The 132,087-nt window shown below is 39.4% G+C and overlaps 8 protein-coding genes across 22 annotated transcripts in view; 6 read left to right on the forward strand and 2 right to left on the reverse strand.

The window, feature by feature from the left end:
- The window catches only part of LOC113428865 (amine sulfotransferase-like), a 13,852-nt gene extending 12,458 nt beyond the window's left edge, over positions 1-1,394 (forward strand). For 2 of the 4 annotated variants that reach the window (XM_087973085.1, XM_087973091.1), the window contains exon 6: positions 316-1,394. In XM_087973085.1, the coding sequence (XP_087829211.1) occupies positions 316-476 (161 nt within the window). In that variant the 3' untranslated portion in view covers positions 477-1,394. The other 2 variants (XM_087973103.1, XM_087973098.1) reach the window with 1 other exon arrangement.
- A 6,351-nt stretch (positions 1,395-7,745) lies between these two features.
- Positions 7,746-13,430, forward strand: LOC113428869 (amine sulfotransferase-like). The gene is made up of 6 exons (XM_087973156.1): positions 7,746-7,929; positions 8,284-8,492; positions 9,942-10,068; positions 10,764-10,858; positions 12,293-12,473; positions 13,239-13,430. The coding sequence occupies exons 1-6, from the start codon at positions 7,746-7,748 to the stop codon at positions 13,397-13,399; spliced, it is 957 nt and encodes a 318-aa protein (XP_087829282.1). The 3' UTR covers positions 13,400-13,430.
- Positions 13,431-37,074: 23,644 nt separating this feature from the next.
- Positions 37,075-45,555, forward strand: LOC113430624 (amine sulfotransferase-like). 5 transcript variants are annotated; one of them, XM_087973037.1, is made up of 7 exons: positions 37,075-37,283; positions 37,577-37,726; positions 38,263-38,471; positions 39,092-39,218; positions 40,401-40,495; positions 41,014-41,194; positions 44,007-45,555. In XM_087973037.1, exons 2-7 carry the CDS (start codon positions 37,585-37,587, stop codon positions 44,165-44,167), a joined length of 915 nt encoding a protein of 304 aa, XP_087829163.1. In that variant the 5' UTR covers positions 37,075-37,283; positions 37,577-37,584; the 3' UTR covers positions 44,168-45,555. The 5 variants fall into 5 exon arrangements, with proteins under 5 accessions (XP_087829163.1, XP_087829177.1, XP_087829159.1 ...); XM_087973051.1 differs by having other exon boundaries at positions 37,175-37,288; XM_087973033.1 differs by having other exon boundaries at positions 37,178-37,283; positions 37,486-37,726.
- A 3,852-nt stretch (positions 45,556-49,407) lies between these two features.
- Positions 49,408-56,741, forward strand: LOC148132923 (amine sulfotransferase-like). Of its 2 annotated transcripts, none has more exons than XM_087973116.1 (7): positions 49,408-49,464; positions 49,753-49,902; positions 50,424-50,632; positions 51,254-51,380; positions 52,563-52,657; positions 53,190-53,370; positions 56,196-56,741. In XM_087973116.1, the coding sequence occupies exons 2-7, from the start codon at positions 49,761-49,763 to the stop codon at positions 56,354-56,356; spliced, it is 915 nt and encodes a 304-aa protein (XP_087829242.1). In that variant the 5' UTR covers positions 49,408-49,464; positions 49,753-49,760; the 3' UTR covers positions 56,357-56,741. The 2 variants fall into 2 exon arrangements, with proteins under 2 accessions (XP_087829242.1, XP_087829238.1); XM_087973112.1 differs by having other exon boundaries at positions 49,408-49,459.
- Positions 56,742-61,411: 4,670 nt separating this feature from the next.
- On the forward strand, positions 61,412-70,913 carry LOC113432576 (amine sulfotransferase-like). 4 transcript variants are annotated; one of them, XM_087973024.1, is made up of 7 exons: positions 61,412-61,568; positions 61,862-62,011; positions 62,536-62,744; positions 63,857-63,983; positions 64,464-64,558; positions 64,960-65,140; positions 70,615-70,913. In XM_087973024.1, the coding sequence occupies exons 2-7, from the start codon at positions 61,870-61,872 to the stop codon at positions 70,773-70,775; spliced, it is 915 nt and encodes a 304-aa protein (XP_087829150.1). In that variant the 5' UTR covers positions 61,412-61,568; positions 61,862-61,869; the 3' UTR covers positions 70,776-70,913. The 4 variants fall into 4 exon arrangements, with proteins under 4 accessions (XP_087829150.1, XP_087829155.1, XP_087829137.1 ...); XM_087973029.1 differs by having other exon boundaries at positions 61,463-61,573; XM_087973011.1 differs by having other exon boundaries at positions 61,488-61,568; positions 61,771-62,011.
- A 1,679-nt stretch (positions 70,914-72,592) lies between these two features.
- Positions 72,593-83,731, reverse strand: RWDD1 (RWD domain containing 1). Its single transcript, XM_087973133.1, has 7 exons — positions 83,480-83,731; positions 80,371-80,436; positions 79,332-79,462; positions 78,608-78,751; positions 76,267-76,399; positions 75,148-75,210; positions 72,593-72,887 (listed from the first exon to the last, which is right to left on the reverse strand). Exons 1-7 carry the CDS (start codon positions 83,550-83,552, stop codon positions 72,775-72,777), a joined length of 723 nt encoding a protein of 240 aa, XP_087829259.1. The 5' UTR covers positions 83,553-83,731; the 3' UTR covers positions 72,593-72,774.
- A 3,863-nt stretch (positions 83,732-87,594) lies between these two features.
- Positions 87,595-109,702, forward strand: TRAPPC3L (trafficking protein particle complex subunit 3L). 2 transcript variants are annotated; one of them, XM_087973150.1, is made up of 6 exons: positions 87,595-88,183; positions 98,666-98,713; positions 99,115-99,212; positions 100,832-100,931; positions 106,677-106,862; positions 108,766-109,702. In XM_087973150.1, the coding sequence occupies exons 2-6, from the start codon at positions 98,711-98,713 to the stop codon at positions 108,883-108,885; spliced, it is 507 nt and encodes a 168-aa protein (XP_087829276.1). In that variant the 5' UTR covers positions 87,595-88,183; positions 98,666-98,710; the 3' UTR covers positions 108,886-109,702. The 2 variants fall into 2 exon arrangements, with proteins under 2 accessions (XP_087829276.1, XP_087829271.1); XM_087973145.1 differs by lacking the exon at positions 87,595-88,183 and adding an exon at positions 95,101-96,875.
- A 2,945-nt stretch (positions 109,703-112,647) lies between these two features.
- On the reverse strand, positions 112,648-120,431 carry LOC113428149 (calcium homeostasis modulator protein 6-like). Of its 3 annotated transcripts, none has more exons than XM_087973066.1 (3): positions 120,340-120,431; positions 114,538-115,157; positions 112,648-113,427 (listed from the first exon to the last, which is right to left on the reverse strand). In XM_087973066.1, the coding sequence occupies exons 2-3, from the start codon at positions 115,075-115,077 to the stop codon at positions 113,008-113,010; spliced, it is 960 nt and encodes a 319-aa protein (XP_087829192.1). In that variant the 5' UTR covers positions 115,078-115,157; positions 120,340-120,431; the 3' UTR covers positions 112,648-113,007. The 3 variants fall into 3 exon arrangements, with proteins under 3 accessions (XP_087829192.1, XP_087829197.1, XP_087829207.1); XM_087973071.1 differs by lacking the exon at positions 120,340-120,431 and adding an exon at positions 119,903-120,027; XM_087973081.1 differs by lacking the exon at positions 120,340-120,431 and adding an exon at positions 118,582-118,600.
- Between the last annotated feature and the right edge of the window lie 11,656 nt (positions 120,432-132,087).

Below are 132,087 nucleotides of genomic sequence, written 5' to 3' on the forward strand. Positions count from 1 at the left end.
TCCAGGTTTTGCAAACTATTATCCTCTTTCTCAGACTCCAAGAAACCCATAGGAAGCATGGTAATTGGAGATTAGAAACCATATCTGGAAGACTTTTGATCTTCATCCCTATAGTCCCCTTGTGAAGCTCTAAATATATAAATGTATACAGTGTGTGTATGTGTGTGTTTGTGGTGTGTGTGTCTATACATACACACAAACATATTGTACATTCCTATACACATACACATTCATTTTGGTGATAAGATGACACAAATAGCCTCTAGTTTAATTGACTACAAAAACTGTTGACATTTTTTAACCACTACTTTCCAGGCATTGTTGGGGATTGGAAGAACCACATGACTGTTGCCCAGAGTGAAAAGTTTGACCGTGTCTTTAAGGAGAGGATGGAAAAGCTGCCCTTCAAATTCTGCTGGGATATTCAGGAGGATCCTCAGCCTATTTCCAGCTCAGTGGAGGAAAATAATGTGTGATATGTGCCTTCAATTGACTTGAATCAGAGATGACCTTCCAAGAATAGTCTTTATGTAGATGTTTAATTCTCAACTTTGCAGAGATCATAGAACAAAGCAATACTAAATTCTATGCCCGTGATGGTGAACCTATAGCACGTATGGCTCTCAGTGGGCCTGCACGCCTTCGCCAGCTGCTTTTCTGGTTTCTGGTCAACTGGTCTTTGCAGATGCTGGAGCGCCAGAAAACGGCCTGAAAACTCTTTTCCAGGCCGTTTTCCAGGCCATTTTCTGGGCCATTTTCTGGCCGTTTTTCTGTCCTTTTTCTGCCCTTTTTCAGGCTGTTTTTGAGCCATTTTCAGGCTTTTTTCATGCCATTTTTGGGCCAACAAAGCCCAAAATGCCCCTAAAACAGTCAAAAAACATCCTGAAAATTTCCTGAATAATGGCATGAAAATGTCCCAAAAACGGCCTAAAAACAGCCCAAAAATGGTCTGGAAACAACCTGGAAAATGGCCTGAAAACTGCCCAAAAAACAGCCTGTTTCTTGCAAATGACCCAGAAAACGGCCAAAATTGCCCCCCAAACAGCTTGAAAACAGCCCCCAAAACGGCTAAAAACTAGTCATGCATGCACCAGCCAGCTGGTCTTCAGCTTTCCGGCACGCACACATGCATGTGCATTCCAGTTTGGGCACTCAGTGCCAAAAAGGTTCACCATCACTGTTCTATGCTATTATTAAATATAATAGGAACTGCAGAAAATAGTTAATACTACATCTGTGACTATTGCAATTTCCATAAGAATATAAAATAAGATGCTTTGAACTGATTGTTGTTGAGTGTTAATTCAGAGACTGCAAAATATAAAACGTATCCTGTTAGTGTGCTCCCTGTGCCACTGGCATTTACATAACAATAAATAAAACCAGTTATTCTCTCTGTGTCCTTCCCTGGGAATTAAAGATGGACTATTCACAATTCCACAGTCTGACTAGTGGGAATTGCAGGATGCATTCTGTGTTTTCCACTGCTCTAATCATTAAAATTACAATGTGGTTTACAACAAGGATAAGTCTGAAGAAATCAGTTTCTTTACCAAAACCCCAACAACAGGCTTTGTTGCATTCTGTTAGCAGAGGTTTTGGGTTGCCTCATATGTTGATGGTGTCTAACTATGTGATTTGTAGAACGTTATTAACTGTTATTAACTGTTATCAGAGGCTGCTATATTATTTTCAAATGCACACAGAAGTTTAAACTGTTGGACTTCACAATGTAGTTGACACATCTAGAACTCAGCATGTGGGCAGAATTACTTTAAGTAGACCCAAACATGAATTCTGACATGGCTCACGTGCCCTGGGCATGCCTGTCATAAACATGCCTGTGCAGAATCATAGCTTTGCATTTATCCATAAGAAGACTGAAAGGGGTGGAGTGAAATTTTATACAGGGGGAGGGGACACGAAGGAGGAAGTTGTTTGTATGTAAAACTGAAACGAAAAACTGCAAAACAAGTTAAGACTTAGCACATATAACACACTGCCGGGAGAGAAGTTGGGTCATAAAGGAAGTCAGCTAAGCAGTAAAAAGCTTTCAAAAGAAATCCATTCAGCTTCCCCCTCAAACAAACAAACGAACAAAAAAACTCCTGGGCGATTCTTTTTCTCTGCTCTTCAACCTGCCTGTCATTCATCAAGGTAAGTCACACATTTTGACATTCTCTTTACGTTCATAGTAAATTTAGCAAATTAAGTTATTAAAGGGGAGGGAGATTGGAGGGCAGAGGCGGAGAGTTTAGCTTCAGCACTAAATTGGGGGAGGAGGAAGGGAGAAAGATCAAGTTTTTTTTCCTTCCAATGTTTTTGCTTTGTTTTGTTTTGTTCATTAAAAAAAGGTGGGTTTGTGGAGGGAGGAGCTAAAGCAAGAGAAAGGTTTTTGGACAGCTCGTCTGGGAGCTGCCACCCTCAATGCATGGAGCTTACTTACCAAAATCAAAAGCTAGGGGAGGCCTGTAGTCTCCTTAATGCCAGCTGGTCCTGACAGAGACCTTGCCCACAAGCTAGCTTCAAAGGATCAGGGCATCTCATTTGCACCAAGCACATAAGCTTGTTTGGGAGCCCCTTTGGCAGGGGTGTCAAACTCGCATCATCACGGCAGCATCATGTGACGTATTGGAATTTCCCCCTTCGCTAAACCAGACGGGGCCAGCACGTGACGCATCTGGGCCGCGAGCCGCAAATTTGACACCCCTGCTCTTTATTTATTCATTTTTATTTATTGAGTTTATTTAGTTTAGTTTGTCAAGCATGTTTGTCAAGAAAGCAAGTATAAGTATATAAACATGTAAGTATAAACAGGTATAACTATATACATAATAAATGAGTACGAATAAATGGGCACAGTAGGACAGGGAAGGTAGGCACACTGGTGCACTTGTGCCCTTACAGACCTCTTAGGAATGGAGTGAGATCCACGGTAGACAGTTTAAGGTTAAACTTTTGGGGGTTTGAGGCTGTAACAACAGAGTCAGGTAGTGAGTTCCGGGCATTGACCACTCTGTTGCTGAAGTCGTATTTTCTGCAATCGAGTTTGGAGCGGTTTACTTTGAGTTTGTATCTATTGTTTGCCCGTGTGTTATTGTGGTTGAAGCTGAAGTAGTCATTGACAGGTAGGATGTTATAGCAGACAATTTTGTGTACTAAGCTTAGGTCAGACCGTAGGCGGCATAGTTCTAAGTTGTCTACATCCAAAATCTCAAGCCTGGTGGCATAAGGTATTCTATTGCAAGCTGAGGAGTGGAGTATTCTTCTTATGAAATACCTCTGGACTCATTCAATTGTATTAATGTCTGTTATACAGTGTGGATTCCAGGCAGATGAGCTATATTCGAGAATTGGATTTTGCATTGGAAGGGGATGCTCATGTCCTAATTTAGCCAAGCTCTTCCCTCCTGCTTGGCAGTTTTGGGCTTCACAAAGCTTTTTGCTGTATCTGCCTCCTTTTTGGACACAGCTGGGTGGTGGACTTCCTCCAGCTTTTGTGCTCCGTTTATCAACCTACATGGTTACTTAATGGCTGCACCTGAGAAAGCCAGATGTAGTTGAGTTAGGTCAAGTGGTAACTCAACTTATGATCGCTATGAGTTATGACCACAATTCCAGGCACAGTTATAGCTGTAAGTCAAGGACTATCTGTATACACACTTACTACTGGGCCATTCTTTTCATAGTTCTATGATTTTCTTACATTGGTCTATGTGTCACTGTGAGCAGGATTTATATAGTTTTAGGACTTTAGGAGATGGCTCCTTTTCCTCCTTCTCCCTAGAGACATTGTCCACATGGATTTTCAAATGGGGGTTATCACTAGACAAACAGAGCAGGTTCTGCCTTTTCATAGGGAGACCCCACTTTATCAAAACAATCTAATAAATTGCTTTTAAATGATCTTCCAATTCAGTTGCTTATTAGAAGAGGTAAGCTGAGACAAAACCTAGGGCCAGCTTTGTCCATCAATACATTGAGGATCTGAGGGTCTGGCCTATTAACTTATTGTCAAACTATTAAGTGCAAGTGTGCCATGTTAATCACTCTATTGCTGAAATTAGCAGTCTAATTTAGTACTAGCTTTGGTATCTGTTAGCAAAGAGTTAAGGAGGCTGACCACAAGTGCTTCATTATATAAAAAATGTCAGTCTAGCTGGCAGGTTGTGGCTGAAGAATTGTGCAAGTGGGCCCCTTGCTAGAACAGGGAAAGATAACATGGCATTTAGCTTTAGTGCTGTCAAGATTGTCCAGGCAAAGTCCAGAGGTAGAAAGTTAATCATTGACATGTTAAAAACACATTAGAAGTGAAGAACTTGGGTTAATTAAGGACTCTATGCTTATTATGGGATGTTACATGTCTTCAATAAATCAGGATCACATGATTAAATATAAGGAAATTCTGATGTATATTTGTGGTTTTCTGGTATAAAAATAGTTTGTTTCATATCTGCTGGCACACTTGGATCCCAAATGTGTATTTTTACTTCTGTGCAGAAATAAATTATGAGATCCTAGTGTCAGCGTTCCAGGGAACATCAATTTCTGTCAGTAACTCCAAGATAAGCATAATCTCAAAATTACTTTTATTAGAATAGCACCTGGCACATCTGTGGAATTCCGAAACCAAAGTTTCCCGGCTTCCCCACAATGTCCCAACCTACAAACCATCCCCTTTTTACTCATTATCACATCACATGAACCAATCCCAAAGTAAGTTCCAATTCTTTCTGAGCCACACTCTTTAACCTTGAACTATCAAAAGAATTATATTTTGTCTACCAAGAGCTACTCAATTAACATCACCCCCTCCCACTTTCTCCAGCTATGTGGCAGCAATGAATCATGATTTTATAGCTGACACCTAGTTTCCTTTACTCAGCATGATATTATCATCCAATTGTGCCACATAAAATAAACCCAATGATGGACGATGCCGGATCAGACCAGTTCCAGAGAACTGGTAGTTCTGACAATCAGCTGCCCTCTGTCCTATATTTCTGTCTTTTTCAGCTCATCATATTCACGCGGCACAGAACCGGTTGTTAAACCGGTTGCAGCCCATCATTGCTGGGCCAACACTTTCTAGGGGGAAAGAAAGGACCAATAACTAAACTAAAAAAAACCTTCCAAAAATCATCAGAAAAAAGATAACAATAGCAGCCTATTTTAAATTTTGAAAAATTATTCAACCCAATTTTAAAATGTGCTGTTCACATGTTTGACCACACAAAATAATATTGTTCAACTTTTTAATGATACCATGTGCCCATTTATATATGGAAAGGAAACATATATAATTAATATGGAAAGGAAACATATATAATTAATATAAGATTTAATCCTGGTATGCACAGGGGTGGGATTCTACCAGTTCTGACCAGTTCTATAGAACCCCTTTTTAACTTTCTAAGCAGTTCAGAGAACCGGGAGTTAGAAGAAATCTCCTTTTGTTTTTTTCCCCCACCCTTATTACATTCTTGGCAGCATGCCTAGACTTACTGTCTCCGAAGGAGGTTTTCTTTCTTTCTTGATATTTTCTTAAAAGGGAAGGGTTGTTTTAAGCTTTTTACACTGCTGTTGGGAGGAAATACTCCCCTGGAAATACTTCCAGCTTCATGCAATGATCAGCACTTTGAAGAAATAATTAAATAAGGAAGCAGAGCTGTGGAAAGAAGCTTTTTAATGACAAGGAACCAAGATGAGTAACATTCAGCAAGGCTTCTTGGCTAGCTAGAAAGATTGACATTCAAACGTGAGTTTACATACCCTTTCTGAGTTTTGGTCTAACACTGGTTTTTGGTGAAGTTTAATTCTGTGCTTGGTGATGTTTAATCCTGTGTTTATTGATGGGATAATTTTCCCTATTCAGCTTTGTTTGGAAGGAAAAAGTTTAATCTCTGATCCTGAAAAGAAACTGGGTTGAGAAATCTGGCTAGTTCCCATGTTTGATTTTTTTTCCTGCCTCATGGTTTCTTGTTCTATCTGGGGAGAGGGTCTTTCTTCACTGCTTTAGTGGTATCTGGCACTGTCCTTTTGGGATGTACTTCCAAGAGGCAGGATGCAAGTTTGGCATTGATTTTTTTACTGCTTTTCTGGGGGGCATCCTTAAATCTGGGTGATTTCTATAGGATATCTTGTGAGGTGAGTGAGACCAGCTGGTATCTTTAAGTGGTGCAAATGGATCTAATGATTGCTTTTCCTGGGTGTGCTCTTTCTGGAGAACTTAAATGACGTCTCTGCTAAAGGGTTTCACTTTATGAGCAAGAGTTGGCTGCTGATAGTTATCATTGCATTTTAACTATTTTAATTCCTCAAGGTGCTCTGGCATCCTGCCTGATTTGTAACTCTGGCTTGCAGGTATTTTTAATCTAATGATTGGTATTTAGGGCAGCTTTTTGCAAGCAAAGAAGCTTTTTGTATTTTTGTACAGGTAATCATTGACTTACAACAGTTCATTTAGTGACCATTCAAAGTTACAATGGCACTGAAAAAAGTGACTTATGTCCATTTTTCACACTTACGCCTGTTGCAGGATCCCCACTGTCATGAGAAGCCAGGTGAGGAGAAGCACCCCTTGACGTGAGTGACGTCGAGTTGGCCATGCCCACCCAGTCACATGACCACCAAGCCACACCCATCAACTAAGCCATGCCCACAGAACCGGTTGTTAAAAAATTTGAATCCCACCCCTGGGTATGGACAATAAGATCTGCATTCCACACTTGGTAAATCCATAATTCTTCATATAATGATATATTCCAAATCCTTGGCAAATAGAAGTATATTTTCATATTTAAAAAATATTGATATTTAAAAACACTTTAATAAATATATAGGTACTAGTCTAAAATAAAACAAGAGTGATGTAAGTCTACATCAGATGAGAAAGTGCCCCTTCTTCTATTTTAAACGACGAAATGATTTGCAGGTTAATATTTAAAGCTTTTTTTTCTTTCTTTCTTTAAAATAAAATTTTACTTCATTGTCTTTTGTGGGATTGCTCTTGCTCTCAAGAGGGGGTGGGAGAAATGAAAGGTTGATTACTCCTGTCACATGCCTCAATGTTATATGGTCTGAAAGTGGTGCTGTAGACGTTGTTCCATTTATCTCTTTTTGACTTTGTTTGCAGCATAAATTCAAGTCCAGAAAACACACAAATGATTGACTTAGCAGGATTCATTAACTTCCTTTTATATAAAATAAGTAAATGTACAATACCAGTAATTTCTTCCAATGTGGAAAGGTTACAAGAAAACACAAACAGAAGCAGACAAGCAAAGTCAATGGGGGAGCCAGATTCGCTAAACCGTATTACTAAATTATCAACCGAAATGATTCACATAACAACTGTAGTAGGAAACGTCATAACTGGGGCAAAAACTCTTAACAAATGTCTCACTTAACAACAGAAAATTTGGGCTCAATTGTGGGTTGTAAGTTGAGGACTACCTGTACTATCAGAGACTATGTAAAGTAACAGAAAAAGAAAAGAGAATTGCAACTCTTATGTTTTTTAACATTGTAATTAAAATTTCTCTTCGAAAAAAACTCTTAGATGCCAAAGAAGAACAGCAAATTTATTCGTTGCAATGGGAATTTTCATGGGTGTAAATTAAGTTCCAAAATTAATTAATTAATTAGGAAAACTAATCTAGTAACATATTTTGTTTTAATTTATGTTGCCAAGAAGCATGGTTTTTTTTTAAATAACTGAATTAATACGTGTCATAAGTGTAAAAATGATTGTCAATTACTCTATTATTTTATCAATAGATCCAATAATGGAGATAGTAGATAAGTACCTATGTAAATACAAAGGATTTTACTTTGTACAAAACCAGACCTCAGCTGAAAATATCGATTCAATAGAAAGTTTTGAAATCCAAGATGATGATATATTTATAATCACCTATCCTAAATCTGGTAAGTTCAAGGATATCTTCTGAGGAACACTTAATCTTTTATCCAGTGCTGTTATTTAATTCAGTATTTTGTTTGCTGCAACTGTGCTATACTATAATCAGATTTTAATGTTTGGCATTTTATTAGACACTGGAAATATAGGTAAAATAAAGCTGCTATATCTGCTATTTATTTTACTTTAAAAAGCTAATTTTCTTTCACACATGCATCAACTATTTAAAAGAAACTATTGCTTTTATGTTCTCTGAAACATTTATTATTCTTCCTGACAAGAAAGATTTCTCTATATAACTTCAGTATTCTACAAATAATGATGGCTCTGGGTACATTAATTTAATTATTTCTTATTTGCAGGCACAGTGTGGACTCAGAACATTGTGAGCTTGATTTTGTATGAAAGTCATCGAGATGGAACTGAAAATATTACCCTGATTGACAGAATACCATGGCTAGAGTATAATATTTTCCAGGTAGATTTAACTAGTCGCCCATCACCTCGTGTCACTTGCTCCCATCTGCCCTACTATTTGGTACCCAAAGGATTACGAAATAAAAGAGCAAAGGTAGGACCTATTTTGCTACATTATGGAATGGAATGGGAAATTGTCAGTCTTCAATTCTTTTAAGCTATGTATCTGAATATTTTAATAACAAGTGGGCAAGGACAAAGAAACAGATGCTATTTTGATCCACAGTATTTGGTGGATGATAACAAAATTTGAAGCCTGAGCAAAAATAATATCTCAAACAAAACAAGTGTTAAAAATGGGATATCATGCAAATCAGAAATAGGCTAAGAACCAAATTGAAGATTCATATACAGAAATATTTACACCTTATGCTTATTTTTACCCTAATGACATTTCCAAGTGGAATGTAATGAATGATCTCTACCATACCCCCAGTTGTAATCTTAACATATCCAGAAGATGTTACGTTGATGAATATACATCCTCCACCTTTATTATTTTTACAAATAACTCAAGGCAACAAACATATTCAACATACTTCCTCCTCCTATTTTCCCCACAACAACAACCCTGTGAGGTAAGTTGGGCTGAGAGAGAATGGCTGCTCCAAGGTCACCCAGCTGGCTCTCATAGCTAAGGTGGAACTTGAACTCACAGTGTCTTGCTTTTTAGTCTGATGCCTTAAGCACTAAACCAAACTGGCTCTCATCCCTTCAGCCATCAAATCTCTTCAGAGGAGAGGGCTACTCTCAGTCACTCATGCCCTAATCACCTCCTTGATGAATGACTATAACAGCTTTAATATGAAGATGCTTTTTACAATGGCCTTTGAAGGTGATGAGATGCTTCAGCTGCTGCAAAATTAGCACCATGGGATTTTGTATGTTCTCCAAGAACTGCATACGTTACACTCCCACTTTGCAATTTGCATTGGCTACCAGTTTGCTTCCCAGTCCATTTCAAGGTGTTAATTATGACCGTTAAAGCCCTTCATGAGTTGGGAACAGGTTATTTGAAGGACCTCCCCTCCCCTATTCAAGTGAGCTGGAGAAACATGGAGGAACCTGTGAACTAGGGAGTTTTGTTGGGCAGGTTCTAGATAGAAAGCATTTTCTGCTATGGCCCCTGTCCTATAGAATGGAATGGAATGGAATGGAATGGAATTCTTTATTGGCCAAGTGTGATTGGACACACAAGGAATTTGTCTTGGTGCAAATGCTCTCAGTGTACATAAAAGAAAAGATACATTCGTCAAGAATCATAAGGTACAACATTTAATGATAGTCATAGGGTACAATGAGCTATCATATCATACTAAGAAACAATATGATTTGATTGCTTATGGAAGGAACCTCATTCTCCCCAAGGTGAGACTAGCCATAGCCTTCTGGGAAGTCCTGAAAACATTGTTTTACCAATAAGCTTCCCATGACTGGTTGTATAAGGGTAAATGGATGCACTTTCTGTATGCTGGCAGTGTGTCTTTTTTCTTGTTTTTATTTCCTTTTTTTTTTTGACCTAGGTATTCTTTTTCTGCTACAGATTATTTATGTGTATAGAAATCCAAAGGATATCTTGGTTTCTATGTATCATTTTCACAAAATTTCAGTCACATTAGAAACTCCAAAAGACTTTGATACATTCTTGGAGAAGTTTTTGGCTGGCAAAGGTAAAAAGATCTTGATTGTGATAATGCTTGTCATTTGTTTGTCTTGGATAAGAAAGTATGGATATATATTTCAATCCACTTCCCATGTGGAGCAAAGAATCCACCCTCTCCTCTCCTCTCGAATAAGAGAAGGATAATGATTTACTCATGCAGCACTTTGTATAATTCTTAGACAAACATGAATATATGGAGAAGAATAGAGGACTCCAAGGATAACTCATGATGTAAAAGTGACTGGGAAAGGCAAGAGAAGGCACTTTATTAAAAGACGGAGACAAGAAATACTAGTATTCATTTAATGTTGAGAAAAATGGAGATAAGTTGTTTGGTGGTTTAAAATGTGTTGGGAATGGAGGGACAGAATCTAAAATGAACAAAAATCAATATTCATTTGGAAGTATGAGTTATCCCATTTTTTTTAAAAAAAATGTAATATTTAAAGAACCAAATACTCTCTAAAAGTGTAATCCCGTGAGCCAACCCATCCAGTGTTATTAGGATGGACCCCTCAATCATGCTTTGAACTGAAGGCCTCCAGGCTCATAAGGATAAATGGAGGAAATTCAAGCATTAAGAATATATATGTATATGTATCTCTTAAGACAATGTTAGTTGGAACACTGCAATTGAACTAAATCAGGTGAACTTTTAACATTGCTCTCATGTTTATGGTAAATTCATTTCTCTCCTATCAGTGGGCAATAGTTTGTGGCTAGACCATATAGAAGGCTGGTGCACTCATAAGGATGATTTCAATATTCTCTTCCTTTCTTATGAAGAAATGAAAAAGGTAAGTTGGATCCATGTCATGTAGTGTAACATAACTATTAAGCTTTAGAAATGATGGGATGTTAGGAATAACTTATTGCAGAAGGAAGTTACAGAGATGATTACAACAACACTCTTGGTTATTTTTGTGAAATCCTAGAGGACTGGTAGGTTTTGAAAAATAGTAAGTGCCCTCTCTTCAAAAAGAAGGAGGAGGATTCAGAAAATTAGGCTTTTGCCACCTTGACATCATGTTAATAAACAGTGTACACTCAGAAAATAAGGCCGGCCCTTATTTGCTTTTGACCCCTGAAAAAATGGCTAGGCCATCTTTTCAGGGGTGACTTAATTCCCCTCCCCATGCACCCTTGCCTAGAGCACCCAGCGAGTAGCCATGCCTCATCACCAGCTACTCCTAATGGCTGATCATGGCAGAGTGCAGAGAGCCTGCCAAGCGCCTTTGCTGCAGACCCGGGTATGGTGCTGGCTGCAGGCAGGGTCAGTGGACAGGTGGCGGCGGTATGGAAGACAGCCTCAGTGGCGGTGGGGCACTTTGCGTTGCGGAACCTTCAGTGGCCACTGTTGCAACTTCCTCTGCCGCCGTTGCTTTTCCTTCTGCCCTTGCCACGGCTTATGCCACGTTCAGAGTGCGGCCATTGGGCAAGACGCAGAGGCTGGAGTGCCTGCTGGACAAGTTTGGAGTGGTTTACATTAATAATTACATTTATATCTGTTGTGTGCTCTTGTGTTGTTGTGATTAAAGCTGAAATATTCATTAACTGGTAAGGCATATGCTTAAGTCCAATCTTAGCCGGAGTAGTTCAAGGTTGTCTAAGCCTAAAATCTCAGGTCTGGTGGTGTAGGGTATTCTGTTGTGAACAGAGGAATGTAGTACTCTTCTGGTGAAATACTTCTGGGCTCGCTCAATTGTATTTAGGTCTGATATACAATGTGGATTCAGAGAGAGAGAGGGAGAGAGGGAGAGGGAGAGGGAGATGATAGATGGATGGATGGATGGATAGATGGATAGATGGATAGATGGATAGATAGAGATAGATAGGTAGGTAGGTAGATAGATAGATAGATAGATAGATAGATAGATAGATAGATAGATAGATAGATAGATAGATAGATGATAGATAGATAGAGAACCAAAAATGTTTCTTAACAGTTTGCCTCTTGAAAACCTTTGGCAGCAGTCATAAGGAAGGGTTTATGTGTCTAATCCATTGATTTTGCTTGCTATGTCAATGTACAGTGTTCATTTTAAAAAAATACAAATCACAATCTCAATATTTTTTTTCAGTAAGAAAAGAAATGAGGGTTGGGGAAGTGATAGATAGCACTGATATGTGAGATATATATAAGGAACGAATTCCCCAAATATGTTCCCAACCTTTTCAGTCTTTTCTCCATTGTTATGGACAATCTAATATAAAGCTGCATCAAATTGCAGGATCTGAGAAGCTCAGTATTGAAAATATGCAACTTTCTAGGAAAAGAACTAAATGAAAAGGAGGTTGATGATGTGGTAGATAAAGCTACATTTGATAACATGAAAATGGATGCTAGAGCAAACTACAGATTCATCCCTTCTGATCAGATAGATTTCAGCAAAGGGGACTTTCTTCGCAAAGGTAAATCAGTAGTAATTCATATTACTGAGGCTATGCTTGTGGGACATGCCAGGCTCCATCTGAGGCCAGGATTAGTGCCTTCATTTGAAAGGCACCTTTTAAGTTATATAGACATGGCTGATTGCATGTATCTGAGACAGTTGTAAATCTTTCTTAGCTGTACCAATGTTAAAGTAGCATTCTCTTTTTCATCCTGACAAAATTTTGGCATGAATATAATCTGTTTCTATGACAGGCCTGTTGCTTGCATAGTCCAATGATTCTTAGGGAGTGGGTTGGATCATTCTAGTTCACACTGGCCACTTTTGGGTAATGGAGACATTGCCTCTTCACTCTCTACCCTGGGCACTGTCCTCCAGTCTTAGAGCTGCCTCCTTTAAGCCTATGTGGAAATAGACAATGCTCAATGGACCATCAATCGTTTTACTTAATCAGAGGGCCAGTTCCAAAAAGGTGAATTCAAGATCATTTGAACCTCACTAGTCTTCTATCAAGTCTTCACTCTGTAATTAAAATAGTAAGGAACCAGCTTCCTGCTCAAAAATTATAAATACAGGTCTCCCCCCTTTAGGCCCCCTTGCAATCGCCCTATGTTAATAAATAATAATAATAAAAAAATTATAAATACAGATTTCTAAGAACAGTTTGATGGAGAAGGGGGTGGCTAAGCAGTCATCTGGTAATGGAGAAATGTGTAATGTCCCAAGTTAATTATGTTTTGCAAATCATTAAACTGTTGACATATTTTTAACCATTGCTTCCCAGGCACTATTGGAGACTGGAAGAACCACATGACTGTTGCCCAGAGTGAAAGGTTTGACCGTGTCTTTAAGGAGAGGATGGAAAAGCTGCCCTTCAAATTCTGCTGGGATGTTCAAGAGGATCCTCAGCCTACCTCCAGCCGAGCGAAGGAAAATAATGTGTGATACACACCTTCAAATGTCTTGAAGCAGAGCTGACTTTCCAAGAATGGTCTTTGAATAACCTTGTAAAATAATGTTTAATTTTCAACTCTCACAGAAAAGATCACAGAAAAAAGCAACATTAAATTTTATTCTATTGTTAATTATAATAGACCCTACAGAAAAGTGGTAATGTATGCCACTCTGAAATTCTTCTTTTCATTTGTATTTTGATTCCACAAATGAAGCCAAATGCACTAGAATTTTGATATTTGATGTCCAGTTGTTTCCTACACCCACTTATCATTTTTCACTTATCAACTGCAGTGATTCGCTTAACACTTGTGGCAAGAAAAGTCTTAAAATGGGGCAATTGTCTCACTTAGCAACATACATTTTCGGCTCAGTTGTAGTCATAAGTTCAGAATGACCTGTATAAACTGCAAATGCTACTCATTTTGTACATTAACTACAAAGCAAGGATCAAGGTGCCTTCCATGTGGATAGGGGTGCCAAGTCTGAGCAGTTACCAAGGTTGCTTGAACAGCAGAAACTTTACTTTTCATATCACAGGAGCAAACATTTAGAAATCCCCCTCTCCTCTTTCCCCTAATGCAGGGGTCCCCAAACTTGGCAACTTTAAGACTTGTGGACTTCAACTCCCAGAATTCTCCAGCTGGCTGGAGAATTCTGGGAATTGAAGTCCACAAGTCTTAAAGTTGCCAAGTTTGGAGACGTCTGCCCTAGTGAACGTATTGAGAGAAGAGGTTCCTTCACCCCTGTTGCTTTCCTGGATGTAAGGTCAAAAAGGAAAAGGTGAAATAAACTTCTATAACACCATGTTCTGATTGTGGCAACATGAGGCAAATGATAAGAGGAATGAATCTTTATTCTCTCCCACCACCACCACACTTGGTAATCTCACAAGAGATAAGGGGGCGTGCATAAGCGCACCAACGTGCCTACCGTCCCTGTCCTATTGTTTCTCTTATTCTTCTTTTATTTTTCTTATATGTACCCATTTCATGTATTCACAACTATGTATACACTTATACTTATTATCTTTTAAACAATTGGCAAATCAAATAAATAAATAAATAAATAAATAAATAACAAAGCAAAACTGGTGGAAGAAATAAATACAATGGAGATTTTTTTTTAAAAAAAAAAAAGCATTTTCAACAGCTTTGTTAATTAATTGCTAGTTTTACCCTTTCCTCAAAACTTAAAAGATTCTAGGTCATTTATAGATCGAAAAAAATTAATGAATAATAAAGTAAAAATTAAAAAATACTAAATAAAAGAATAATAAATAATAACAAATTACCAGACTATTAAATCTGACTTTAGTGAGGATGACACCATTCAGTCCCCAAAGGGGAGTGATACCAAGAGTATTTGATTAAGCTCCAGCTCCCTCCTGTTAATTTTATGTTTGAACCTGTCTGGCAATATTCTATATTCACAGCTGTGTTCAGAATAACAGAGTTGGAAGGGATTTTTTTGGGGGGGGGGTGTTCTGGTCCAATCCCCTGCTCAAGTAGGAAACCCTACACCATTTTAGACAAATGGTTGTCCAGCCGCAACTGTGATGACCCGGGGCGTGGCACAAAGGCAACACAGTCACATAAGTAAGAAATGTCCCTTTAATACGTCCAACTTTGCCCCCAATGTCCAGTTACCTTCGACTGGAGAAAAAAACTCTCCCAAGAACTTTGTCTTTAAGTGGAGGAAATTTAGTCTGAAAACAAAGTACTTGTTAGGAATATGGGTCACCTAACAGCTATTTGGGTTAGAAATATATATAAACCAGGATAAACATTTGAGAACTATATCTTTAAGAAAATGCAAAACTGTAGTTGGGTGTGGTTTCTCAAATGGCCATAAGATGGAGCCAGAAACCTGGATTGTCTTAGTCTTAGTCTCAGAAGAGAGTGTGTCTGAGTGTGTCTCTGTTTCCTTCTGTTGGAAAGTACTGCTGTTGCTCCATTTCTTCTAATTGACTGATATTACTGGATTTAATGTAAGTCTGATACTGAACTGTTTTTTCACACTGGACTTTGATATTTGGATTATCCCTGGATGAAAACTGACTGATTTTACCTGTGAATGACTTTGGATTGCTTATTTTGGACTTTGCTTAAACCTTTCTGGAAGTAAAAACCTACATTTACTGTACAGTGTATCTGTGTGCTCTGTGTGTATTATTCAAACACTACTCTCAAATACATCTCCCTGTATGTGCTCATTCTCCTAACGGGGAATTACCTCAACGCTGGTTATGGGCCCAGGCCATACCAGGCTCAGATAACTGAGAGTTAGTGTGAATGCACAGTACTGTATACAGACAGCTGTTTACTGTTTAATTGTGGGTTACTATCCTGATAAAGATGGCACAAGTCACTTCAACAAGTCTATCACTGATAACCCAGTTGGATGGAACAAACTATGTTTCCTGGTCTATGAAATGTAGTCTACTTCTGCGTAAAGAAGGTTTATGGAATGTAGTTCAAGACCCACCAGATGTAAATGCTTGGGATCCAGATAATGAGGATGATGCCAAGAAGATTGCTGACTTTAAACAGAACAACGAACGAGCTCTTTGTATAATATGGACTAGCTGCTGAGTGACCAGCAGCTAGTCCATATTCATGGAGAAGAGTCTGCTGCTAGGTGTTGGGAGAATTTGAAGAGGATTTATGTTCGTGACAGTGTAGATGCACACATACATCTTACAGGTAAACTGTTTAGAGCACATCTTCTGAAAGGTGGAAATATGTTAGCTCATTTGAACTTCATGAAAAGAACTTTTCAAGAGCTACATGAAAAGGAACTGATATTTTCAGAGCTGCATCAAGTTTACATCATTCTTTCCTCGTTGGATGAAAGTTATGATGATTATGTATCTTCACTGGAAGTCCTGCCCAGAGATAAACTGACATTAACTGACATAACCGGAAGATTGTTAGAAGAAGCAAGAAGACGGCTGGATAGGGACCAACTGAGGAAGGAACATGTCTTCAACTGCCTATAATGTTAGGAAATGTTTTTCTTGTAGGGCTAGGGGACATATAGCTAGATTCTGTAAGAAAAGAAAAGAAAAGAAAACACCAGAAGGCCAAGAAGAATGTTAGTGTAGCTATGTCTAGCAATTCAACTGTAAACCATGATTTGTGGGTTGTTGATAGTGGAGCATCGCAATGCATTACTAAAGATAGAAAAAGGTTTGTAAAGATGTCCACGAGTAAACATGTATCATTGGCAAATGGATGGAAGATTAAAGCATCAGGTCAAGGTACTGCATATTGTTCTTGTATAAACGAACATTTAACTATGTTATATGTACCTAAACTGAAATTTAATTTGCTATCAGTAAGGGCTTTAGTTAATTTTGGTTATGTAGTAATCTTTAGGGGAGATAACTGTATAATAGAGAAAGAGGGTAAAAGTGTTACTGCTACTTTAGAGAATGATTTATATGTAATACATGATGATCAGTTGCAGATGGCTAACTCTATAACAATGTTAAGCCACATGATGAATGTATACATTTATTGCATAGATGTCTAGGGCAGATTAATTTCAAAATGCTCAAACAAACTGTTGAATTGTCAGAGGGAGTAAAATTGAAACCCTATAGCAAGTATTTAAACTGTAATGCTTGTAGTCAAGAAAAGAGTAAGGTTACTCCAGCAAACAGACTTAATGGATTTAAGACCAAAGAACCTTTAGAGGTTGTGTTTTCTGACATAATTGGTCCTAAGAAACCAAGTTTAGGAGGTGCCTGCTATATTTTGAGTATTATGGACCATTACTCACGATACGGTTTCTGCTATCTCATGAAAAACAAAACAGAAACATTCCAACATTTCTTTAACTGGCTAAGGTTTGCAGAGAGAAAAATGAAAAGTAAAGTAATTACTTTAGTAACTGATAATGGGACTGAGTTTGTTAACAAAAGATTCCAAACTATGCTAAAATTGGCTGGTGTTGAGCATAAACATTCTGCACCTTACAGACCACAACATAACTCATTTGTAGAACGAAGAGGGCAAACATTATAAGCCATGGCTTGCACTATGTTATCTGATTCAGGTTTGCCTGAAACACTGTGGGGTGAAGCCATAATGTGTAGTAACCATGTTTTAAACAATGTAGTTAACACAACAACTGGATAATTGCCATTCACTCGTTGGCATGGCAGAAAACTAAATTTAAGTTACCTACACACATTTGGAGCTCCAGCATGGGTGCATATTCCCTCACAAGTAAGACTGAAAGGGCAACATAGAGCTAAGAAGTTATTTTTTGTGGGTTATGAGGCCAACCATAGAGCATTTAGATTCTGTGATCAAGGCACATCTCTTGTTTATTGTAGTGCTAGTGCAAAATTTCTCGAGCACGTTGGGTGGGATAAACTGGAACAGGAATCCAGCATTGATATTATTATTGACACCCAAATAGTCCCTAAAGATGATATAGGTAAACCACGAATAGCCATTAAAGAGGAAGAACAGGAGGAAGTAGGAGAACAGGAACAGGAAGAGGTAGAAGAACAGGAGCAGGTGGCACAGGAAAGTCCACCAGTTAGCCCTGTATTACCAAGACATTCAACCTGAGTAACACGACCACATGATAGATATCAGGCTAGTGTTATATGCCAAGTGAATACAGTTCCAAGTAATTATAGTGAACTAAAACTGTATCCTGCTAAGGATCAGACTGCTTGGCAGAAAGCAATGGATAAGGAACTGGAATCTTTAAAAAGACTGGAAGTATACGAAAATGTTAAGTTACCACCAGGTAAACATGCCATAGGATGTAAATGTATTTATAAACTGAAGACAGGTGTGGATGGGACTGTTACCCATAAAGCCAGGTTAGTAGCACAAGGGTTTAATCAGACAGCAAATGACTATGATGAGGTGTTTGCACTTAGTCTGAAGGCTACTACATTAAGGGCAGCATTAGTGTGGGCAGCCAAGGAGAAATACATTGTAAATCATTTAGATGTCGAGACAGCTTATCTGCATGCACTGCTGCAACACACTATATATTTAAAGAAACCTTTAGGTCTCAAAAATGATAATACTGATAATAATGATTGCTGGAGATTGAAAAAGAGTCTTTATGGCTTGAAATAATCAGGATATGAGTGGAACCAGTGTATCATTAAAGAATTAACTAAAATAGGTTTTGTAGCTGGCATGGCTGATCCATGTTTGTTTAAAAGAAAAAATAATGGTGTAATTTCATTGTTGCTATTATTTACTGATGACATAGCATTAATCACCAAAACTGAACAAGAAGCTACTAAAACAATTTCACTGTTGGAACAGAAATTTAAGATAAAACAGTTAGGAGAAATCAAACAATATCTTGGTTTAAAGATAGATAGAACTAGGGGAGGAAACAAGATCTCACAGGCAGATAAAATTAACCAATTACTAAAAAGTTATAAAATGGAACTTTGTAAACCAGCTAAAACACCAATGAGCCAGGAGTTTAGCCATAGTGATGTTCAAAGTCCTGTTTTTGATAAGAACATTTATCAGTCCTTGATTGGTAGTTTATCTTATCTCACTAATTGGTCAAGGCCAGATATTGCATACAGTGTTAATCAATTAGCGAGATTTAATATTGAGCCGACTGAAAGGCACTGGCAAGCTGCTAAACGTGTGTTAAGATATCTGAAACAAACAAAGCATTATGCATTGTATTTGGAGCCTAAAAATGAACTGAATTTAACTGCATATGCTGATGCAAGTTTTGCTACAGACATAAATACATGAAAATCTACATCGGGTACTGTAGTATTATTGGGAAAAGTGTTGATTGGATGGAGATCTATTCGACAGAAACATCTAAGTTTGTCAACAATGGAGGCTGAATTCTCATGTTTATCTTTATTATGCACAGATTTAGTTTGTTATAAACAATTACTAATTGACATGGGAATTGATGTAACAGATTCTATTATTGTTTATGAAGACAACCAGTCAGAAATACAGATGGCTTCAAATATAGCTGTTAAAACAAGAACAAAACACACAGATTTAGGATATTTAAACGTGAGACAATGTGTGCAAAGTAAAATGCTTAAGCTAGAATACTGTATGTCAGAAAACAATATAGCAGATCATTTTACAAAGGCCGGAGGCTCTATAAAGCATAAGGCTTGCTGTGAGGATTATGGACTTAGAATGTAAGGTTGTCCTACCCAAAGGGGAGAATTTTAGGAATATAAGTCACCTAACAGTTATTTGGGTTGGAAATATATAAACTAGGATAGACATTTTAATACTATATCTTTAAGAAAATCCTACAACTGTAATTGGGTGTGGTTTCTCAAATGGCCATAAGATGGTGCCAGAAACCTGGGTTGATTAGTCTCTGTGAGTATCTGTTTTCTTCTGTTGGAGAGTATTGCCGCTCTTTCTAATGACTGTTACTGATCGTTGATGTAAGTCTGTTACTGAACTGTGTTTTGATAATGGACTTTGATATTTGGATTATCCCTTAACTGAAAACTGACTGCTTTACCTGTGAATGACTTGGACTGCTTATCTTGGACTGTGCTTAAACGTTTATTGGAAGTAAAAACCTACATTTACTGTACAGTGTATCTGTGTGCTGTGTGTGTGTTATTCTTCCCTACTCTCACTACGTCTCCCCGTATGTGCTCATTCTCCTAATGGGGGATTACCTCAACACCTACGTTTTCCAACAAATTTTGGATTCAAAAAGGGACATCGATACATTGGGTTTTAAAGATTAATGTTCAATTGAAGCCAGATTTTTTTTTTTTCATTTTAGGGTCAAGGGATAAACCATGGAAGATTAACTCAGCGTATGATTTTTGTGGCAAGACTAGTGTACAAAGTTAGTACCCACCCCTCTCCTAGAAGAATGAAATAGTTTGGGAAATATTAATTTTTTTTCGTAAGTAACAGTATTCTACTCTCAGTCCGCAGAAACTAGCTTCTTTTCCATCATTTGGAATTGGCTATGAGTTTAAGCCTACTTTTTCATTGTCATAACCCTTTCCCACTTTTCTTACTAGAAAGAGAAAACATAAGGTTCTAATCAGTTCTGTGCTCATGAGATCGAATGGGGATTTTCTTTTACTCGTATGCCTTTTCTATACACGTTGTGCAACAGTTTACCACAACACTTTTCTACATCAACACCCCCCTGCACCTAAAGCAGAATGCATATTAACCAAAGGCCTAAAAAAAGAGTCACAGTTTTAGAGTTTGCTTGAAGGCAGAAGAACTGAACATCCTTCTGAATCTCCAAAAAGGTGCTGGTCCTGCTAAATGACACTGCTTGATCAGCAAGTCTCAAAGTGCCAACTCTAGAAAACCACCGAGGTCCCTTCCAACTATCTTCATTCTGTTAAACTCTATCTGATCACACAAGATAGGCAGAACTAGAAGAGACAGATGGTCTCCCAAATACCTGTGCCATGTAGGGTTCTGTAGATAATACCTCTAGCTTGGGAAACTTACTACTAACCAGTGAAGCTGATGAAACAGTGGTGTTACATGGTTATCACAAGGCCTGACCATCTCTGTTTGACTGGCCAAGTGACTAAAACACAAGCGATGGAAGGAGGGCCTCATTAATCACTTTACTGCATGGATTTTTATTGCTTACTTTGATGTCATTGATTAAGCCTATTATCCTCTTCTTGTCCCCAAACATATATGAGACAGCTAATTCCACAAGTCTTAAAGTTTCTAGGGATAAGAAAAAGTGTACTACAACCTTTTCAAGTATCTTGATCAAGAAGGGTATTTGCGCAACAAGATAGTAGTTCTCAAATGCTTTCCAGGGAAGTCCTCATTTGCTCTTTGTGGGTAGTAGCAATAGCGTTTAGACATATATACCGCTTCACAGTGCTTTGCAGCCCTCTCTAAGCGGTTTACAGAGTCAGCATATTGCCCCCAACAATCTGGCTCCTCATTTTACCTACCTTGAAAGGATGGAAAGTTGAGTCAACCTTGAACCTGGTGAGATTCAAACTGTTGGCAATCGGCAGAATTAGCCTGCAGCACTGCATTCTAACCACTGCACCACCCTGACTCTTTAAAAAAAAAGTTTTATTGGTTTTTTAACACAAACATAGACAAACACAACATAAAAACATCAAACCATCTTCCATATATGTACATACAGTGTGTCGGTTGGTTTACAAATTGTTTTGTGCTTCCACTTCGTAGTCTTCAATTAGAATTACATTGTATATGTTCTCATATTGTCAATCAAATATTCCTAAATACATTAATATCATTGTTAATCATTTGACTATACTATTATTCATTCATGTTTTACAAAATAATCCATATTTTACTTAATTTATTTTATGACAGTTCATATTTCCATCTCAAATCTATCCTATAATCATTTTGTAGATATAATAAAAAAACTTTATATATTAATTATGCTCTAAAAATTTACATATTTCATTACCATGTTTTATTGTCTAACCATTGATAGAATAGACCCCAAATTTTATAAAATTGTTTATCATCTTGTTCTCTGATTTCAAATGTCAATCTACTCATTTCAGCACATTCCATTATTTTCTTAATAACTTCCTCCTGTGTTGGTATTTTCTCATTTTTCCAGTTTTTAGCAAATATGATCCTAGCCACTATTAATACATTTACAATCAAATATTTCAATTCTTTACTATATATTTTAGGTAAAATTCCCAATAAAAATATCTCTGGTTTCAAGTCTATATGTTTTTTTGTCATTTTTTCCAACCACATGTGGATTTTAGTCCAGTATTTTTTAGCATCCACACAAGTCCACCACATATGGTAATATGAGTCAGGTGTCTGATGACATTTCCAACATTTTTCAGATTTATTCTTGAACATTCTTGCTATTCTTGTCGGGGGGAAATGCCACCTGTAAAACATCTTATACAAATTTTCTTTATATGCTGTTGACATTGTCATTTTATAATTTTGAGACCACAATTTTTGCCATTTCTCTAAATCAATCCCATATCCAAAATTCTTCCCCCAAGCAATCATAGTTTCTTTAACTTGTTCTTCTTCTAGTTTAATTTCTAATAAATATCCATACAATTTTGTAATCACCTTTTCATCAGTACCTGTCAAAATCTTATCTAAGTCAGTCAGTTTATCATAGAAACCTTCTGTTTTAGAATCTTTATCATACCTTGAATGTATTTGCGCATGAGAACCAATTCATCTTTATACCTTGTTCCTCTAGTTTTTGCATAGATTTAAGTTCACCCTTTTCATTCAATATTTCACCATATCTAACTGTTTGTTCCTTTTTGTACATTATAGGATACGAAAATGCTTCAATAGTCGATAACCAGACTGGAATTTTCAAATAACATTGTCTTTTAATCTTCTCCCAGTTTAACCACAGAGACTCCCGTATATAATGTCTTCTAAAATACCCCTGTGTTTTAGTTCCTTTGTACCATAAAAAATCATGCCACCCCAACAACAAATCATGTCCTTTTAATGTCAACAATCTAGTATTTTTTGTGTTATCCATTCCTTAACCCACATCAAATTTGTAGCTTGGCTAGTACAACTCCAAATTAGGCAAACCAAATCCTCCTCTAATTCTAGCATCTTGCAAAAGTTTCAACTTTATTCTCGCTTTCTTACCTTGCCATATATATTTCAACACAATTTTATTTAAATATTCAAAGTAGTCTTTTCCAAGCCTAATTGGAATTGTTTGAAACAAATATAAAATTCTGGGTAATATATTCATCTTGATTGTTGAAATTCTCCCTATTAGTGAGAGTTGTAAGTTTTCCCATTTTGCCAAATCTAGCGCTATCTGCTGTTTAAGTTTAATATAATTATTCTCTTTTAATATACTACATCTTGCTGTCAAATATATCCCCAAGTACTTGATCTTATTTGTGACCTAAATTTTCAATAGATCTGCCAGTTCTTCCTTTTGTCTTAATAGCATATTCTTTGCCAAAATCTTTGTCTTATCTTTATTTATTTTCAAACCAGCCACCTTTCCATATGTCTCTATCTTTTCTATCAATTTTGATGCTGTTTCTAAAGGGTCTTCTAAGATGAAAACAAGATCATCCGCAAATGCTTGCAGCTTAAATTCTTCCTTTTTGATTTTCATTCCTTTTATATTCTTTTCATCTCTAATATTTCTGTTTAACACTTCCAAAGTTAACACAAACAACAAAGGTGATAGTGGGCACCCTTGTTCCTTTTCTTATATTAATAGAGTCTGTCAGTTCTCCCTCTATCATTACCTTTGCCGTTTGCTTATAGTATATAGCTTCTATTGCTTGAATAAATTTTCTAGCAAAACCCATCTGTTCCAACAGTAATAACATGAATCGCCAATTCACATTATCAAATGCCTTCTGTGCATCTAAAAATATCAGAGCCATTTGTTTTTCAGGATGTGCCTCATAGTATTCCAAAGTATCCAAGATTACGCTCATATTGTCTTTAATTTGTCTCTTTGGCAGAAATCCATTTTGATCAGGATGGATAAATATTTAAATATTTTTAAGTCTTTCAGCCAATATTGAAGCAAAGATTTTATAATCTGCATTTAGTAAGGAAATGGGTCTATAGTTCTTAATTTGTAATGGGTCAGCCTCCTCTTTTGGAATAAGTGTAATATAGGCTTCTGACCATGATTTAGGTATCTTTTTCTTTAATATAACTTCATTCATAACTTCTGGCAATGGAAGATTCAATGATTCTTGTAATGTTTTATAAAATTCTGCCAGAAGTCCATCTGGACCTGGTGCCTTTCCATTATTTTGCTTCTTTAGTGCTTCAGTTAGCTCCATCATCGTTATATTGCTTTCTAACATTTTTTCAGTCTCTTTAGGTATCTGAGGTAAATTAGCATTCTGTAAGTACTGCTTAACTCTTTCCTCATCAATATTCTCTTGCATATATAATTTCCCATAGAAGTCTTGAATGATTTCCTTCTTCTCTTTGCTACCATGGCAAACTTGGCCTTGGTCATCTATTAATTGCAATATTTTCCTTGATTCTTTCTCCTTTCTCAATTTGTATGTTAACCATCTACCTGGTTTGTTTGTGTCTTCAAAGTAATTCTGTTTAGCACCTCTAATTTTCTGTGCTAAGTCTTCTTTTTCTATTTGACCCATTTTGTGTTTAATTATATCCATTTTTAGCTTGATGTCCTTTTTCTGTGGCATTTTCTGTAGCTCTTTTCAAGTCTTTTATGCTCATCCTTTACGGCCTTAGAGGCTAGCCTTTTCATAGTATTCCTTTTCCTTGTATAGTCTATTATCAAGCCTCTAACATATGCCTTCATTGTATCCCATACATTCTGAATTGATGTATCTTCTTTTTTGTTTTCTCTAAAGAAAAAAGCCAATTCTTTCTCCATCCACTGTGTGAAGTCTTTTTTCCTTTAAAATAGTATTATTTAACGTCCATGTAGATCTTCTTTTTTGTCCTTTCCATTTAATTGTCATTGGATTGTGATCTGCCCAAGTACTTGTTTCAATATTTATTTCTTGAATGTTAGATATTAATTCTGTTGACATCGATATCATATCTATTCTGGACCATGATAAGTGTCTATTTGAATAGAAGGTGTATTGTTTAGTTTTAGCATTTCTTTCTCTCCATGTATCTTTTAAGTTTATTTCATCTACCATTTAAAAAAAAGATTTAGGGAGAGTCTTTCTGTTTTGCTTTATTGTTTTATGTGCTGTATAGTCCAATTTATTGTCTACAATTCCATTAAAATCTCCCATCATAACTATATTAGCATAGTCCAGTTCAATTATTTTCATATGTAATTTTTTGTAGAATTCTTCTTGTTTGTCATTCGGAGCATAAATTGCAATCAGGAGTGTTTTCATATTATTGTCCATTATTTCCACCATTAGTATTCTTCCATCATCATCAGTATAGATCAATTTTGCTGGGGTGGTCTCTTTAATATATAAAACCACTCCTCTTTTCTTACATTGGGTCAAGGAAGTAAATATTTTCCCTAATTTTGGCTGTACTAACAATTGTTCATATTGTTTTTAAATATGTACTTTTTGTAGACAAATTATATCAAATTTTAATTTCTCTAATTTATGGAAGGTTTTCCTTCTTTTAACGGCTGAGTTAAGTCCGTTTATATTAATTGTAATCAATTTTTTCTCTTCCATAGTTATATTATATAGTTAAATTTAGCAGCTCTCGTAGATCTTAGTTCACATTGTTCTTTGGCTTCCACCTTTCCACCTACTGCGCCTTCTTCTTTTTCAGTCACCATTTGGCAGTCCTCTTGGAATTCAATTAGTGAGATCTCTTTTTCTGCCTCTTCCTCTTTCCTTCCAAAAAATTCTGTATAAAATAATTCCGCTTTCTCAATTGTGTCAATTCTATGTCTGTTCTTGCCATGTGAACATTAAACCTTCTGGAATCAGCCATCTATAATTCACCTCTTTTTTAAGTAGCATTTTAGTCAGGAATCGGTATTCTCTTCTCATCTCTCTCACTCTTCTGGGTATTTGTTTCAAGACCACAATCTCCTTGTCTTTGTATTTCAATGTTTTCTCTTTTGCCACTTGCAATATTTGCGTTTTAATGGCTTTCTTTGTAAATCTAATGTGAACTTCTCTTGGTAAGCTATTTCTCATCGCATATCTTGTGAAACTCGATAAACCTCATCTATTCCATCCATCATCTTCTCTTCAGTTATTTCCAAAGCTTCAGCCAGTATTTCTATCATTATCTCAGCTAGATTTTGTCCTTTTTCTTCCTCTACGTTTTGGAATCTAAGATAGAATTCTGATCTATCCATCTCCCATCTCAACATACCACTTTTATCTTGTTCAACCACCATTAATCTATTATCAATATCTCCAATCTTCTTGTCTCTTTGTTTATCTTTTTCTTCAATTTTTTGGAATCTCTCATCAGACTTCAATATCATTTGTTGGATGTTCTCCACATTTTCATCAGTTTTCCCTGTTCTTTGTTCAATGTTCTCTGTTCTTTGTTCAATGTTCTCTGTTCTTTGTTCAATGTTCTCTGTTCTTTGTTCGATGTTCTCTATTCTCTTTTCAATATTCTCTGATCTTGCTTGAATATTTTGAATTCCTTGCATAATCATCTGCACAGTCACTTTTTCTTGTTCTTTTTCTTGCTTTAACATTGTCTGTATTGAACGTTGTCCTCCAGATGGTGGAGAGGAAGAAGTAGAAGAACCAGGAGCTATAAATTTCCTACTCATTTTAAGCAATTCAAAATCTTCAGGTTCTTCTAAACCTTAATCCAATTGTAAAGTAACCAATTATAGTTCAAAATAAAAATAGTAGAAAAAAGAAGCCCAATAATAATAATAATAAAAAGGAAAAAAAGGGAGGACAAAATTTCTTCAGGTTCTTGTATACCTTAATCCAATCAATAGTTAGATAAAGAAAAAGACTTAAGAAAAAAAAAGAAAAAAAAGGAAAAGGAAAAATTCTTCAGGTTCTTCAATACCTTAATCCAACTGAAAGATCTCAAATAGAAAAAAGTGCATAAAAATAAACCAGAAAGGTAGATGAAAAAACAAAAATACCAGGAAAGGGAAAAAAAAGGCTTTTAAGGCTTTCCCTTTAAAATAAAAAGCAAACGTAGAGATTGGACTTCCAAAAAAAGAAAGAAAGAAAGAAAGAAAAACAAAGACAAGCTCCAACAAAGCCAAAAAACCCAAATAGTTATTACAAAAAAAAAAAGATTAAAAAAATACAATAAAGCTGGTGAGGAGGGATAGCACAACTTAGGAAAAGTAAAAAGGGCACACTGCACTTTGTTTGATTATCCAAGGCTCTTATTATAACTCTCTTCTCCAAAAACTTTTCACCTTTTTTCCCTCTACGTTTCAACACCAGACTCCAGCTGTTGATAGAAACCCAGAAGAGCACCTGCAATAATACTCTCCCATGCTCTTCCCTCTATCTTATCAAATAGCAATGTCCTTGAAAAAGAGTCTCAGTTCTTTCTTTCTCAGCTTTGTCTGGTCACAGGGAAATAGAATATTTTCAAGCCTCTAGTTGGCAGTGTTACAAAGTTTCTTTGCTCTCACTTTCCCCCTCCTTTTCCAAGCAGGATATAATAAGAATTAATAAAAAAAGAAAAGATATATTTTTAAAAATGAAATAACTAAAGGCAGCCTGTAGCCTAAAATATTACAAAATCAAAAAGGAGAAGAAAAAAATAGATATAAATGAAAAAACCAGTCCAGTTTCAAAATACAAGATCATATATAGAAAATCCAGCAATGAGAAAAACAAAACAAAACAAAACATTACTTTGACATTCCTGTTTAAAATCGCCGCTTAATCACTTCTGTCAAAACTTTTACAGATTCTTTCTTTTCCTTAGGGTGTCCTTTCAGATCTTAAAAAAAAAAAAAAAAAGTTCTCACCAAACCGGCACACTCTCTCTTTCTGTTCTCTTCCATTTTGGAACTGTCCCAACTTCAGCAGCTTTAATGGCTGCCTCTTTGCCATTGGCAAGAAGAGCTTCTCCTGGATCTACCAGGGACTTTGTGGTATCCCTGGGATCAACAGGATGCGCTCTTCACTTTCACCGTCTCTTCGGTATGGTTTAGATTCGATAGGATCGTCCAGGAGCAAAGATATCGGCAGCGATCTCAGACCTCCAAGATCGCATGCCGTATCATTGCGATGCCATGTCCGCCCTCTTCACACTCTTCTTCACTGAATGCTTCAGCCAAGTCTTTGTATTGGTTGAGTACCTGGGGTTTATCTGGGAGAAGGTGGGATGCCATGGATGCTGGCTCAGGCTCCGATGGCTTTGTAGTGGGTGGAAGAAGGGGCAATGGGCTTGGTCCAATGAGGATTTTTCTGAATCCATCCTCCCATTTGATTGCTGGGGCCCATTTATCTAGCCAAGCAAGTCACAGTATGATTGATTCTGACATCTTGAGGGCCACTATGAAGCGTATGAGTTCACAATGGGGCCCTAATTCCACCTTGATCAATTCAGTCATCTGAGTGGCTGGCCCCCCAAATAAGATTCCACCCACTTGTTCAAATCTGATTGGGCATTTTAGCAAGTTAGTCTTTATGCCCAATTGTTCAATGATGGGGAGTCCGATAAGACATCTAGAATACCCAGTATCAATGACAGCTTCTAACTCCCTGGCCTCCCCCCTGTTTGGTACCACTAACTTGATCTTGACTGTAAAAGTATGATGGGATCACTCACCATTGGGTCATCTTCACAGGTCGGGTTCTCGGGGACATGGTGGCAGTCTGGTGGTCCATTGCTCCCATCTGTGTAGAGAGGGCTTTCCCAGCTGTGCTTGGTGAACCCTCCCCTGGCCGGGGGCCTTTCTTGATTCTTCCGACCTCTAACAGCTGGATTAGACTTTGACTGCGGAGCTTGTGGTACAGTAACAGGGACCAGACAGTCTGCTTCTCTATGGCCAGCTTGGCCACATCGGTAATATTTCAGCACCCTGGTAGGTTGGGTACCAGCAGTTTTGGCTGATACGGTTGGTGGTCTCCTAGCCACAATTCTCTTAGGCAGGGCTGCTGGAAGGGGTTTCCTGTGTGGATTGATGCTGCGATCTAAGCTGAGGGATGCGACATACCACGATTGTAAGGTCTCTGGGATTCCCCTAATTTAACAGGCCTCCTTTAATTCTGGATCAATGGCATTTTTAAAATAGTGTAAAGTCATTCTTTCAGGCCAATCCATGAGGTGGCTTGCAACCCTTCTAATGTCTGACAAGGGTCACTTGCCTTGCCTCATTTCCATTAACTTCTCTTCATTCTCTGCTACCCTGTCTGGATTTTCAAATCTGAGTCTTAATAATTGAATAAATCCATTTACATCGTGTAATTTGGGGGCTTGTTCATTGTGTAGTTGGGCCACCCAGTCTGAAGCATCCCCTTCATTCATCCCATTTGTTATGGCTGTAACTAAATCGTGCTCTGTGGCATATTGATCTCCAAATTGTTCTATATGGGATCAGATTCAAGTGAGGAAGTAATTGAAATGTTCATGGCAGCCATCGAATACGACCAGAAGGTCCAGCCTGGGTTGTGGTTGTGGAAGTGGCACAGGCCAGGCCCCTGCAGGCTGTACTGTAATGAAAGGAACCAGCCTGGTGGTGTACATAGGCTGGGTAGGCCCCCTGTGTCCTGGCTGGGTAGTGCCTCTCTGGAATAGGGGTCCCTGTGGCCTCACTGCTGGTTGGGGCTGCATTTATGTTGGCCAGGAGGAAGATGGGTGAGGCCTGGTTCCCTGGTCGGGTGGAGGGGGAGTAGCTGCTGTCTGTTGTATGGGCAACCCCCCTTCAGACCAGGGCTGGGTTAGTGCTGGCTGCCATTGGCATTGAATCCACCCCTGGCCTGGATAAAATCCTCACCCTGGAGGGATACTCTCTGCAGGGGGCAAAATTCCCTCTGGAAAATGAGGGGATTGCCTCGGAGGCTGAAACATACCTCTGTCAGTTGATGCATCTTTCTGGTTTCCTCCACTGACATCTGTATAGTCTCCTCCCTCCAATCAGACAGAATAGCAATCTGCCTGGGGCTTGAGAAATATTTCTCTTCAACCAGTTGGGTTACCTCTGGGTTATAACAACTTCTTGAGTTGATATGCTTTGGTATAGCTCCCAAACTTCTTTCCTCTACTGTCATTCCATCATCCATCATCTCCTCCAAACAAAGGCTTGCAGATTCAATTAATGTTCCGGAGGGAGGGCCCCCTTACTCTCCCCCTTGCATATCTCCAGCTTCGGCTGATTGTTGATAATTCTCCATCTCAGGAAAAAGAACTCCAGGGTATCAGCCAAGCCCCTTCAAAAAATAAAAGTTTGACTTGGGAAATGAATGTAAGGCATCCAGAAAGTATCCATGATAGCAATCACTCTGAGACATTTCTCTCCAATTGATTTATTTAGAAACAGATCTGGCATATCAAAGGCAATTTCCCAAGTGAAATTATTTTCACGTGTTACACAGAATCCACCTTCTCTCTTCCCTTCTCTCCTCCCACTTCTACACTTCATAAATCACGAGAACCAATTAACTACCACTGGGATTTCTTAATACGACATACAGAATAACCTTGAACTTTTCAACTCCACCAACTCTCTTAACAAAATGTGGCAGCTGAATTTTAAAGCTGACAGATACATTCTAAATACTTGGCATGTAAATCAAAAGTGCCTTTGTATTTTTAAAACATACTGATTTTTATAGCCACACTTCAATAAATGTATGGATACAGTAAGACAAGTGTGATAAAAGTCTATTAAGTTTCTCCATGGAAGTTTTTCCATCCATGAAGCAGACAATACTATAGAAGTGATTTGTCATGACCTTCTGGTCCCTTATACAACATCCCTTATGTTAGTCAGAATCTTTCTGCAACCATTTTATCTGAACTGATAACGTTTAAAGTGTCAGCAAAATGTTTGCCAGCATCTATCTGAATAAATGAGCAAAAAATTAGGATGCACAACACTGTTAACTACCTCTATAAAACTCTTTATGAGTTTGCTTGTCTCCATCATTGAGTGTGTCTTAACACAATGCCAAAGAGGAAGGACATCAGTAATAATCTTAGAGAACCAATTGTTCCTGTCTATCAGTCTGGGAAGGATTTTAAGGACATTTCCAAACAATTCCAAGTACCGTATTTGCCGGCGTATAAGACGACTGGGTGTATAAGACGAGCCCCCAACATTTCCACTCAAAATATAGAGTTTGTTATATACTCGCCGTATAAGACGACCCCCCCACTTGGAGACATGTTTTTCAGGGCAAAAAAGTCATCTTATACGCCGGCAAATACGGTAAGTTGTAACACTTGGGGTATTCTGGATATAATTCTTGATTGACACTCCCGCCCCTTTCCCCCAAACTTACAAAGCCACCAAAATGCTTTAGAGAGGCAGCTTCGCCTTTCTCAGGCTGGCACTCAATTCCCTTTCTTTGTGACACTGTTGAGCGATCTGCTTTTTTCAGGGGAAAATAAATAAATAAAAATAAAACTGGACGAAAAACAGTCGAGTTGTTTCTTAATATCTTTCCACCTCCCCAACCAATTTGTCTCCAAGGGTTCTGAGTGCGAAAGGGCCGCCACTGATCAGGCACAAGAAACTGGTCCTTTTTTCCCTTGGCTTTGTGGTTGTTACTTCTTACAGGGAGGGATAATGAGATACCCACACTGGGAGAAAGCGGAAAGGATGTCTATTTTCCTGCTCACTAACTTACCAGAAAGCATCGAGTTCCTACCCCGAGACTTGCCAAAAGTCCAGTTCATTCATTTGCTACCTTTCTCCAACGAGATCCAGATCTGTTTCCACAACGCGCTTAGGATCTTATCTTATTATCTTATTATTATCTTATTAGCCTTGCTCGGTCCGTCCAAGAGAGAAGAAGGCAGACGGTTTTGCGCTCAGGGAGAAAGGAAAGGAGCCTCTCGCTCACGCTGCACACTGCCCCCCCCTCCACCCCAGCAACGCTTAGGAAAAGAGTTACACAAGCATCCTTTCCAGAAGTGAATCGGGGGGGTGGGGGGGAGGATTCGGAGCAAAGGCTGAAACCGGGAAGAGAAAAATTCCCAAAGAAAATCGCACGAGCAGCATCCCATTCCTGGGAGAAAAACAAAAAAACAAAAAACACGAACTCTTCCCGAAGTGCAAAAGCAAGGATGGCGCTTTCTCAGCTTTGAGTGGCGTCGCTGCTCTCCCACCCCCTCCACTCGTCCCCACGTGTGGCAAAGTTTCTGCCACTGGGGGGGTGGAAGGAGGTGAGGGATGGGGGCAAAGCCTGGAGCCTGCCGGTCCGCTCACATGAGCGGAGGGGGTGGGGGGGGGGGGGGGGGAGGAGGAGGAAGAGAGACTCCGGCTGGCCTTGAAGGGGCTTCGCAAGTTGCGGAGCTCCGCCCCCGTCGCTCTTGCACCAAGTGACAACAACGTATTTGCCGGCATATAAGACGACCTTTGTTATATACTCGCTGTATAAGACGACCCCCCCACTTGGAGGCATGTTTTTCAGGGCAAAAAAGTCGTCTTATACGCCAGCAAATACGGTACATCATCTACAGTGAGGAAGATTATTCACAAGTGGAAAACATTCAAGTCAGTTGCCAATCTTCCTGAGTGGACATTCCAGCAAATTCACCCCAAGGGCAGACATGCAATCCTCAGAGAAATTGCAAAAAAAATCCCAGAGTTACATCTCACACCCTACAGGCCTCAGTTAGCATGTTAAATGTTAAAGTTCATAACACTACAGTTGGAAAAAGACTGAACCAGTATGGTTTGTTTGGAAAGGTTGCCAGGAGAAAGTCTCTTCTCTCTAAAAAGAGCATTGCAGTACAGCTTTGGTTTCTAAAGTTGTATCTGAACAAATCATAAGACTTTTGGAACACTGTCCTTTGGACAGATGAGACCACAGTGGAGATGTTTGGCCACAATACACAGTGCCATGTTTGATGAACCTCAAATACTGGATATCAGCACAAACATCTCATACCAACCATTAAGCATGGTGGTGGAGGGGGGGGGTCATTTGGACTTGCTTTGCAGTCACAGGATCTGGACACCTTGCAGTCACTGAGTTGACCATTAACTCTTCTGTATACCAAAGTATTGTAGAATCACATGTGAAGCCACCCATCTGACAGCTAAGTATTGACCGATATTGGGTCATGCAACAGGACAATGACCCCAAGCAGACCAGCAAAACTACAACAGAATGGCTGAAAAGGGAAAGAACCAAGGTGTTGCAATGGCGCAAAGTCCAGACCTCAATCCGATTGAAACGCTGTGGTGGGACCTCAAGTGAACTGTACATAAACAAATGCTCACAAATTTCAATTAAGGGAAGCAATGTTTTAAAGAACTGCGGGCCAAAATTCTTCCAAAATAGAATCAAAATTCTTTCAAAACTATTGAATCGTAAGTTTTACACACACAGCTCCTCCATTTTGGCTTTCTTTTTATAAAATAAATCATGACATGGTGTAATTTCATGTTGTTCATCTGAGGTTGTATTTACATACTTGTAAGACCTGCTAAGACTAGATTTTTACTATGTTCTCATACATAAAACTGAAGAACTCAAACAGGGTATTCTTCCTATTTACATGACTGTATAAACACACAAACCTAGTCACAGAAAAATGTGTAAGAATGAACATTTTGGTGACAGGATGACATAAAGAGCCTCTAGTTTAATTGAATACAAAAAAGGTTGACATATTTTTAACCATTGTTTCCCAGGCACTATTGGGGACTGGAAGAACCTCATGACTGTTGCTCAGAGTGAATGGTGTAGACCCTATCAAGTTTCTCCATGGAAGTTTTTCCCTCCATGAAGCAGACAATACTATAGAAGTGATTTGTCATGACCTTCTGGTCCCTTATACAACATCCCTTATGTTAGTCAGAATCTTTCTGCAACCATTTTATCTGAACTGATAACGTTTAAAGTGTCAGCAAAATGTTTGCCAGCATCTATCTGAATAAATGAGCAAAAAGTTAGGATGCACAACATTGTTACAATTATTAACCCAATGTATTGAACTTGGCTGCATTTGCAGAAAACATGCTGTCATCAGTGTCCACACAAACCAAGTCCATGTAATTCAATTAAAGTCTGCAACACTATACAATGTAATTATGCAACTACATTTTCATTACATAATTGCATAATGTAACTGTGTAATTACATTTCATTCTGCAATGAAATTATTCCTTGCATAGCCTAACACATATTTTCCTGTACAGATTGCACTAGATAAACACAGAAATTTTAAACAGGTAAACATACTAGGCCCCTTGAAACTCTACAGCTTTCATTTTCTATGCATATATCAAATTCTCCTTTATTCCTCTGGCCAAATTCTTTCACTTCACTTGCCTTCCAGTAGCTCCTTGGGAGCTGAGCTCTATAGCACATTTTTCAGTGAATGCTCAGAAGCCACAGCACCCAACGCAACTCTTGTTAATACGGCCGACAGTCATTCCAGTGTGAAATTCTAATTATGTATTCTCACCATATTGAATGGATTTTCTTTTTTTTTTTTAAACAAGTTTTATTAATTTCAAAAACAAACAAATCATCATCAACCATTACATATTTAAACCTTTTTCCATTATAAATTTTACAAGTCAGATAAAACCTTATCTTATACAATACAATTCTATTTTAAACCATTTCTAAATGAACATAAAAAACATCTCTTGTCCTCTATTTCTTTCTGACTTGATTATCGTCATTTTCTTTCTATGCTTCTAAAAGGTTTCACCAATACTTCTCAAAAACATAAACAGACACAAACAAACATATAAAAAATCTTTTAGTAAAGTAACTTAGCCCCCGGTTCCTCTCTTTATATGGGCTTTAATTATATTCATGCTCATCTTACAGATCATTACCTATTTTATTTACCATTCTGTATCTTCTATATATACTTCTCCACACATTTCACTCTTCATAATTCTATCTTATTCAATCCATCTTAATTTAAATAATTATATTTGTATCTTTTGCCCATCCTTTATTATCACTCTATCTCATTCCTTATAATGAAAGAAAAAAAAGAATTTCTCCTGAAATCTCTAATCAGAGTATGATGCCTTTCTATCCTCTCCCTAAATATTAGATTAACATTTAAAATGACACCTAATATCCAATCTGATTCTGCTTGGTACATTCTATCTATTAATTTTTACTTTTAATAACAATAAAAACAGAGTAATAAATCGGAAATGTTTAAATACATAGTATCCTCCTAAATACGTAGTTAAATAATAAATCTAAATAATAAATCTTATAACATTCTCATTGCCTTTCCCTTCAATATTTTATTACATTTTAAAAATCAATCATTATTAAACATTTCAACATTTTAACTTCTTATTAACTCTTAAACCATTCTAATTTTCTATTTCTAATGCAAATATTACAATACCGTCTTATGTACCTTGCAAAATCTTTTTTAAGAAAATTTATACTTTACCCTTTATCCCTGAAAAAGATTCCTCTTTTCCCATCCAATTTTAAAACTTTGTGGCTTTTCTCCGCCTTTCCCCTTTCTTTCTTCCCCCACCCGATCTTCCTACCCCCCTTCTTCTAACCTCTGTCTTGCTGACATCCCTTCTCTGTTGTATTCCCTTTTTCTCTTGTTTGCTATCATTATATTTATTTTGCATCATATTTTTCTCTTTCTTAAATGTTTTTTTAGATCTTAAGTCCTTCATTTTCCTCGCTTTCTTCCTTCCTTCTTCCTTAGGTAAATTTTGGGATTCATTAAAGATGGTGTCTTCGTCTTCTTCTTGTTGTAGTTCTATCTGTCGCATTGTCTGTTCATAGTTAACCAGCGCCATTTCTAAAAATAGAAAAGCTTTTTCCATACCATCTTTACAGGCTGCTTTTGTTTGCTCATATTCATCCCTCAGTTCCTCAAGGGAGAAAGCCATTATAAATCTTTTCTTTTCTTTTTTCCCTCTTTCTTCTTACTCCAACCAAAATATTCCAAAAGAAAAGTAAGACAATCCCAAAGTCCACAATCCTCAATCAATCCAAGCCAAGCCAAAATTCCCACTTTCTCTTCCAGGGGTAGTATCAGACAAAGGAAAAAAGAAAATCCAAATCTGTGTTTTGAAGCCTTATTAAAAAAAAATTTCTCTCTCCAAATCCTTAAGGCATCTCCTCCAACAAAATCCAGCCAGATAAATATATTTTTTGTCCTCTCCCTTCTGACTTATCCCATAAAGCTAGTTTTACCTGAAAAAAAACAGGTTTCTCAATATCCGTTTGTTAATTCCATCTGGAGGGAGAGTAAACTTTCCTTTCAGCACCTCAGAATTGCCGCTTACTTTCTCTTATGGAAAGAATCATCCAAAAAGCCATCACTTCCAGGAATTAAATTAAATATATCTCAGAGTCCTGGATCGACCAAGAAGACTTTCACTTTTAAAAACTTTCTCCTCTTCCTCCTGCGCATACTTGCCCAGCTGCCGGCTTCTTTGTGGCGGCCATTACGGACCGCCGCTACGCCGTCTTGGTAAAAGGAGGTTCTGCCGGCCAGGGAGGGGGTCTGCAACACCCCCAAACCCTTTTCTGGATCACCCCTACCTTCAGCTGCCCCTGCAGGGCAGCCTTGCTCCGCACCCTTTCGGATCGGAGCCCCAAAAGCGGCTAGCGCGGCAGGGATCGCGCAGCTTCGCGAATCCCTACCGCTCGCAAAGCCGACAAACCGGAAATCCATATTGAATGGATTTTCATGGAACAGATTTAGGTGACTTTCAGCTAAGACTTTTCTGGTATGATTGCACCTATTCAGCATGGCTCTTAGATAGAGCATGCAGGTGTTCCCTCACCCCACCCCCAATGAAGTACTGTTGCCTTTGGAGGGGGACAATAATATAACAACTCTTATATAAAATTATATATAGAAATGGGGATTGGGATTCAGGTTTGAAAATACAATAACATTGTTCCGGCCGCATCTCCTATTGGTAAATCCATAATTCTTCATATAATGATACATTCCAAATACTTGGCATGTAAATCAAAAGTGTCTTTGTATTTTTAAAACATACTGATTTTTATAGCCACACTTCAATAAATGTATGGATTCAGTAAGACAAGTGCAATAAAAGTCTATGTCAGCTAAGAAAGTTCCCCTTGAACCATTTTACATTTCCAAGTTAGGTTATTGCTCCTCTCTTGCTTATTTTTGGAATGCAGAAGTAGTACTGACACAATGATTGACTAAAGATCAGCCTTCTTAAATATTTGAGCACTCTACAGGAGTATAAGTACATTGACAAACCATAGCAAATAAGCTGATTTAAGGACATGACACGAGTGACTGTCAGAGACTATATAGATAAGGTAAGGTAAGAAAAGAATTGCAATGAGTATGTTCATAACATTGTAATTAAAACTTTTTCCTTTACCCAGAATTTTTAGATTCCAAAAAGAACAGCAAATTTACCCTTTGCAATGGAAACTTTTATGGATGAAAATAGAGTTCATTGAACTAATGAATTAATTAGGGAAATAATAACATGTACATTGTTTTTCTTTATGTTAGCAGGATTCATTTATTTTAAAGAACCGAATTAATACAATATTGTCCATACATGTAGGAAGTATTGATAATTGCTCTATTATTACATCAACAGTTGAAGAAATGGAACCAGAGGATGAGTCCCTGTATAAATACAAAGGATTCTATTTCATAACTGGAATCTCCTCACCTGAACATTTAGATTCACTGGACAGTTTTGAAATCAGAGATGATGATACATTCATAATCACATATCCTAAATCCGGTAAGTTCAAAGATATCTTTCAAGAAAGAGTTAATCTTGTGTCTAATGATGTTATACAGTTCCTCAGTATTTTGGTTGCTGTGACTCTGTTATGCTGTAATATCTGCTATCGACAGATATTAAAATTTAGCATTTTATAAGAAGCTGGAAATGTAGGAAAAATAAAGCTGCTAAATCTCTACTTTCATTATTTATATTTTACTCAACATTGATGGATGGGTGACCTTGGCTAGTTACTCTCCCTCAGCCCAATCTACCTCACACGGTTGTTGTGAGGAAAATAGGAGGAGGAAGAAGTATCAGGTATGTTTGCCACCTTGAGTTAGTTCTAAAACTAATAAAGGCAGGATAGAAATAAATAGCTATTCTTTTCTCATCCACCCATCAGCTTAATCTATCAAGTTTAGTAGAGTTAATTATCTTCATGCATCTCTGAAATATTTGCTATTCTCCCTGATAGGAAGGTTGGCTTTGCATAAGTTCAACGTTCTCCAAATAATAATGGCTGAATCGATTTAATTTTTCCTTAACTGCAGGAACAATATGGACTCAGAATATTGTCAGCTTGATTCTTTATGAAGGCCATCGAAATGGAACTGAAAATATTACCCTCATTGATCGGGCACCATGGTTGGAGTATAATCTTTTCCATGTAGATTTACCCAATCGCCCATCACCTCGTGTCATTTGTTCCCACCTGCCCTACTATATGGTACCCAAAGGATTACAAAATAAAAGAGCAAAAGTAGGACATATTTTTTTAACTTGTTAGGTGGAGTGGGGTACTGTCTGCTTTTTTTTCCTTTTAACTCTGTATCTGAATTTTTTATTAACTAATAGGCAAGGGTACACCAATAAATATTACATTGTTCCAATATGTTTGGTAGACAATAGCAAGTTTTGAAGTGTGAGGGTAAAAAAACAGTGTTAAAATCAGAAGGTCATGCCCAGCAAAGTTTCCTTCTAGATCCAATTCATGGTGCTGGTTTTGACCTTTAAACCCCTTGATAATTAGGGAACATGTTATTTGAAGGACCTCTCCTCCCCAGTTGCAACTAGGCATCACATCGAGTCCAGCAGGAAAGTAATGTTGGGGTCCCATCAACTCGGGAGATTTGTTAGGCAGGATTTAGGAGGAAAGCCCTTTCTTCTGTGGTCTCTGCCAGATGGAAAATCATTCTCCCAACTAGAGGTTGGCCCCAATCCTGTTGGTCTGCTGGAAGGTTCTCAAACATGGTTTAGCTAATGAGCTTTGAGATCCCATGATATAATAGAGCCCATTAGATGAAGGTGTGAGAGTTACTTGGTGCCCTCTCTGTATGCTTTAGGTTTTTTTGACTAGGTGTTATCATCTTTCTCTTACAGATTATTTATGTGCTTAGAAATCCAAAGGATGCCTTGGTTTCTAGTTACCATTTTCACATAATGTCAGTTAAAATAAAGACTCCAAAAGACTTTGATACATTCTTGGAGAGGTTTTTGGCTGGCAAAGGTAAGACGAATTTGATCATGACAATTATGGATAAGAGATTATGAATATATTTTGATCCGCTTCCCACAAAGAGCAAACAATCCACCTTCTCTCCTAACATAAGAAATGAATAATGATTCTCTATACTCGTGCAGTAATTTGTGTAAACTCTACAGAAATATTTTATATGGATTGGTGGAGAAGAACGCAGGCCTCCTAGGACAACTATGATGTAAAAGTGAGTGGGGAGAAAAGAGAAGGCAGCTTATTAAGGGAGAGAGATGAGAAATACTAAGATATATTTAATATGGAGGAGAAAATGGAGAGAAATTGTTTACCAATTCAAAATCGGGATGTGAATGTGTTGGAGTGGATGGCTAGAATCAAATATTTTTAAAAAATCAATATTAGTTAATGAACCAAATACTCAAATGAAATAACAAGGGAAGCGTTTTAAAGGTTGGAAAGAGAAAAGAGCTAACCAGAGTCAGTCTGATATTTAAAGAAGTATAAAAAAATTAAATCAGATTGCCCCAAAGTCCCAAATAAGAAAAAGCAAAGAAATGAAGTTATATAGCAGCATCTTGACAAAAATCCCCCCTTAACAAGTTGGAGTATACAACTACATTAGTTGCTACGCTCATTCCTTCTCTACACATTCAGTGATGTTAGGCCAGCTCCTCAGTTGTGCTTTCATGCTTTGAACTTTAGGCCCACCAGGCCCATAATGGAGGAAACTCATCAGGATCATAATGGAGAAAACTCAAGCATTAACAATGTAGAAAGTGCCGTGCTGGCGCAGTGCTTAGAATGCAGTACTGCAGGCCACTTCTGTTGACTGATGGCTGCCTGCAATTTGGCAGTTCAAATCTCAGCCGGCTCAAGCCTGCCACCTTTCTGAGGTTGGTAATATGAGAACACAGATTGTTGGGGGAAATAGGCTGACTCTGTAAACTGCTTGGAGAGGGCTGTAAAGACCATGTAGATAAGACTGCTCTCATTTTTATGCTAAACCCATTTCTCTCCTAACAGTGTTTGTACTTCATGTTTTGTAGTTTGTGGCTAGACCATATAGATATTTGGGTAACCACCAGGTGAGCTATCATGCTTTGATCTTTAGTCCAACCAGAATCATAAGGTTATGTGGAGGAAATTCATGCATTAATCCTCACGTTCATGCTAAACTCATTTCTCTTCTATCAGTGGCTTGTAATTCGTGGCTAGACCACGTAGAAGGCTGGTACTCTCATAAGAGTGATTTCAATATACTCTTTCTGTCTTATGAAGAAATGAAAAAGGTAAGAGATGTTGTGTTGTGTAGTGCAATATGTACAACCATCAAGCACAGAAAGCTTTAGAAATGATGGGATATGTAAATAACTTATTCCAATAGGGAGTAGCAGAGGTCACCGTAGAGCCAATCTTGGGAAAGTATATTTTTTAGCCTGGCTTGGGAACTGGCCAGCCTCTGATGCAGCCAAGATTGCTAGGAATATGACTCTGAATCTGTGGCACATAAATATATTGTAAACTAAAAATGTTTCTCAGCAATTTGCCTCATGGAAACTTTTACAAGAAGTCCTAAAGCAGCATTTATTTATTTAATTCATTGATATTGCTTCTATGTACAGTTTTCATTTTTTAAAAAATATTTTATCTCAAGGTAATTTTTCAGGAGGAAAAGAATTAAAGTTTAATATGCAAGATATGTATTATAAAGAAATAATCTTGAGAATTCCTGAAATATATCAACAATATTTTCCATCTTTTCTCCATTGTTCTGGATGAACTAATATAAAGCTTTATCAAATTGCAGGATCTGAAAAGTTCTGTACTGAAAATATGCAATTTCCTAGGGAAAAAACTAACTGAAAAGGAGGTGGATGATGTGGTGGATAAAGCTACATTTGATAACATGAAAGCGGATCCTAGAGCAAACTACACATCCATACCTCCCAGTATACTAGATTTCAGCAAAGGAAACTTTCTTCGCAAAGGTAGATCAGTAATAATTCATACTCTGGAGTTATGCTTTTGGAATGTGCCAGGCTTCATCTGAAACCAGGTTCCCACCTTCATCTGAAAGGCACCTTCTAAAGTGATATGGACCTGCCCCTCTTTCTGCTGTCTCTCCATGATGTTGTGTTTGCCTCATCAGCAGCCTACGTTTGAGGCAGCCGTAACTAAGCCTTTCTTAGTTGTGCCAATGTTAAAGTGGTGTTCTCTTTTTCACAACAAATTTCAGGCATGGATATAATCTGACCTGTTTCAATTATCATTCTGTTGGTTGCACAGTCTAATGATCCTTTGGGTGTGGGATTGTTTTAGCTCATACTGACCACTTTAGGATGGTGGAGACACAACTTCTTTTTTCTTTACCTTGGGTACTCTCCTCCACCAGGATGGGGTGAATCATACGGTTAGGACAAAGTTAGCAAGCCCATGTTTGAAATCCGAGTGCTGCTGCATGGCGGGGTGAGCTCCTGTCATTCTCTGTAGCACCTTGTTGGGAACATGAAAGGAGCACCACTCCCGGGACATCTCCCTGGAAAAAATGATGTCACCAGCTAATCCTTTCAACCTGGAAAGGCTAATCAACATTTTTTCAACCTTGAAAAAAGGTGTCTCCGACATAGGAGGGCATTGTCCTCCAGCCTTACAACTACCTAAATCTGCAGGGACATATTCAATGATCAAAAGCCATCAATCATTTCTCTTAAGCATTGAGCTAATTGACTGAACTCACAATCATTTAGAACTTCACTGGGAGACCATTGGTTCCATGACTTCCCAGTAAGAGATACTTGTGGCAGGGGAATCACACAACACCTCCTAGATAGAGAGATCTTTGCCTTCTACCAAGTCTTCCTTCTGTAATCCAGCTCAAGTTAAAATAGTAAGAACGAGTTTTCCACCCAAAAACAATCAACACAGATTTCTAAGAACTGTTTGATGGGCAGAGAAGTGGTTAAGCATTCCTTTGATAACTGAGAAACATGCAATGTTCCAAGTTAGTCAGCTTTTGCAAACTATTACCCTCTTTCTCAGTCTCAGAGAAGCCTATAGTAGGCAAGGTAATTGGAGAGTAAAAACCAAACTGAAGAATTTGGTTCTTTATCCCTATGGTCCCCACCTGACGCCCTGAAATATTTTATATACAGTAATGTTAAAAAGAAAGTACACTCTGAGTTCTATCGTTTACGTATGAAGACATAGTAAAAGTCATCTGATCTTTAGCAGTTCTTAAAAGCAGGTAAATGCATCCTCAGATGAACAACACATGACGTATCACACCATGCCATCATTTATTTATAAAAAGAAAGCCAAAATAGGGAAGCCATGTGTGAAAAATTAAGAACCTTCTTAATTCTTCCATAGGTATGAAGAGGCTCAGTAACTCCCAATTGCTGCTAATCAAGTGCCCTTAATCAATTGATCATCAGCAAGTGTAACTACCTCTATAAACCCCAAAGTTTTATGAGTTTGCTTGTCTCCATCATTGAGTGTGTCTTAACACAATGCCAAAGAGGAAGGACATCAGTAATAATCTTAGAGAACCAATTGTTCCTGTCTATCAGTCTGGGAAGGATTTTAAGGTCATTTCCAAACAATTTAAAAGTACATCGTCTACAGTGAGGAAGATTATTCACAAGTGGAAAACATTCAAGATATTTGCCAATCTTCCTGAGTGGACATCCCAGCAAATTCACCCCAAGGTCAGACATGCAATCCTCAGAGAAATTGCAAAAAAATCCAAGAGTTACATCTCAGACCCTACAGGCCTCAGTTAGCATGTTAAATGTCAAAGTTCATAACACTACAGTTGGAAAAAGACTGAACCAGTATGGTTTGTTTGGAAAGATTGCCCGGAGAAAGTCTCTTCTCTCTAAAAAGAGCATTGCAGTACAGCTTTGGTTTCTAAAGTTGCATCTGAACAAATCACAAGACTTTTGGAACACTGTCCTTTGGACAGATGAGACCACAGTGGAGATGTTTGGCCACAATACACGGTGCCATGTTTGATGACCTCAAATACTGGATATCAGCACAAACATCTCATACCAACCATTAAGCATGGTGGTGGAGGGGGGATGATTTGGACTTGCTTTGCAGTCACAGGATCTGGACACCTTGCAGTCACTGAGTTGACCATTATCTCCTCTGTATACCAAAGTATTGTAGAATCACATGTGAACCCACCTGTCAGACAGCTAAGGATTGAGCAACATTGGGTCATGGAACAGGACAATGACCCCAAGCACATCAGCAGAACTACAACAGAATGGCTGAAAAGGGAAAGAACCAAGGTGTTGCAATGGCCCAAAGTCCAGACCTCAACCCGATTGAAACGCTGTGGTGGGACCTCAAGTGAACTGTACATAAACAAATGCTCACAAATTTCAATTAAGGGAAGCAATGTTTTAAAGAACTGCAGGCCAAAATTCTTCCAAAATAGAATGAAAATTCTTTCAAAACTATTGAATCGTAAGTTTTACACACACAGCTCCTCCATTTTGGCTTTCTTTTTATAAAATAAATCATGACATGGTGTAATGTCATGTTGTTCATCTGAGGTTGTACTTACATACTTTTAAGACCTGCTAAGACTAGATTTTTACTATGTTCTCATACATAAAACTGAAGAACTCAAACAGGGTATTCTTCCTATTTACATGACTGTATAAACACACAAACCTAGTCAAAGAAAAATGTGTAAGAATGAACATTTTGGTGACAGGATGACACAAAGAGCCTCTAGTTTAATTGAATACAAAAAAGGTTGACATATTTTTAACCATTGTTTCCCAGGCACTATTGGGGACTGGAAGAACCTCATGACTGTTGCCCAGAGTGAAAGGTTTGACCACGTCTTTAAGGAGAGGATGGAAAAGCTGCCCTTAAAGTTCTGCTGGGATATTCAGGAGGATCCTCAGCCTATTTCCAGCTCAGTGGAGGAAAATAATGTGTGATACACATCTTCAAATGGCTTGAATCAGAAATGACCTTCCACGAGTCATATTACATTGTAAAGTTTAATTCTCAACTCACAAATATCATAGAAGAGAGCAACATTAAATTCTGTGTTATTGTTAAATATTGTTTATTGAGTTAGATTTCCATAGCTGCCTGACTCTAAATGAAATAGAGCCCCACAAAGACAACATAACACTTATATTTTCTGACTCCCTGAAGATATATATATTGCTTGCTGTATCATCTTAGCCCCACTCTTGAAGGGAAAATCAAGTTTTTTAAAAAAAAAATTGGGGGGGGAAGACTAACATACTCAGGGTACTACAAATCTTGGTACCTCATGGATAGGGTGGGGAAGAGATTAAACAAGGCGTATAACCGAGGTCTCATCAGATTATATTATTTATTATTTGAAAAAGTTCATATAGCCCCCCAGCTGATATATGTTGCCTCCAGGTGGCTTCCAACATTAAAACAGTGTAAAAATAACCCTGATTTCCTCCACCCACCCCAGCAAGACTGACAACATAGTTACACTATGATCGAGTCCTTATCAGTTAGGGAGTCCCAAGGCTCACTGACAAAATCATGTCTTCAGAACCTTCCAGAAAAATAAAAGATGATAACCAGCATCTTGAACTGCCTCCAGAAGCAGATGAGTAATCAATGCCTCTCCCACAAGGGGTGGTGGTGTTGTTCCGTTGCTGAGTCATTTCTGACTGTTCATGACCCACGGACTGTAGTATGCCAGGCCTACTGTCATCTACTGTCTTCCTGAGTCAGCCCAAATTCATTGATGACACTCTCTAACCATCTCACCCCCTGCTGTCTCCTTCTCCTTTTGCCTTCAATCACAAGAGTTGTGCAGACATTTTGAACTCATTGAAATTTCTGGATAAGATTCCAGAAGCCCTGTGTACAGTGCATGACAATCCTCTAACTGGAGATATCTAGAACACAGGAACCATGAAGAGAACTGGTTGGTCCAGGAAATTGTGGTGCACAACTCATAACTGCAGACAGACCACCCTGGCCATGACCACCACCTACCCCTTGAACAGTTGTTGCTAATCCCAAAGAACCCACAGATCACACACTAAGTCTGTTTGGCACAATGCAAGTCCATCCATGACCAACAATGGCAATTCTCTGAGAATCAAGGAATCCCAAACCCATGTTAAAGGAAAATGTTAAGATTGGAAAGCAAAAGAATAAGATGAAGGAACACTGAAGAATAAAGAAATTGCCAGAACATGCTACACTAATGTGCTTGGTGATGATTGCATGGTTTGAAAATCATTCCTTTTCTCCTTTATATTAGTTTCTATTTTAATATATGATGTTGAAACTCTGTAAAGATACTATAAAAATCCCCAAAAGTTAATGGTGTCCTGGCATTATGCTACTAAGGTTCTTTTATTTGTGAATGTCATCATATTAAATAGAGTTGGCAAACTCCTGTCCTTGACTGATGCCAAAAAAATATTGGAGCTTACTGCAATCTGCTAACGTAGACTAAATTTCTTGCCTCTCTCACCTGACATCTCCATCCTCCCCTCTCTTAACATACTGATATGTTTGAAGCCCCCCCTCCTTTTTTAGGTGTGTCATGGGGAGGAGCATTGACTGCCAAATGGTGGACATGTTTATTTTTTTTTACCTCTCATTTGGGTGCCCATTTGAGCATCATTATATCACAGTGGCTGGCTTACTGGGATGCACTTAAGAAGCTCATTGGAAAAAGCCTTATGGATATTCTGAGAGTCAGCAATTCTGAAGCTACATCAGTAACTCTTATTTTTCAAATCCATATTTTAATTTCCTATCAACACATATTGGTCATAAATTTGGAAAAAGGAATGGAAAGGTAAACTGGGATGTGGTGATTCTGAGAATGCTTCCCGTGAATTGCATTTTAGCAAGTGAGATAGTAGACCCCAAAATATTTTTCAGTGACAATGCATTAATCTATTGTCAGATCAGGTTTTAGAGGTTTCACCAATCAGCCATACAAATCACCCAAAATTAATTTTTATATAGCACACGGACAGTTGATTTTTTTTGAATCTCTGATTGAATTTGAACTTTAATGCTTCAATTATAGAGCACAACAGAATTTGGTTGCTGAAACTTTGGGAAGATGAAATATAATCCAAAACAAAAGATGAGAAGCTACTTCCAGCTCATGGAAATATAAAATCCACTATACAGGTCACCTTTTTACATTCTTGACAGTAAACCTAGAAGGTTTCAGAGATATAGAAAACTGGGTTTAATGGTATCAACAGTGACTATCACAGACATCTTGATAAAATTTAAGGGTAGAACACAAGGCAAAAGCTAGCATTCTTTGGGGAAGCTATACATCTCAGACATCTTCTAAAACAGGGGTATCAAACTCTATTTCATTGAGGGCTAGATCAGCATTTTGGTTGTGAGACAGTAGACCCCTAAATATTTTTCAGCGACAATGGATTAATCGATCGTCGATTCAGGTTTTTAGAGGTTTTACCCATCAACTACACAAATCACTGAAAATTAAGTTTTATATACCATGTTTCCCCCAAAATAAGACCTGGTCTTATGTTTTCTTTGCCACCAAAAAAGGCACCAGGTCTTATCCTGGGGGGATGTCTGCCACTGACTCACCTCGCAGGGACAACATTGATAGCTCAACCTAGCAGGAGCCCACTTCCGGCCCACTTCTTCGGCCAACTTCTTCTGCAGCCGCTTGTCACTGCTTGTAGCTTGCATTGGAATTTCAGATCTAGTCACTATCTAGATGAACAGGGTTATAGTCTGGATTGTCCTCATTCTCTTTCAACTCCAGGTCATCCATTTCCTGAAACAACGATTCATCTACTTCCAAATTGTTTCCCGCTGGGAGGGGGGAAGAAAAGGAAAATAAAGGTGACATTTTATAGAGGCAAAAGAGATGAGTGCTTGTAATGACCACTTAGTAGTCTTAGCTAAAAAAACTGAGCCAGCATCCATAATTATATGTCCACCATTTGGTAGTCAATGCTCCTCCCCATGACACACCTAAAAAGAGAGTGGTTCTCATTTTACTGACCTTGGAAGGATGGAAGTCTGAGTCAACTTTGAGCTAATGACAATCTTTGGCAGTTGGCAGAATTAGCCTGCAATACTGCATTCTAATCACTGTGCCAACCTTACTCTTAATGCTGTAAAATGCTTTTGGAAAAGCATAATAAGACATTCCCTGGATTGTATGAGAGCTATTGATAAAACCTCTAATACTGAAAACACATATAGAAAACCACTCACACCCTACACACTCACACACAATGGTGTACACCCTATCAAGTTTCTCCATGGAAGGTTTTCCATCCATGAAGCAGACAATAATATAGAAGTGATTTGTCATGACCTTCTGGTCCCTTATACAACATCCCTTATGTTAGTCAGAATCTTTCTGCAACCATTTTATCTGAACTGATAACATTTAAAGTGTCAGCAAAATGTTTGCCAGCATCTATCTCAATAAATGAGCAAAAAATTAGGATGCACAACATTGTTACAATTATTAACCCAAGGTATTGAACTTGGCTGCATTTTCAGAAAACATGCTGTCATCAGTGTCCACACAAACCAAGACCATGTAATTCAATTAAAGTCTGCAACACTATACAATGTAATTATGCAATTACATTTTCATTACATAATTGCATAATGTAACTGTGCAATTACATTTCATTCTGCAATGAAATTATTCCTTGCATAGCCTAACACATATTTTCCTGTACAGATTGCACTAGGTAAACACAGAAATTTTAAACAGGTAAACATACTAGGCCCCTTGAAACTCTACAGCTTTCATTTTCTATGCATATATCAAATTCTCCTTTATTCCTCTGGCCAAATTCTTTCACTTCACTTGCCTTCCAGTAGCTCCATGGGAGCTGAGCTCTATAGCACATTTTTCAGTGAATGCTCAGAAGCCACAGCACCCAACGCAACTCTTGTTAATACAGCCGACAGTCATTCCAGTGTGAAATTCTAATTATGTATTCTCACCATATTGAATGGATTTTCATGGAAGAGATTTAGGTGACTTTCAGCTATGGAAAGGAAACTTCACGAGGACAGTGGTGTCACCCAAGCAGGAAAAGCCCAAAGGGAACATCAAGCCAGCCATAAAACAAACTTGCATAGGAAAAGAAATCAAATAAAAGATATTAAAGAAGCCCCTTAGACAAAAGCCCAAATAATTAAGAAAACTAGGGAAATAAGAAAAAGAAAACCCTTACAAATACAAGACATGCCAAATCAGCAAAACAAACAGACAAAAGACACAAAATATATTGCAAAGGAGACAGACAGGAGATTGCCACAAAACAAATATAAGAAAACATTAGGACGAAACTGATAATCCAATCAAACCACCCCGCGGAGTTTACCCTCCGGCGGAAATGAAGACAACCCCTGACAGGAGTTAAAACATTAAGAAATACAAACACAAGCACTCACACACAAAAGGAGAAACAAGGTATAAAAATCAGGGGCTTATCATACAAAGCTAGCTAGCCCCAGGAACGCAGACTTCTTGCTATCTCTTGCCTTCCTGAAAATAAAAAGATCCAGCTTTCAAGCAGTTGTCTGTATCCTTGCATCGGAGCTCTCCCAGCAAGAAAATTGAATCCTCAGAAGAAAGGCATTTTAAAAGCCTTTCAACACAGCTAAGACTTTTCTGGTTTGATTGCACCTATTCAGCACGGCTCTTAGATAGAGCATGCAGGCGTTCCCTCACCCCACCCCCAATGAAGTACTGTTGCCTTTGGAGGGGGACAATAATATAACAACTCTTATATAAAATTATATATAGAAATTGGGATTGGGATTCAGGTTTGAAAATACAATAACATTGTTCCGGCCGCATCTCCTATTGGTAAATCCATAATTCTTCATATAATGATACATTCCAAATACTTGGCATGTAAATCAAAAGTGCCTTTGTATTTTTAAAACATACTGATTTTTATAGCCACACTTCCATAAATGTATGGATACAGTAAGACAAGTGCAATAAAAGTCTATGTCAGCTAAGAAAGTTCCCCTTGAACCATTTTACATTTCCAAGTTAGGTTATTGCTCCTCTCTTGCTTATTTTTGGAATACAGAAGTAGTACTGACACAATGATTGACTAAAGATCAGCCTTCTGAAATATGTGAGCACTCTACAGGAGTATAAGTACATTGACAAACCATAGCAAATAAGCTGATTTAAGGACATGACACGAGTGACTGTCAGAGACTATATAGATAAGGTAAGGTAAGAAAAGAATTGCAATGAGTATGTTCATAACATTGTAATTAAAACTTTTTCCTTTACCCAGAATTTTTAGATTCCAAAAAGAACAGCAAATTTACTCTTTGCAATGGAAACTTTTATGGATGAAAATAGAGTTCATTGAACTAATGAATTAATTAGGGAAATAATAACATGTACATTGTTTTTCTTTATGTTAGCAGGATTCATTTATTTTATAGAACCGAATGAATACAATATTGACCATACATGTAGGAAGTATTGATTATTGCTCTATTATTACATCAACAGTTGAAGAAATGGAACCAGAGGATGAGTCCCTGTATAAATACAAAGGATTCTATTTCATAACTGGAATCTCCTCACCTGAACATTTAGATTCACTGGACAGTTTTGAAATCCGAGATGATGATACATTCATAATCACATATCCTAAATCTGGTAAGTTCAAAGATATTTTTCAAGAAAGAGTTAATCTTGTGTCTAATGCTGTTATACAGTTCCTCAGTATTTTGGTTGGTGTGACTCTGTTGGGCTATCGACAAATATTAACATTTAGCATTTTATAAGAAGCTGGAAATGTAGGAAAAATAAAGCTGCTAAATCTCTACTTTCATTTATATTTTACTCAACTTTGCTGGATGGGTGACCTTGGCTAGTTACTCTCCCTCAGCCCAATCTACCTCACAGGGTTGTTGTGAGGAAAATAGGAGGAGGAAGAAGTATCAGGTATGTTTGCCACCTTGAGTTAGTTCTAAAACTAATAAAGGCAGGATAGAAATAAATAGCTATTCTTTTCTCATCCACCCATCAGCTTAATCTATCAAGTTTAGTAGAGTTAATTATCTTCATGCATCTCTGAAATATTTGCTATTCTCCCTGATAGGAAGGTTGGCTTTGCATAAGTTCAATGTTCTCCAAATAATAATGGGTGAATCGATTTAATTTTTCCTTAATTGCAGGAACAATATGGACTCAGAATATTGTCAGCTTGATTCTTTATGAAGGACATCGAAATGGAACTGAAAATATTACCCTCTATGACCGGGCACCATGGCTGGAGTATAATCTTATCCATGTAGATTTATCCAATCGCCCATCACCTCGTGTCATTTGTTCCCACCTGCCCTACTATATGGTACCCAAAGGATTACAAAATAAAAGAGCAAAAGTAGGACATATTTTTTTAACTTGTTAGGTGGAGTGGGGTGCTGTCTGCCTTTTTTTTACTTTTAACTCTGTATCTGATTTTTTTATTAACTAATAGGCAAGGGTACACCAATAAATATTACATTGTTCCAATATGTTTGGTAGACAATAGCAAGTTTTGAAGTGTGAGGGTAAAAAAACAGTGTTAAAATCAGAAGGTCATGCCCAGCAAAGTTTCCTTCTAGATCCAATTCATGGTGCTGGTTTTGGCCTTTAAACCCCTTCATAAATAGGGAACATGTTATTTGAAGGACCTCTCCTCCCCAGTTGCAACTAGGCATCACATCAAGTCCAGCAGGAAAGTAATGTTGGGGTCCCATCAACTCGGGAGATTTGTTAGGCAGGACTTAGGAGGAAAGCCCTTTCTTCTGTGGTCTCTGCCAGATGGAAAATCATTCTCCCAACTAGAGGTTGGCCCCAATCCTGTTGGTCTGCTGGAAGGTTCTCAAACATGGTTTAGCTAATGACCTTTGAGATCCCATGATATAATAGAGCCCATTAGATGAAGGTGTGAGAGTTACTTGGTGCCCTCTCTGTATGCTTTAGGTTTTTTTGACTAGGTGTTATCATCTTTCTCTTACAGATTATTTATGTGCTTAGAAATCCAAAGGATGCCTTGGTTTCTGGTTACCATTTTCACATAATGTCAGTCAAAATAAAGACTCCAAAAGACTTTGATACATTCTTGGAGAGGTTTTTGGCTGGCAAAGGTAAGAAGAATTTGATCATGACAATTATGGATAAGAGATTATGAATATATTTTGATCCGCTTCCCACAAAGAGCAAACAATCCACCTTCTCTCCTAACATAAGAAATGAATAATGATTCTCTATACTCGTGCAGTAATTTCTGTAAACTCTACAGAAATATTTTATATGGATTGGTGGAGAAGAACGCAGGCCTCCTAGGACAACTATGATGTAAAAGTGAGTGGGGAGAAAAGAGAAGGCAGCTTATTAAGGGAGAGAGATGAGAAATACTAAGATATATTTAATATGGAGGAGAAAATGGAGAGAAATTGTTTAGCAATTCAAAATCAGGATGTGAATGAGTTGGAGTGGATGGCTAGAATCAAATACTTTTAAAAAATCAATATTAGTTAATGAACCAAATACTCAAATGAAATAACAAGGGAAGCGTTTTAAAGGTTGGAAAGAGAAAAGAGCTAACCAGAGTCAGTCTGATATTTAAAGAAGTATAAAAAAATTAAATCAGATTGCCCCAAAGTCCCAAATAAGAAAAAGCAAAGAAATGAAGTTATATAGCAGCATCTTGACAAAAATCCCCCCTTAACAAGTTGGAGTATACAACCACATTAGTTGCTACGCTCATTCCTTCTCTACACATTCAGTGATGTTAGGCCAGCTCCTCAGTTGTGCTTTCATGCTTTGAACTTTAGACCCACCAGACCCATAATGGAGGAAACTCATCAGGATCATAATGGAGAAAACTCAAGCATTAACAATGTAGAAAGTGCCGTGCTGGCGCAGTGATTAGAATGCAGTACTGCAGGCCACTTCTGTTGACTGATGGCTGCCTGCAATTTGGCAGTTCAAATCTCACCCGGTTCAAGCCTGCCAACTTTCTGAGGTTGGTAATATGAGAACACAGATTGTTGGGGGAAATAGGCTGACTCTGTAAACTGCTTGGAGAGGGCTGTAAAGACCACGTAAATAAGACTGCTCTCATTTTTATGCTAAACCCATTTCTCTCCTAACAGTGTTTGTACTTCATGTTTTGTAGTTTGTGGCTAGACCATATAGATATTTGGGTAACCACCAGGTGAGCTATCATGCTTTGATCTTTAGTCCAACCAGAATCATAAAGTTAAGTGGAGGAAATTCATGCATTAATCCTCACGTTCATGCTAAACTCATTTCTCTTCTATCAGTGTTTTGTAATTCGTGGCTAGACCACGTAGAAGGCTGGTACTCTCATAAGAGTGATTTCAATATACTCTTTCTGTCTTATGAAGAAATGAAAAAGGTAAGATATGTTGTGTTGTGTAGTGCAATATGTACAACCATCAAGCACAGAAAGCTTTAGAAATGATGGGATATGTAAATAACTTATTCCAATAGGGAGTAGCAGAGGTCACCATAGAGCCAATCTTGGGAAAGTATATTTTTTAGCCTGGCTTGGGAACTGGCCAGCCTCTGATGCAGCCAAGATTGCTTGGAATATGACTCTGAATCTGTGGCACATAACTATATTGTAAACTAAAAATGTTTCTCAGCAATTTGCCTCATGGAAAGTTTTACAAGAAGTCCTAAAGCAGCATTTATTTATTTAATTCATTGATATTGCTTCTATGTACAGTTTTCATTTAAATTTTTTTTTTTTTATCTCAAGGTAATTTTTCAGGAGGAAAAGAATTAAAGTTTAATATGCAAGATAGATATCTTGCAAGATAGATATAAAGAAATAATCTTGAGAATTCCTGAAATATATCAACAATATTTTCCATCTTTTCTCCATTGTTATGGATGAACTAATATAAAGCTTTATCAAATTGCAGGATCTGAAAAGTTCTGTACTGAAAATATGCAACTTCCTTGGGAAAACACTAACTGAAAAGGAGGTGGATCATGTGGTGGATAAAGCTACATTTGATAACATGAAAGCGGATTCTAGAGCAAACTACATATTCATGCCTCCCGATATACTAGATTTCAGCAAAGGAAACTTTCTTCGCAAAGGTAGATCAGTAATAATTCATACTCTGGAGTTATGCTTTTGGAATGTGCCAGGCTTCATCTGAAACCAGGTTCCCACCTTCATCTGAAAGGCACCTTCTAAAGTGATATGGACCTGTCCCAACAGGCTCTCTTTCTGCTGTCTCTCCATGATGTTGTGTTTGCCTCATCAGCAGCCTACGTTTGAGGCAGCCGTAACTAAGCCTTTCTTAGTTGTGCCAATGTTAAAGTGATGTTCTCTTTTTCACAACAAATTTCAAGCATGGATATAATCTGACCTGTTTCAATTATCATTCTGTTGGTTGCACAGTCTAATGATCCTTTGGGTGTGGGATTGTTTTAGCTCCTACTGACCACTTTAGGATGGTGGAGACACAACTTCTTTTTTCTCTACCTTGGGTACTCTCCTCCACCAGGATGGGGTGAATCATACGGTTAGGACAATGTTTTGAAAGCTAGCAAGGCCATGTTTGAAATCCGAGTGCTGCTGCATGGCGGGGTGAGCTCCTGTCATTCTCTGTAGCACCTTGTTGGGAACATGAAAGGAGCACCACTCCCGGGACATCTCCCTGGAAAAAATGATGTCACCAGCTAATCCTTTCAACCTGGAAAGGCTAATCAACATTTTTTCAACCTTGAAAAATGGTGTCTCCGACATAGGAGGGCATTGTCCTCCAGACTTACAACTACCTAAATCTGCAGGGACATATTCAATGATCAAAAGCCATCAATCATTTCTCTTAAGCATTGGGCTAATTGACTGAACTCACAATCATTTAGAACCTCACTGGGAGACCATTGGTTCCATGACTTCCCAGTAAGAGATACTTGTGGCAGGGGAATCACACAACACCTCCTAGATAGAGAGATCTTTGCCTTCTACCAAGTCTTCCTTCTGTAATCCAGCTCAAGTTAAAATAGTAAGAACGAGTTTTCCACCCAAAAACAATCAACACAGATTTCTAAGAACTGTTTGATGGGCAGGGAAGTGGTTAAGCATTCCTTTGATAACTGAGAAACGTGCCAAGTTAGTCAGCTTTTGCAAACTATTACCCTCTTTCTCAGTCTCAGAGAAGCCTATAGTAGGCAAGGTAATTGGAGAGTAAAAACCAAAACTGAAGAATTTGGTTCTTTATCCCTATGGTCCCCACCTGACGCCCTGAAATATTTTATATACAGTAATGTGAAAAAGAAAGTACACTCTGAGTTCTATCGTTTACGTATGAAGACATAGTAAAAGTCATCTGATCTTTAGCAGTTCTTAAAAGCAGGTAAATGCATCCTCAGATGAACAACACATGACGTATCACACCATGCCATCATTTATTTATAAAAAGAAAGCCAAAATAGGGAAGCCATGTGTGAAAAATTAAGAACCTTCTTAATTCTTCCATAGGTATGAAGAGGCTCAGTAACTCCCAATTGCTGCTAATCAAGTGCCCTTAATCAATTGATCATCAGCAAGTGTAACTACCTCTATAAACCCCAAAGTTTTATGAGTTTGCTTGTCTCCATCATTGAGTGTGTCTTAACACAATGCCAAAGAGGAAGGACATCAGTAATAATCTTAGAGAACCAATTGTTCCTGTCTATCAGTCTGGGAAGGATTTTAAGGTCATTTCCAAACAATTTAAAGTACATCGTCTACAGTGAGGAAGATTATTCACAAGTGGAAAACATTCAAGATATTTGCCAATCTTCCTGAGTGGACATCCCAGCAAATTCACCCCAAGGTCAGACATGCAATCCTCAGAGAAATTGCAAAAAAATCCAAGAGTTACATCTCAGACCCTACAGGCCTCAGTTAGCATGTTAAATGTCAAAGTTCATAACACTACAGTTGGAAAAAGACTGAACCAGTATGGTTTGTTTGGAAAGATTGCCCGGAGAAAGTCTCTTCTCTCTAAAAAGAGCATTGCAGTACAGCTTTGGTTTCTAAAGTTGCATCTGAACAAATCACAAGACTTTTGGAACACTGTCCTTTGGACAGATGAGACCACAGTGGAGATGTTTGGCCACAATACACGGTGCCATGTTTGATGAACCTCAAATACTGGATATCAGCACAAACATCTCATACCAACCATTAAGCATGGTGGTGGAGGGGGGGGTCATTTGGACTTGCTTTGCAGTCACAGGATCTGGACACCTTGCAGTCACTGAGTTGACCATTAACTCCTCTGTATACCAAAGTATTGTAGAATCACATGTGAAGCCACCTGTCAGACAGCTAAGGATTGAGCAACATTGGGTCATGGAACAGGACAATGACCCCAAGCACATCAGCAGAACTACAACAGAATGGCTGAAAAGGGAAAGAACCAAGGTGTTGCAATGGCCCAAAGTCCAGACCTCAACCCGATTGAAACGCTGTGGTGGGACCTCAAGTGAACTGTACATAAACAAATGCTCACAAATTTCAATTAAGGGAAGCAATGTTTTAAAGAACTGCGGGCCAAAATTCTTCCAAAATAGAATCAAAATTCTTTCAAAACTATTGAATCGTAAGTTTTACACACACAGCTCCTCCATTTTGGCTTTCTTTTTATAAAATAAATCATGACATGGTGTAATGTCATGTTGTTCATCTGAGGTTGTACTTACATACTTTTAAGACCTGCTAAGACTAGATTTTTACTATGTTCTCATACATAAAACTGAAGAACTCAAACAGGGTATTCTTCCTATTTACATGACTGTATAAACACACAAACCTAGTCAAAGAAAAATGTGTAAGAATGAACATTTTGGTGACAGGATGACACAAAGAGCCTCTAGTTTAATTGAATACAAAAGAGGTTGACATATTTTTAACCATTGTTTCCCAGGCACTATTGGGGACTGGAAGAACCTCATGACTGTTGCCCAGAGTGAAAGGTTTGACTGTGTCTTTAAGGAGAGGATGGAAAAGCTGCCCTTCAAGTTCTGCTGGGATATTCAGGAGGATCCTCAGCCTATTTCCAGTTCAGTGGAGGAAAATAATGTGTGATACACACCTTCAAATGGCTTGAATCAGAAATGACCTTCCACGAGTCATATTACATTGTAAAGTTTAATTCTCAACTCACAAATATCATAGAAGAGAGCAACATTAAATTCTGTGGTATTGTTAAATATTGTTTATTGAGTTAGATTTCCATAGCTGCCTGACTCTAAATGAAATAGAGCCCCACAAAGACAACATAACACTTATATTTTCTGACTCCCTGAAGATATATATATTGCTTGCTGTATCATCTTAGCCCAACTCTTGAAGGGAAAATCAAGTTTTTTTAAAAAAAATGGGGGGAAGACTAACATACTCAGGGTACTACAAATCTTGGTACCTCATGGATAGGGTGGGGAAGAGATTGAAATAAAAGAAAGGCGTATAACCGAGGTCTCATCAGATTATATTATTTATTATTTGAAAAAGTTCATATAGCCCCCCAGCTGATATATGTTGCCTCCAGGTGGCTTCCAACATTAAAACAGTCTAAAAAAAAAACCTGATTTCCTCCACCCACCCCAGCAACACTGACAACACAGTTACACTTTGATCGACTCCTTATCGGTTAGGGAGTCCCAAGGCTCACTTACAAAATCATGTCTTCAGAACCTTCCAGAAAAATAAAAGATGATAACCGGCATCTTGAACTGCCTCCAGAAGCAGATGAGTAATCAATGCCTCTCCCACAAGGGGTGGTGGTGTTGTTCCGTTGCTGAGTCATTTCTGACTGTTCATGACCCACGGACTGTAGTATGCCAGGCCTACTGTCATCTACTGTCTTCCTGAGTCAGCCCAAATTCATTGATGACACTCTCTAACCATCTCACCCCCTGCTGTCTCCTTCTCCTTTTGCCTTCAATCACAAGAGTTGTGCAGACATTTTGAACTCATTGAAATTTCTGGATAAGATTCCAGAAGCCCTGTGTACAGTGCATGACAATCCTCTAACTGGAGATATCTAGAACACAGGAACCATGAAGAGAACTGGTTGGTCCAGGAAATTGTGGTGCACAACTCATAACTGCAGACAGACCACCCTGGCCATGACCACCACCTACCCCTTGAACAGTTGTTGCTAATCCCAAAGAACCCACAGATCACACACTAAGTCTGTTTGGCACAATGCAAGTCCATCCATGACCAACAATGGCAATTCTCTGAGAATCAAGGAATCCCAAACCCATGTTAAAGGTAAATGTTAAGATTGGAAAGCTAAGGAATATCATTCCTTTTCTCCTTTATATTAGTTTCTATTTTAATATATGATGTTGAAACTCTGTAAAGATACTATAAAAATCCCCAAAAGTTAATGGTGTCCTGGCATTATGCTACCAAGGTTCTTTTATTTGTGAATGTCATCATATTAAATAGAGTTGGCAAACTCCTGTCCTTGACTGATGCCAAAAAAATATTGGAGCTTACTGCAATCTGCTAACGTAGAATAAATTTCTTGCCTCTCTCACCTGACATCTCCATCCTCCCCTCTCTTAACATACTGATATGTTTGAAGCCCCCCCTCCTTTTTTAGGTGTGTCATGGGGAGGAGCATTGACTGCCAAATGGTGGACATGTTTGTTTATTTTTTACCTCTCATTTGGGTGCCCATTTGAGCATCATTATATCACAGTGGCTGGCTTACTGGGATGCACTTAAGAAGCTCATTGGAAAAAGCCTTATGGATATTCTGAGAGTCAGCAATTCTGAAGCTACATCAGTAACTCTTATTTTTCAAATCCATATTTTAATTTCCTATCAACACATATTGGTCATAAATCTGGAAAAAGGAATGGAAAGGTAAACTGGGATGTGGTGATTTTGAGAATGCTTCCCGTGAATTGTATTTTAGCAAGTGAGATAGTAGACCCCAAAATATTTTTCAGTGACAATGCATTAATCTATTGTCAGATCAGGTTTTAGAGGTTTCACCAATCAGCCATACAAATCACCCAAAATTATTTTTTATATAGCACACGGACAGTTGATTTTTTTTGAATCTCTGATTGAATTTGAACTTTAATGCTTCAATTATAGAGCACAACAGAATTTAGTTGCTGAAACTTTGGGAAGATGAAATATAATCCAAAACAAAAGATGAGAAGCTACTTCCAGCTCATGGAAATATAAAATCCACTATACAGGTCACCTTTTTACATTCTTGACAGTAAACCTAGAAGGTTTCAGAGATATAGAAAACTGGGTTTAATGGTATCAACAGTGACTATCACAGACATCTTGATAAAATTTAAGGGTAGAACACAAGGCAAAAGCTAGCATTCTTTGGGGAAGCTATACATCTCAGACATCTTCTAAAACAGGGGTATCAAACTCTATTTCATTGAGGGCTAGATCAGCATTTTGGTTGTGAGACAGTAGACCCCTAAATATTTTTCAGCGACAATGGATTAATTGATCGTCGATTCAGGTTTTTAGAGGTTTTACCCATCAACTACACAAATCACTGAAAATTAAGTTTTATATACCATGTTTCCCCCAAAATAAGACCTGGTCTTATGTTTCTTCTGCCACCAAAAAAGGCACCAGGTCTTATCCTGGGGGGATGTCTGCCACTGACTCACCTCGCAGGAACAACATTGATAGCTCAACCTAGCAGGAGCCCACTTCCGGCCAACTTCTTCGGCCAACTTCTTCTGCAGTCGCTTGTCACTGCTTGTAGCTTGTATTGGAATTTCAGATCTAGTCACTATCTAGATGAACAGGGTTATAGTCTGGATTGTCCTCATCCTCTTTCAACTCCAGGTCATCCATTTCCTGAAACAACGATTCATCTACTTCCACATTGTTTCCCGCTGGGAGGGGGGAAGAAAAGGAAAATAAAGGTGACATTTTATAGAGGCAAAAGAGATGAGTGCTTGTAATGACCACTTAGTAGTCTTAGCTAAAAAAACTGAGCCACCATCCATAATTATATGTCCACCATTTGGTAGTCAATGCTCCTCCCCATGACACGCCTAAAAAGAGAGTGGTTCTCATTTTACTGACCTTGGAAGGATGGAAGTCTGAGTCAACTTTGAGCTAGTGACAATCTTTGGCAGTTGGCAGAATTAGCCTGCAATACTGCATTCTAATCACTGTGCCAACCTTACTCTTAATTCTGTAAAATGCTTTTGGAAAAGCATAATAAGACATTCCCTGGGTTGTATGAGAGCTATTGATAAAACCTCTAATACTGAAAACACATATAGAAAACCACTCACACCCTACACACTCACACACAATGGTGTAGACCCTATCAAGTTTCTCCATGGAAGTTTTTCCATCCATGAAGCAGATAATACTATAGAAGTGATTTGTCATGACCTTCTGGTCCCTTATACAACATCCCTTATGTTAGTCAGAATCTTTCTGGAACCATTTTATCTGAACTGATAACGTTTAAAGTGTCAGCAAAATGTTTGCCAGCATCTATCTGAATAAATGAGCAAAAAATTAGGATGCACAACATTGTTACAATTATTAACCCAATGTATTGAACTTGGCTGCATTTGCAGAAAACATGCTGTCATCAGTGTCCACACAAACCAAGTCCATGTAATTCAATTAAAGTCTGCAACACTATACAATGTAATTATGCAATTACATTTTCATTACATAATTGCATAATGTAACTGTGCAATTACATTTCATTATGCATTGAACTTATTCCTTGCATAGCCTAACACATATTTTCCTGTACAGATTGCACTAGGTAAACACAGAAATTTTAAACAGTAAACATACTAGGCCCCTTGAAACTCTACAGCTTTCTTTTTCTATGCATATATCAAATTCTCCTTTATTCCTCTGGCCAAATTCTTTCACTTCACTTGCCTTCCAGTAGCTCCATGGGAGCTGAGCTCTATAGCACATTTTTCAGTGAATGCTCAGAAGCCACAGCACCCAATGCAACTCTTGTTAATATGGCCGACAGTCATTCCAGTGTGAAATTCTAATTATGTATTCTCACCATATTGAATGGATTTTCATGGAAGAGATTTAGGTGACTTTCAGCTATGGAAAGGAAACTTCACGAGGACAGTGGTGTCACCCAAGCAGGAAAAGCCCAAAGGGAACATCAAGCCAGCCATAAAACAAACTTGCATAGGAAAAGAAATCAAATAAAAGGTATTAAAGAAGCCCCTTAGACAAAAGCCCAAATAATTAAGAAAACTAGGGAAACAAGAAAAGAAAACCCTTACAAATACAAGACATGCCAAATCAGCAAAACAAACAGACAAAAGACACAAAATATATTGCACAGGAGACAGACAGGAGATTGCCACAAAACAAATATAAGAAAACATTAGGACGAAACTGATAGTCCAATCAAACCACCCCGCAGAGTTTACCCTCCGGCGGAAATGAAGACAACCCCTGACAGAGTTAAAACATTAAGAAATACAAACACAAGCACTCACACACAAAAGGAGAAACAAGGTATAAAAATCAGGGGCTTATCATACAAAGCTAGCTAGCCCCAGGAATGCAGACTTCTTGCTATCTCTTGCCTTCCTGAAAATAAAAAGATCCAGCTTTCAAGCAGTTGTCTGTATCCTTGCACCGGAGCTCTCCCAGCAGGAAAATCGAATCCTCAGAAGAAAGGCATTTTAAAAGCCTTTCAACACAGCTAAGACTTTTCTGGTATGATTGCACCTATTCAGCATGGCTCTTAGATAGAGCATGCAGGCGTTCCCCCACCCCACCCCCAATGAAGTACTGTTGCCTTTGGAGGGGGACAATAATATAACAACTCTTATATAAAATTATATATAGAAATTGGGATTGGGATTCAGGTTTGAAAATACAATAACATTGTTCCGGCCGCATCTCCTATTGGTAAATCCATAATTCTTCATATAATGATACATTCCAAATACTTGGCATGTAAATCAAAAGTGCCTTTGTATTTTTAAAACATACTGATTTTTATAGCCACACTTCCATAAATGTATGGATACAGTAAGACAAGTGCAATAAAAGTCTATGTCAGCTAAGAAAGTTCCCCTTGAACCATTTTACATTTCCAAGTTAGGTTATTGCTCCTCTCTTGCTTATTTTTGGAATGCAGAAGTAGTACTGACACAATGATTGACTAAAGATCAGCCTTCTTAAATATTTGAGCACTCTACAGGAGTATAAGTACATTGACAAACCATAGCAAATAAGCTGATCTAAGGACATGACACGAGTGACTGTCAGAGACTATATAGATAAGGTAAGGTAAGAAAAGAATTGCAATGAGTATGTTCATAACATTGTAATTAAAACTTTTTCCTTTACCCAGAATTTTTAGATTCCAAAAAGAACAGCAAATTTACTCTTTGCAATGGAAACTTTTATGGATGAAAATAGAGTTCATTGAACTAATGAATTAATTAGGGAAATAATAACATGTACATTGTTTTTCTTTATGTTAGCAGGATTCATTTATTTTAAAGAACCAAATTAATACAATATTGACCATACATGTAGGAAGTATTGATAATTGCTCTATTATTACATCAACAGTTGAAGAAATGGAACCAGAGGATGAGTCCCTGTATAAATACAAAGGACTCTATTTCATAACTGGCTTCTCCTCACCTGAAAATTTAGATTCACTGGACAGTTTTGAAATCCGAGATGATGATACATTCATAATCACATATCCTAAATCCGGTAAGTTCAAAGATATCTTTCAAGAAAGAGTTAATCTTGTGTCTAATGCTGTTATACAGTTCCTCAGTATTTTGGTTGCTGTGACTCTGTTGTGCTATCGACAGATATTAAAATTTAGCATTTTATAAGAAGCTGGAAATGCAGGAAAAATAAAGCTGCTAAATCTCTACTTTCATCATTTATGTTTTACTCGACATTGTTGGATGGGTGACCTTGGCTAGTTACTCTCCCTCAGCCCAATCTACCTCACAGGGTTGTTGTGAGGAAAATAGGAGGAGAAAGAAGTATCGGGTATGTTTGCCACCTTGAGTTAGTTCTAAAACTAATAAAGGCAGGATAGAAATAAATAGCTATTCTTTTCTTATCCACCCATCAGCTTAATCTATCAAGTTTAGTAGAGTTAATTATCTTTATTCATCTCTGAAATGTTTGCTATTCTCCCTGATAGGAAGGTTGGCTTTGCATAAGTTCAACGTTCTCCAAATAATAATGGGTGAATCGATTTAATTTTTCCTTAATTGCAGGAACAATATGGACTCAGAATATTGTCAGCTTGATTCTTTATGAAGGCCATCGAAATGGAACTGAAAATATTGCCCTTATTGATCGGGCACCATGGTTGGAGTATAATCTTTTCCATGTAGATTTACCCAATCGCCCATCACCTCGTGTCATTTCTTCCCATCTGCCCTACTATATGGTACCCAAAGGATTACAAAATAAAAGAGCAAAAGTAGGACATATTTTTTTAACTTGTTAGGTGGAGTGGGATACTGTCTGCTTTTTTTTCCTTTTAACTCTGTATCTGAATTTTTTATTAACTAATAGGCAAGGGTAGACAAATAAATATTACATTGTTCCAATATGTTTGGCAGACAATAGCAAGTTTTGAAGTGTGAGGGTAAAAAAACAGTGTTAAAATCAGAAGGTCATGCCCATCAGAAATAGCTAAGAACTAAACTGAATATCAAACCCCTTAAGCTTATTTTTCCCTAGGTGACACTTCTAGGTGGATCGTAACACTTTGTATTCCATTGTCAGTTGCTATGTTAACATTTCTGGAGAATGTCAAATTGAGGGATGCTATCTTTAGCCCTCAAAATCCCTTCCCACGATTTCTACTCTCAGTTACTCATGCCCTAGTCACTGGAAGCTTCACTGGTGCAAAATGCAGCAGCAATGGGCATTTGTGTTTCTCTAGAACAGCATACATTACACCTCTGCTTTGGAAACTGCATTGACTACAAGTTTGCTTCTAGATCAGTGGTGGGATTCATTTTTTTTTACTACCAGTTCTGTGGGTGTGGCTTCGTGGGCATGGCAGGGGGAGGATACTGTAAAATCTCCAGTCAGAGGTGGTGTTTGCCAGTTCTTCTGACTACTCAAAATTTCCGCTACCGGTTCTCCAGAACTTGTCAGAACCTGCTGAATATCACCTCTGTTCTAGATCCAATTCATGGTGCTGGTTTTGGCCTTTAAACCCCTTCATAAATAGGGAACATGTTATTTGAAGGACCTCCCCTCCCCAGTTGCATCCATGCATCACATCAAGTCCCTCCGGAAAGTAATGTTGGGGTCCCATCAGCTAGGGAGATTTGTCAGGCAGGACTTAGGAGGAAAGCCTTTTTTTCTGTGGTCTCTGCCAGATGGAAAATCATTCTCCCAACTAGAGGTTGGCCCCAATCCTGTTGGTCTGCTGGAAGGTTCTCAAACATGGTTTTGCTAATGAGCTTTGAGATCCCATGATATAATAGAGCCCATTAGATGAAGGTGTGAGAGTTACTTGGTGCCCTCTCTGTATGCTTTAGGTTTTTTTGACTAGGTGTTATCATCTTTCTCTTACAGATTATTTATGTGCTTAGAAATCCAAAGGATGTCTTGGTTGCTAGTCACCATTTTCGCAAAATGTCAGCCAGAATAAAGACTCCAAAAGACTTTGATACATTCTTGGAGATGTTTTTGGCTGGCAAAGGTAAGAAGAATTTGATCATGACAAATGTTTTGTCAGTTTTTCTTATGGATAAGAGATTATGAATATATTTCAATCCGCTTCCCACAAAGAGAAAAATATCCACCTTCTCTCCTAACATAAGAAATGAATAATGATTCTCTATACTCGTGCAGTAATGTGTGCAAAGTCTACACAAATATTATATATGGACGGGTGGAAAGGAATGCAGGCCTCCTAGGACAACTATGATGTAAAAGTGAGTGGGAGGAAAGAGAAGGCAGCTTATTAAGGGAGAGAGATGAGAAATACTAAGATTTCTCTCCTATCAGTGTTTTGTAGTTCATGTTTTGTAGTTCATGGCTAGACTGTGCAGATATTTGGGAAACCACCAGTTGAGCTATCATGCTTTGATCTTTAGGCCCACCAGAATCATAAAGATAAGTGGAGGAAATTCAAGCATTCATCCTCATGTTTAAGCTAAACTCATTTCTCTCCTATCAGTGCCTTATAGTTCGTGGCTAGACCATATAGAAGGCTGGTACTCTCATAAGAGTGATTTCAATATTCTCTTCCTGTCTTATGAAGAAATGAAAAAGGTAAGATGTGTTTCAGTTGTGTAGTGCAATACGTACAACCATCAACACAGAAAGCTTTAGAAATGATGGGATATGTAAATAACTTATTCCAATAGGGAGTAGCAGAGGTCACCGTAGAGCCAATCTTGGCAAGGCATTTTTTTAGCCGAGCTTGGGAACTGGCCAGCCTCTGATGCAGCCAAGATTGCTAAGAATATGTCTGAATCTGTTGCACATAAATATATTGTGAAGTAAAAATGTTTATCTCAAAGTATTTTTTTCAGTAGGAAAAGAATTAAAGTTTAATATGCAAGATACGTATTACAAAGAAAACTTGAGGATTCCTGAAATATATCATCAATATTTTCCATCTTTTCTCCATTGTTCTGGATGAACTAATATAAAGCTTTATCAAATTGCAGGATCTGAGAAGTTCTGTACTGAAAATATGCAACTTCCTAGGGAAAAAACTAACTGAAAAGGAGGTGGATGATGTGGTGGATAAAGCTACATTTGATAACATGAAAGCGGATCCTAGAGCAAACTACACATTCATGTCTCCTGATATGCTACATCCTAGCAAAGGAAACTTTCTTCGCAAAGGTAGATCAGTAATAATTCATACTCTGGAGTTATGCTTTTGGAATGTGCCAGGCTTCATCTGAAACCAGGTTCCCACCTTCATCTGAAAGGCACCTTCTAAAGTGATATGGACCTGTCCCAACAGGCTCTCTTTCTGCTGTCTCTCCATGATGTTGTGTTTGCCTCATCAGCAGCCTACTGCTGGCATGGATATAATCTGACCTGTTTCAATTATCATTCTGTTGGTTGCACAGTCTAATGATCCTTTGGGTGTGGGATTGTTTTAGCTCCTACTGACCACTTTAGGATGGTGGAGACACAACTTCTTTTTTCTCTACCTTGGGTACTCTCCTCCACCAGGATGAGGTGAATCATACGGTTAGGACGCTGTTTTGAAAGTTAGCAAGCCCATGTTTGAAATCCGACTGCTGCTGCATGGCGGGGTGAGCTCCTGTCATTCTCTGTAGCACCTTGTTGGGAACATGAAAGGAGCACCACTCCCGGGACATCTCCCTGGAAAAAATGATGTCACCAGCTAATCCTTTCAACCTGGAAAGGCTAATCAACATTTTTTCAACCTTGAAAAATGGTGTCTCCGACATAGGAGGACATTGTCCTCCAGCCTTACAACTACCTAAATCTGCAGGGACATATTCAATGATCAAAAGCCATCAAACATTTCTCTTAAGCATTGGGCTAATTGACTGAACTCACAATCATTTAGAACCTCATTGGGGGACCATTGGTTCCATTACTTCCCAGTAAGAGATACTTGTGGCAGGGGAATCACACAACACCTCCTAGATAGAGAGATCTTTGCCTTCTACCAAGTCTTCCTTCTGTAATCCAGCTCAAGTTAAAATAGTAAGAAAGAGTTTTCCACCCAAAAACAATCAACACAGATTTCTAAGAACTGTTTGATGGGCAGGGAAGTGGTTAAGCATTCCTTTGATAACTGAGAAACATGCAATGTTCCAAGTTAGTCAGCTTTTGCAAACTATTACCCTCTTTCTCAGTCTCAGAGAAGCCTATAGTAGGCAAGGTAATTGGAGAGTAAAAACCAAAACTGAAGAATTTGGTTCTTTATCCCTATGGTCCCCACCTGACGCCCTGAAATATTTTATATACAGTAATGTGAAAAAGAAAGTACACTCTGAGTTCTATCGTTTACGTATGAAGCCTTTCTTAGTTGTGCCAATCTTAAAGTGATGTTCTCCTTTTCACCCTAACACATTTTGGGCATGGATATAATCTGACCTGTTTCAATTATCATTCTGTTGGTTGCACAGTCTAATGATCCTTTGGGTGTGGGATTGTTTTAGCTCATACTGACCACTTTAGGATGGTGGAGACACAACTTCTTCTTTCTCTACCTTGGGTACTCTCCTCCACCAGGATGGGGTAGGTCATATGGTTAGGATGCTGGGTTGAAAGCTAGCAAGCCCATGTTTGAAATCCGAGTGCTGCCGCATGGTGGGTTGAGCTCCTGTCATTCTCTGTAGCACCTTGTTGGGAACATGAAAGGAGCACCACTACCGAGACATCTCCCTGGAAAAAGTGATGTCACCAGCTAATCCTTTCAACCTGGAAACGCTAATCAACATTTTTTCAACCTTGAAAAATGGTGTCTCCGACATAGGAGGGCATTGTCCTCCAGTCTTAGAACTACCTCCTCTAAACCTGCAGGGACATATACAATGATCAAAAAGCCATCAATCATTTCTCTTAAGCATTGGCCCAACTGGGTGAACTCACAATCATTTAGAACCTCACTGGGAGACCATTGGATACTTGTGGCAGGTTAATCACTCAACACCTTCTAGATAGAAAGATCTTTGCCTTCTACCAAGTCTTCCTTCTGTAATCCAGCTCAAGTTAAAATAGTAAGAGTTTCCCACACAAAAACTATCAGCACAGATTTCTAAGAACTGTTTGATGGGCAGGGAAGTGGTTAAGCATTCCTTTGATAACTGAGGAACATGCAATGTTCCAAGTTAGTCAGCTTTTGCAAAGTATTACCCTCTTTCGCAGTCTCAGAGAAGCCTATAGTAGGCAAGGTAATTGGAGAGTAAAAACCAAAACTGAAGAATTTGGTTCTTCATCTCTATGGTCCCCACCTAACGCCCTGAAATATTTTATATACAGTAATGTGAAAAAGAAAGTACACTCTGAGTTCTATCGTTTACGTATCAAGACATAGTAAAAATCATCTGATCCTTAGCAGTTGTTAAAACCAGGTAAATGCATCCTCAGATGAACAACACATGACGTATCACACCATGCCATCATTTATTTATAAAAAGAAAGCCAAAATGGAGAAGCCATGTGTGAAAAATTAAGAACCTTCTTAATTCTTCCATAGGTATGAAGAGGCTCAGTAACTCCCAATTGCTACTAATCAAGTGCCCTTAATCAATTGATCATCAGCAAGTGTAACTACCTCTATAAACCTCAAAGTTTTATGAGTTTGCTTGTCTCCATCATTGAGTGTGTCTTAACACAATGCCAAAGAGGAAGGACATCAGTAATAATCTTAGAGAACCAATTGTTCCTGTCTATCAGTCTGGGAAGGATTTTAAGGTCATTTCCAAACAATTTAAAGTACATCATCTACAGTGAGGAAGATTATTCACAAGTGGAAAACATTCAAGATAGTTGCCAATCTTCCTGAGTGGACGTTCCAGCAAATTCACCCCAAGGTCAGACATGCAATCCTCAGAGAAATTGCAAAAAAAAATCCAAGAGTTACATCCCAGACCCTACAGGCCTCAGTTAGCATGTTAAATGTCAAAGTTCATAACACTACAGTTGGAAAAAGACTGAACAAGTGTGGTTTGTTTAAAAAATTTGCCAGGAGAAAGTCTCTTCTCTCTAAAAAGAGCATTGCAGCACAGCTTTGGTTTCTAAAGTTGCATCTGAACAAAACAAAATACTTTTGGAACACTGTCCTTTGGACAGATGAGACCACAGTGGAGATGTCTGGCCACAATACACAGTGCCATGTTTGATGAACATCAAATACTGGATATCAGCACAAACATCTCATACCAACTGTTGTGTCCCTGACTAGCTAAGTCTTCAACCTGGTCCGCATTTTGAGCGGGACCATCTGACTGTTCCCATTGGTTGGTGCCGTTTGACAGCAGACTATATAAGGAGCTGTCAAACGGCATCAACTGGGCTTTTGGGGCTCCGGCTCCAGCCAGCCGGCTGCCAGCCCAGCTGGGCAGCCACGTTAATCTGTTACTACTTCAAATAAAGAAACGTTATTCTTCAGCTCCTGTGTCTGCCTGGTGTGTCCGTCCGACCAAATACAACACTGGCGACGAGGATGGGATGTCAGAAGAGACACCCAGGCAAGAAGCTAAGTCACTGAAGAAAGAGCTGAAGCCACAGAATGTCTGAAGCCGCAGACAGTCTCTGCGCGCGCCAAATTTAAAGAGCCTCCTCAGCTGAGGAAAAGAAAGTCTCCCTGAGCTGAGGAGAAAGTCTCCCTGAGCTGAGGAGAAAGTCACTGCCTGACAGGCACTCTAGCCTCCCGTGCGAAAGGCACCCCCGTTGGCGCTACCAAGAGCGCAGAAGTCTGAAAGCCTCCCCAGCCGAGGAACAGTCGTCGCCATCAAGGCCCGTGAAGGCCGGCGAAACCCCCGTTGGCGCTACCAAGAGCGCAGAAGTCTGAAAGCCTCCCCAGCTGAGGAACAGACGTCGCCATCAAGGCCCGTGAAGGCCGGTGAAACCCCCCCGTAGAGCAGGCATAGAGCCGCCTCCTGTGCCAAGGGCACCCCTTTTGGCGCTACAAGAGCGCAAAAGCCTACAATTCCTAGCCGAGGGACAGACGTCGCCTCAAGGCCCGTGAAGACCGGCGCGGCCTCCGCTGCCCCCCTCCGACTCGGCCGCCGTTACCGTCGCTGCCGCCGCCGCAGCTTCCCGAGCTGCCGCCTCTGCCGCCTCGCTCCGCCGTGGCCTCCGCTGCCGCCGCGGCGGCCTCCGCTTCTTCTGCCGCCGCCGCGCCTCCGCTGCCGCCGCCGCAGCCTCCGCTTCTTCAGCCGCCGCGCCTCCGTCTTCTGCCACCGCCGCGCCTCCGCTGCCGCCGCCACGGCCTCCGCTCTTCTGCCGCCGCCGCGCCTCCGCTGCCGCCGCCGCGGCCTCCGCTTCTGCTGCCGCCGCCATGGCCTCCGCTGCCGCCGCCGCGGCCTCGCTGCCGCCGCTGCGGCCTCCGCTTCTCTGCAGCCGCCGCGGCCTCCGCTCTGCCGCCGCCGCGCCTCCGCTCTTCAGCCGCACGGCCTCCGTTCTTCTGCCGCCGCCGCGCCCCGCTGCGCTGCCGCTGCCTCCGCTCTTCTGCCGCCGCGGCCTTCGCGCTGCCGCCCGCCGCGCCTCCGCTTCTTCTGCCGCCGCCACGGCCTCGCTGCCGCCGCCTGCGCTCCGCTTCTTCTGCCGCGCCGCCGCGCGGCCTCCGCAGCGCATGCCCTTAGCTAGGGAAAGGGGTGTTGTGTCCCTGACTAGCTAAGTCTTCAACCTGGTCCGCATTTTGAGCGGGACCATCTGACTGTTCCCATTGGTTGGTGCCGTTTGACAGCAGACTATATAAGGAGCTGTCAAACGACATCAACTGGGCTTTTGGGGCTCCGGCTCCAGCCAGCCGGCTGCCAGCCCAGCTGGGCAGCCACGTTAATCTGTTACTACTTCAAATAAAGAAACGTTATTCTTCAGCTCCTGTGTCTGCCTGGTGTGTCCGTCCGACCAAATACAACACCAACCATTAAGCATGGTGGTGGAGGGGGGATGATTTGGACTTGCTTTGCAGTCACAGGATCTGGACACCTTGCAGTCACTGAGTTGACCATTAACTGTTTACCAAAGTATTGTAGAATCACATGTGAAGCCACCTGTCAGACAGCTAAGGATTGAGCAACATTGGGTCATGGAACAGGACAATGACCCCAAGCAGACCAGCAGAACTACAACAGAATGGCTGAAAAGGGAAAGAACCAAGGTGTTGCAATGGCCCAAAGTCCAGACCTCAACCCGATTGAAACACTGTGGTGGGACCTCAAGTGAACTGTACATAAACAAATGGTCACAAATTTCAGTTAACGGAAACAATGTTGTGAAGAACAGTGGGCCAAAATTCTTCCAAAATAGAATCAAAATTCTTTCAAAACTATTGAATCGTAAGTTTTACACACACAGCTCCTCCATTTTGGCTTTCTTTTTATAAAATAAATCATGACATGGTGTAATGTCATGTTGTTCATCTGAGGTTGTACTTACATACTTTTAAGACCTGCTAAGACTAGATTTTTACTATGTTCTCATACATAAAACTGAAGAACTCAAACAGGGTATTCTTCCTATTTACATGACTGTATAAACACACAAACCTAGTCACAGAAAAATGTGTAAGAATGAACATTTTGGTGACAGGATGACACAAAGAACCTCTAGTTTAATTGAATATAAAAAAGGTTGACATATTTTTAACCATTGTTTCCCAGGCACTATTGGGGACTGGAAGAACTTCATGACTGTTGCCCAGAGTGAAAGGTTTGACTGCGTCTTTAAGGAGAGGATGGAAAAGCTGCCCTTCAAGTTCTGCTGGGATATTCAGGAGGATCCTCAGCCTATTTCCAGCTCAGTGGAGGAAAATAATGTGTGATACACACTTTCAAATGGTTTGAATCAGAAATGGCCTTCCAAGAGTCATATCACATTGTAAAGTTTAATTCTCAACTCTACAGAGATCATAGAACAGAGAGCAACATTAAATTCTGTGTAATTAAATATTGTACGGCATTTGTTTATTGAGTTAGATTTCCATAGCTGCCTGAATCTGGGTGTTATAAATGAAATAGAGCCTCACAAAGACAACATAGCACTTATATTTTCTGCCTCCCTGAAGATACATATTGCTTGCTATATCATCTTAGCCCCACTCTTGAAGGGAAAGATTTGTTTATTTTTTTGGAAGGCTAACGTACTCAGGGTACTACTAATCTTGGTACCCCATGGATGGGGTGGGGAAGAGATTGAAACAAAAAAGGCATATAACCTAGGTCTCATTCGATTATATTATTTATCATTTTAAAAAGTTCATATATGTTGCCTCCAGATGGCTTCCAACATTAAAACAGTGTAAAAAAACTCCTTCCACCCACCCCAGCAACAGAGACCACACAGTTACACTGTGATTGGCTCCTTCTCAGTTAGGGAGTCCCTAGGCTCACTGACAAAATCCTGTCTTCAGATCTGCAGGATGAGGGTGGCGCAGCTACGGTTGAAAACCGCCAGCCAGCGTGCTCTCACCGTCCTTTGTGTGCAGGGGAGGGGGATGTTTTCCAGCTGTACCGATAGCCTGCCAGCCCCTCAGCTGACGATGCACATCAGCCCCATTGCAGGCTGCCGCCACCACTCAGCTAACCTGCCCAGCCCAAAGGAGGCAAAGCGGCCAGCTAGAAAGGCCATATAGAAGTGGTGGAGCACGTTCAGGCCCTGCAGGCAAAAGGCCACCGCGAGCAGGGAAAGCCAGATCCCCATCAATGCCATGGCTGCCCAGGCCCATCAAAGTTGTGGGGGAGGCACAAGCTCCTGGCTGGGCCTAGGTGACTGGCACCGATAGGGATCCAGCTCATGGTGGCCTTTTCCCTGCTGGGCCTGGGCATGCTCTACCACTTCTACACGGCCTTTCTAGCTGGCCTCTTTGCCTCCTTCATGCTGGGTGGGCCTGGTGTAGATGGCAGCAATCCACAGCAGTGCCGAGCTGCGTTGGTTGCACAGGCCAAGGGCAAGAGCCAAGATGATGAACAACAATCTGCTCTCCAACCGGAAGCAAAAACAGATGGGAAGGAATGGAGTAGGCGGGCCAATGGCGTCTGGGAACAGCTTCCTCACCCCCTGCCTCACCTTGTCTTGGCCTGTGGTGGCGGCAGTAGCCAGAGGCAGAGGCATAGGGGAGAGGCATGCAGATTGGCATTCTAGATGAGCCGGGCAACCGCCTGCCCAGTCCCAGCCACATGGGATCGAGCAGGTGTTTCTGGTCCACATCACGTGCCTCCACCTGTCTCTGCCTGCTGCTGGTGTCACGGCCACACCTGCTTTTTGGAGGGCCAGCTGCAGAACCCCTGCTGCTGGACACCTCCCCTGCATGCATGCATGTGCGCACACACACACACACACCTGAAAGGCCGGAAACACTGGTACAGGCAGGGCGCTTATCTTCAACCTGGTGGCATGTGCAGGCCTGTGGGGTGTGCCGGGCCTGTGCTCCAAACAAAACAAAAGAAAGCCAATTTCTCTTCAGAAGTCTCCTCCTATAATCAACTACTGTGTTTATAATTGAAGAGGGGGAAAGCATCACCTTCAAAACAACTATCTTTATCCAAACCTTTAGTATAACAATGCAGTTAATTTGAGGAGAGCATTTTCTGCTTTTCCAGAAAGGCCATTTTCTGCAGGAATACACAAGAGACACAAATCTCAAATGTTAAAGTCTGTTTATTACCAGGGATGAAAGCCACCAGAAAAAGAAGTCACTTGATCTTAAAATACTTCGTCCTTCTCTTTGAAGAAAAAGATATCCAAATCACATGTGCATCTTTCTGGCTATAAGTGTCCAACCAGACCTACAGATCACAATAGCTAATAGAGGAATTTCAGATCTAGTCACTATCTAGATGAATAGGGTTATAGTCTGGATCGTCCTCAACATCTTCCAACTCCAGGTCATCCATTTCCTGGAACAACGATTCATCTACTTCCACATTGTTTCCAGCTTTTGGGAGGGGGGGGGGGAGAGAAAAGGAAAATAAAGTTGACATTTTATAGAGACAAAAGTGATGCTTGTAATGACCACTTAGCAGTCTCAGCTAAAAAAAACTGACCCAGCATGCAAAGGACCCATAATTTCCAAAGAAGACAGAAACTGCACAGTGGGCGGTCTGTACCTGCATAATCAACTCAAGCAAATGGGTGTGAGCTTACATTGTGTTATTTCATGTGACATGTAATAAATTTAAAAGGCATATACAGCAAGGGTGTCAAACTCAAGGATCGGGATCCAGATCTGGCCCATGCGGGGTTTAGATCTGGCCCACAGGGCCGCCCTGGAAACAGCAAAGGACTGACTGCCATGCCTCTGCCAGTGAAAACAGAGCTTGGGAGGGCCGTGAGAGGTCCTCCCAGGGTCTGTGTTTGGCCGCAACGGCCTCCCTGAGTTCCATTTTAGCTGGCAGAGGGCTGCCAGCCAAAAACGGAGCTTGAGTGACACTGAGTTGGCCAGACCCTCCGGCCAGGCCCTTCACAGCCACAGCCCTGTGGCCCCCGGAGGTCAAACACAACTCTGATGCAGCTCTTAATGAAATCAAGTTTGACATCCCTGCTATACAGGGATCATATAGCATGGCTCTGAAGTTCAGTAAATATCTTGATACTTGCCATTTCATCATTTTGAATTAGTAACATAAAAATTAAACGTTGTTACTTTTTTTTTTTTTTTAAAGGAGTATAATTTTCTGCAAGCCAAAAGTAGTTAAAGCAGCAGAGGAAGAGAAAAATTCCACTGTTTTCCTCAAATTGCTTTTCCAACTGCTTATGCTAGGAATCCTCTGAGAAGTCGCCTGCAGCTAAAAAAAGCATTTTGGGAAAAGGAGTGGATATATTGCCAGTGTATAGTTTGAATTTGAGTTAACCATGCACAATCAATGATATACATCTCTGTACAATGAAGAAAAAGGTAACAGTGGAGCAATAGTGACACCTTCTGTCTTCTATGATATCTACTGAGTTAATTTTGTCCCTTATATTATCAAGCTTAAAGGTTATGTTGGAAGAAAAATATCTACAGCTAGGCATGTAGGCGATAATGGTATAATGCCAAAGGTGTTTGTGTATGTATGCCTTTGAGTCAGTCTTAACTCCTGGCAACTGCTTGGACTAGTTTCTGCAGTTTTCTTGGACAGATTTTTGTAAGTTATTTGCCTTCATGGTTGAAGCAAAACATTTTTTTAAAAATAAAAATTGTATGTGATATCAGCAAAATGGAATCCTATAAAGGATCGGGAATATTTCAGGTGTTTGGGGGCTTTTTTTGAATATATGTTTTATTGGTACGTTTTCCTTTTAAAGAACATAAAACAATTCCATGTTTATCTGAACAGCGTGTTGTCTGGGCACAATTAATTTTAAGTAAAGATATTTCAGGTATTAAAATTGGAGTTTTTCAGACATATTCTAAGTTTAAGCCAGATCCAATGTTATTTGATTTCAGCTAAAACTTAGCATTTTACATCCACATAAGCAGACATGCTTGCTCAGTTAGCTTTTTCCTTTCTGGCAAGGCTGTTAAAGTCCTGGCCTGTGGGCCGGATATATCAGTGCTAGCCACCCCCACGCCCGGTTTAGCAAAGGGGGAAAGGTCTCAATATGTCACATGACGCCACTGTGATGTGAGTTTGACACCCCTGTGCTAGAGGCTCATTATCACAAAAGGGCAGATACAGATGTAAGAACATATTTTGGTTAAAGGGATATCTCTCAGATTTCACATTACCCTGAACCAGAAGTAACTGCCTGTTTCCAAAAGCATATAAGTAGCTTATTCCACTTTATTACTGTAGCATTGGAGGCAAAATTTAGCCAATTGATATGAAAATACCAGTACAGTTAGTGGTAAATGCCAGTATATTTAGTAGTAAATAGCTTTTACCATTAAAATTATATCCTATAGCCGTGATGGCAAGCCTATGGCATGCGTACTGGAAGTGGCATGCAGAGCCATTTCTGCTGGAACACGAGAGGTCGCCCGGAAGAGCCCCACTGCACATGTGTGCGCGCCGCTTGCTCACCAGCTGATTGTCAGTTATCTGGCATGCATGCAGGGAGCGGGGGGAGATGTGCGTGCATGCATGGGGGGGCTCGCGCGCATGCATAGAGACGCGCACCGCACCGGGGGGGGGGCTACGCGCATTCGGCATGGGAGCCCAAAAAGGTTAGCTACTACTATAGTAATTAAAGTAAAAATAATAGAAGGTTACCATCTTCTAAGAACTGAATATCAGACGTATCAAGATTATGATCTGTTTCAAACAGCTGCTTTCCTATTAAGGAATAAAAGAAGTAAATTGATTTGGATAGTGGTATAATGAATACACACACACGCACTTTAGATTGCAACTCTGGAAATAAAGCTATGATGGCACAGAAGAATGAAAATGCAATTCAAAAATCAGGAACTAAAGTACTTTTAACTTTGAAATCTGAAGAGTGATGACCAGATAATTTCCACTATCAGATAATATGGGGTGCCATTAAATTGAATTATCTTAAAACAAACGTAATACATTACACCTAGGGGCTGACTCTTAGTTACAATTTGGGTCTGGTCTAGATGTGCACATGCAAATAAAACGGTTATGTGCATAGGCTTTCTCCACTTCCTTACCCCTAATATATTTTTTGTATACTATATGAGAGAAAATTAGGCTTTCTGTGTTTAATACAATGGTAAACTAAGACAAAAATCCAAGCTTACTTGAAAGTTATAATTTGGAAATTACAGTGCACCTACAGAAGACCCCTACTGAGTTTGATAACCTTTATCTCTTATAGAACTAGGGTATATGGTATTAGCAACATGTACAACTCAAGTATGGAGTTTTGTATATTGTGGTACTTTGATACTCAACTACTCTGAAACTCAAAGAATTTGGTAAACACATTTTGACATTAAAATTTTGTCTCCATCCTCATTTGTTTGATACTCAATATACAAGATAGAACTTATCGATGTCAGCTACATTGTGACTCACTACATTATTCCTTACAGGAAAAAATTGTTTGGGACTCATCACTTTTCATAACTCATTGTGCTCCCAGAATCAATTAACCATGGGTACTGAAGTACCATTGTATTTCTTCGCATCTCCAGTAAAAATATCTATTCAAACATTTACCAGTGTCAACTTTTAACTTCTGTATTTCTGTGGATAATTTGGACAGCTTTCTTGAACACTGATATTTTTCACCGCTCTGTGTTTCATGACTAACCAATTTGATATGGCTTGTGTGGATTTCATATATCAAATGAAAAAAATAAAAATCCTCCAGCAATCCAAGACCAGGCACATGGCTTATATAAGACAATTATATCCCACCTGTTAATTTATTTTTGCCGCACTGTTCTTCTTCTTTCATTTGTTTTCTCTTAATTTCTAAAAGTTCCAAATCAAATGTTGCCTTCCAGCGTAGAAAGTTTTCAATAGTGACAGGGGTGCCATGAAAGCATTGCTACACAAATGGAGAAGAATAAGATAAAGTTCCAAAAAACATAACAAAGGACAAGAACAGCCTAATAATGTCACCAGCTTTCCAATTCTGATATGTCAAACCTACTTTCACATAAACAGCTAGGAAACAGAGGCAACAACAATCCCAGCCGAAACAGTTCTGTGGACAGTACTGACAACAATTACTGTGAGATTCTTTATTGGGAAGTGAGAAGTGGCATACAAAGATTTAAAGCCATTATTGTTGTTGTTGTTGTAATCATCACCACCATCATGGCTATATAAATCAAAATAAAATAAATAAATAGCACAACAAAGGAGCAAACAAACACAACTAAAGAAAATCCACAGCCAAATGTAACTGTAGATGCACTCTAGAGTCATGTGATCATATTTTGGGCGTTCAGCAACATTTATGGCCATTTGCAGTTGTCAGATAATAGCGATTTACAATGAAGGGGGGTGGGGTTTGCTTGGAAACTGGTGTTTACTTTCCATTTTTTGCAAAAAATGCTCATTGCAAACAATAGGTTTATTTAACGAGTGTGGTGTTCATTTAACAACCAGGGATTTGCTTATCAACCCTGGTTATTTGCAACGGCTGCAAAACAAAGTTGTAAAATCAACTCAGTCACATGATGGTCCACTTAACAATCGGCACACCTTACAACCATAATTCTAGGCTAAATAACAGTCCTAAATTGAGAATAATCTGTATGTAATTACATAATCCTATGAAAATATATTCATAGTCATTAGATACACATATAAACATTTTGGTGGTTCTGTAGGTAGTTTACCTAACTAACCAAGATTTCACATACAGACCGTGGGATTATATTAGCCTTATTTGTCACACTATATTAATAAGCCATTTAAAAAGAGGTGAGAAAGCTAAAAAGACTGTCATTCAGCAACCATAAACCAACAGAATAACAAATATTCCCTGTCCTCTGCTAAGGGCAACTAATTGTTTGTGGCCTTTCATTTACATATATATATGTGTGTGCATGTACACCTTGGAATTCATTTTGACTGCTGGGTATTGTGTTAAGGTATTGAGATTTAAGAACTGACCAGCTGCTGCAATGATGCAATCAATGTAAGGCTGATGAAATGTAAGACTGATGCAAGAAGGATGAATCAGCAAAGATATTGTTTTAACACTATGTATGGATCCACAGAAGTTTTACCACTTTAAGAGGTATTTATATAAAGTAGTCATTAGAGTGTGTATTTCTCTCTCCTTGTATCCTGTCTCCATTGCAGAGTTTTCTGTACAGAGTTAAGAAGATTGATTGCTTGTCAGGTATTTGCCTACCATGTATATTTCTGTATATGTCTTGTATATAAACCACTGCTAATGTCTAAGCCTCTGTGTGCTGTGTTTTGCTCCTTGGTTATTTCACAATAGCAGTCACACTGCAAACACTCTGACATATTGTTTAGACCAGTTCTTGCAGGGGTTTTTTGGCAAGATTTTAAGGGAGTGGTTTTCCATTGGTTTCCTCTTAGGGTTGACAGAAAGTGACTGGCTAAGGTCACCCAGATGACTTCATGCTTAAGGCAGGACTAGAATGTATGGTATCCAGGATCGTAGCGTACTACCTTAAATCACTACACTTTAGCAAATATTAAATTTATATAGCTGGCAAGTATCCTAAAACTGGACCTACCTAATTATAGGTCAGTCTAAAACAACATCCCAACATTTCTCTAACCACCATAATGTTACCCAACTTGAGTTCAGGTGATTTAGTTTATCGACTTCAACATTTATAGTCATATTGAATTCCTTCATGTTTCCCACCTGCTTTCTGAAAAGAGACCATCAAGTCTGTGTGTGTGTTCAAACACACAGTACACACACAGTACACACACCCATACATGTATATAAATATATACTTCCATTAAACAGAATATTGGTCTATAAAAAGACCAATTAAGCTACTGGATTCTTAGAATGGAACAAGAAACACAATCCATGGGTTTATATTGTATAATCTTGCATGATTTTGGATGAGTGGGCCTATCCATCCATCCATTTATCTATCTATCTCTATCCATCCATCCATCAATATCACCCTTGTTCTTCAGTGACCCCTGTATCAGATTAGAAACACTGTAAAAAAAAATCAGGTTACAGACTCAGATACTGCAAATGCTACTTTTTCTTTCTTATAATCAATGTGTTGATGAATTTTATCACCTTTTCTGCCTCCTCTGCTTCTTTCTCCTTCTGTTTCTTTTCTGCTTCTCTTCTTGTTTTTATTAAATCTACTATTTCATTCAGTCTTTCTTGCACAGCAGATACCAGTGTGAAGATCATTACCATGCCTAGATTCTCTTCTGCCTGAAATACAAAAAGAAAATAACTTTACTTGCAAAGAACTTGGAGTTAAAATCATAATTTCTGTTACACAAAATGTAGGAAGTGTGTTAAGAATGGCTTTAAAACACAATACAAAGTAGGTAGAAATATATAACAAACCATATCACCAACAAAACTTTTCAGTTTTAATTCATATGCTTTTCATAGCAGCAAAAAATTTTGCAAAAGGAATTTTTAAAAATGTGGTGGGTTGCCACTGAATTTTTTTTTCAGCCCTACAATGCATTTCAAAGTTTATGAACATCAACAATTGGTAGCTATTACAAAATTACATAAACACTTATATCTTCTATAAGAAGGTAATCTAACTTCTCTCCCACCTAATACCCAGTGAGTTCAAGTTTTGTAAAATAAATTATGAAGTACTTACATTCATTTGTGTTAGCTGCAGTACCTAATAATCTTTAACTTGAAAAATCTAATCCTGATAGTTTTGTCATAACCTTCTGGTTTTCAAGCCACACGTATTTTTACTCACTGAATAAAACCTAAAGAACTACTGATAATCAAGAAAAAACAATTTGCTCTGAATATTTCTTACCTGTTCCTGCAATAGTTTTAATAGGTCTGCAATGTCATTATTTTCAAGATTTTCATGTGCAAGCAATTCATATAATGGAACTTCATCTGGATACTTTTCTGAACAGGTGAATTTGAGAGTCGTCTGAACAGCTGTAGTGGAACAGAAAAAAAGCAGCCCAACTGAAATTATTAATATTAACCATTTAGTTAGGAATATCATTATTGCTTGTGAGAAGATCAGAAGAAAAACAATCCATTTCATTCAAAACACTGTTGGATTCCTGCTGCCAGACAGCAGATGAGGAGAAGTAGCAGTTTCTACCTTCTTTTTTAAATCACCTTTCAGGGTTTTTAAAATTACTTTTATTGAACTTTTAACATTCATAGAAATGTGGGATAAAACAGAAGAGGAAGAAGTTCTTGATCTACTCCTAGGAATGCCTCCTCTTTCCCCAACTCTGATTTCCTGGTGCCACCTATTGGAGGAGTTTCACATTGGATCTCTCCTTTGGAGGCCATTTTTCTTTCTATGCTAGAAGGACAAGATCTAACATATCCTTTGGTCTCCAAATATATGCATACGCTTCAATTCATAAACAACTCATTTACATTCAAACAAGTGGTTTGTTTTCTACTTATAAGTATGCTTTGAACTTTGTAATCTGGGATTTGAAAATACAATGAAATTATCTTCACTATATTCAAGTAACATTTTTCTTGTCTTGTACCATGAATCTCAGGTTCCTTGATCAATTGACTCAAGGATGAAGGCAACATGGAACCTGGTCAAACCATCACCTTCACTTTATTGGAAGGCTCCAATGAAGCCACTTCAGGGCAGCAACTTGCCCAAAGCAATCCTGTGGCTTATTTCCAAGTAAGGATTTAAACTTGGATTTTCTGCGGACACACTCCAATATTAGCATCGCAGATTTCCAAGCCAGTTACTACTCCATACTGAAATAATCTGCTCTTACTTTCAATTATTTGTACAAAACTGTTATCTCTGAGAGATTTTTTTCTCCTCCCACATAAACATTGAGAAGCATTCAACTTACTTTCATCATTTTCTCCCGCTTCAGATGTCACAGTGATAGTGAAACTTGTAGGGTTTTCTGATAACACTGTGGAAGAAAAGAACCGACAAGAAAAAATATTTTTCATATGGCTTTTTTTAAACAATACCACTGCAAATTTGGCATGTAAAATTGTTTAATCCTAACGGTTTAAAAAACTGCTGAAATTCTGTTTTTCACTTTAAAACAATTTAATATGTAAATCTGATTGTTTTTACATGATTTTTAAAAAAAGATAATTTATGCCTTCAATCAGTGCAGCCTGAAGTCAAATCTATACAGTCTGTACCCTCTGAGGAATAAAGTGCTAGACCAAATGCTTTAGAAGCAAAAAAAAAAAAACCACTGAGCTATTAGCTGGACAGCACTCACTGAATGAACAAAGAGTCTGAGAAATCCACATTGGATTGTGAAGATCCTGACACCCTCTAGATGGAAGGGCATGTGTATAGTTTGATGCCACTGGATCGGTAAGCCATAGAGAAAAATGGGCACTAGATTCATTCTCCACAGAGGCTGAATCCTGAATCCAGAGTCTGCTGGATTTGTTTGGTGTCATGATCACACCACAGAACTCCTTTTAATTAGTTTGGTCAAGCAGGAAGCGATTGGAACACAGAGCATGAAATAGATGAATCCATTATATCTAGGGTTGTTCTTTAGTCATGTTTGAAAACTCTCAGAGGAAGGTGTGGTCTCAGAAGATTGGAGGAGAGCAAATATTGTTCCAATATTAAGTGGATGAGAAGGATACAAAAAGTATGGACCTGTCAGCTTCACATCTATACTGTAAACAGATGGTTAAACAGTGTTTTATAAATATTGGATTGGCATTCTACAATCAGCAAGAACAACCAGGGGTTTATGGCAGAGTTCATGCCAAACTTATTTCCTTCTTTGACTGAGTTACTATTACTAACCTAGTAGATAAGGCAAATCCAATACAGGTAGTCATCAACTTAATCAATGATGATTGGAACCAGAATCTCCACCGCTAAGCAAGGTATGGCTAAGTGAGAGGCACCTGACTTTACAACCTTTTTTGCCACAATTGTTAAGCAAATCATTGCAGTTGTTAAGCAAAATGTTTGTATCCATGTAAGCCGCCTTGAGTCACCAGGTGCAAGCAGGCGGCAATATAAATTTTCTAAAATAAATAAATAAAACATACTGAGCTTCGCGCATTGACTTTGCTTGTCGGAAGCTCCCTGGGAAAGTTGCAAATGGCAATTACATGACTCTGGGATGTTGCAACCATTATAAATATATGCTGGGTGTTAAGCAATCAAATGTTGATCATGTGGCCATGGGGGTGCGGTGATGATTGTACATGCGAGGACAGGTTGTAAGTCACTTTGTTTTCAGTGCTGCTGTAACTTCAAATTGTTGCTGAACGAATGGTTGTAAGCTGAGAGCTACCTGTAGTCATAATGCACCTGGAGCTAAGCAAAACCTCTGCCAATGTCTCTCCCAATACGTTCCAAATAAAACGAGAAAATATGAGCGAGATAATACTGTTAGATGGGATCAGAATTGGTTAAATGACATCATAAAGCATTAAGGGTGCCATTTTAGCTTAGAGGGGAGTGTCAAATGGGAGTGCCATAGGATTCTGTCCTGGGTCCTGTGCTGTTCATCATATTTATCAATTAATTGAATGAGGGAGTTGAAGAGACACTTTATCAAATCTGCAGATGACACAGCGCTGGGAGGGGTAGCTTATATTTTAGAAGAGAAAAAGATTTTTAAAGGTCTAGCCAGATAATGGGCTGAAATGAACAGGATAGAAAGGAACAAGGTATAATCTTGGCATATACAGCATATAATCAAGGCATATACAGTGCTATGTCTGGATAGGAAATATATATATATAAAACACAAGCCTAAGATTGAAGACAGCTGATTTGGTGCATATGAAAAGAATGTGGAGATTCTTGTCAACTACAAGTTCAACACAAGCCAACAGGGTGATGCAGCTGCTAAAACAGCAAATGCCACCTCAGGATTCATTAAGCACAGAGTTCAAATAAGAAATTACTCTTCCTCTCTATTTTACTCTGCTCAAAAATAATTTAGAGTGTTGCGTCCAGTCCTGGATACCACCATTCAAAACGAACAGTGGCAAATTGGAGTAACATTGGAGTAATATTGGAGGACCATTAAAATGGTGAAGGCTTCTGATGAGTGAAAGGATAGGAATCTTACATACACTACTGCTTTTCCTTTAGGAATTCAAGGTGGCCCATAGAGTCCACACAACACTATCCTGGGATATTAGGCTGGACTGAGAAAAAAAGAAACTGGTTCAAAATCATCCAGCGAGTTTCTGTGGCTGAGTGCATCAAAGTTTGGCCAGTTACCACTTACATAGCCACCATGACTTGGGTAGAAAACACTACCTGATAACTTACATTCTACGGTTTTTAAAGCACTTTGGGCTATGCCTTTCCTGTAAACTTCATTCCAAACTCTTTTTTTAACATTCCAAAGGATGGTTATATCACAAATGTTTTAATAAACAGCTTTTACATTCAAAGAGTGTAGCAAATCAAGTATGAATGAATGACGGCATCGGGACCTAAGCAGGAATGACTTTTTAAGGAGACTACTTCCGAGGACAGGAGTTGCAGGCTCCTCTAAGCCAAGTCATCGAAGAAGCTTAAACCTATTCTTGCAAACCCCCGCTCCCCAATAAATTGCCGAAGAAAGAAATGAGATTAGACAAAAAGAAAACCTCTCCTTGCAGTACCAAAGGAGAACCAGAGCCCGCCTAGCGTATCCTTTGGAAAGCTGGAAACCCAAAGCGAGCTTCAAATAGCTGGATTCTTTATCCGATTTTCTGGAGTCACACGATCCAGTGAAACCCGCTCGGGCTTCTCACAACACACCAGGTTTGCGACGCGGCCAGTGGTTGCTTCGATCGAGTTCTGGACGGATTAGTCCAGAAAGAAAGGGGGAAAAAGTCTTTTTAACAGGAAGAAGCGGGGCAAAAGAATCCTCACCGCATGCTGGAAACTTGCAAGCCGCCGCTGCCACCGTCATCCCGCGAACCCACGCGCCGCCCAGCGCCGACTTCCACTTGCTGCCCTACCTGTGAAGGAGTCCGGATAGATGGCCTCCAAGGCCTCCAACTCATTGCGCTGTTCCTCCCCGTAGTCGGTCATGATCCCCCGCCGCCGGCCATGGAACGCGCCGACCCCGCTAATTGCCTCCGCCGGCAGGGGGAGCCCTCGCAGGAGATGTCGCAGCAGCCGCGAAGCCGGTAGGGCGGGGGCTGGAAAAGAGAGAGAGAGAGAGAGAGAGAAAGAGAGAGTCAGGCCACTCTACGCACGCGCAATGCACCGCCCGCCCTACCCGTCGCAACTCCTTGGCCTGGAAGGCGATCCGTTGCTCTTCTGTCGATTGATTAGGGCTGCCTTCCCGGGGACAACTGCTGATCTGCTCATTCTCCCAGAGAGAGAGAGAGATTCTCGTCCGGTTTGTGCAGCCGGGAGCTTTTAAACCGCGGCCGAGGGGTTCCGTTGGCTGCCTGATCACACTTCCCAGTTTTGTTTCGGAATCGTTATTATCTATGAGCGGTTTTGATTTTCTTGGTCGTATAGCGATAGAAAGTTCTTGCAGCCCTAAGGCGAAGGAGCAGTTTGGATGCTGTGCCGGTGCCTCTCGTTATGCAACTCAGTTTGGAACCTCTTCTAACTTTCTGCCGCCCTCAGTTCCCCCTTTAGCCCCCAGAAGACGATCTCTAACTTGTATGCAACAAGAACTCCCTAAGTAAATCCTGCTTCGAGGATCTCCGCCTTGGGAATAAGTACTGGAATCGTCGAATTCACACGAAACAGTCCCAGCTGCCCATCCATTCACTGTTCTGAGTTTGCCCTTCTGCAAGTCTTAGCATTTACAGCTCAGCAACTTCTAATTGCAACTTTCTCATCCTGACAGATACTAAGTCTTTGTTGGGCCATCTTTGCTGGGAAGCTTGAATATATAATGCCAGTAGGCGAGCAGTGAGATCTTGTCCCATGTCTAAAAATGGGTTCCTTGGTAAATGCCAGAGAGGCAGATTTTTTGCTGCTTGACAGCAATCCTGGTTTTGAGCAACACGGGGAGGCAAAACGTTTTGGGGATTTTAAGGGATGAAATGGATGCTTATTAATTTATGCCAAATTCAAAAAGAAAAAAAAAAGGAAGGAAGAAACTCTGTGCCACAAAACTAATAGTGCCAAGTCATGTGTAAATTCTAAACCAGGTGTTGTGCAAACCTTAAGCTACTTCTTTAAAAGGCAAGTCTTGTTATATTTCTGAAATATCTTTAACTCTGTAGCATTGTATACAGGTAGCCCTCAAATTATGACCAAATTTATGTGGCTAAGTGAGAAATTTGTTAAGTGAGTTTTGCCCCATTTTACAACTTTTCTTGCCACATTTTGTTAAGTGAATCACTGCAGTTGTTAAATTAGTAGCACCGTTAAGTGAATCTGGCTTTCCCATTGACTTTGCTTGTCAGAAGGTCATGAAAGGTGATTTCATGACCCTGGGAACCACTGCAACTGTCATAGATATGAACCAGTTTTGTCAAGCATCAAGCATCTGAATGTAAACCACATTTAACAAACTACATCACGGTTTGGTTTAGTGGCAGCAGTGCCTCAGATAGAAAGTCCATACAGAGAGTGGTAAAGACAGCTGAGAAGATTATAGGAAGTTCACTTCCCCTTATTCAGAGTACTGCTTGTAAGCACTATGTGCTTAGAGATCGAAACATTGTTAGAGACCACACACACACACTTTCCGGTCTGTTTCTATTGCTCCCCTCTGGATGAGGTTTTGAAACATTTCTAGCAGGATTAACAGATTCTGTAACAGCTTTGTTTCCTTTGCCAGTGATGGCTAACCTTTTTGTCTTTGCATGCCAAAAGTGCAATGCAATACCCATAATGCAATGTGTGTGACCCCCCATGCCCCTGCGCATGTGAGTGCGGCACCCCCCACGCACCCTGCACTCCTACGCATGCGCTCGCATCTCCCCGCGCATCTCCCCTGTGCATGGGCGGCATATACCTGACAATCGGCTGGCTGGCGGGAGGCGCGCATACATGCGCAGTTGGCCTGTTCCGGGTGACAGCTTGCATGCCGGCAGAAATGGCTCTGCCTGCCACTTCTGGCACACGTGCCAGGTTCGCCATCACAGCCCTATGCCATCCATCTGGTAAACTTGCAAGATTTGTTTTTTTGCCATCTATCTGAACTACATTGTGTTTTCTGTGTCATATAATGTATGTGGGTATTGCATAATTTTGTATGTATGTATGTATGTATTTGTCATGTTAATGTAGTGTATATTGGAGGTAGTGACCCTTTGAGAGCTGTGTGCAAAATGTATGAAAAAGTCACTATACTCTGGTTTGCATATATAGGACTAAGCTATAATTTCTGGGTTGCCCATTGTATTAAGTACCGGGGTGGGTTTCTACTGGTTCTGTTTACCTCTGTAGAACTGGTAGCTCTGAAGAGCAGCAGACATAGAACCGGTGATATTTTTCCCACCCACCTGCTCGGACTCTTACCTGACCTTTATTTCCTGATTTTTCAACTTCAGCTGCCGTGGAGGCACAGCTGCAGTTAAAAAAGCAGGAAAAAAGTATTTTTTCAAAGGCTGCTTCTCTGCATGCAGCATGCTGATGACGATTTACAGGCTTGCAAGTGCAGGGTGCAGGGAAACACATCATAAATCACCAAACCTCATAAATCACCGAGCCTGTAGTTAACCCTGTCAGATCCCACCCGTTAAGCACCCTCAGACACACACATGAAAACAAACTCCATCATGTCTCACCATATTAGCGTAGCCATTATGTTGTAGTAGACTTGTTTATTTATTTGTTTACTGTAATATATGACTTAATAGTCCACATTGGCCATTCACAATTGTGATGTAATGCATTATCAAATACAATTTTGCAGAGAAAAGGACAAAAGTAAAATCTATGCAAAATATTCTGCAGAGATCATTGGAGCAATTATGCGTGACAAAGAAAACTAACATTGTAATTCTATACACATTTTATCTCACCCAAGTTATTTTTTAATAGATATGCATTCAATCCTATGATCACTCATTTAATGAAATAAATGAATATGTGTTTTGTCTGGATGCATATTTTTTGTAATTATTTGTCTTGCTTTTAAATTTACAGGTGCCCAGAGTCATTTGGGAGTTGGGCAGCCTTCTAAGTTTAAACAAATAAAAACCATGGGCTAGTCATAGACATAAGTATCTGCATGAATGTGTGATCAAAGACATGTGGTAACAGTGGTGGAAGATGTTGTTCCTGAGTTTATAAATTAATTTCCCTCTTGCAGTGTGATTTTGTTCACTCTCAGTCAACCACGCTCTCTTTCACAAAACTTCATTATAATCTCCATTTCAGTTGATTTTCCTTTCCTCCATCAAATCAACATGCAGCATCAACAGTAATGTGGAAAAAAATTTCTTTTCACAATATTTGTCTAGGACTTCCTTTTTCTTTGTAATATTTTCCAACAAGTGTATGGTTGGGTTCCTAGAGTTTATTATTATATCAGATTTTAGTACTTTTTGTTTTGTTTTGTTTTTTATTTAATGGTAAGCATGTTGTTATTGTCTTTAAATAACAATAACATTTTTAGCATAAAATAACATTGCCTGAACCTCACTTAAGTGTACCCTAGTTTGTTTGTTGTTTTTTTAACAAATGATGCAGATCAATTGCCTTTTATATTGCCACAAGGAATTCACTGGTCAGTGTCAATAAATACAACCCAAATGAACAAGAAAATGTAGCTTTCTTTCTGAGGCACATTACCTTATACAAATTAGTTCAACAGTTTCCAGAAAATCACAACATCACATGCACTTCAGCATTTCAATTCTATCTGTGCTTATTTTGTGTCTTTCTCTCTTGCATCTTGTTTCTAAGCACTTTGATACTATTTGCAAACTTTTGCAAACTCCCCTGAATCTGCTGATATTTCTCCTGTTATGCATAGCCAATGCTGTCTTGTCCTCAGGACTCCACTTGGAAGAACTGATTTATGCATCTGATCACAATTTGGGCTAGCTCCAAAGCCAAAGTAATAGTTTTAGGTTATGCTTATGGAAGCATTGATTTGCAATTTTGCTTAAAAATACAATAATTCATGAATATAGGATGAAAGAACAATAGGTTAAGGCTATATTGTTCACTGAAATTAGCTGTTAACAAAAAGAAAAGTAAGCAATTCAGTGCACTTGTTATTTATTGGTAAGATTTATAAACTCTGTCACGCCAGAAGATCGGGATGGTATAGAAATTAAAAATCAATACAAGGAACATTATAATAACAATGAAATTAAATAATAAATAGTAATAGTAATATTCTTCTAATCACCAATGTATTCTCTCCTCCCAACTCTAGTAGTGTGTTTCAGCTAGTTGGGAAATAAAATATCTGAGAAAATCTGCAGGCACCTGGGAACATCATGGCGTGTTAGTTAGTGGAAGCTAATGTGTTGGATCTGAACTAAGTCATGTCTTAATTTTGTTGAAATCAATGAGATTTAAATGACAGACAGACTTAACTTTTCCCATAGGCACACTACCTTATTCCCTCAGTAATGAAAACCTTCAGAAGATTCTACAATCAGGCACAATCCATTTTAAACTCTATATGACATGTATCCAATTCCCTGTCTTTCAGATCTTTTTCAGATTGAAGAGAAATAAATCACAGCAGTACTTCAAAGCAGCCAGATGGCAATATTGGATAACATTAAAAGGTATGATTCAGCTGACGAGAGGGTAGTCTCAATGTGGTCCATTGTTTTCTAACATTGTACTACCCCCTTAAAAGCAGATTCAGTATACTTCTAAAAATCAGTAAACATTCATTGAGTAAAAATTGCATATGTCTTCATGAAAACTCATGAAAAAAATTATCATTTTTTTTTAAGCACAGAGGTAGGGAGTCATAGAATAGAAAAGTGTTTTTAATGAAAGCTTTTCAAAAATCCTGCCTTTGTAGCCATTGGCCTTAGATAAAACAGGGCAATTATTTGCAGGATTGTGGCTAAGAAGCCAATGTTGAACCACCCCTCACTATTCTGCTGGGATAACAGATAATCAGAGTTGGTAAGGACCTTATAGGTCATCTAGTCCAACCCCCCGCCCAAGCGGGAGACCCTATACCATTTCTGACAGATGGCAGTCCAATCTCTTCTTGAAAAGTCTCAAGTGATGACGCTCCCACAGCTTCCGAGGGCAAGGTGTTCCATTGGTTGATCTTGATCATAAGGGAAAGGGGGCATGCATAGAGGAGATAAAGTCAAAATAGGTGACAGCAACCTCATGAATTTTCAATCTCTCTAAAAGTGGTTCTCCAAAGGTACAATGTGGCTTCAGTTATGCAATGATGCATAACCATCTTTATTTTGAAGAAACTCTGTTGAAACTCTGCTTGCTTTGCCATACATTTTGTCCACCCTAGTTCAATGAACAAGAACAAGCAATATGATGTCTTTGGGGTCCTACTATTGGTTCTCTGCCCAGCCTTCATATTATTGTTATTAGACGAGAATGTCTCTAGCTCAGGGTTGAGTTACAAGTAGGGCCTTGACTTATAACCACAGTTGAGCTGGGAATTATGATCACAAGTCATTGCTGTTAGGGATAACATTGTTTTACCCTAACTGTTTTGGGTAAAGATAATAAAATGATGAATCATGGTTTGTCAGATAAAGTGTATGTGACTTTAAGCTAAAGGAATGTAATTAAGGGTGCAGCTGTAAAAGTACTATATAAGCAGCAAGGCACTCTCTGGCTCTTACTGGCTGGCTTATTGAAGACTGCGTTCTTGCTGAAACGGGAGTAAAGAAGTGTGTTGATATTTCTCAACGGAGAGAAGATTGGACTGATTTATTGTAAGTGTACTGACATTGGCTATTCAACACGGACTTTGCAAATAGAGTATCCCTGACAAGACTTGACTGAAATTGATATATGACTACTGGACTGTTTACATGACTATGCTATAATTCTTAAATGGAATAAATTATAATTTTTGATAGCACAAGCGTATCTGTATTTTTACTGCGTGTTAACTAGAAAACTTATCTCACACATTTACCTGTCTTCCTATCTGACTTCGCTGCACGTTCTGTTTAGTTTGTTTTCCTTAACACCTGTTGGGGAATCCAGGCTTAACACTGGTTATGGGCCCAGAGAGACTGCAAAGTCAGTTTAACTAGGATAAAAACAGGTTTATGTAAAAGTGAGATTTTGTGTTGTTACACGTTACAGTAAACAGACAGCTGTGTTTTATCAATTATATTTTTATATCCATATAGTGAAACATGGCACAAGTCAGTCTACAAAGTTTGTCCCTTATATCCAAGCTGGATGGAACAAACTATGTTTCATGGTCTATGAAATGTAGTCTACTTCTACGAAGAGAAGGTCTGTGGAACATAATTGAAAACCCACCAAATGTAGAAGAATGGGATCCTGAAGATGAGGAAGATAGTCAAAAGATAAAAGAATTTAAAGAGAAAAATGAACAAGCACTTTGCATCATGGGATTATCATTAACTGATCAGCAGCTTGTTCATATACACGGAGAGCAAACTGCTGTTGGGTGTTGGCAAAAACTGAGGAGGATTTATGTTCGAGATAACGTTGGTGCTCACATAAATCTAACACGGAAGCTTTTCCGCACGTATCTCCAAAAGAATGGTGATATGCTGAGTCATTTGAACACTATGAAAAGCATTTTCCAATAACTGCATGAGAAGGAATTAATTTTCTCTGAACTACACCAGGTCTACATAATTCTATCTTCATTAGACGAAAGTTTTGATGACTACGTAACTTCCCTTGAAATATTGCCTAAAGAAAGTCTAACTTTAACTGATATCACTGGCAGATTGATTGAAGAGGCCAGAAGAAGGCTTGAAAGAGATCAGTTAAGGAGGGAGCAACCTCAAAAGGAAAATAATGAATCTCCTACTGCATACGCAATTAAAAAGTGTTTTAATTGTGGAGGGAGAGGACATATAGCAAGATTATGTAAGAAACCAAAGCGCCAGAATGCAAGCCAGAATGCTGTAAGCCAACAAAGAAGAAATAAGAATTATGAGTTAGCAATGTATAGTAATGGAGTTGTAAAAAATAATTTATGGGTGGTTGACAGTGGTGCGTCCCACTGTATTACAAATGATAACAAAAAATTTGTAAAAATGTCCATGAGTTCACAGCATATCTCATTGGCAAACAGATGGAAACTTAAAGCAAAAGGTGAAGGTATAGCTCATTGTTCTAGTATAAAGGAGAACATAAAAATGTTATATGTACCTCAATTTAAATTTAATTTGCTTTCAGTTAGAATGTTGGTTAGATTAAGATACATAGTTACCTTTAGGGGAGATACTTGTTTAATTGAAAAGGAAGGTAAGAAAATTACTGCATCTTTAAGAGGTGACTTATATGTGTTAAATGATAATGGTTTAGAAGTGGCTAACACAATTTATGAAAATAAGAAACCTCATGATGAATGTATTCACTTGTTACACCGAAGGTTAGGTCATTTAAATTTTAAAACGATTAAGAGAACTGTTCAACTATCTAAAGGAATAAGTTTGAAACCTTGTAATAAGTATTTGCAATGTTCTGCTTGTAATCAAAACAAAAGCAAAGTTATACCGGCAAATAGAGTTGATGGATTTACTACCAAAGAGCCTTTAGAGGTAGTATTTGCCGATATAATAGGTCCTAAAAAGCCAAGTGTAGGTGGAGCTAGATATATTTTAAGCATAATGGACCACTATTCTAGGTATGGTTTCTGTTTTTTAATGAAGAGTAAAACTGAAACGTATACAAATTTCTTTAATTGGTTAAAATTTGCAGAGAGGAAAACTAAAAAGAAATTAGTAACTCTTATAACAGATAATGGTGCGGAATTTACAAATAATAAATTCCAGAATAGACTTAGAATGGCAGGTTTTCAACATAAAAAGTCAGCACCATATAGGCCTCAACATAATGCCTTTATAGAGAGACGAGGCCAAACACTGCAATCAATGGGAAGGACAATGTTATCTGATTCTGGATTACCTGACAATTTGTGGGGAGAAGCTATAATGTGTGGTAATCACATATTAAACAATGTTGTTAATTCAACAACAGGTGAATTACCATTCACTCTGTGGCATGGTAGGAAACCTGATTTGAGTTATATTCACACATTTGGTGCACCAGCATGGGTGCATATCCCTACACAACTCAGGCACAAAGGACAACATAGAGCAAAAAGATTAATTTTTGTTGGATATCAAGCAAACCATAGATCTTATAGATTCTGGGAACCAGGTACATCTAGAGCAGGGTGTCAAACACAAGGCCGCGGGCCAAATCCGCCCGCCAGACCTCGTCTGATGGCCAGCGGTGCCGCCGCCAGCCTTGCAGCCTCCCCTTTTTTTCAATGAATTTACTCCGTGCCTGCACGGAGTAAATTCATTTTAAAAATGGCTCAAGTAAAAAAAAAAAAATTTACTTACCTTCCGGGACCTGGCCCGACTTCTTCCTGCCCCGCACTGCTCCCTGGGTGTCGGACGTGGCGTCATCACGTGACGTCCGCCCGACATCTCCAGGGATCAGAGGAGCGCGCGGACGCCGCGGAGAGGAGCAAGAAGAAAGAAGTAAAAGAAAGAAAGAAGTAAAAGGTAAGTAAAGTAAATGGAGGGGGCAGATGGCTGGGCACTATAAAAGGGGCACATGGCTGGGCACTTTAAAAGGGGGCACATGGCTGGGCACTATAAAAGTTAAAAAAAAGGTAATGCCTTGTGTTTTCCATATGTTTAATAAACAGTGTTTGGCAATATTTGTATGTTTAAAAAAATTAATGTTTGTTACCAAAAACATTTTTCAATACATTGTACAATAATTGTACATTTGAATATCTACTTGTCATTATTCTGACTATGTTTCTGCTTTCAGAGCTAGTTATTACTTACATTATTACAAAAACAGTAATAATTGAATGCAGTGACATTAATTTATGATAATAAAGAGTGGACACATAGACCTACAGATACAACGGCCCTTTGATGGGGACCAAACTGCTGATGCGGCCCCGATGAATTTGAGTTTGACACCCCTGATCTAGAGTATACTGCAGTGCTAGTGCACAATTCCTAGAACATATAGGATGGAATAGATTAGAGCAGGATTCAGATAATGATGTTATTATAGAACACTACAAGAGGCAGAAGGAAAAGACTAGTTATAAGAAAAGTCCAATTAAAGAAGAAGTCCACGAAGAGCAAATAGAATCAGATCAAGAAGAAATAATTGATCAAGAAGAGATAGATAGTCAAGAACAGGAAATAAAGGAAAGTCCACCTGTAAGTCCTGTTATACCTAGACGCACAACGTGTATAACCAAACCACCTGATAGATATCAGGCAAGTATTGTTTGCCAAGTAAATAAAGTTCCTACTAGCATAGATGAACTTAAGATGTATCCTGCTAAGGATCAGGTGAATTGGCAAAAGGCAATGGAAAAAGAGTTAAATTCTTTAAAGGAAATGAAGGTTTATGAAGAAACCAAATTACCTCCAGGAGAAAAATCCATTGGGTGCAAATGGATATTTAAAGTAAAGACTGGAAATAATGGGAAAGTAACTTATAAGGCTAGGTTAGTAGCACAAGGATTTAACCAAAATGTATATGATTATGATGAGGTATTTGCACCAAATCTTAAGGCTACAACTTTAAGAGCATCGTTAGTGTGGGCAGCTAAGAATAATTATATAGTTAACCATTTAGACGTAGAAACTGCATATCTACATGCACCATTGCAGCATACAATATATTTGAAAAAACCAGTTGGTATAAATGATAATAAAGTAAATAGCAATGATTGTTGGAAACTCAAGAAGAGTTTATATGGATTGAAACAATCTGGCTATGAATGGAACCAATATATTGTGAAAGAATTAAACAATATAGGGTTTAAATCTGGTTTAGCAGATCCATGTATGTTTAAAAGAGAAAATAATGGAGCGGTGTCATTATTGTTATTATTTACAGATGATATTGCTTTGATTACTAAGACCAATAATGAAGCTACTGAGATTATTTCATTATTAGCCAAAAGGATAAAATTAAAGCATTTAGGTGAAATTAAAAAGTATCTAGGATTGACAATTAACAAAACCACAAAAGGATTTAAGATATCTCAAGAGGATAAAATTTGCCAGTTGATTAAATTGTATAAAATGGAGCTTTGTAAGCCTGCAAAGACTCCAATGAGTCAGGAAATTTGCAAAATGGATGCTCAAAGTCCCAAATTTGATAAGACCATATATCAATCTTTGATTGGTAGCTTATCATATATAAGCAATTGGTCTAGGCCAGATATAGCTTATAGTGTTAATCAGCTGGCACGATATAATAATGATCCACATCAATGTCATTGGCAAGCATTAAAGAGAATTTTAAGATATCTTAAAGGAACAATGCACTATGCATTATATCTAGAGCCAAAAGGTGATTTGAATCTTAGTGCATATGCAGATGCAAGTTTTGCAACTGACATAAATACTAGAAAATCAACATCTGGGATGGCTATATTATTTGGTAAGACACTAATAGGGTGGAGGTCAATCAGACAACAGCATATTAGCTTGTCAACGATGGAAGCAGAATTTTCATGTCTGTCATTACTATGCACTGACTTAATTCTGTACAAACAGTTATTATTAGACATGGGTATAACTGTTAAAGATTCCATTATTGTGTACGAGGACAACCAGGCAGCTATACAATTAGCTACTAATATTGCTGTAAAGACTAGATCAAAGCATACTGATTTAAGATACTTAAATGTTAGAGAATCTGTTAAAAATGGTCTAATTAAACTTGAGTACTGCATGACGGAAGAAAATATTGCAGACCAGTTTACAAAAGCACAAGGTGTTGTAAAATTTAAAGAGAGTTGTGACAATTATGATTTGAAAGTGTAAATGAATATATTATTGTAATATTTATTATTATTACCCAAAAGCTTTAATATCTTTGTTTATTTGCTATCTTTAATAAAGATACTAACATGACTGCCTTGCTCAGTGACTGCAATCCCAGGTCTCCCCATTGCAAATGTTAAGCAACCACATGTGTAATTAAAAGGAGCATGGGGTGCTTCGGGATGCGGGAAGCCCACACTCTTATTTCAGGCTCACTGTGCACACTGCACCGACCGTGCACACTGCCCTGCTCCCCCAACTCACATGTCACCTGTGCTGGGTCTCCCAGGGCCTCCCCTACCCTGAGGCATACCTTGCATAGCAACCCTCCCATGTGGCCCACAGCTTTGGGCCCACAGCCTTGAGCCTGTTTCAGAGGTGGTATTCAGCAGGTTCTGACCAGTTTTAGAGAACCGGTAGTGGAAATTTTGAGTACTTCAGAGAACCAGAAAATACCACCTCTGACTGGCCCCACCCCCATCTATTCTCTTCCTCCCGAGTCCCAGCTGATTGGCTGGGTCTTCTTTTGTTGCCCTGTATTGGAGAACGGAGCTGGAAAGCAGGTTAGTGGGGTGGGGAGGGAATGGAGATTTTGCAGTATCCTTCCCCTGTCACAGCCACCAAGACACACCACGCCCTCAGAACCAGTAGTAAAATTTTTTAGAATCCCACCACTGGCCTGCTTCCTGCCCTGCCAGGTCACTCAGCCTTGCACTTGCTTCCTGCCCAGCTAGGTCCCATAGCCCTGGGCTTCCTCCTCGCTTCATCACACATTGTTTCACTTATGGCTTCCAAAGATTCCCTTTCCAAAAGAAAGCCCAGCTGATGCACCTACAGAGGTCATCTTGTGCCATCCTGGAAGAGGGCACCTTTCTTTTATTGGGGACGGGGCTAGGGGACTGAACTCACAACCTCCAATTTCTTACCTTGTGTCACCTTGTGTAATGAAGAAACCTAACTGGGTTTCTTCATTACCAGGGGGCTGAATAAATTTAATATTTTAGGGGGTGTTGTAAATCTTGCAGTCCACGAGTTAAGTAGCTAATCAATTGTTTAGTGTATTGTTTAAATAACTAATCACTTGCTATGTATTGACTCATGTTCTGCCATGTTAAAAATTATATTTTGGCAGAATATTTAGAGTAATCTGTGAGTTCGCTCTCTAGACTGAACCTTCAGGCTAAACCGTCAGTGCTCTAATGTCTCAGTTTATGCTCCCATATCTTAGGGCAATTCCAAAGGGAGAATTCCTTGATGTTACCGGTCAAAAACCATCCTCTCTTTCCTTCCTTACTGGCTTTTCTTTATCCATATCCTACTAAAACTCTCTTTCCTATCATCTTTAACTGGGCAAAACGGTGCACCGTGGAGCAAAACATTTTGAACCAAAATACGTCAAATGAACAAACATACAGAATGCTTCCAAAATCCAGGACTCTGGATTCCTATGGAGTTGAAGTTTGGCAACGTTCATACAATACTTTATGACATAAAAATGATCATAAAGCATTTTGTGACATAACATAAAATATATTTTTTTCCCTGTAGTCAACTCCTGATGGAGTTGATTGTGCTATACAGTTCAACGTGGGCTACATTCAGATGTACCTCTGAATATCCTCCTGAATTTAAAAGAACGTTTGCCATTGTTGAAGTTCTGCCATTGTTGAAGGCATTGAGAAATCTGATAAGGAAATATCTCTGAAATAACTAAAGGGGGGGGGGTCATGAATTGTCTAATGGAAATTGAAAGGGAAGAGTGTTTGCTCTTTTGGTCTAAAGCTCTACTGAGCCCTTTTGTCTCTGATGGACACCTAGGAAAGAAAGAGATTGTGGAAAAAGCAATACAATAAGAAGCAAAGTTTTACAAATGGAAGGCGCTTTCGTCTGACATTCTCATTAAATTGCGTACTAAGTTAGGGCAAATGTGCTATAAAAGCTTGCCCTAAAAGCACCTCAGAAAATGGCAAAGAAAGATGGAGAGTGGAAAATGTCCTTTGCCCCCGCCATAAAATATTACGAACAAGGCAGGGCCTTGTTAAAAGCTTCTCTGAAAGTATCCCCTCAGTGGCAGCTTCAAGCAGAGAGATAGCCATTTTACATGTAATTTGCAGGCTGTTTTGTTTAATGGATCAGTTAACGATCTGAGTCAGATTGTTTACTGAAGTAAGCCGGATTCCTTGCCAAACACATTTCTGTTGGAAGACTTCAGGCTTACCGAGAAGAGGAGGAGCATCGGAAAAAGCAGGATCTGTAGCATCGGAGTTCTACAACCAGGGTGTAGCAAGGGCAATAGGACCAGGGTTGAGGAAGAAACGGAGTAACAAGCAACCAAAGCAGCAGAGGAAAAATGCTATCTAAGTCAGAAGGAATATAATAACTGCTGGTATCTTCCTAATGTCCAAGAAGAATGGCACACCCAACAAATAGAAGACCAGAGAACTCCAAAATCGTAAGACTTGTTTGTATATCTGCTAGCACCCACCAAACTTTATTATGTTTGCTACTTTAAGGGCGTATTCTTCATTATCCCTATTGAATGTATTTTGTGAATTCAGTATACTAGTGAAGTCTTCACTGTTTACTTTTTAAATGAGGTGAGTGGGAAGAAAGAACTCTTTTTACCATACTTCCAGTTTCAGTGCTTGTGGTTATGGCAAGGATGATTTTCCACAAAATTGAATCTACAGGAAACCCACAAAACACTGGCATTCATCAGTTATGAGGCCACTGCCGTCCCCCATAGAAGTTTTGTATAAAATTATGTGAGTTGTGTGTATATGTTTACTTCACTTCCATCATGTTCTCATCAGATGCTAATAATGGTAACAATAACTGGCATTCATGGATTTTGATGGCATGCTACTCTTTTAGTAAAGTCTGAGGCAATAGATGGTCATAGATGCCTGAAATAATTTCTCCTCTTCTCTACTTATCAGCCCTTCCTTTCTTCCTTCCTTCCTTCCTTCCTTCCTTCCTTCCTTCCTTCCTTCCTTCCTTCCTTCCTTCCTTCCTTCCTTCCTTCCTTCCTTCCTTCCTTCCTTCCTTTTTCCAAGGATCCCCAGGAAATTTTCCTTCTGGCTACATAAGGCTGTGAATCCAGATCTTAGAAGTACAGTATATTTTGATGAATGCATGACAAGTTATATGATTTCATTAAAATGTATTTAACAGTGCAAACAGTAAGGTTTAATCTCTCAGCCATACCCAGTGCAAGTAGAATCTGGGAAAGAAAAAGATGTTGTTGGTCTACATTTTGTTTTGACTTTTCTGACTTGTACCTGTTTTTATGTTTAAACTTTTCTAGTTCTTTGAATCAGTTTGACACTGAATTGTCTTTAAGATAGTAAGATGTTTTGTAAGGAGCTGGTTTTCAGCTGAGGCAATTTTCCATGAGGCAACTGCCCCATCCCAATATAGATGTTCTGCATGTATATTTGAATGGTCCAAGCAGAAATTTTATTGAAGATACTGTCATTTTGCCTCTCCAATAATTTCATCTCCTGATATTTTGGACAAGTCTTCATATTTTTCTTCTTCTAGGCCACCAGGTGGCAGCACCAGGAGTGGCAGTATTTTTACATTTTTGGTCATATTTTTCTCTCAAATAGAAGCAAATATCACCCATGCAAACTCATATCATAACACTATTTCATAATCTCAAGGGAATTCTCGGTCTTAAAGTCCATCCATCTTAAAGTTGCTGAGATTGAAAAACATGGCACTATATTGTATTGCCCAAAAGGAAATATGCATTTGAAGCAATATTGTATACAGAAACATTTTATGTATTAATTTACATATCCCGTTTTTATCATTTTAATAAATAACTCAAAGCGACTAACATAGCTAACACTCCATTCTCCTGCTATTTTCCCCATAGCAACAAGTCTGTGAGATGAGTTGGATTGATAGAGAGTGACTGGCCCAAGTTACCAGGCCAACTTTCATGCCTAAAGTGGGACTAGAACTCACTGTCACCTGGTTTCTAGCCTAGTGCCTTAACACACAATTGATTCTGGTGCAAGCCTAGTTCCTAACTCCAGTTAAGAGCTAAATTCTATTGTGCTTCTTATTGGTATTATTTCTCATTAAGTCGTTTATTGCTATTTTTTTCTTTTGATTAGTGAATTGTCTTTTCAATTCATCATAAATTGTTCTTTAAAAAGTAAAATATTTTTTTTTTTAAAAAAATCAAGATCTTTTGTGTTCCCTCTTCTTTTACTTCTTCTTATGTTATAGGACTGGCATTTGCCTACCATTTCATCCTCTGCATCAGCTCATCACATGGTATGTAGACTGACTAATTCATCTATCCTAATTTTTGACAGTGGATCCTGGGATATTTGAGGGATTCATACTGGCAGACATGGTTGTATTATTTTTCAGCACAAATGCAGTTGTGCAATGGACACTCCCTGGATTGACATATTGCATTAAAGCAGGCCGCTGTGGCCAGAGTCACATTTAGACTGAGTGATAATAAACTCTGATTAACAAGCCACAATCATGGGGGTCATTCAATGCGATAAAGCAAAACCACTTTTTGGATTTGTATTATATGTGAACCTAGGTTCTGTCTGGGTTCTCTGTTTTTTTCCCCAAATATATTTATATAGCCTTCTTGCTCTTGGAGTAGAAGATTGTATGTTTTTCTTCAATTCTCATTCAGTATTTCCTGTTATTGACAGAGTAGAGAGCTTTTTGTACTCACCTACGGTGCTTTGGTCGCCCAACTGTGTAAGGATTATGAAAAGGATGAAGATGTAAACAAATATTTGGACAGCATGTAAGTATAAGATGGCAAGAAGCAGCATGGCAAATTTGAGAGAAAATGGCTAGTTTTCTTGTCCCTGTTCTTCAGTCTGTTTATTTGGGTGTAGATATCAGCTTGGGAAATGGCTGTAGGATTCTGTTTCTACTCTCCAACCTGTTTTGAAGCTGACCATCCAATCCTTTCTATTTTACTGAGCTCCGAATGCTGCAACAATTCAGAGATCACTATAAGCCAATCGGTGTTACTTTCAGCTGGCCAATAGAAGTGTGCAAAAATCTTCAGGCTGTGCCCCCTAAAGTAGTGAAGGTCCTGACTAATTAAAATTTCTCTGCCCTTCAAGCCAAAAAGTAAACATTTAAAGTGCTAATGTTCTTTCTCTGCCTCCATAATGTTGTGGTTGGAAAGTTATAGAAAGTGACTTGTTTTGCAAAAATAAAAGGAAAGGCAATATTGAACTTGCTTTGCCTGATGTTTCTCCCAGTACCTTTAATCATGGTTGTTGTGGGTAGAGTAAAGGAAATGAATATTTGTTTTTAGATTTTAAAGAATTTCTCTTTCTTCTTCCCTTTAAAGAACAGTAAATGCCCCAACTCCCAGAAAATACTGCTTTCTTCAAATTGGAACCATACTCTTTCTTTGTTTCGAAATGCACCTCTTCTCCAGAGTATTGCATCCATTGTTTTATTTACATTATGAATTTTATCCTGCCCTTTTTTTAAATGTTATTCAAAAGAATGTTAAAATACAAAATTCAAAAAAAACCCCAAAATAGACTAAAAACTAGAGTGCATTAAAAAGAAAAAAAACTTCAACACATACACACACGTTATCCCCCTAACTGAATACTGATTAATACATTACTACAATATTGGTTCCCATCCCTTGCAAAACAGCCTCCCTCCAAAATGTTTAAACAAGTAAATCTATTTGCAAATTATTGACTATACTATACTATATTAATGACAAAATGGTTGGCAGGAAGAACAATATTATAATAATAATAATAATAATAATAATAATAATAATAATAATAATAATAATAATAATAATAATAATAAAGCCGAGGTTAAAGTTTCAGAATGCTCTGTTAACAAATTGTTGTTATAATCCTCTTGTAGAAAATTTGCCATGGCATCTTATCTATGAATTTTATCCTACCTTTATGCTTGAAACAGTGTGTGTCATATGTCCATTTATATTCACGTTAACTGTCAGGAAGTTCACCTGACACCCAGGGGTGGGATTTGAAAATCCCAGCAACCGGTTCACTTCCCAGTTGCTGGGTGGGCGTGGCCATGATGGGCGTGGCCTACCGGAACTCCCGGAAGTATGGAAACGGACCTGTTTCTGGCTTCTGGTGGGCCTCCAGAGCCCAAGGGAGGCCATTTTTCGCCTTCCCAAGGGTCCAGAGGCCTCCCCTGAGTCTCTGGGAGGTCGAAAACAGCCTCCCCAGGCTCTGGAGGCCCACTGGAAGCTGGAACTAGGCCCATTTTGCAACTTCTGGTTGAAATACTGGTTCGGTGAACCAGATGGAAACTTAACATCTGGTTCATCTGAACCGGTCCTAACCAGTAGAATCCCATCCCTGCTGACACCTCTTCACCTTTTTTCTCTCTTTTTTCCTTGGTCAGGGGATACAGCATCGGCATCAGATTGGTTGAGGATTTCTTGGCTCGCTCTGCTGTGAAGAAATGCCGCAGTTATTCTGAAACTGCAGACATAATTGCACAGGTACCCAAGGATGCTGATTCGCCTTTATTTGGCAAGGCTGAGCCAAATTCTTACCACTTTATCTCCAGTCTGCCCCCCTAACAGCAGACTATAACCCAGAGAGAAAGATTCACAAGGTTAGCTTTAATGTGAAGAAGGTAAAGGTTACTATAAAGCAGGGGTGTCAAAGTTGTGGCATCATGGCAGTGTCACATGACATATCACAACTTCCCTACCCCCCCTTCTCTAAACCAGGCCTGGGTGTGGCCAGCGTGTGACGCAACTGGTTCATTAGACAGTCCTGCTGTAGAGAATCAGAGAAACTGAATAAGCCCAAAACTTCAGTACTCATTAGTGAATCAAAGATCTCCGAGAACTGTTTGCACTTCTTTTTCCAGAATAGGCTATCCACCCTTTTCCCAAATAAGATTGACATTAGAACATCCATCTGCTCATCTTTAGTAATATTTTCAGATATCCCTATTTCTTTGTCAGACCCAGAGATCTCTCTTACGCTCCCATTCTTATATATGTTAGACTCCAAATTGTGTGATTCCCAGCTAATAGAACCAGTGGTTGGAAATTTGGAAGTTATAATCCAAGGTATCTGAAAGAGCTTTAATTGGGAAGAGCTATCTTAGCCTTGGGATTGCACTATTTGCCTTCAGGCAATTTCCAAGCCCAGTTTCCAAATACATGCCTAAGAATCACATTAGTAGAGTTTTTACAGCTTTATGTATTTGCCTTGAGCTGATTTTGGAGTATTTGTATTCCAATTTTTAAACTGTTATGGCACAAATATATCAGAAACTTTTTTTTTTTAAAAGAGAGACCTAGTGCATAGTTGAGACAAAAGCATGTTCTAAAGAACACTTAGAACAGCAAATCCAAATAAATAAATAAATAAATCAATGCCAACTTATTTCTACTCACTTGATGTTTTTTCTCTTTAAATGTGGGCTTGTCCTTTTCTTAGTGAAAGAAACTTTTATTTTTTAATATAGCCCTTTTCTGAGTCCTAAGCAGAAAGCTGGAAGGAAAATACGGTAAATGTAGTAATATCATCACCGACACACTGTAATTCACACACCTTGTAATACACCTCAAGATTCACTTCTTGATTTAGCTTTTTAAGGGTTTGGTGCTCGGCAGCTGGATAGCTTGAAATATTGAAATTCTTTTTCCCCAATTTCTTTTTCTTCTTTTAATATTATTAATGTTATTTGCATTTTTTTTAACAATGAAGTTGAGGCCCCAGTATTCAACCTTGAGTGCTAACGTTTCTCTTTCTTCCTGAGTTAATGCTTCTTTTGGATTCTTTCAACATTCATCCCAAGTCATAGAAGCCTAAAACTACCCTGTAATTATTTTTCTCAATCCTCAACTTCTGCATAACTGAAAATGGGTACAGAGTTTCAGCAAACTGGGCTGGTGTAGACATTTCAAGAAACATGGTGTACAGTTAGTCCTCAACTTACAACAGTTCATTTAGTGAACGTTCAAAGTTACAATGTCACTTTAAAAAGTGACTTATGACCATTTTTCACACTTACAGCTGTTGCAACATCCCATTGATCACATGACCATAATTTGGATGCTTTGCAACTGGTTCGTGTTTATGACGGCTGCAGTGTCCTGAAGTCATGTGATCAGCTTTTGCGACCTTCTGAAAAGCAAAGTCAATGGGAAAGCCAGATTTTTGTAGCGATAACTATGGGCAAGGTGAACATTGTGTGGGTGAGTTTAAGCCTGTGTGCGTGGCCTTCAAAAGACTCATAGGTGGGATGTAAAAGCAAAACATGCAATCATATTCAGCACTTTTTATGGGAAGGGATACAAAAAAACTACATGAATTTATATAGACATACTTGCTTTTTTTTAATCCTCCTGTAGTTGTTGCTTAGTCCAGTATTAGTTTGAGTGGCCTGTTGAGCTTTGTTGGTGTGTATGAACAACATGCGCAGAGTACATAAACATAACCAAGCTTTCCTCAAAGTTTCTATGTTGATGTGTTGGTTTTGTCATACACTGAATATTTTGGAGTCCACATTCCCTTATTTTTTGTTTGTTTATTTGCGGACACCTTGGAGAGTATTATAAAATGCAAACCACTGCATTCTGGTTGGCTTTCTTACCTTAGGTATGCATGCAATCTGTATATACACTTGCTGATATAGCAAATGGTATATTTTGCTGCAATTTTTTTAAAATTCACTGTGTTTGCTGGAGTTTTTCCTTCTTTTTAGCACATACCTTTTAATAAAAGGGGTTTTGTTGAGCAAGAGAAGAATGTCTAAGCTCATGATGAGAAAATCTCTTTATTATGATTCTTCTAAGCTTTGTTCTTTCCAGCATTAAACAAAGCTTAGTTATTTATTTTGATTTATTTGGGGTTTTGTAATTTTCCCTGTTGTGGTGATTTGAGTTCAATGGATGTTGAAAACTTGACGGTGGCCAATATAATGAACCAGAAGAAGCCACTGCATTCCAATTCCAATAAAACAAAAGACAAGACTAAGAAGCAGCAAGTAAAATTGTCTTCTAGGATAGAACATCAAAGTGCCATTAACATCAACATCATTGAGCCATTAATAAAAACAACATACTATGTTTTCTATTCTTAGAGGAGCCTAAATATTTTGAAGAAACTTGGCAGACAGCAAGAAAATCTTCAAAGAGTATAATAGCCTCACTTCAAACCTAGAAATTATTCAACAATACAGACATAAAGTCTATCAACCCAAGTAGCTCATGCATAATTCATACCCTGAACATTATTGTAGATTGTCTAGTTAGTACCACCTCCCATGACTTAAAATCAGTAGAATGGTTTTCTGGTGCCTTTTAATAGAACAGGATCCTACGGAGTTTTCAACAGCAACTAAATCTCCGGACATTGTACAGAATAAACCTGATCTATCTAACCTGCAAATATTGTTGTATTTAGAGTTCTGTGGCTATGTCCATTGATCCAGGGTGGTTTAATTATATTCCACTGAAGTCCAAACCACTGTTCCTGAAGATAACTAAGCCATGTCACAGAGCTGATTAATAACTACACACAGCTCCATTGCCTTCTGTGGGGCTGTGTGGGTCATGGGGAAGTAACATGAATAAAGAAGACAAATCACTTCTCAGACCTTAAGAAGGAATAGAATATTACACAAGTGCAGCTATATAAACAACTCTATGATTTCAACCAAGCATGTGGCAGGAATAATACTGAATGATTGCATTAACATAACTGGAAAGAATTTGTAACTCCAGAAACAATCAAGGACCTAATTAAAGTGATGCATCTCAACATTTGGTTTTTTAGGTGTTGAGCATCCTAAGTAAGATCTAGAATTAGATGATGTTAAGGAACAAAGAACTGATCTAACTATTGTAGAGACTTCAGCATATTATATAATTCCAATATTATAAAATTCACTCCCTCTTTAACCAAACGTTCAGTAGAGATTTCCAGTATAGAAGTTAAGCTCCATAACCCCCAATATGCCAACTGCAAAAGTTGACCTCAGGACTTAGGTAGTCCTCAGCATATGACCACAATTGAGCCCAAAATTTATGTTGCTAAGTGATAACGTGAGTTTTGTCCCTTTATGACTTTTCTCGCTTCATTTGTCAGGAGAGTCACTGGACTTGTTTAGTTAGTAACATGGTTGTTAAGTGAATCTGGATTCCCCACTGACTGCTTGTCAGAAGGTTGCAAAAGGGGATCACAGTTATGCAACTGTCATAACTACGAACCAGTTGTCAAGCACCTGAATATGAATCCTATGATCATGAGGATGCTGCAACCGTCATAAGTGTGAAAAACAGTTATATGTCACTTTTTTTCAGTGCCGTTGTAACTTTGAATGGTCACTAAATGAATCTGTTGTAAGTTGAGGACTGCCTGTACTCTGATAAGTTGAGATTAATGCCCCTGAATCTTTTGGGGGGGAAAAGGTAATGTAGGTAACACTACATTAATGAACAAAAGAATCAATAGAAGTGCCTCCTTCAATAAGGACCAGATATTAGATATAGAATCTAATTTGACCAATTATTATAAAAAAATTGCTTCAATTAGAGCAAAGGGAAATTATTGCAAGGCAACTTTAAAGCAGTAGCTCCCAACCTTTCAGGCACCAGGGACCATTTCCATGAAGAAACATTTTTCCATGAGCTGGAGGGGGTTTAATTTGGTGTTTGCACATCCGGTTACCGACATGCCACGGACTGGGGTTGGGGACCCCTGCTTTAAAATCCTTCTCAACAATGGAAAGTCCCTAAAGTATTGCCTTGATAGCAATAGTACTTGGACTTATATACTGCTTCATAGTACTTTACATCCTTCTCTAAGCAGTTTACAGAGTCAGCACATTGCCCCCAACAATCTGGGTCTTCATTTTACCCAACCTCGGAAGGATGGAAGGCTGAGTCAGCCTTGAACTGATGAGTCTCGAACTGCCAAACTGCAGAATTAGCCTGCAATACTGCATTCTAACCACTGTGCCACCATGGCTCATAAATGACGAGTTTAGTTTGTAATCTTACCTTACAACCAAGATTATGGTCTTTACTAAAGGACTAAAAGATACGCATGGACAATTGATGGTTAAGTGATTTTTAAGTATCTAAGTAAGGCCTTTCATACTTTGGAGGAAAAAGTGGCTGACTCACAAGCAAACTTGATTGCCCAGAGAACTAAAACTGTTGTCCTAAGATTTTTCAATGAGAGGGGAAGCAAGATTCTTTCAATGATCTTTAGGGTATTCACAGTCAAAATAAGGTCCATTTCTTAGTAGAATTCAGTGAGGTCCTGACCAATGTATTAAGATAGGCATCTAATTTTTGGCTGAAAAGATGGTTAATAAAGATTGAAAAAAGAATGGTACTTTCCATGATCAAGTATTGGTTAAATAGGAATTTGAGATTAAGATTAATCCATACTGCTGACCATTTTTAATCAACCTGAAAAAGGATAGGTCATATAATAATCATATAAAACTTAATGCATCACTCCTGTTACACTTTCTTGGGCACTCAAGTTTAACTTAGATTAAAAAGACATTACATTAAAACATTTCTGAAAGAAACTCCCTTTGTGCTAATGAACTGACAAGAATTTATTTTCTCGCACAATCTTCTGCTGTCTTAAGAGAGATCGTTGCTTTAGAAATTAATACTTTGAGACCATCTAATAAAATTAAGATCTCCAGGAGGTTTAAACTGGTTTAGGTTTTGTTCTTGTCAAAGTGCAACAAACTCAAACAGTTTCCACGGAACTGTCCAGATGGGATGTTTGGGTTTGAGAACTAAAACAAAACATATTTTCTGTTTTGTGCAGAACTCCAGAAAGAAGCATGACTTTAAACAGACTTAGCCAATAAGTGTGCCTGGGTTTCTTTCTTTCTTTTTACGCAATAACCAGGGGAGTTGTTTTCATTCAGATTGTGAATTAGTTCCTTTCCAGCTGAAATCCTCATAATCACATACACGTGCTACTCTACAGTGAGCTTCAGAGAAGGAGAGCCCCCATTGGCCTCAGTGTGAATTCTCACTCCTCAGCCTCATCCCTAAAATTATTGCAAAGTGTTGTCAACTTCATGCCGAGGAGGCTGCAAACATTAACCCTCTTGGCATTCAGTAGTTCCCAATCCCAGTCTTTGATTGAAAATCATGGTTCATACCTGTAATAAATAGACGAAATGTCCAAATTTATTTAAGATAATTTATGGTTTAACCCAGTGATGACATGTTTCATTCCATTGTCAGGTTGCTTTTAAGATGTATCTGGGTGTCACTCCTACTGTGACTTGCAACAATGCAATGGGAAATGAGTTTTCTCTCATTCTGGCCAAAAATCCCTTAGTGGACTTTGTGGAGGAGCTACCCGCAAGTCGGTCATCTCTTTGCTATTGCAGCCTGTTGTCTGGGACCATCCGAGGTGCTCTGGAAATGGTAAGAAAATGGATACTGGCTCTTCCTACTCTGCCCTTTTCTGCCCCCTCCCCCAATATACAGAACAGCCTCATACTTGTTTGTTCCTAACCATGATGCTGCCCTAGTGACAATATAATATGCATGACCTCATGACACAACCTCCAGTATTTGGTTCGTGCACTGTAACAGCTATATAAAAGGTGGAGTGTGCATTGTGACATTGCAAGGCTTTTGTTGTCACCCCCCCTCCCCCGTTCCTTCTGAGGGCACGTGATCTGCCTTGATTGTGTGATTATACTGAACAGTAATTTTGGATCATGCTATTGTATAAATTCATTTATTATGGTTTGTAACCATGGCTTGTTGTTTAGTATATAGTACAAACCTGGCCACATAATCCTTAGCTGGTGCACATTTTGTGTGTGTGTGTGTGCTTTTAAGTCACTGTTGATTTCTGGTGACTGCTTGGATTAGACCTTATAGTTTTCTTGGCAAGATCTTCAGAAGTGGTTTGCCATCGCTTTCCTCCTAGAGCTGAGAGTGAGTGAGTGACTGTCTGATTTTGCTTCTAAGACTCAGAGTCTTCCAGCTTCTGACCTTATGCCTTAACCACTGTGGTACTTAAATGTCTTTAGCCATGAGTTGTTATTCATGATTTATTAGATAAATCAAAACTTGTCAAGGTTCACTGAAACCATAAAACTCAAACAAATAAAATGCATTAAGTGTCATGGTGTCCTGTGCAAATCCAATCAAATTTTCCTACAGATGCTATTAGCCCTTTGTAAATTTGACATTGAGGAAACAGACTAGATGAGGCTGATTGTCCTTCTAGGCTTAAATCGTGCTTTTCAAAGACCTTCTGTACAAATCTTTTCTGCGTGTGGGCTTTGTGTCTGGTATTCTACCTTTTGAGAGTCAGTTTAGCGTTAAGGGTTAAGGTAGAACAGGGAGACTTTAAGTTTTACTCTCAACTGGGCACAGCCAGTTAGTCTTTCTATCTTATGAAGAAGGCAGCAACAAACTTCTTCTGAAATCTTGCCAAGAAAACTGCAGGGACTTGTCTAGGCAATTGCCTGGAGTCAACGCTGACTTGAAGGCACAAAACAAATGAACAAAAGACACCTTCTGATTTTCCCCAGCCACTATATTTGTGTTCTCAGAGTCACTTGATTGTGAGACAGGTGCAATAGTGGACTGCTGTCAGTTCGGACTGGTTCTAGCAAACTGGTGGTTCCAGCTATCAGCTGGCCCTGCCCACTCGCCTCCGCCCTATCCTGTCCTATATTTCCATGTTTTTCATCTCAGCTGATTCATGTGGCACAGTGGATTGCCACACCTCAGCTGTTTTACTCACTGGCGGTGCCTGAGAAGGTAAGTTTTAGAGGCTAAAATAGGTGGTTTTTGAATGCTGCGCACATGCACGAAGCTCACCGAACCGGTTGTTAAACAGGTTGCAGCCCACCACTGGATAGGTGGCTATATAAATATGATGAATGAATGAATGAATGAATGAAAGAAAGAAAGAATGAATGAATGAATGAATCTATCTCATAGTGTCATTGACCTTCGATTTCTATATATGAGCCAAATGTACCATATCTGCAACTGGATCTCATATAGGTGGTGTAGAAATGGTGCCCTAAAAAATGGGAAGGTGAAGGTAAAACCAGTAAGTACAATAGTATATGTGTGTGTGTGTGTGTGCGTGTGTGCGTGTGTGCGTGTGTGTGTATATCACATTTTGACCTGCTCCCATGTTTTTAGGACCAGGTAAAGTCTTTATTATTTTTCCAAGCCTTATTTGATGGATTCTCAGAATATATATTTAAGAAATGAATAAAACACCCCATTATTGTATGGTTTTCCTACCATTGGCGACCTTTGTCCCTGTAACATCAATTTAACTTTTTATTTTCAGATACACCTAGCAGCTGAAGTGATTTTCCTTCAAGACACTCTGAAAGGAGATGATGTGACAGAAATCCGAATCACATTCTTGAAGAAGGCTGAAACCAAAAAATACAAGAGAAATAAATGAAACTGTTGTCTGAAATAATTATAGGGTCATCCAAGCCTTTGTAGCTGCCTACAAAGGGTAACCTTCCAATACACCCAGAACATGACTAAAAATAAACAGTTTTTCTAGTCCAGGCCATGCATGCCCACAAGCTTGTTGGAGGAACAAGAAATTAGCATACAATCCCCGCAAGGAAATGTGTAATGCTCCAAAATGTATTTATTGCCAGGAACTGGATGGTGAATATCCATAAAATCTCTGCTCCCTGAAAAATATCCTTGCATGCTGCTTCATATTGGAGCTGTGCTACATCTGTTTCAGTGAGGTAAATTTCAGTGCTGTGAAGAACAAGGTTTTCTTAGGACTCTTAAGAGTGATAATTCTCCTGAGGAATTGCCTGAGGGAACTTTCTCAGGCCAGATAATTCCATGAAATGTAGTAATGCAACCACCAAACCTTTCCATGTTTGTTACAGCTCCTTGCAATGAAAAGGGTGAATGAGATATATAAATATATTATCTGAACCAAATTGTGCATGAAATTATATCAGAATGTAAAATATATTTTTGCCTTCATTTATGATAGAGGTTGACCAAAGTCGTCTTCTGACATAGCATTTAGTGAGCAAAAGGAGGATCAAGACATGGCTAAGAAATGTAGCTTTCATTTTGCAACTTTAACAGAAACATGGCTTCTGAGAAGTAATCCATCTAAAGACTTCCAGAGCAAAAATTCTAGGTTTTTGAAAACTAGGTATTATTATTTTTTTAAAAAAAAAACCTTGGAAAGTTCAATTTCCAAGAATCCTGATTTGCAATATATGGATGGATGGGTACAATTACCTTCTTTATTCATTTATTTAACAAAATTTATAAAGCCTTTTTAATCCATATGAGTTCTGAGCAGTTTACACATGTAAAAGTACAACAAAATAAATGCAACAATTGATGATATTCAAGATATTATGGTCACTTAAATAGCACCACAGGCTGGAACATAGTTGGACCTACCTAAATTTCCACAGGTAAGATATTGCACAAAATGGGGACTATTCCTGAGAAGTTCTGTTGCTGGTCCACCGATGAATTTCACAAGTAGTGTGGACCTTTTTTCTAGCAATTTTAACTTGAAATCTAAAATATGCTTAAGAAAAATTTCAATTCTTGCATCTATGCTTTCTATATTCTTGGGATATTCATCTGATAAAAATAGGGTTGGGAAAAAGTCATTTAATTTACATTTTAGTGCAAACCAGTCCAATTTGCAGCTTCTTAATAATTTTTATTAATATTTATTGTCTAAATTGTTAATATTTATTGTCTAAGTTCTAGATGCATAGTTTACTGAAAGGTATATTTAAATATGCAAGTTGTCATACCAAAATGCCTCTTGAACCAAAGGTTTATTTAAAAGAATACTGATAAGTGAAATATGCACAAATTGATAACCAGTGTGTGTGTGTGTGGGGGGGGGGGGGTGATTTTAGACTGGAAAACAGAAAAGGGGGAAAAGAAAGGGTGGCTGAGAGATTTTAGTTAGGCTGGTACTCTCCTTGTTGCCTTATTTCAACAGCAGCAGCACAAGCAGATTTATAAAATGCAACTACCAAAATTATCCCCTGATGGTTTGGGTTGTTTTGATTCCATTATAGTAAAAAGGAAGCAAAGTGACCTTTCAATTAACCTATACCCCTATAACAATGAAGTGGATGGGATAATAAAACAGCCTGGTTTTCTGCAGTCCTACAGGTATCTGGGCTTTTGTCTGAAGCAAAGAATTGTTGTAGCCCATCAGTTGCCAGCTGAGCTAGCTGCAGAGTCAGACGAGGAGGTGGAGGGAGATCCTGGGCCGGCTTCAGAGCCTTTGGAAAGCTCTGATAAGGAAACAGCAGCAGAGGCAGAGCTGGGGCCTTCTGTCCTCCCCCAGGTGGAGAGGCAGCTGTCTTCAGGGCCTGAGCTGAGTGAGGGGGAGGAAGAGATGTGGCCCATCCCAGATGTGTGTATGTGCAGAGAGGGAAGGAAAGGAGAGCAAAGAAAAGCAATAAGCCGGCTCTCAAGGAAAAGCAAGCATGCATGCTAGCCAGCCCCTCCCTGGCTGGGAAATAAATAGTAGGGGCTTGGGAGTGGCCAGTTGTCACAGACAACCATTTGTTGTTGTTTTTTTCTTTATCCATGTGAATAAAAGACTCTTCCCACTCTTACAGTATCCTTCCCCTGCCACGCCCACCAAGCCACACCACGCCCACCAAGCCATGTCCACAGAACCGGAAGTAAAACAATTTGAATCCCACCACTGATTCAGACCTTTCCTAAAACTTTAATGTTTGTATTATTTTGATTCTGGAAGACTTCAGACTTGAGAAATTAGGGAATATACAGCGGCATCAAGTTCCCATAGTGTTGGCTAAATCAAGCAACAAATGGCTGTAACAAGCATGATGTTAGCCCTTTGAAATTATAAACATCAATGTCATTAATAATCAGAACATCTGAACACCTCTTCAAAAAGCTGCCATATTTCAACAAAGATTAAAAAAAAACACACAACAAATTGCAGTAACACTAATAAGACAGGGAAGTTCTCAAGCTTTATGGTGCGATGAACCCAGAACTTCAATTCAGATTCACCTTTTTCATCATTTCATTTCCACAAATTCAGGAATCTGCACTAAACATTAATAAAGCTAAATCATCATCCTTGAGAAATGCAGTGGTTCGGGAGTGGAAGTATCCTAGGAACAAAAATATTTGAAATAAAGAATTCCTTTTGAGCTAGATGGCATGTTTTAATAAGAAAAGATGAGAAAATCCTTGCTTTACATAGAGAATTAAGACATTAAGAGAACTCATTTAATACTCTCTTGAGCATGGTGATGAAAGTATAAGTGAAAGTAAAAGAGATTTTTTTCCCCCTACTGTATTTAACTATCCCTACTTTTAATATTACTGATAAGTTACACAGCAATTTTAAAGGCCTTACTTGTTAAGAAGTATCAACTGCAATTCTAAACTCATTTGCCACACTACTCTTTTAACTGGCTTGATACATACTTCATGTCGAGAATCCTACTATAAAAATGTGGGAGAAATATTCATCTTAAACCACAATTATGCACATCAAGTTCAATTAAAAATCAGTAAAATTATTTGCTTTATTAGATACTTAACTCCTAATATTTTCAACATAATCCACATTAAGATGTCAACTCAATTTTTTTCCTATTCTACCTGACCAGCAAGATTTTGGAAAACCTGAAGCATGGCACTGGCTGAGATCTTAATTTTGCTTTGGAGACAACCTTGATCCCTGCCTAATGCACTTGGGGATTTCCTTTCCTCTTGACCTATGACTTGGAAAATGTTTACTTATTGAATACACAAAAGAGGCTTGAAGAAATCTATGCCATTGAGTATAGAAGAATTGAAGAGAAATCAAATCCTACCACAGTATTTGATTGCATTAAAGATTAAGAAGTAAATAAGTCTCTCCCCCCTCTCTCTCCCTCCCTCCCTCCCTCCCTCCCCCCTCCGTCTCTCTCATGGAGGGTAAAAATTCATTGTATTTGTTTACACTTGCAATGAAGGCTGAAAGTCACTTCCTCATACATTTCTTTTCTTTTTCAATATTATATACTTCTTTTTCCTTTCTTCTCTTTTTCCTGCATGTTTTTCTTCTTTCCATTGTCTTCTCTTTCTCTAAGTTTAGTTTGTATTCACTTTTTACTATTGTAATTAAAATTCTTAATAAAAATTATATTTGGAGAAGAAAAGACATGGGACAAAATTCATGATAGAGCAGACATTTTACTTATTAAATGAAAACTTGACAACAGGAATCATGAACAGCACATGGGGGGGGCACAAGAATCATGAACGCTCCATATAATGAAGTAATGAAATAATGCATAATGTAGCTATTAACAAGCCTTGATACTTGTCGGCCCTTCAAGACTGGGACACTTGTCGGCCCTCCAAGACTGGGAAACCAAAATTATGAAAGCTAAATACTACTTTTGTTAGAAGCTAATGCTACTTTTATTAGAAGGTTCGAATAACAAAATCTTACAAGCAAATAGATTTCCCCCTTCCCCCTTCATGAGGCTAGGAAGGCTCTTGTTTGAGCCATTTTCTCAGGTTACAGTTGTTACAAAATTTGGACTTCAACATTTGCACCATCTACAAATTGCAAACAACTGGGGTATATATCTCCTTCAGCAGACTTAATGCTGCCACTTTGAGATTTTTGACTGACATATTTATGTATCATACTGTAGCAATTGTCTTTAGGATTAAAGGCAAACAAGGAGGAAATGTTATCCCAGGCTTTGGCACTTGGGGTATGAAATGGTCCCAGCTCCGTGGAATCAAAGAAACTTTTAAGATTCCTCTCTGCTAACTTTGATGCGTGTTCTTTGGCCATGGTTTCAAAAAGTTCTTGCTCCTTCTGCAGGTAGACTTTCCAGAATGCAAGCTGAAGAACGCTGACTGGAGAACGGCAGCGAGCAATGCAGGTGGTAAGAAGGGCCACTGTGAAGACGCTGGCAATCAAAATCCATCCAAACACCTTTAGGAGAAGCATTAAAAATAATAACCTTGCTTGCAACCAAGGCACCTCAAGATTAAATGCCATCTTACATTCTGGGTGTATATTGTAGCTGATCTGCATTGGTATTTACAATCTAGAATTCAAAGCCCTCACACGTAGGAAGAAAGATTAAAGCATTTCTTCTTCACTGCTGATACTTAACTCTTCCTGTTCAACCCAGGAGCTGCTGAAGCAAAACATCAACACTCATTTCTCTAGATTTTTGAGCCCTAGTTATATGATAGCTATAGCAAAACCCCCACCTTTATTTAAAGTAAAGGTGTAAAGTAAAGATGAGGCCTCTCAATACAACTTGAGGGATAAGGCGAATTATTAGGGGATCTGAGCAGGTATGGAAATATAATATAGCCTTTCATGTCTTATTGTTAAGGCTTTATAGGGTGATCTGGATTTGAAGGGGAAAAATGATTTCAGAATGAATCAGGGAATTCTCAACAGCAGCTATTAGCATATCCTTAAAACAGCTGCATTCTTTCCAAAGCTTACACAGCCACCATCTGGAGCTACCAGAAGACCCCAAGATGTTTAGTATAAGGACAGAGGGTACCTATGTGCCTGAATGAACTCCAAATCACCTTTTCTCCTTCAAATCCAAATTGCCACATAGCCCTATTAGTTGCATGCCAGAGGAAAATCCCTCTAATTCATAATGGGAGGAAATTCCCTCTGATGGTAATGAGGAATTCCCCTCCTAATTGCAATCAATTTCTCTGCGAGTAGGAAAAGATACAACTTTTCTCATTTTCTTACATAAAAAGCTTCCCTAGCTGGAAGCGACTGGCAAAACCATGTTATCTCTAGTTTACTATTAATTATGTTGACTGATGGGACAAAACAAACATTTGAACTGAAACAAACATAAAGCTCCTAACGTGGTACCTAAAACCCATGAAACAGGCTGCCAGGAAGGTAATGCTATGTCTTTAAGAATGGAGATACTTGACCACTATTACCAGAACAACTGGTAGAAAAGTTCCTGGTGCTGTTTCAATACTCCAGTTAGCACCCCTGGAATTCTAAGTTGAGAAATCCGGCTGTTACACAACTTGGAAAAAGCTATATACTAACCTGTGATTGAGCTCGAAGGGTTGCTTGTATCTCCAGTTCAGAAGAAGGAGAGACAGGGCTGAGACAAGGCACTTTAACCAGAATTTTCAAGCATTCCTCTTCCCTTCTGCCTTTGCACACATATTTCTGTAGGATGGGGCTCCCAGTAGCAGTACATTCATAGAAACTTCCTCCCAGTAAGGCCACAGAAACCCATGTGAGAGGAGCCACGGCAGCACTGAGTATTGCAAGTCCCATCACTTGTAAGTGGCGCTGGAGGCGATTCCCACGAGGACATCTACATGGCCTGCCTTTGGAGCAACATCCAGTGAGCACCTTCCAAGAACGTACACTCAGGAGCAAGCCCAGCAGAAACAGAATAAAGGCTGGCATCAGCAGAAATATACCACCATAAAGCGTATTCCAGGAGTTGCACGGGCATTTGAACACCACCACAGAAAAGATACGCTCGCTACCTGCAGTCAGCAGAGACACTACCCCATAGCCCAAGACCTTCTGGTGATTGACAATGAAATCCAGTACTGGGCGAAACTTTTCCATCCTCTGATTCGATGCTGTAATGGTCCAGTTCAGCTCTCTGGTTTGTGTTCACGGTTCAAGAATCAGAAACTTCTAAAAGCCTGTTAAGAAAAAAGGAAGAGATTTGTAGCTTTAAAATATCTGCTCAGGAGAACACAGTTTCATTTTCATTTTCTGGGGCAAGGGGGAAAAAAAGTTCATGCTGTTTTAGGTTAAGCAAATATTTATCAAGTACAAAAGGGAGATACAGCATTTATCTTTTAAAGCTGTAGGCTGCTTAGTTTCTTTCCAACTAAATAAGAATTATAGGATCATGGAATGTTGGGTTGGAGAGATCTTAAAAAATTCATCTAATTCAAAACCTGCCCAGTGCAGAAATCCATTTTCACATCCATGACAGATGCCATCCAACCTCACCTCTGTTCAAGCACCTCAAGCAAGGGAGAGTCCACCATCTCCCAAGAAATTCCATTTCTTACCATTAGGAATCTTTTTTTTTTCTCTTATATCCAGCTAGACCTGCTTCTTTGCAAAAAAAACAACAACAACAAAAACAACAACATTGCTTCTTGTTCTGAAATAATACTGAACAATTCTACCCTGTCTGGGTTAGAATTGTATGCGTGACTATATCTCTTTTGGCCCCTGTTCAGCTTGTGATCTGCCAAGAAATGCAAATCCTTTTCATATATATTGCTTCCAATAGAATTTCCACCTCCTTCCTATACTTGTGACTTTGATTTTTTTTTCTTACCCAAATGTGGGATTTTGTCCCTGTTAAAATTCATCTTGCTGATTTCTGCCCATTTTCCCACCCTCTGAAAATCCTCCTCAGTTAGGATACTGTCCTTCAAGATGTTTGCTCCTTTAACTATTGACTGGGTATCTACTTATGAAGATTATCTTAATGTGCGTCTTAGCAATTCAGGAACCAGATCAGGTCCGATCTTTGCTGGCCCTCTATTAGCTTTGTCATTCACCTTCACTGAACACTTGGGAAAACCTAAATCAGTCTCCTGGCTACACCATAAAGTTTGCACTGCAGTTCACCAAAAAATCATCACTGTCCTAGACTGCATTCAAGATCATGTGAAGTGTTAATGCCCACTTTATAATTCCTTGGTAAGACCACGCTTGAAATATTGCATCCAGTTTTGTGTGCCATGATATAAAAAAGATTTTGAGATTCTAGAAAGAGCGCACAGAAGAGCAACAAAGATGATCAGGGGATTGAAGGCTAAAGCGTATGAAGAACGGTCGCAAGAATTGTGTATGTCTAGTCTAGAGAAGAGAAGGACTAGGGGTGACATGATAGGCAGTGTTAGAATATTTGAAAGACGGCCACAAAGAAGAGGGCATCAACCTATTCTTGAAAGCACCTGAAGGTAGGACAAAAAGCAATGAATGGAAACTAATCAATGAGAGAACCGACCTAGAACTAAGAAGAAATTTTCTGACAGAACAATTAACCAATGGAACAACTTGCCTCCAGAAATTGTGGATGCTCCAACACTAGAGGTTTTTAAGAAGAGATTGGACAACAATTTGTCTGAAATTGTATAGGGTTTCCTGCTTGAGTAGGGGGTCCAGAGACCTCCAAGATCCCTTCCAACACTGTTGTGTTATTCTGTTTTTTAAAAGCATCATTCTTTTCTTTAAAGCAGGAGTATCAAACTCACGGCATTACGGTGGTGTTATGTGACATATCGGACTTTTTCCCCCTTCACTAAACCAGGCATGGGCATGGCTAGAGCGTGACGCATCAGACCTACGGGCCGGGAGTTTGACAATCCTGCTTTAAAGTAACAAGATCATTCTTTACTTTAAATCAACAGGATGGTATCCATAGGCATCTTCAATTTTATGAATATGAAAGTGTCAAAATGATAAAACAGGTTTTATGGCATTATGATGCACGTTCTACCCTTTTGGACAGTATTTTCATAACCAGGTTGCTGAGAAGTATGTGGAATGGAATTGTGATGTTGTGATGCACATTTATAGATACAGATAATACAGATAATCAGAGTTGGAAGGGACCTTGTAGGTCATCTAGTCCAACCCCCCGCCCAAACTGGAGGCCCTACACCATTTCTGACAAATGGCAGTCCAATCTCTTCTTGAAAGTCTCAAGTGATGGCTCTCCCACAACTTCCGAAGGCAAGGTGTTCCGTTGGTTGATTGTCACTGTCAGAAAGTTTCTCCTTATTTCCAGGTTAAATCTCTCCTTGTTCAGTTTCCATCCATTATTCCTTGTCTGGCCTACACGGGCTTTAGAAAATAGCTTGACTCCTTCCTCCCTGTGGCAGCCCCTCAAATATTGGAAGACTGCTATCATGTGTCCCCTGGTCCTTCTCTTCACTAGACTAGCCAAGCCCAGTTCCTGCAACCGTTCATTGTATGTTTTAGCCTCCAGTCCCCTAATCATCCTGGTTGCTCTTCTCTGTACTTTTCTAGAGTCTCAACATCTTTATTATAATGTGGTGAACAAAACTGGATGCAGTACTCTAGGTGTGGTCTTACTAAGGCTTTATAGAGTGGTATTAGTACTTCCCTTGATCTTGATTGTATCCCTCTGTTAATAGAACTTAGGATTGCATTAGCTTTTTTGGCTGCTACTGCACACTGCTGGCTCATATTTAGCTGGTTGTCCACTTAGACTCCAAGATCCCTCTCACAGTTACTGCTATTGAGCCTGGTTTCACCCAGTCTATATGTGTACTTTTGGTTTTTCTTGCCTAAGTGTAGGACTTTACTTTTCTCTACACTGAATTTCATTTTATTAGATAAAATTTGCTTCTCTTGACCCCCCTTCTGCTATTATCGATGGTGGTACATTTTATATATTTATATTTTTGGATTTCATTCTCCACTTTTGATTCTGCCCACTACCTGTTCCAATCCTGCTATTATAATTCATTTTCTTAAATATTTTAATAAAAGTTAAGCAGGACAGAATAATCCTTGTCTCACCCCTTTCTATACCTGAACCATTCTGTTTTTTCAAACTTTATTCTTATAGTAACTTCTCCTTCCCTGTAAGTTTTCCTCAAATGAGCAAACAGGTGTTCTTGAAACTGCAGCATGATCTTTATTTAGTATAAAGTAAACTTCCTTCTTAAAGTTTCTCGTTGTTTCCATTACTCATCTTAAGTTAGACACAGAGCTATAGCTGGTTGGCAACTGACAACCACAATTAGAACCAGAATCTCCATTGCTAAACAAGGTAGTTGTTAAGTGAATTGTCTCAAATTTTATGATCCCTTTTGCCATGGTTGTTAAACGAATGACTGTAGCTGTTAAGTGAATCATGCAGCCATTAAGCAAATCCAGCCATTGTTTGGTGGAAGGCAGCAGGGAAGATCACAAATGGTGAGCATGTGACCCTGAAACACTGCAATGGTTGTAAATCAATGTCAGTTGCCAAGCAGCTGGATTTTGATCATGGGATGTGGGGATGAAGTGATGGCAGTAAGTGCAAGGTTCCATCTAAGTTACCTTTTTAATAAGGCCATTTTAACTTACAACAGTTGCTGAATGAATGATTGTAAGTGGTGCATCTGCATTATCCCATTGTTACAGTCAAAATGCTAAAAACAGTGTCATGCTGCAAGCTCTACCGCTTTGGGGTGGGCTTCAAAATTTTCAGCAAAGAGTTTTCTGCCCAGTTGCTGGGTGGGCGTGGCCATGGTTGGTGGCCTTCTGCACCACAGCAGGGTGTTCTGTCTCACCTTTCTTCTTTCCAAAAAATGAAAGAGTACAAACTCACACAAACACAGGCAGGCAAGCTGGCTCGGACTTCACAGAATTAATTCTTTGGAACTGATAATGTCCTTGGCGCTCTGCCTGCAAAGTCCGAACTGATAACAAGTAAAAAGCTACTTCCAGAAAATTACAAGGCAGATCATAAAATCATTCACAAAGAAAACCTGAAGCAAGATTAAACTACAAAGTTCCAGCCGACAACACACCCACTTTTATCCCCTGTGGGGTGTGGCTCAATGATTCAGCTCACTCTCTGACCCTCCCACGCCTCCTACGTTGCTGCTCACGTTTCTCCCTACGACGCTGCTTAGGATCAAGCCAACAATTTTCTTCTTGAATCCCTGTCAGGGGCTGCTCCAATATGCCTTCCTCCTGATTAATCTCAGGCTGTTCCTCTCAGTTGTCTGATGAAACCTGAGGCATTATCAGGGAGGAAGGCATTGCCAGAGAGGAAGGTCCTGGGGAGGAAGGCATTCCCAGTTCCTCCTCCTCATCTTCCGAGTCCTCTTCCTCCTAACCTGAAGCAAGATTAAACTACAAAGTTCCAGCCGACAACACACCCACTTTTATCCTCCCTGGGGTGTGGCTCAATGATTCAGCTGAAAACACTCTCTGACCCTCCCACGCCTCCTACGTTGCTGCTCACGTTTCTCCCTACGACGCTGCTTAGGATCAAGCCAACAATTTTCTTCTTGAATCCCTGTCAGGGGCTGCTCCAATATGCCTTCCTCCTGATTAATCTCAGGCTGTTCCTCTCAGTTGTCTGATGAAACCTGAGGCATTATCAGGGAGGAAGGCATTGCCAGAGAGGAAGGTCCTGGGGAGGAAGGCATTCCCAGTTCCTCCTCCTCATCTTCCGAGTCCTCTTCCTCTAACAGCACAGGCTCGGGAATCGGAGCCACAACAGCAGGGTATATGTGATTTTGTCCTCCCTGGGCTCTGGAGGGTTTCTTTGAAAATGGCCTCCCCGGGCTCCGAAGGCTCTCTGGAAGCTGAAAACAGGCCCATTTCCGGCCTTCCCAAACTTCCAGGAGGCCCATTTTTCGCCCTCCCTGAGCTTCCATGCACATCCTGCACTTACCTGCATCCAAAACGGGCCATGTGGGAACTCCTGGGTGGGGAGAGGTGGGGTCAGAGGTGGTATTCAGCAGGTTCTGACCAGTTCTGGAGAATTGGTAGTGGAAATTTTGAGTAGTTAGGAGGACCAGCAAATCCCACCTCTGACTGGAGATATTACAGTATCTTTCCCTTGCCATACCCACCAAGCCACGCCCACAGAACCGGTAGTAAAAAAAAATTGAATCCCACCACTGGGTGGGATGGGTGTAGTCAGTCAGCCAGGAGTGGGATTTGAGGGTTCTCCAAACTGCACAGAATCTTAGCTAAGGGCTCTCCCGAACCCCTGCGAACCCCTAGCAGCCCACTCCTGGGTATACGTGTGACATTGTACCACTTGTAGAAAAATGGATCTTGCATCACAGTGCTGTAATATTATTTTCATCTATTTGAAATACTCACCACAAATTCCACCAGTTATCAGTTTTCTCTTGATTCATCTTGATAATTTTACAGTTTTTTGCCATATTTTGTTTCTTTGCTTGAAAGTTTTTGTTAAGTTCTGAGCATGGGCGCAAGGAACGGAGACGAGGCTGTGAACAGTGAACTTCAACTCTTTATTAACGATCAGGAACAGAGCGAAACCCTGGGCAGCAACAGCTCTTTTATAGGGCTGGCTGCTGTCCCATTAACCAATGACTTACGTTAAGGCGTTTAAATTGTACCCAATGAGAGACGTTCCACTAATAGCCAATCAGGTTGCTCTGTAAGGACCAATCCCAGCTCGCTATCCATGGACCAATCAAAAGTGCAGGATTACGAGCCTGCTTTTCTATCAAGGTTGTTAAGCTTTATTAAAATACATTTATGTTAGTTCATAACACCCCTCCCCTCTAGGTTCCGTTTGAGGGATGTGGTGATATAGTCGCATAGATATGCAGGTCGCTTCACCTGCCTGTTTGATTTTCGCTGTTCCACCGGTTTCTGTCCGCAGTCTGGTTCCGTGGGAACGCTCCAAGTTTTTCAGGTACGGGTGGTTCCGTTTCGGTGCGGGAGGACTCGGCGCGGCTGCTATTGTTGTTATCCCAGTCCCCAAGAGTTACTTCCGGGTTCCGTGGGCTTGCCTCCTCGTGGTATTTCCCTGCGGCGAAGCTACCCCGCTCCCTGATTCTTCTTCAGTTGGCGCGTTTCTTTGGGTTGAATGCTGGGTTTCCCTGATTACATCATTGTCTATTCCGTTTTCAGTCTCCTCGATATTCCCTCCCCTCAGTTTGCGAATAAGGGAGTCGGGAAATGGGTGGCAATCTGGAGCGAAGCTGATCTATATGGCGTTTCCAAGTTTTCCCGTCCTTAGTCTGTAGGCGGTAGGATCTGGGGCCGGTGGGTTGGGTAATGGTTGCAGGGACCCACAATGGGTCACCGGAGAAATTTTTAGCAAACACCAAGTCGCCTACCTTGAATTCGCAGCACTTCCCGCTAGACCTGAAGGGTTTTTCTGGTGAATAAGAAGGATGTAGATGGTCGAGGTGGGAGCGAAGTTTTCGTCCCATTAACAGTTCGGCAGGCGTTTTATTCGTGACGCTGTGTGGGGTGATGTGTTGAAGGAGCAGGATCCAGTTCAGCTTGTCATCGATGTCTCCAGAATCCATTTTTGTAGTGTTTTTTTGACGAATTGTACCATTCGCTCCGCCCTTCCGTTGGCTGCAGGGTGTGCCAGCGAAGTTAGCGCATGGAGGATGCCCCGGTCTGCTAGGTACTGTTCAAAGAGCAGCGCGGTGAACTGGGGCCCATTATCAGAAACTAAAACGTCTGGTAACCCATGTTGTGAACAATTGGTTCAATTTGTTAATGATTGACTCAGTTGTGGTTGTCTTCATTTTATGTATTTCTAGCCAGTTGGAATAGGCATCTACTGTTAGTAGAAAAGTGTGTCCTTTGGTGGGTCCCACAAAATCAATGTGGATGCGGGACCACGGACCCCGAGGGGTTTTCCACTCGGTTGGCGTTGCTTTAGGTGGGGCGTTGCTGACGCCTTGGCACTTCCGACATGTGGTTACCCAGGCTTCGATTTGTTTGTCGATGCCCGGCCACCATGCGTAGCTCCGTGCGAGCGCCTTCATACGCACAATGCCCGGATGTCCATCGTGCAGTACTTCTAAAACTGCCTGTTGTAGCCTCTCTGGGACTACGACTCTATCTCCCAGAGAATGCAGCCCTTCTGGGAGAAAAGTTCTGTCTGTCGGTTTTTGAACGGCGCGAAGTTGTCATGGAGTTGGTCGAGTGGCCATCCTCGTTCGACCCAGCTGAGAACTCGTGCTAAGACAGGATCCCGTTTAGTCTTGATGGCAATGTCTCTAGCCGTTAGCGGCGGTGAGTGTAGCGTTTCAATTTGGAGTGTCGAGAGGGTTGGAGCTGGGTCGTTGACGGCTTCCGGAAGTGGGGAACGGCTTAAAGCGCCAGCGTGGGGAATGGCTTTCCCAGGGCGCTGTTGCAGTAGATAATTGTAGGCAGCTAGGAACTCTGACCAGCGAGTCATTCTTGGCGGTAATATATAGGGGGTTGGTTTGTCTCCCGCTATAATACCAAGCAATGGCTTGTGGTCCGTAATTATAGTAAATGGTCGTCCATACACATATTCATGAAAACGCTTTACAGATGATACAACAGCAAGAGCCTCTTTATCAAGTTGGCTATAGTTCCTTTCGCCCTTGATAATGTACGTGAGAAAAATGCAATAGGTGCTTCATTTCCGTTCGGTAAAACATGACTTAAAACTGCTCCTACTCCAAACGGTGAAGCGTCACATGTAATAGTCAAAGGTAAAGTCTCATTATACTGCATTAATACAGCGTCGGAAGTTAGTAAGTCTTTCACTTGTCGGAAAGCGCGTTGCCTCTCGATGTCCCCAGACCCAGGTTGCTCCTTTGTTGAGAAGTCTGTGTAGGGGCTCAGCTACGGTCGCCTTCTGGGGCAAAAAGATGTTGTAAAAGTTAATGAGCCCCAGGAAGGCTTGGAGGTCTGTTCTATTCTTAGGTGTCGGGGCTTTTTTTTATTGCTTTTAGCTTGTTATCAGAGGGATGGATTCCTTGACTATCGAGAAGGTATCCAAGGAACTCCACTCTTTCAGTACACAGTTGACATTTATTTTTTTAACCTTCAGGCCGGCGTCTTTGAATTTTTGGAGAACCATTCTTAGACGCCTTTCTAAAACTTCTCTATTCGGGCGGCAATTGACACATCATCAAAATATGGCACGACTCCTTTTATGCCTTGTAAAAGTCTCTCCATCAGGCTTTGAAAAATTCCCGGGCTACGCTCACTCCGAATTGGAGTCTATTGCACTTAAAGGCGCCTTTGTGCGTAACGATAGTTTGTGCTTCCGCAGTTTCCGCATCTACGGGTAACTGTTGATATGCCTGCGCTAAATCCAATTTAGCGAATATTTTCCCGCCACCCAGGAGTGGAGAAGATGTTGAACCACCGGCACCGGGTAAGCACTCTGTTGAAGTGCGCGGTTCAAAGTGGCCCGGTAATCCCCGCAAATTCTTAACGACCCATCCGGTTTGATGGGTGTTACTATTGGGGTTTCCCAACGGGCGTGGTCGGTTGGTTCTAAAACACCCTGGGCTATTAATTTATCGAGCTGCTCGTCGATCTTTGGTTTGAGTGCAAACGGCACCTGACGAGGCTTAAGGCAGATAGGAGTTACTCGGGATTAAGGCTAAATGATATTGGGGTCCCCTTGTACTTGCCTAGCTCTTCTGAAAAAACATCCTGGAATTCTTGGACGAGAGATTCCTCCCAGTTGTCGCTCTCGGCTCGGTGAACGCCGGCTACCTCTATCCCGAGTGGGGCGAACCATTGTAGGCCTAACAAACTAGGCCAGTCGCGATCGACGACGGTCAGTGGTAGTGATGCGGTACGATTTTTGAAGAAGACTTGGACTAGGCTGGAGCCGACGACTGGAATTCTGTTGCCCTGGTAATCTTTGAGTATGATTCTTTGGGGGTTGAGATCCTGACAACGGATGGAAGGGATTAGCTGTTTGAGGGTCTTCCAGGAAACCATCGAGAGGGATGACCCTGAGTTGACTTCCATCACGCAAGGTTGGTTCTCGATGGTGACCCTTACTCGGATCTTTCTTGCATCTAAGGATGAAGCGTGGCCGATGGTAATGGTTTGGTGTGTCTCTTCTCGTCTCGTTGAAGTGGCAGGTGCTTTATTTCTGTAGGAGTGGTTGTTCCATTGGTGGTTCAGGTGATCCCGGCTCACAGGACGATTTCCTGTGGTCTGGCGGTAGTTATTCTCCCTGTGGATTGAGTTGGGTCCTTGCTTGCTTCTACAGACCTTTGCGATGTGCCCCTCTTCCCACAGGAACGGCAGAGCGCCGAGGAATTTGCAATCTGATCGCGGGTGGTTTGCCCCGCAACCAGCGCATTGGCGGGGAAATCTTTGGGTTCGTTGTTCTCGTTGGTCGCATTCGGACTGGAGCCGGTTGACCTCTTCTTCTTCACTATCTAATGTGGATTCGAGGTCCTCATGGTGTGCCATCATTAAGGGCCTCTCTGGACGCAGGCGAGGTTTCATTCGCGAGTTTACGGAGTGGTGCGTTGGTGCGGTGCATTCGGGCGGCCGACTTCCTGGTTGCTTCTGCTGCAGTAGCGTCTGTGATGGCATCGGCAAGATCGATGTCCCCTTTGCCATGATCTTGCTCTGCACCGTGTCGTCATCTAATCCCAGAACTATGCGGTCTCGCAAAGCTTCCTCGAAGTTTGAAAACCCACAGAGGCCACCCAGGTTCCGGAGGTCAGCGATGAAATCTGCAACGCCTCGCCTTTCCATTGGTCCCTCTGGTAAAATTCGTGTCTTCGCACCAGTGTTGGCACAGCGGGTGCATAGTGGGCTCGTAGGATGGGCGCGAGGGTGTCCCAATCCATTGACTTCACCTCAGCCGGTTTGGCAAGTGCTTTCGCCATCTTAAAACGGCAGGCCCACAATGGGTTAGAAATATTGCGTGCTTCTTGCCAGTCGAAGGCGTCCTTTAAGTTGTTGGTCTCCAGAAACATCTGGAACCGATCCATATACAAGTCCCAGTCTTCGTTAGCCGGGTCAAATGGAGCGGGTGGTATGGCACCACTGGAGATCTTGCCGTTGTCGGTGCTTCTTCAGCCACGTGCTTTGTTCGTTGCTCTGTAGTGCTCAGTCAGCTCTGATGTCTCCGCATCCCACCCTCGTCGCCAGTGTTATATTCTGGGCATGGGCGCAAGGAACGGAGACGAGGCTGTGAACAGTGAACTTCAACTCTTTATTAACGATCAGGAACAGAGCGAAAACCCTGGGCAGCAACAGCTCTTTTATAGGGCTGGCTGCTGTCCCATTAACCAATGACTTACGTTAAGATGTTTAAATTGTACCCAATGAGAGACGTTCGCTAATAGCCAATCAGGTTGCTCCGTAAGGACCAATCCCAGCTTGCTATCCACGGACCAATCAAAAGTGCAGGATTACAAGCCTGCTTTTCTATCAAGATTGTTAAGCTTTATTAAAATACGTTTATGTTAGTTCATAACCATTTTTATCCTTCTTTTCCTCCCAAAACTCAAGGCTGCTAACATTATGAGATACTTTAAATATTTCCCTACAAGATCCCCGTGAGGTAGATTGGGTTCCAAAAGTGTGTGAGTGACCCAAAATCATGATTTAGCATTGGGAGATTTGAATTTCAGTCTCCCTCTGCAAAACAAGAAGAGTTGTTTTGGTTTTTTCTGCATGAACTTCCTCTGTCCTATTTCTGAAACTGCAAACTGTTTCAAATAAATGAGAAGTGAAATGTAGAACGTAAGCATTCATTTGCAGGAAGAGCTAAACAGCGGAAGAGATGGGCTGTGCAGATTGAGACAGAAGTTGGAAGGAGACTGGTTTGACCTCCCGCTCACTTTCTGAAACCCCAACTATGTAAAGGTGGACAACATGTGTTGAATCAGATCTACCAGTCCTGACATAAAGCAGCTAGATGCTACTGTGGATAATAATCACAAATATAAAAAGGCAAGCAAGGAAAGATCAACCAAGTTTGATCAGAGCGGTCAATGCCTGAAACTCACTACCTGACTCTGTTGTTACATCCTCAACCCCCAAAACTTTAATTGTAAACTGTCTTTCACGGACCTCACTCCATTCCTAAGAGGTCTGTAAGGGGGCGTGCATAAGTGCACCAGCGTGCCTGCCATCCCTGTCCTACTGTTCCCATTTATTCGTACTCATTTATTATGTATATACTTACACCGGTCTATACTTACATGTTTATATGTTATGTTCATACTTATACTTGTTTTCTCATACATGCTTGACAAATTAAAATACATTAATTAATTAATTAAATAAATAAATAAGTTTATGAGCCAGGAGAAAATAGGAGCCGCAACTCAGACTTTGAGAGGAACCAGGTTTACATTATTCCTGTGTGATCCATCCCACATTCAATCCTCCAAGCTTTTTTGCTTCTTTCCCTCCCAGCTGCATCAACTCTTGATAGGTAACACCCCACCAATTATTGGGCATATCACCTGAATATAGTCTTCAGACCTAAACACCTCCTGTATCTTCGTTGTACTTTCCTTAGGGTTGCCTTTTGTCATGTTTCTGATCATGTATTGTAGTTTCAGGCTATGCAGCTTGTGTTTAAATGCTTGCAGAATGTTTTAAATAAACTGCTTACATTTCTCTTTGATGTGTTTACTGCCAAAGATTCATCACATTACAGTAGGAGAAGAGATAGCAAGGTTCAGTAAGGCTCCTTAACACCTGGGCATGTGCTAGAATGAGAATTAGTAAGAGCTGAGTCATATTAGTAAAACACCAGACAAAACTGAATAGGAGGGACTAAAAGACTGAAAGCATCAAGGTTTGATTATGTTTTGCTCAGCTGACACTATCCTGGTTTGGCAGCATATCAATTTAGGGACCAGAGTTTGTTTTGAAGGCTCTTTGACGGGCAAATTATCATTTGCAAGCAGTAATGGGCATCTGTAGGGGGAAGATAAGTGACAAAACATTGATTGATTGATTGATTGATTGATTGATTCTCACAATTTATATATTTTATTATTTATTTATTAAATTTCTATGCAACTGATCTCACTGATACAGCAACGTATATGTATATGTATATGTATATGTATATCAGAGGTGGTATTCAGCAGGTTCTGACCAGTTCTGAACAACCAGTAGTGGAAATTTTGAGTAGTTCGGAGGACCGGCAAATACCACCTCTGACTGGCCCTGCTCCCATCTATTCTCTGCCTCCCAAGTCCCAGCTCATTGGCTGGGTCTTCTTTTGTTGCCCTGCACAAGAGAACGGAGCTGGAAAGCAGGTTAGTGGGGTGTGGAAGGAATGGAGATTTTGCAGTAACCGTCCCCTGGACTGCGGTGGGAATAGAGATTTTACAGTATCCTTCCCCTGCCACGCCCACCAAGCCACGCCACACCCACAGAACCGGTAATAAAATTGTTTGAATCCCACCACTGATGTATATGTATATTGTGTGTGTGTGTGTGTGTGTGTGTGTGTGTGTGTAAGTTTTCGCGGGTACTTACATGTATGGTATTCAGCTTTGTTCGGGTATTTTTCCACGTCATTATAGTTGTGCTTTTAAAGTTGCAGCAACATTTTGGCAGAATCTCATCTGCCATCATCAGGCTTCTGTATTGTGTTCATCTGTGTTATCAGAATTATCAGAGAAGCCATAGAGATTGAAAAAAGACCTGAAAGCATGAATAGAAGAGATGATTCCACCAGACTGTCAATTATTTGGAAGCCTGCACTCACAAACAAACAAATCTCCACACCACTAGCCACACCACTAGCCAGGCAAACACCTGGGCACAAACAGATCCCCCCCTGATACCTCCAGCTCAAACACACCCCAACCAGGCACCCAGATGAAACCTAGCTTCCTAACAAATTATAGCCGTCCATTTACTCGGAGCCAAGCTGCACTAAAAGCCTCCAATACAGGAACACAATGTTGCCAGCCAATCAAGATACACAAAAAAGCCACAAAACAGACAGAAGATATTAGAAACACCAATCAAGCAGAACACAGGAAACTCCAAGACCAATAAACACAGACCAAGACTCCCAACCAATCAGGATGAAGAAAAAACCATTCTGGCACAGCAGTAAGTTAGCCCCAAATTCAAAACTGAAACAACTGTAAAAGTCTGACTCACAGACAAACACAATACAGAAGCCTGATGATGGCAGATGAGATTCTGCCGAAACGTTGCTACAACTTTAAAAGCACAACTATAATGACGTGGGAAAATACCCAAACAAAGCTGAAATGGATCTTTGGTTATTGGGTTTCTCCCGCGTAAGATTGGAAGTATCTAGGCAGCGTTTGATGAAGTCTCATTCATCATATTCAGGCTTGTGTCTTCTGCTCTGTGCTTCTCAGAGTAAGAAGCTCTGAGTAAGAGTAAGAAGCTCTTACTCTGAGAAGCACAGAGCAGAAGACACAAGCCTGAAGATGATGAATGAGACTTCATCAAAACGTTGCCTAGATACTTCCAATCTTACGCGGGAGAAAACCCGAATAACCAAAGATCCACATACAAATACCCGCGAGAACCTCAGAAAACCAATATTGTTGTATGTTTTAATTTTCACAATTGGTTTATCCATGGGTAATCCACAGATTGTCTATTTTTCAGGATATTTTGATTATTTACCTGGTTTTATGATATTTATCAATAATAACATCCAAAGATCAAAACTACAATTAAAGAACATTGGTCATATTGTTATTAACTAGATAGTGGGGATAATTGATGTTAAAAATAGTGCAGAGATCTTATCAATGCAACATTGATAGTGATGGAAAAGGCATTTGCATTGCATGTCGTAATGCTTTATATCACTGTATGTATATATGGTGTATCATTTTGACATCATCTAAGTTTTCTATGGATGCCCATGCAAGATATTAACCATTACTCCATACAAGAAGGAATAACTTCTGTGCTTGAGCAGAATATTGGGTAATAAAACATACCGAAGTTATTGGTTCCTTAGGAGACTTCTTAAGGGACTATGTTTCTTTGTATAGCATGACTTGTTTTTACAATCAACTGTTTTCCTTGTTTGGGAGTCACCAAACCTAAGAGGCTTCCTATGATATTCCCTACACTCCCAGGCACTCCTGGCTTTTAAAATAGATGAGAATTTTAGGTACCAAAATACACCCCAGTGTTGGATTTGGCTTATCTACTGATGGGCTTATCTGCGAATATATACAGTAATACTTTTTAAAACTACCTGTAAAACTCTTATATATTTGCAAATAAGCCATCAATAGATAAGGTGATTGTTGAAGTCTTTCATTAAAACACCATGAAAAAGAAATCATCTGTGGATTAGCCATGGATAAATCAATTGTGAAGATTAAAATATACAAATGTTTTGAGGGTTTGGTTTATCTGTGGATGGACTGATCTGCAAGTATATATATATAGACCTAAAGCTAGAAATAGTACTTAGCACTCACCATAGCACTTAGACTTATATACACAATGCTTTTACAGCCCTCTCTAAGCAGTTTACCGAGTCAGCACATCGTCCCCAACAATCTGGATTATCATTTTACCAACCTTGGAAAGATGGAAGGCTGAGTCAACCTTGAGCCTTGGTGGGATTCAGTCTGTCAGAATCAAACTCCTGGAAGTGATCATTAAGTTAGCTTGCAATACTGCATTCTAATCACTGGGCCACCACAGTCACCATACAGATATATGAGAAGCTGGTGTGCTACAGATCAAAACACCAGCCTGCAACATCATCTTCATTTCCAGTGACTTGTCTGGGTTGCAAATAGGCCCCATGAGTTTTCTCAGAAGATAAAAGTGACGGGTGCCTCCAGCCTAATACTTTGTTTGGAAATCTCCCCCCTCCTCCAGTCTATGACAAGACAACGATAAGCAGGGGTAGAAGACAATAACTTGCAGGATGGAGACCATAAAGAATGGCAGATAGGCTCCTGCAAAATACAAAGTCCCTGAGGCCAGTCAATTTGAAAATGTGTAAACCCCTAGCAGCCATCTTGCAAAAGTGCCCACAAAATTCTTCAGTTATCAAAATTCCAAATATGTCACCAGCTCTTAAAGTTGAGGACCCCGTCCTGTTCTAATATGTGTGATAGTTGTTGTTAAGAAAAAAGCTAAATTAACATTATTCTTCATTAACTTGATTGGAAGAAGAGATGCTGCCAAAGAGAGGAGGGGGTTAAGCTATTTTCCAAAGCACCTGAAGGCCAGACAAGGAAGAATGGATGGAAACAGAACAAGGAGAGATGCAATTTAGAAATAACGATAAATTTTCTGACTGTGAGAACAATCAACCAATGGAACAGCTTGCTTTCAGAAGTTATGGCAGCTTCGTCACTGGAAGCTTTCAAGAAGAGATTGGATTGCCATCTGTCAAAAAAGTTGTAGGGTCTTCTTGGGCAGGGGGGTTGGACTAGATGATCTACAAGGTCCCTTCCAACTCTGTTAATCTGTATCCGTACTTTCTGTATATAAAAGTTATTTTTAAAAAAGCAAATTGCTTTTACAATTATATCCACTAGATGGCTCTTTTGAGCCATAAAGTTCTGTATTTCTCCATTTTTATTTTATTAATGCCAGTCTGCATTTTATATATACACACAAGCACACATGCACAATAATACAAACTAATATAAGAAAGAAAGAAAAAGGAATTAAAGAGGGTTAAAGTGCAAGGAAGAAAGAAAAGAGAAAAGAAAGAAGATACAAATACGTTTCTGATCTTCTTTAGAGCAAGTAAGTACAATTATAAATTTACCAAACACTGTATGGTTACAAAATAATCATAAACCATAAATCCATAAATCATGTTTTATCTTTTTCTGTTTTATTAGAAAGACCATAAAGGTTTTCCAATCAGCAGTAAACATAGATCCTGATATATATTTTTTCCTGTCAAGTGGACCATCTAAGTAAGTTCTGTCAATTTCACCAACCCTTCCACCATTGTAAATAATACAGAATCTTTCCGTCTTTGTATGTACTATAGTACGTACAATCTTGCTGCAGTTATCACATTACAAAGTTCCATGACTTTGAACATTTTTTAATGTATCAATACCAAAAGAAAGACATCTGGTCTCAATTATATTTTAATCTTCAAAATCCTTTGTATTAGTGACGTAGTTTAAAGCATCAAGCTAGAAACCAGGAGATCATGACTTCTCATCCTGCCAGAGCTGCAAAGTCAGCTGGGTGGCTTTGGACAGATTCCTTTCTTTCAGCTCTAGGAAGGAGACAATAGCAAACCACTTCTGAAAAACCTTGCCAAGAACACTTCAGGGACTTGTCCAGGCAATCTCCAAGAATCAGACACGATTGAACAGAAGAAAAAATACATCTTATATTCTAATATATCTTAATGGTTAATCAGTAAAGTTATCATTATAATAGCCGTGGGGAGAAAATGTGATGGGCAACAATGGAATTTTAAAAATTTGGAAAGGAATAGAAAATACAGGTGATATTTTTGTTGTAAATATTAAATGTCAAGCAAGATGTGGGTTACTCAACTTATGTTACGGGCTCCTACATAATCCATGCAATTTTCAGAAAGAAATATAAGTCAGCTTCTGTTCAAATAGAAGAACAAGTTTAAAAATTTGTAAAGACTTCAGTCATTTAAAAAAAAGGAAGACAATCAGCCCAACTTGAAATAAAACTTCTGAGCCAATATGCACTGTAGATAAATGTTACCCAAACACAGCTGCAGTTTTGAAGTCTGTAGCCCAGCAAATTAATTTGTTCTTTAAAAAACAGTGGAACATCTAATAGTCAGAGAGTATACTACACTGAAATCCTTAAACTTTGACTGACCTTCATTGCTTTTTAAAAAAATAAATCTCTTTTAGGCAAATGGAACAGGATTTTTTTTTTCTTTGCTTAATTAAGGATCTAGAGAATCTGTTCTATTTTGAATTTAATTTTATCCGGCAAGATATTCTAAGTCCAGAGAAGGGATGAGTATACTGTTTGGCACTTGCATTTTATAGGACCAACGGAGGGAATGTTGATGTATTTATTTCCTCAAGCCTAATTGTAAATGCAAAACCTGCAATGCAGTGTGTGAGCCCACTAAATGCCACATTTCCTGTCCCACCCACAACC

Source organism: Notechis scutatus, chromosome 1, assembly GCF_049901735.1.
Source record: "Notechis scutatus isolate UNSWTSFEM ecotype Mainland chromosome 1, rNotScu1.2, whole genome shotgun sequence".
Taxonomy (NCBI): Eukaryota; Metazoa; Chordata; class Lepidosauria; order Squamata; family Elapidae; genus Notechis; species Notechis scutatus.

Bases quoted from the DNA above. Each gene is read 5' to 3' on its own strand.
- LOC113428869 (XM_087973156.1), top strand. From the start codon at position 7,746: ATGATTGTCAATTACTCTATTATTTTATCAATAGATCCAATAATGGAG. The intron at 8,493-9,941 runs GTAGGACCTATT...TTTCTGCTACAG, and splicing joins TACGAAATAAAAGAGCAAAG to ATTATTTATGTGTATAGAAA. The intron at 10,069-10,763 runs GTAAAAAGATCT...CTCTCCTATCAG, and splicing joins GAAGTTTTTGGCTGGCAAAG to TGGGCAATAGTTTGTGGCTA.
- TRAPPC3L (XM_087973145.1), top strand. From the start codon at position 96,834: ATGGCACACCCAACAAATAGAAGACCAGAGAACTCCAAAATC. The intron at 96,876-98,665 runs GTAAGACTTGTT...CTTATGTTATAG, and splicing joins GACCAGAGAACTCCAAAATC to GACTGGCATTTGCCTACCAT. The intron at 100,932-106,676 runs GTACCCAAGGAT...TTCCATTGTCAG, and splicing joins CTGCAGACATAATTGCACAG to GTTGCTTTTAAGATGTATCT.
- LOC113432576 (XM_087973011.1), top strand. From the start codon at position 61,533: ATGACACGAGTGACTGTCAGAGACTATATAGATAAG. The intron at 62,012-62,535 runs GTAAGTTCAAAG...CCTTAATTGCAG, and splicing joins AATCACATATCCTAAATCCG to GAACAATATGGACTCAGAAT. The intron at 65,141-70,614 runs GTAGATCAGTAA...ATTGTTTCCCAG, and splicing joins AGGAAACTTTCTTCGCAAAG to GCACTATTGGGGACTGGAAG.
- LOC113430624 (XM_087973033.1), top strand. From the start codon at position 37,248: ATGACACGAGTGACTGTCAGAGACTATATAGATAAG. The intron at 37,284-37,485 runs GTAAGGTAAGAA...TCTTTATGTTAG, and splicing joins TCAGAGACTATATAGATAAG to CAGGATTCATTTATTTTAAA. The intron at 38,472-39,091 runs GTAGGACATATT...TTTCTCTTACAG, and splicing joins TACAAAATAAAAGAGCAAAA to ATTATTTATGTGCTTAGAAA.
- RWDD1 (XM_087973133.1), bottom strand. From the start codon at position 83,552: ATGACCGACTACGGGGAGGAACAGCGCAATGAGTTGGAGGCCTTGGAG. The intron at 79,463-80,370 runs GTAAGTTGAATG...GTTCCACTACAG, and splicing joins AGCGGGAGAAAATGATGAAA to CTGTTCAGACGACTCTCAAA. The intron at 78,752-79,331 runs GTAAGAAATATT...TTTGTATTTCAG, and splicing joins TAAAACTATTGCAGGAACAG to GCAGAAGAGAATCTAGGCAT.
- LOC113428149 (XM_087973066.1), bottom strand. From the start codon at position 115,077: ATGGAAAAGTTTCGCCCAGTACTGGATTTCATTGTCAATCACCAGAAG. The intron at 113,428-114,537 runs GTTAGTATATAG...CTTCTCCTAAAG, and splicing joins CCCTTCGAGCTCAATCACAG to GTGTTTGGATGGATTTTGAT.
- LOC148132923 (XM_087973116.1), top strand. From the start codon at position 49,761: ATGGAACCAGAGGATGAGTCCCTGTATAAATACAAAGGATTCTATTTC. The intron at 49,903-50,423 runs GTAAGTTCAAAG...CCTTAATTGCAG, and splicing joins AATCACATATCCTAAATCTG to GAACAATATGGACTCAGAAT. The intron at 52,658-53,189 runs GTAAGATATGTT...ATCAAATTGCAG, and splicing joins CTTATGAAGAAATGAAAAAG to GATCTGAAAAGTTCTGTACT.